Below are 141273 nucleotides of genomic sequence, written 5' to 3' on the forward strand. Positions count from 1 at the left end.
AAACTAGATGCCCTCTTTGTCGATGCTGCCAGATAAAACATTGGGGATAAGTTCGCTGTATCGGTGGTAGACGCAGGGGGGGAGCCTGGTCTATGGGGCCTCTGTTTATACGAAGTTTACCCATGTGGCGGAGGAAGAGGCGATCGCTCTGGCTTTTCACAACTCAAACGTTCCCCCTGTCATTTTTTCGGACTCGCGCATGGTGGTTAGGTCCTTCTCGTCCGTCTTCGTGTTTGAACAGGCGGACGGTATTGTGAACAAAGCACTTCAAAGAACTAGGGAGAGTAGCGAAGGAGGATACCACATCTCGTGGTTCCCAGCCCATCTAGACGACTCAATTAACCCGCTAGGATGTAATCCTAACGAGCAGGCTCACCGGAGACCGCGCGATTTCACGTATCGCGCTGCCGCGAGTAGCCAGGCTTGGAACGAGGTCGACATTCACAAAGATCCATTATGTACTTTGCACGAAATTTTTTCTCATTATCGACTGGGCAGGAGGACATTTCCACCAAAGACTTCTCCAAGCCCGATCATATCCAACTCTGCGGTCCCTTAACAGGATAGACCCTGACCACTCCCAGTCGTGCCCCAAATGCCAAATGCGGTTATGACTCACGGTCTTTTGAACACATGCTCTGGCTGTGTCCAGTCCTTAATGCCTCTTCAACCATCACGAAAGAACAATGGGATGAATCCCTCAAGAGCAACAATCTCCACATCCAACTCCAGGCTGTCCAGAGGACCCACGACATTGCGGTGGGACTTCATCTCCCGGTCCCATCGTAGGCGGAGCGACCGACTTCATCTTCGGGAGCCTTCGACTCTGGCTTTCCAAGATCTCAGTCCCTCAGGCATCAAATAAAGTTCACAAGCTGAGTTCACAAGCTGAGCTGCACAAGCTGCTTGCGCAGCTTGTGCAGCTCCAGAAGGAGGCGAATATGACAAACAGAAGCATGCTTGACGTCATGAAAACCTATTTTGCTGCTAGGCAAACCAACGCTTGAATGGGAGGGACCCAAGGTCATTCTTGCCTTGCTTAATTTCCTCAAGCGCGTTCATACAGGTACTCATTTTTCCATCTCCCATACATCCACTTGAACTTGTTTGCACTAAATGTACAAACCAGGCCTACCTCTATTTTCTTCTGAACAGGCGAGGCAAACATTCACTATTAAATGCTTTTGTTTCGTTGAGAGACAATTTCAATTTCAATATAAAAAAACGTACCTAATCAGACCTATCCCTATTTTCTTGTGAATATGCGAGGCAAAGTATCACTGTTGAACGCATTTGTTTTAGTCAAAACGCCACGAGACAATTTCGCTTTCATTATTGCACGTAATGTGCACACTATGTGTGATCTGCACGCGTGTGCAAATCAGCCTTTGAAAAAGATAGGTCCACCTATCTGATCGCCAGTCAGCCTTTATGAGGCATTTTACCCCTGTTTAGTTATACAACTTATATCCACATAGTGTGCACGATTCCATCTGTCGGCGCCTTTCTTCACACTGAACACTAAAAAAAGTTCACTTCATCGTTCTGTAAGCTACTAATTAACAACAATGCAAAAAGACACCAAGAGGGCAATCATGAGTGCACGTGCAACTGCCACGAAACCACCTGCACTGCTTGGTGCCACTTTCATCACTGCAGCACTAAAACTGATAGACAAGCCAGTATAATAAAATCAAAGGAGACGGTAGATTTACACTACAGGCTAAATAATGTTCATAACAGATTGGAAAGTAAGGAATAATGTCCATGGTTAGTATAAGAAAACTTTCCACATCGCGCACTGCACTGAAAACGAGATCTTGCGTGTAGCAGACATGTGACTTCTTGCACGGTTCTCGTAAACTGCGAAAGTGATAACTGTTCAGCACATAGAACGTAGATGGAGTGCTTGTAAATGCCTAATGGTGTCTCCTAGAAGTGTGAAGAGTCAAAACATTTAGGTGGTCAAGCGTCCTGCAATACGCTTTGCAAGTGCATCTCTCACTTCCACTCTAAGTGGCTTGAACATACTGGCCGAGCCCGCTTTACGTCTTCACTGTGCACAACCTAAATCCAACTTACATCACAGTGGTCAGTTAGCTGCTCACAGATGTTGTTAAGAACAAAGCAAGTACGCAAGCAAGGATGATGCGTTTACGTTATCGATATCACATTCAAGACCCTTATGCATGATTCAGAAACGCGCTTTCAGTCGCCCGGAGGCCTTTTTCACAACACGTCTAGCGGCTGACAGCTTATGATTGAAAATATGCGATACTGAAGCAGTAAGACCTGGCCTTGATCATCACCTTGATTGTAGCACACACGCTGGCGTCTCACACACAATCACGTACATAACACAAACACGTTGGTCTATCTAGAAACGCTTTGCCAAACCCCCAAGGATGACAGATAGGGAGAAACGTGCAAAACGCTTCGCATAACTATGGTTGTCACTGTGTGTGGAATCTGCACTTCTTTTTTATACTTCTTGATTCTTCTTCTATAATTGCTATATCATCTTGAACAACTGTTGTTGAGTGCCTTCGCTTTATTGGTAAATATTCGCGCATCATAATCGTCATCTTTAAGAAGGCGTTCGCAAGCAGGCTGATCGGTGGTCGACAACCATCGAGCAGCGGACGTACCCTGCGCCTCCACTTACGCGGAAGTAAACAGGTGACAGAGAGATAAGTCAGCTTTCGAATAGGCCAAAGGAAGCACGTTGCGCTTAAAAAAAACTGCGTTTGGGTCGTGAAAATAGGACGGCCCTTACGTAAGCGCCCGCTTCCGGCAGGATTGAGAGACTTGGGAGAGGGCCAAGACCTTATCGGCGGCCCATGCAGCGCGACCCGGTGCCGGCAAATGTTGCCGCTCTAGTTGCCGCCGGATAGCCAGTACTTTTGTGGCACTCGTTTTCACAGTAGGCGACCGCCACCAGGCTGTCCTTCGGCAATGCCGGACCTAGCGTGGGCTTGGTTTGCTGCTGTTGTCGTGTGCATCGTCTGTAGCGCCGTCTCCTGGGCGATTAGGTAAGTTATGACGGGTGCTCTGTTTTTATCGCGGCAAAGCAGAGATTCAATATTATACAGTATTCTAGGGCTTTAGACCTTTATAATTAGGATAAGGAAATGGTAAGGAATTATGGGCGGTCTGTCGCATCCGAAACATTACTACAGCCTGCTGCCTACACTGGCTAAAGCTTCAAATCCTAAGCCTGCGCCCGGGGTCAGCTCAAGAAAGTTACAGAGGCATTACGTCTACCTACGTCTATTGTATGCGAACTCATTTAGGCTCTTCCACGTGATACCTTTCATAGGTCATGTGCTCGAATTGGGCACAGTAACTTTTGACGATGGGCCACCGAAATTTTGTGAGTGGGTCAAGTCGATTTCGGGAGTGGGCCAGGTTGGTTTTGCACGTGGGTCAACCCGATTTTTCAGTCGGGCTGTGTCAAATTTTTGAGCGTGCGCCCAGGCGTCCGTCCAAAGCCGTGGCTGTTCACCGTGGGATACTGCACTGCGAGCCGCAGCAGGTGAAACGCCGTTAACGTGACGTCATCGTTGACCACGTGGGCCTTGGTACCACCGGATGTTAACGCCGCGCACTCGCCGAATTTTCTGCTTCATTGGGCTTAAAATGCTTTCGCATTAATAAATTTCGTGCAGTGGCCTGCGAATGCTCGCTCTTTTTACGTGCCCCGCTATTCCGCTCGTTGTATTGTTAGATTCTTTACATATCGGGCAAACATGAGGGAAGGAGGTACCGGTAAACTATACATTGGGTGCGGCATACACGTTGGTCGTATTGCACATAAACTTGTGTATTCAAGTACACTTTAACACTACGACACTACCCTGGTATTTCTTTCTGTCGTTTATATGGGGTAGAGTGGCTCTAAGTGTCTGAACACCGATACAAGGTACACTTTTTGGCTAAATAAAAACGTTGTATTTTTAGAGTGAAGTGGTGCATGATTGAGCGAAGTAATTTATTTATCTCTTGGAGGAGAAGGAGGAGGAAAAAGCTTTATTGTCCTGTAGAAGGTGTTGCCACCTGCCTGGCTAGGCCCATGTTGGGACCGGGAGGTCAAGCCTCCTAGCCCTATCATGGGCGTACTGGACAGCCAGGACTTGAGGGATATGATCTCGAGATCTGATCATTCCTAAAAACCGATTCCGGGAAATGCCAGGGCCGAGCGACCCACACTCCCAGAGCAGATGTTCAAGCGTGCATATCTCCTTTTTGCATGCTTTCCATATAATATTCATGTCTGCAATGTTATACCATTTTTTTATTTGTGCAGGTGAATAATAACACTCTGTAATTGCCTAAGCGTAACTGCTTGTGCTCTGTTTAGCCTATAGTGAGGGGGTGGAAACTCCCTCCTTCCCATGTAGTAATGTTTTGTAATTTCATTGTAATGAGCGTATCTCTCTGTAAGTTCTCCAATCCAGCAGAATCAAAACCATATGTAAAAGCGTCCCGGTCTGTAAGGTCGCGGGCGACGCTGTTGGCCGATTCATTTATATTGACAGGAATGCCATCAAGTGAACCAAGGTGCGCCGGGAACCGATAAATGTAACGTGTAACATTTGTTTGCCTTTTGTTAATTATTCTCGCAGCCTGTGGGGCAATCTTTCCCCTATTGAAAGCTCTAATTGCTGTTTTCGAGTCGCTATACACTTCTGTGAGTCTATCGTCTGTTAGTGTCAATGCAATGGCAACTAGTTCAGCGACTTCAGGTTTGCTAGTGTAGACAGTGGCGCAGTTGGTGCAATTGCCCTAATGATCCCCTACCGCCGCCACGAAGAAAGCAGGCTCCTCTGTCCCCTTTATTCATTTTCTTGATTAACGCCCTGGCTCGTGCAATTCTCCTGTGGATGTTAGGTTTTGGGTGCATATTCCTGGGTAGCGGTGCTACAATTATGTTGTCTTCGAATTCTTGATTAACTTTAGTGTACTGTGCAGGATCCGTAATGGGGTTGATCATGATTTTGTCCAGGATTGATCTTCCCGTGCTGCTTATAGATAGTCTCCCTATTTGTCATGTTTCTTGAGCCTCCGCGATCTCCATGGTCGTGTTGTGTATTCCTAACTTGAGCAATTTGGAGTGCTGCTTCGAATTGGGAGCCCCAATGCGCTTTTAACAACATTCTTGATCGCTGCGTCAAGCTTCTTGAGTTGAACCTGCGTCCAGTTGTACATGGCAGCGGGGTATGAAATATGACAGAGCACGAAAGAGTTGATTAACCTCATGAGGTTATCTACTTTCATGCCCTTGTGTCGTCCTGCCAGGCGTCTGATCATCCTGCACGCGTTATCAGTTTTAAGGGTGATTTTCTGGACCTCCGTATGGTTACCACCATTTGCATCACTGAAAAAGCCTAATACCCTGATCACGTTGACTCTTGGTATATTGGCACCATTTTCTGTATGTAGGTGTATATTGCTTTCCGATAGAGGTTTCCAGCCCTTAGGCCTGCCCCCTTTTTCACGTCTATAAAGCAGCAACTCCGATTTATGTGGAGAGCACTTGAGTCCCGTGGGTCTCAGGTATTCCTCCACCGTCTTGATCGCTTCAGTCAGTGCGTCCTGTATCTGCCCTTCACTGCAACCAGCACACCATACAGTGAGATCATCAGCATATATGGCATGGTCAATGCCCTTAATGTTGCCCAGCTTTCTGGACAGACCAATTATGCACAGGTTGAAAAGGACGGGAGAGATCACCGACCCTTGGGGGTTCCTCGATCTCCGAGCTGAACCACTTCCGAGTTTGTGTCTCCGACCTTTATCTTCGCCGTGCGTGCCTCGAGAAAGGATTTGATGTATTTAAACATCCCCAACCCGAGTCCAATGTCTTCGATCGTTTTGAGGATGTACTCATGCTTGATGCTGTCGAACGCTTTTTCCAAGTCTAATCCCAGTATGGCCTTAGTATTTCTGGAATATCCGTCGGGTACGTGGTGTCTATTTGCTTCATGGCATCCTGCGTGGAAAGTGCGGACCTAAAACCCAGCATGTTGTGAGTGTATATATTATTGTCCTCTAAGTGGCCCTTTAGCCTGTTAAAGATTGCGTGTACAGCGACCTTCCCCACGCATGATGTAAGTGATATTGGCCTTAAGTTGTCCAAGCTTGCAGGAAACCCGGCTTCGTTATTATTATAACTTGTGAAGTTGTCCATTCTTCTGGGACTTCGCCTGAGATCCATGCTTCATTGATGAAGTCTGTCAGCGATTCAATTGACGGCTCATCGAGATTGCTAAGTGATCTGTTTGTTACTCCATCAAGACCGGGGGCTGACTTTCGATTTAGTTCACTTAACACCCTCCGAATTTCGGATGTGGTGAAGGGTTGATCGAGTTCAGGTTGGAGCGGCTCCCCTGTATTCTGATGGAAGTGGCTGCTCCTGCTCATTTCTAACTGGTAGGTATTTGTCAATTAGTTATTTGGTAACTGTTTCGATGGGCTGATCCTTGAGGGCTACGCGTATAGCTCGGGCAAGGCTGTGTCTTTGGTTGGCTTTAGTGCCTTTTTCATCCAGCAGATGCTTGATCAATTTCCACGTCTTGTCTTTCCTTATTTGCCTATCGATTGACTCACAAAACTTGTCCCACTGTTGCTGGCAAAAGGTGTTACAGTGTTGTTCGATTTGTTTGTTAAGTTCTGCGATTCTTTTTCTCAGCCTACGAGTTAGCCTTTGGGCCCGCCACCTTCGGGTTATGGCTTCCTTGTATTCTATTAGGTGAGCAAGTTTCAACTCCATTGCTTCTACATTACTGTCTGTAACAACTCTTTTGGACGCTGTTTTGATGTCCCTTCTGATGCCCTCACACCAGTCTCTGAGATTGAGTTTGGTGGTTTCCTTTCCGCTTTGGGCTCTTAAGTTACGAAAAAGGTCCCAATCTACGACCTAGAATTCTCGAGTTCGGCCTTTCTCAACTTCCAGTTTGACTTCTATTACGTAATGATTGCTGCCAAAATTCATGTTTGTGTTAATCCATGAAACATGCTCTGTGTTCTTAATGAACGTTAGGTCAGGTGTGGTGTCTCTGCAGAGAGAAATGCCAACCCTTGTAGGATGTTCTTATCCGTGATTAAGACCAGGTCTAGCTCATCCACGTGATTCCACAGATTCCTGCCCTTGGCATTCGTCGTAACGTAGCCCCAAGCTCGTGGGCTGCATTGAAGTCTCCTAATATAATCAGAGGTGTACTTCCAGCTAGATTAGTAGCTTTTTTCGAATTACCTCTTGAAGTGTTGTTTCTGGTGTTTAAGATTGATGTAGATGTTGAGTACGAATAGGATATTGTTCCTTTGATTTTGTGCGACGTTGGTACTACAACCTCAACCATGAGGTACTCTAGGTTTTTGTCTATGATGCCTAAGTCTTGTGGGATGTGTGTAAGCTGCTTATTTGCAAGCACGTACAGGCCCCTACCGAACATTTGACACTCTATGGCTCTGTATACAGTGAGTGTGACATATCCATATCCTGTCTCTTGAAGTGCGATAATATCCGGTTTAGACTGAAGTGACCTAAGGTATTGCTGGATGATGGAACGTTTGTTATTGTACCCCCCGCAATTCCTCTGCCATATTCGAAATTCCCTCTTATTGTGAGCCATATTGCATATTCATCTCCCCCGCCTGGGGAGTAAGTGTAGCTCTGACGAATGACGACCCGCATTGTTCTCTTACCTCCATTGACATAATCATCATTTCCAGGGTTTTAATTATTTCGCCAAAAGCCTTCAGCCACTCCTTAGGGTCATTCAGTGCCGTCTGTATTTGGCCTACATTCATTGTCAACTGTGAGAAGACACTGTCCATCAGCATCTGCATGTTGTCTTTAAAAGACGCCTGCGCTTGTTTGACTTCCTCCATCTGTGTTTCAGTGCTCTTGAGTTTACTTTCAATAGCCCTACGCTTGGTTGACATTGGTCCTTCACCAGCAGGCGCGGGGACTGGGGCTTGTTTGCCTGTATTAGTGCTATCTTTGTTTTCTGCTCGTTTAGCCTCGCTTAAGAGTTTCCTTGTTACCGTCTTCTCTCTAATCATGTTCTGATTCATTTCCTTAAGTTCTGCATTCTCTTTCTTATGTCTTTCTACTTCACGGTCCGTACTTTGCTCGGGGGGTGGCTCACAAAGCATGGCACTTACCGGATCTGTACGCGCGCCGTCGGTCCAGATAAGTCTTGTTTTATTGGTGCCCCGGTGAGGCGGCATCTTGTCCGCTATGGCTGTTCCCTTGACTTTGTTGGCCCACGTGGATCCATTGCTTCCTTCCCCGGGTTTCGATGCAGCCTGTTGACTCCGATCTCTTGATCCGGATCGTGCCCTGGATTGGGATCTGGATCTGGGTGGGGATCTGGACACGCTTCTTCCCCTGGAGCGTGAGTGACTGCGGGACCTGGACCTGCCACGGGACCTTGATCTTGGCCGCGGGTCGTTATTGTCCTTGTTGACGTTGGTTGCTAGTGCCCTTTCGTATCTCCGTTTTCTGACCACGTATGGAGTTGTATAGCACTGCTTACACATTTTTTCCGCCGTTGGGTGCGGGCCACCACACAGTTCACACCTGGGTTGGCACTGATGTTTGTCAGTTGGATTCACTGCACCACAGCGTTGGCATATTCTCTCTTGCGGAGACGGGCACACGTCAGCGGTGTGACCGAGCCGACCGCAAGCGTAGCATACGTCGACTTGTTTCTTGTATAGTGAGCGCCTTACAAGGACCGGGCCGTATCTGACGAAATACGGAACCTTGTGTCCATCAAAGACGATGATAACAGTACCGGTATTCTTTATTCTTTTAACGGCGAGAGCCAAAGGGTTTCTTGAGTTGACTATGTTCTTCTCCAGCTCCGTCAGGCCATCTGCTGAGTCAATGTTGCTGATCACTCCCTTGCACGTGTTGTGATGTGCAGCCTCATATGCATTGATCTCGAAGCTATATCCATCCAGGTTAGTAGACCTTATTCTCACATATTGCTCCGCATTCTCTCGATGCGGCGTACTTGCCACAATTGTGTTTTGGTTTACGTTCGCGCATATGATGTCTGATGCAATGTGGTCCGAGCTCAGACCAGCTGCTTCAACGATGGTTTTACCTATCTTGGTGGAGCCAACCTTGCTAATATTGAGTCCGCCTCGCGGTCGGAGAATGATTATAAAGTGATCTTTCGGCAAGTATGGCGTTCGGGACGTCCTGGCGAATCTGTTCATGACTCGAGTGCCGTTCTCAAATGTTCTAGGCGACGTAGCCATATGAGGCCTAGCTCCGGCTGAATTGCCGCTAACAGCGGATCTGGTCGAAATTCGCCTAGAAACTGCTGCCTTCCATCCGTACTCTTCGGTGCACACGTCGGGAGGTAGTTCCTCCCCTTCCATCATGACTTGCATGTCTGACTCGCCTCCAATTGCCACACTCAGGCAGCACCTGGCCTAGCGCGGCGGCTATGGTGGTGGCTCAAAAAAGTCTCTTAAGATGCGAATAGTCGACCCCCCGTAGAAACTCTGGTGTCGCCGTGATCCTCTCGATGCTAAGCGTCCATTGATGTAACCGAAGCAAGGATACACTCTGATTAACGGGTCAAAACCAATGTTGAAAGCGGCAGCTGATCTTTCTCCATGTTCTTCGATGCTTCTTTTTCATTTATCTGTTGAAATTGTAGTGACATACACTTCTTGTTCATATATATATATATATTCACAGTGAAGCAGACGCGCGTATGAAGCGCGTCTGCGCGCGTCTGCTTCACTGTGAATATTTACCCGAACCCAGAACTGCTTTTTTTTCTGGTATATATATATATATATATATATATATATATATATTCCTGTTTTAATTGCTTTTTCTCAATGCTTTTCGAGCATGCCCTTGAATAACAAGATGCCTACAGAAGCACGATCGTGCATACTTTGAAATAAGCATTTACCTAGCCGACATTCCATGGAAGTACCTATCCTATATCTTTTTGTTATGGAACCGTGTATCTATTTATCGTGAAACCTCTGAGTCGTTCACTACATATTTCTACTGAGGTTAATAATTATGTCAAACAATGCCGAAAAGCGGCGAAGCTAAAATAAATTTCTTCCAACGCGCGGTTCTGAGGGAAACCGGCCGCATACCACGCAAGGTATGTGGAAAGCCATGCATTACAATCACAAATTATTCACTGCATAAGCATTTCTATGCCCACCCAACGAGAGCACCCACCTGTCCGTCCGTCCACCCGCCACGTAAGATGATCGATTTTAAGATAGGGCCCGTGGCAGCGAGCGCATTCACCTTCATGCTGCCTCTCGCTTCACCGCAAACTAAGCGGCGAGAGGACAGCCTACACGAAGCCATCAGCACTCGGCACACTCTTTCCCCATCGCCGATCGCATTCAAGGTGCGATCAGCTTTAGGGCGACCTCCGCGGAACGGCGACCATGGCGGACGCGCCATACGCAACCGCCGTCGAAGTACGGCTGATCGCGATCGATAATGGTTCGCATTAAGATGAGGCAGCGTTATCGACCGCGTCTACGTACGAACTCTGCCAAGCGGGACACTGTTCAGTCACGTAACGTGCTATACATGACATATATAGCACGCATCGCTCAGTACTCACCTTCCACGATGCGGCGGCACCATCCAAACGTACCATCGTATAACATGAGTGAACATTGCTACTACTCGCCTGTTGCTTCGTCGTCTCATGCTGGTCCCACTTTACCCTTCGGTGTTGCAACCACCCTTCTCAGTTTCAGCATTCTTTCGGTTTGTTTTTCGCAATTATATCAAATACAGCAGCATACGGCGACGAAACAGGAGGTGATTGGTAGCAAATGCTTACGCATCATTTAGTCAACTCCCGAAGGAGATTATGCGCCTACTTTTTCGGCTTCAGAGACAACTTATTGTTTGTTTTCAATTCGTGGTGTTGTGCCACGCAAATTCGATATGTTGTTTCGATGTGCTCGCCACATAAGCCTCACCGAAGAGCGAACATTTAGAACATGTGGCATGCTTTACCCTACGAAGGGCTCACAACGTTAAGGTGTGTCTGAATGGGCGCAGACTGATTGCTCTCGTACTTTTCTGGTAAACGTACTATGTTTAAAGACACCACCGCTCTTTAGGCGAAGTAAACCTTGTGGTAGTTATTATTATAAGGAGCTACGGAGATGATTCTGCTGTCCATTGTTAAGGTGTATCTTACGGCAAGATGGCTAACGTACCCGAGCGAGTCATGCAATGATGTCGGGGCTAAGTACAGCGAAGCTATTTAAAAGAAATTGTACGTTATGCGATAACGATATTATTGTCACAGTGTTAATGATAACAGTGTTTGGTCATATTGGTCCTTTTCTATCACCAAAACAATTTTAGCGTGCTATTTAGCTCTTTAAAATATGGCACGCGATCTTAATCTTTGACATAGGCGTCTCTTAGTGGCACTTGCACATCGGCGTTGGTGATCTGTAGATTAACTTTAGGGGAACGTAACGCACGAAGCGAACTCGGAGGCGGCTGTTTTACATTAATTAGCCAGTTAAATTTCATGATGTCTTATTGTGTGCGACGTCACTATTGACGTCATTACTACCGCTTTCTACTTCCGGGTTTGCAGGAATTTCACCGCACTCATGCTCACGTGGCGGGTCTCTGTAGTCTTCGACTCTGTGCTTTAATGTGCGGTAATCAGTGATTTCTAATTAATTCTAACTATTTCAGACACTTCAGTAACTCAGCTTGTGACTAAACTTAAACCCTGTATATCTATTATGAAAAGCATGAATTTTGTACTGTACTCCTGTCTTCTGTTTTTTTTTTCCTTGCTTATATTGAATTTCGCCACCGGCCGTCTCAGTGATTTCTAATTAATTGCAATTATTCCATACACTTCAGTAACTCAACATGTGACTAAACTTATGCTCTGAGATCACATATCTAAAGAAACCTATAAATTTTGTGTTGTACTACTATTTTTTTATCTGATTTACCTTGAATTTCGCAGGCTCTCGTCTGAGGGGGTGAACGGGAAGTGCTGCGCAAGAAGCAAGAATGTCACTCGATGCTCGTGCCGTGCCACAAAAAAGCTTTTATAATTTCACTCAAAGCGAGGCGTGCTATGCGAAAACTGCTAATGCGTCCTTAAAACAATCCGTTTAGTCGATGTGAATGCACTATATCCGGCCTCATATGTCCTGCGTTATCCGTAGCGCGCAAAATACAGAAAATGCCCCGTGATTACACGCCAATGCGCCTCGGCACAAGCCTTCGAGCAAATCATTTGAAGGAAATGACGCCACTCGTTGCCTGAGCCGGTAACCGCCTGGCAATATACAAGAAAAGCTCAAGTCCTTGGCCGTGATACCAGCGCCGATCTCTTGCCATGCGTACAGACAGGCCACAGCCTGGCGGCTGCGGCCTGTCTCGTCCGCGAGGCTTCGCGCCAGTTCGCGTAGGCGCACGCGTTGCTAGTAGTCGAATGATCGAGTCGAAAATTGCCATTTCGTCAACCCACATTTCGTTTGCGCACTAATTACTGCGTCATTCAAGGCAAGCGCTGCCTCGAGTACGCGAAAACTAGCGATCCAAGCGTGTAATTTACATTTCCTGTCAGTTGGTCGAAGTTAGGGAGCGCGTCTAACTGTGGCGGACTCAAAGCCGCCCATTGGTTTTTGACTTCACATGCCTCTTTTATTCAATTGTATGGTCATTCCAGGCGCATTTCTGCTGTCGGCGTCGTGTCGCCGTTGTCGTCACCGTGAGGTTCCGTATAAAGTCCAAGGACGATAAAATCGTCGCCGCGCGCCGCATGCTCCACGTGCTAGTGAAAGCTTGCGAGAGTGAGGCGGCGAATCCCACCAGTAGCGTACAACCACTCAACTCAACTCAACGCGGCCCATTCTCGCTTGTGCGAGCACGGAAGGTGGGCCGGAAGCGCGCCCTCTCCCGTCGCGCGTTAAGCCCGAGGGCAGGAGGGTAAGGCGAGGGAAGCGGGCTTTCTTCCCCGCCGGCTGCTGCTCACGGCGCGGCCGTGCTAGCGCGCCGGGCGCCAATCAGCACGCCTGCGCGGGCCTCATCTTCAAGGCGATCTGCAATGTTCTGCAGAGCGCGGGCAGTGCCGATAGCTTCGTATGCGCTGTGCTTTCGACGTTTCGGAGGTGATGAAGCGAGAGGTGCACGAAGGTCAATTGGATCGCTGCTGCTGTTGCGATTTCTCACTCTAGCATTCTGACAGCGAGTTTCAGCGCTCATCGAGCGAGATGTGTCAAAGGGACACTAAAGGTTACTATGAAGTCAAGTTAAGGAGATACAGCAATGCCCTAGAACGTCTACGGCGTCAATACAATCGCGAACAGAGCTTTAGTAACCAAGAAATTGAGGTAAATGCATGACACGATTTGAGACCACCCCAGCGACATTCCGGCACTAGCCCAATGACGGAGGCACTCCTCATTATAATTCATGTCACTAGTACTCAACTACTCGAATTAAAAAGATAATTTCATTAGGTTATAAGACGGAAGAAAATACTACTTGTCTACTTCTATTCGAATATAAGAAAAAAATAACATTTTGACGTTACCCTTCAGTAGTATGGGTGGTCGAAAGGTTTCGTTTGCGCTCGACTCTGCGCGCGCTTTGGTGTTTCAGTTGTTTCGTTATCGCGTCGTGCTGCGCTAGTTCTGCTGGCTCGCGAAACTTGCATTTGGAACAAGCAGCGAGAATGCTACGTCCATGTGATGTCGTGGGATGCGCGAACGGTCCGTGGAACTTGGCCAAGGGCAGTTGCAGCGGCGAATCCAACGTTACTTATCACTGTGTGCCAACTAGGGAACCACTCCGTTCGAAGTGGTTAAGTGCCATACCTCTGCCACAGCGCGTTGGCAAAGAGTCAAGAAATCGCATATTGTGCTCGCTGCACCTTCATCCAGAGGATTACGTGTTCAACGCCGACTTACTGAAGTCTTGTGGAGTGCCTTTCAAAGCAATGCGCTGTTCCGTCGGTTTCGCCTGCATTCTCCGAAGCGCAAGCACAACTGCAGGTCGAAGACGGGGCGGTGAGTGCAGCATTTGGTTTTCACGAAGAAAAAGCTACAAATGTAGGAATATGTATAGAAATAACATACAGTTGCCGTCGTAGTAGTACGCAACGACACCGGCAGTGCGAGCCCTAAGCAGCCGGTCACGTGCTTAATTCACTGAAGTCGAGCCTAGCATGGCGAGCCAATGTGTCGTTTTCAGGGTCATTCATTGCAAGGAGCGTCAAAATTGGAGTCATAAACTAAACAACCAGCTTATCGTCGCGCGCTTTCCCTTCCGCTAGCCAACATAGTTCCGCTTTCGCGCTGCTGTCGGCTCTGTCTTGGCTCTGTTTCTGGCCGCGCGCTTGCCTTTTGCGCAGAAAAGCCGTAGCGCCGTCTGCGGGGGCCGTTTTACTCACCGATGGCGCAACGTCACTTTGAGACCATGACGTCACCGCTCCTCGATCGGTGGGCGGGCGATTTCAACTGCGCTAGAGGTACGCAGACGCTTCAGAACGCATTTTCTCTTAAAATGAGTCTCTTCTTCGCATGAAACAAGTGTTTCGAGGTTTCTGGGATGGTATTTCAGCAGCCCACGTTGACTTAATATTAACCTTTAGTGTCCCTTTAATGTTTACCTGAGCGCGCGTGACATTGTGCTTGTTAATTTAGTTAAAATACGTTGGCGGGCTAGTTTGTTTCAATCCACGATATAATGTTTTAAACGCGACTGAACGAGGACGTAGAAAGAAACATACGCACAGAGACACCGCTGTCTCAGTGCGTCTATTTGTTTCTACAACCTCGTTCAGTCGCGCTTACCCATTATACCATTGGTAGTTTACTTAGTAAGCAAGCTCATACGGCAGGTCAAACTACTATGTTTATTTCGTATAGCTGACTTGCTATTGCACTCGTTGCTTTGTCTTTCGGGCGAAACTGTGACGTTTTTCGTACGTGTCGCGTGGTAGACTGAGTGGCCCTTAGGTGCGCGGCAAGAAAGGTCTGTGAGCTTCACACGTACGGGCGATCCGCGTGCTCTATACGTTTACCCGTCTCAGGAATAAGCGTGCTGCAGTAAGGGATCATGGATTAATATTCAGTAGTGGTTATGTACCCAATTTCATTATTTATTTAGTGACTCTAAGTGCTCTTCATCTATGCAAGAGTCTCAGGGCGGAAGTACTAGTTACTTCCCAATTTAGTTTTTCTATTTAACGCGCACAGCCACGTCCACAAACAGACAACACAAATTGTGGCAATTCAGTTTGTAGCAACAGGGGGTGATATGTATTTTGTACTTAGCAAGGCCTTTATGCCTTTGTCACTTTTACCTTTCCAACATGTACCCGGAACGTTAGGATGCACCCCGTCAACTTGTTATGTATATTGAGAGGCACTCAAATTGGATGCCCTCTGAGGACGCGCCTAATCTGCAAGATCTCAGAAGTGCGTGCGTTGTTGCGCGTGTCAAAGGTGGTGTTATCGTCACTCTTATCATATGGAACGCGGTAAAGTATGGCAGATAGCCTCGTCTGCCACTCAAGCTCGATTTTGTCGAAGATGTTATTGCTCACATGCGAGGCATACTTCGTACTTGTTGTCGCTTTTTGTCCACATATTGTCACACAGGGTAAACGAAAGGCGCAGTATACGCTCTCTTCTATGTTAGCGTCGTTCAAAAAAAAATGTCTTTCATGTCAGATAGTTTCCGTAAGCCGCACTGAGGTCCTCACATTGCCCGTTCCCAATCTCTACACGCGCTGCCGACCAAAGTGTAGGGTGAAAGACACGAGCAACCAGAGGACGAGGACGCAAATAAAATATTAACACAGAGTCGACGGAGCGCCAAGGTGACCTGGCTTTATAGCGAAAGCGGCGCTCTTAGCTATGGGCCCAGTAGCAGCGCCTTGACTCGATTGTTACGGGCAGGAAGCAGCTACGCGGAAGCCAACACCTCGTGCAGGACCATAGCTCTTCACTTCCAGACGGCCCACGTGTCGGGAAATCCGCAGCGTTAATTCCTTTCAAATGAATTTTGTAATCGCTATATTGCCTTGAGGAGCCATGCAGAGGCACAATCACGTTATACTTTCTTTTATTACGCAGACTACGATTACGGTGCCTTATATGTCTTAATATGTCTTAATTATGTCTTAATTATGTCTTATAACAACACAGCGGATTGGTTTAGGATGCAGTTAGTTTTATTGCGAAGCAATACTACTTTAGGTCGCACTTCAGCCCGTTCCGTGGCGAGGCGGTGGTAGGCACCATTGACCTTTAGCGTGACCGCGCTGCGTGACGTCACACCACGTGACCTAGAGTGACGTCACGCCAGCTGTGTAAAAACAGGGCCCCATCTCACGCCGTCGCGAGGCGAGGCGGTAGCCACCAACGGCGGCCTAACTCCCGCTCCTCTCACCAGGGGCGCGTACAACAAACTGTATCGCATTTTGGACGGGGACAATAACCCCAACATTTATTACGGCGTAACGCTACCCTACTTTAACGAACGCTACTGCAAGCACCGAGTGGGCATATCTTACGACGCGGAGAAAATGGAGTGTTACCGCACCGTCGGCCAATCGATACTGGAAGATCTTGTAATGGGCACGCTGGTGAGGGAAATGTTTGTCGGCATACACGGATTCGACGGATGACTTCCTCTTGGATGATTCACTGTAAGCCGTAACACTAGCATAACCCAAGACTACCACCAGCCATACTACCAGCTGATCCGAGAATAACACACTATTGCTTCGCAATCACCAGGCTTAACCAAGCTAAGCCACGGCCGTTTTTTAGTAAGGTGCACTCCAAATTCAAAAATTCATAATATCTTAATTTTTTTATTTGTATTATTTTATTTATTAGTGTCACGAAAATAATCTATGCGAATAAGCCCCTACGACCGATTACTGTAGGTGTCGTAATCATATGTTCCTCTAGTTTTATTTTTCTAACGACTTGGCTAATGTTAACTGTGACAACTTGAATTCTTAGGGTGTTTTCTAACCATTTTATCCCTTTGTCACTTTTACCTTTCCAACGTGTACCCGGAACCTTAGGATGCACCCCGGCAACTTGTTATGTATCTTGAGAGGCACTCAAAGTGAATGCCCTCTGAGGACGGGCATAATCTGCAAGACCTCAGAAGTGCGTGCGTTGTTGCGCATGTCAAAGGAGGTGTTATTGTCACTCTTATCATATGAAACACGGTAAAGTATGGCAGATAGCCTCGTCTGCCCCACGTTCCTCGATGCCGCATGCAAGTGCAGAACAACAGAGGAAAGACTCGTACCGCCTGCACCCGTTCTGCACGTTCCCTTCTTTGCGTGCTGATTTGGCTCGCAAGTGAAGAACGGAAGAATCGGATACAGCGGCCATGCAACCGGCCATACTCATCGTTTAGTCATATTGCTCCCGCAACTGCGACCGATAATGTAGGTCGATGTGAGTTTCATACGGAACCGGCCTTGTTCGCTGCCGCGCAACTGAAAGAACCTTATTTTTTAGAATACAAAAATCAAGTAGCTCCCACGCACATCCTGGTATCTACCGAAAGTATAGTTTCGTGAAGCGGCTAATAATAATGCTGTAAGTGCGCCCATTTAATCTCAGCGTTTTTCACGTACAATAAACTGACACACGTGCACGTGATCTCCCGCGCCCGTGCAATGCAATGTGACAGACGCTGTGATCATCTCCAAATAGCTTGTTGGCGTTGGCACGATAGCAGTGTACGTACGATTGTGAACTAAAGGTACTGCATCACAGCAATAACTTTTTCAGAGCTTGCTCCCAGGCGTCCCTTCCTGCGGTGAGCGTTGGCGTTGTTTCACGGCGCTGGCGTAAGCGAGCGAACGAGCGCCGCGAAGCGGGAAATGAAAGAAAGCGATAGCGCAGGAGTATGGTGCAGCGGAACCATGAGGCGGAAAGTGGAATGTTATCCTGCGCATGCGCAAACTTGGCGGAGGCCTAGGCATCCGCAGCCGCGTGGGCGATCTCATCTGCGATTGCGAGAGGAGTTAAGGGGGGGCGGGGGGGCATCGTGCAATGAGGCGGGTAGGGCTACGCTATGTAGAGCGCAGTTGTATAGACGACCGCACACCAAGTTTCATCCTAGACGCCAGCGCTCGTTTCTCCCCTGGCGGAACGATTTCATCTCCAACGGGTGTAGGTTGCCGCCGCCGCTTCCGCGCCCGCGTTCAGTTCGCGCTGCGCGCGAAACGTCTCTTGTTTGCGAGGGCGCCTCTTCGGATGACCGGGAATTATTATTGTGTTGTTAACTGTCACGACAGCAATGTAAACACGACATGATTGATGCCACCAGTGAAATTCTGCCGATTCACAAGAAAATGGTACGAAAAGAGCAGACGACACACATGGATTACTGCGGTGCGCCGAGCGAAGTAAACAACTGGCAAACGAAGCGAGCTCGTTCATTGATCACTCCTGAGTGTATGACGGTTTTTATATGTAACCCACATGAATTTAATAATTACTCGGTACATAATCATTTTATTCATACAAAAACTTCTGTTCGACGAGCGCTTGTCCTGTCTTCTTTCTCGTGTTTCGTTTATGTGTGCGCTGCCCAAGAATGGAAACCACTTCTGTTGTATGCGCTAGCAGTGGCCGAAGTTCACGCGTGCCGAGAAATTAAATATGTGCACGATGCATTGAACATGACCGGAGTTCATTCCCGCTTCACCACTGCACCGATCGATCGAGTTACTGGACGATACGCGGCCCGCGTCTTGGTCGCGCCGGCATTGCTGAAGCAGGAATGGTTACTAATACTTTCAACTTCCGTCTCTTGAGCACTGTTAAAAAATGGCCAAGCTGTCTACATTGCTGCTTCTATTCCATATTGTAGGGGACGCACTAGTTAAAATTGTGTCCGCATGTCGTACTTGTGCTATGCAGCGATATATTTTGTTTATTTCCGCACAGTGTCGATGAAAGACCGTTGTCGCCATCAGAGACAACACGGATTTGTAGCAAACATATTGTGAGAAACTGCAAAAATGACTTTGGCTCGTATGTGCCGCATCGTATGTGCTGACGATTTTTCTGGCGGTACATACGATATCGTTTCCAATCACCTGCTCAGCGTCACTTACATGGTTAAGCAGACGCTGCCCTTTCGCCGCATTGCAGCCATAAAAATAATCGTCAAGCCTACCGATCTTCTTAAAGGCAAATAGAAGCGTGTACAGTCTGTTTCGCACTTAAGGGGAAAACTCGGAACGTATTGCATCGCGATGCGGCAAGCAATGCAGTCGTGCGGTGGCAGCAGCTCGAGCAGGCGCAGACGCTCGAGGGGCGGAGTCGTGATCTGCGTCGTCTGCTACGGCGGCGCGCGCTGGCCGCATTGCCGGGAAGCGTGCTACTGTCAGGGGCAGTGTACGTATATTTCTTCACTGTGTGTGCTACCGTAATAAGCAGCGACAAGACGCACCAAGATGTGCGCGCAACGTGTTCAGTCTTTGTTTGACTCGAAAGGAAAACAAAGCACTCAACAATGATAACTATGGGAGTCGAACACGATGAAACAAACGGATACGATTAAATGAATGTTTTAGGTTCAGACAATGAGCTGGAAATGGTTTTTCTCGACAATCATTCGCTACACCAGACAGACTCTGCCCGCCGGCGGGGAATTGGACACGTCACGCTCGGAACTTCAGTTACTATCTCGTCATGTCCCCAGCGGCAGCGATGACAGCGCTCATCCTGGAAGGCAGTGAAGTGCAGAATGACTTGATCAGGGATGTGTTCATTCGCAGCACGTCTCAGTCAGTGACGATGGTGTATCGAAGCCTATCCTCGGGCGACTGATAGAGGGGACGGTGCGCCAGCGATACTTTCAACGAGCCCCAGACATTTTAAATGATGTTGGCGCCCGGGGATTGAGGCGGCCACTCCAAGAGAGTGACTGCGCGCTCTTCTAGCAGTTGTTGCACCACACGAGCAGTGTGGATCGGCGACCTATCGCGTTAGAATATATAGTCGCCTTCCAGAAACGGGCCGTCAAGAATGTATGGAATCAGTACGTCGTCTATGACTGCCCTGCAGCGATGAACTTACCTTCGAGGCGTATCAGTTGGCGTCGCACAACGCATAGTAAAGAATACCGGCTCATTTCACGCCGTAGCGATGAGATCGGCGCCCTGCAACTGATAGTAGAACGTTTCCCGACAATGCGGCCAGCGCGCGTCGCCGTAGCAGACGACGCCGTTCAAGATCCCGCCCCTCGAGCACCTGCGCGAGCTGCTGCCGCCGCCGGACTCAAGCGCTCGCCGCATCGCGATGCAATGCGCTGCGAGTTTTCCCCTAAATGTGAAACAGACTGTACACCGCCCTTCGAACGAAATCTCCACGCGCACACACGTAGGCACACACCGCGCGCGGCGCGAAACGTGCCAAAACACGCGCAGTGCAGGAGGCAATCAAGGCGGCACGAACGAGAGATGGGAGAGGGGTACCACCCGCTAACAGAATTTTGCTTCGCATGCGGCGCTCTCAACGCCGGCGCAGCAGCGCCGCTCTCGGTGCCGTTCTTGTCTATACGTGTTTTCGTTTCGCGATATATTGACCGGCGCGGACAATCTCACGTGGTGCACGTTGCAAACGGAGCGAAATGCGGCGCGACTGCCTCGCTAATCGTCACGCGTGGGCGCGATGCACAGCAGCCGTCGAAGACAGACCTCCGCTCATGCAGCGCTTTGTTTCCACACAGACAACGCCTGCTCTTCTGCCGCCATCTCGTATTCATCATCGCCGGAAAGCCCGTCGTGCGTGGCACTAGGCTTTTCTTCTTAGCTTTTCGCCATACCATCATCCTCCGCTTTCCGGCTCATGGTTCAGCTGCACCCTTCTCCTGCGCTTTTCTCCTTGCGCTCTCTTCGCTATCGCCGTCTTTCATCCGCGCTACGCGTTCGCTCTTTTATCCTTTTGCTGTGCTCGTTTGCTCGGTTACGAGGATGCCAAGGGACATCGCAGGGAAGCTCATCGGAACGCAGGGACGCAGGGATGCCAAGGGACGCTCATCGCAGAACGGGCGCCTAAGAGCTGCGCTCTAAAGTGAACATTGTACTGTAAAGTTGGCTAAGGGGACGTAAGGCTGTTTTCTGGCGGATGAACAGTAGCAATGTACGCAGCCAGGAGGGTTAGATAACATTGATATCTGAAACCGGGCAAACGGAACGAAAGCACGCGTACGAAGAAAAGGTGATCACTAATTGGCAGATGAAGCCGCAGTGAAGAAGAGGAAGTCTACGGCAGAGGCGACACTGATTAATAGGAAGAGGCTTTCGAACAAACGCGAGTTGGTATTTAATTGCGCTAAAGCTTTTTGGCCTCAATATACGAAGCTTTTCGTTGGTAAGTCCTCCTAATATGAGAAACCTTACCAATGCAATATCATATAATATATAGTGATATGGCTAGCATCTGGATTGCCTAAACTATTCTGGTACGAACATTTCTGGCGTAACATTTTTTATATGAATACATGCCCTACTACCTTTACCATCTGCTAGCACACGCGCTTTTCCTTACGACTGGCGCAGGCAACGTCGGAAGTGCTTCAAGGACTTCGAAGGCACGCGAATACCGACGGTGCCACTAAGAAGTCTTATCAACGGCAACGCGGATGAATACTGGAAGCCGGTAACTGGTCATATTCGTTCAAGTTTTCTTTTTTATTTCATTTTGGTCTTAGATTTTTTTTATTCACACACAAAATAAGGCAACTGGAGAGTGCTTGAGACAAACACCACTTGTTATCTAGTGCCTGTATTTGCTTGGCAGACAGCACTATTGACGTTTGTTTAAATTTATTTTTTATTTGAAGCACCAGGGCCATTTAACTCAAATTTACACTCTAATGCCGTAAAATGCGAAGGTCTGCGTTAGAGATCGTGGTTCAGCACCTCTGGTTCTGTAATAACCATAGAGATAAAGACAGAAGCGAAAAGAAAATGCAGGGAAGTCACCAAGATGTGCGTTCGGTTTTCTACCCCACACGTCGAGAAAGGGAGTTAAGGGACGAGAACAGAAACCTGAAGAAGAGAGAACAGAAATGGCACCGCTTTATCAGGGGCTTTATATAGACACCACAATTTGTCACTGGCATCTGTAGATGTCGGTTTCTGATCTTGAAGGGTTGGTATTGTGGCGTGATGTTGCACCGCGTGTGGAACAGAGGTGAGGTCCATGCGGATATGCTCGAGCAACAAGCTGTAGCTGCCGCATGCGGTGAAGTCCGTTGCTATAGTCGTCGCAAGTCTTTGAGTTGCGGAAAGTAAGAGTGGTGACTCTGATGTGACTCTGATGACCAAACTGCAAAGAAACACTGGTGCATCTGATGCAACTCGGGTTCCAACTTATATTAGGGAAAGGTTAACAGGGCACCCTGCTGATGGTTTAGAAGGAGCATATGTTCTGCTACTCTAACTTTTTAACGTCGACTGCAGAGGTGCTTAGTTGGATTCCTGAAAAGGATGAAAAGGACGAGGGAAAAAACGCGATACCGATGGTGGGGTTTTCGACGTGCTGAAGTGAATTTTCGCTGTTTTATGCTCTGACAAGTACTTACTACTTATTTAATTGTTATAAATAATAATTCATAGCAAATAAAACACACATTTGGGTTATTTGTAAGAATGTACTTTCTATGGCCAGAATCAGAGGCCAACAAGTTGTCTTAATGCTTTTGAGTGTGTACTGAAGTTTGGATTTGTGGGTTAAGATGATATCATTTACCTCATTTGGAATTGGCGAAACGGACATTTGAGCAAGAAATAATACGAATATTTGGTCATGCTTGTAGGCACAGACGTATTCACATTATTCCAAATTCAAACAAGGAATTCGATATATCTGCGCAATCAAAAGTCACATCAGCAAACGAGATGTGCCGTGTAGTGGTATTCAGATTCAGTCTTAGCTTACGTGACTGAAGCTTTGCACGACCACGATCACAACCACCGTCATCAATATGCAACATTATTTCGAGCACTCGCTTCACATGTAGTCTAGCGTAACATCACGCTTTAAGGAGGGAAAATAATCACCTTTTCATATCCACATCTCTCGAGAGTGGCATTCGGAACAGTCCATGTGGACGCTCACGTAAAGTGAACACCGTCCCAGGGCCGTCGCTCGACCGAATCGACACGGGGGCTGGCCTGTGCGAAGCCCTTTAGCGGCGAGCTCACAGAAAATTCTTAAGCCGGTGCTATATCGCATGCTTCGAGTGCCGAGAGCGCTTTAGAAAATTTAATTCTGGTGTTTCACTTGCCGCAACCACGATATAATTATGAGACACGCCGTAGTGGGGGACTCCGGAATAATGTCGACCACCTGGGGTTGCTTAACGTCCACCCAATGCACGGTAGTCGGACGTTTTTGCAGCGCGCCCCTTTCGACAGGCTGCCTCTGCGGCTTGGGATTCGATTCCGCAACCTCGTGCTTAGCAGCGCAACGCCAAAGCCACTAAGTAACCATGTCGGGTACACCGAGATGGTTTCACAAGTTAACCTAAGAATAAACTGTTCGAAAGTGCAATGGCCACGTGGCATTGCCAGGTAGAAACATATACCATGAACGTGATCCACGCAGAGCATCGTTAAAATAATTACCACAATTTTCCTGATTACCTCATCACCGTGCGTTGCCTTCCAACTGCTTTCCATATTACCTACCTGCAAAGGTGGCTCTAAACTGTGCAACACGCAAGGAAGCGACATAATTGCTTGAAATAACTGGTTTGCCTGAAACGTCGAATACAGTATAACGGCACAAAGCTACAATGACGCGCATCAACAGTGCATCGGCTGTCACCACTGTGGCTTTCAGTGTTTTTGCTATAGTCAAATCACAGTGTCGTTCAGTGAAGTAACACAACTAGCTTCAATGAAACCCTTTGTATATAAACCCTCCAGTCCAAGTACGAGCAATTCTTTTTCCGTCTATGCTGAGAACTGAAGCCAACCTTTGAGACATTTTGATGAGTCTCGCGTATGACTATTTCATGTAACTGTTTCATTGCAGACCACAATCGAGAGCATCGGACGATGGCTGAAGGAATACGGCGACGTTTTCGGGTGAGGCATTCGTTCACTGGCAACCAGGAAATAAATTTATTCAGTACACCTGAAGGCATTGTGATATCTCTCATTTGCTATCGCTTCCAGTTTCAGGTAACCTTCTTTTGACACCGCGTTTAATAGAATCTTGTCGCAGATATTACAATTTACCTTTCCTTCCACGGTACGATTCTGCCGCCTATGGAGAATGTGGGAGCATAATGAGCATACCGTGGGAGCCTAGGTCAATTAATGCACTTGCGCACTTTTGTTTGTTTTCGTAAGTGCGTACCATGTTGTTCAGTATTATAACACCTGAAGCACATTGCCACTCTGATAAACTATAGCTGTATAATTTGTGTCAGAGTACGGAGACGTCGATTCGCGAAAGGAAAGTAAGGATACAGATGACACACTACGATTTGTTAGTTTACGACACCTGATAAAGATTTCTAAATGAGACTGCGTGCTGTCCGAGGTTTTAATATTATTATTCAAAATTTAATTTGCTCATGTTTATGTATATAAATTACTTTACGCATTTCAGTAATAAGTTTTTGTTACTACTCCTATCAAGGCAAGGCTCACTATCATATTAAGCACTACTTTATCTCGTTTACTAACAGTTTATTTCTCACCTTGGATTATTCATTTATTTTCCTTTTTTGTGTTAATTATATAGCAACTAATTTATTTCATTTTTCAATCATATTACCACCCAATTCGTGGCCTACTCCCATAGTGTATTAGGTCGTTAACTGAGGCTTCATCATCATCATATTTATCATCATTATCAACACAGGAAGCACTATGGCATCACGTGCTTCCTAGTTCATCACTTCATAGTCCTATTCACACTTTCACTATACTGTTGGCGACCTTGATGACGTCAGTGAATATCCCGCATAGGATATATTCGCGGGAAGAAAAAGGTTGGGACATCGTGCAACCCATTAAACGACAGAAAATTGAGTAATTACATAGGGCATTTGTGGTACGAATAGGCGGACATGCAATACACAAAAACAAGCACTTCAGATCTTTCTCCATGGCTTCCTATAGCATTAGCATCACCACTGTTTCGTACTATTGCTGTGTGTTAGAAGCAGTTGCCTGGCCGCAAGAAAACACAAACGTTGTTCATTTATTTTGTGTACTATAGGAAGCTGTATTGCGCGAACTCTTCAATGTTATTGTGCCTTCTCTAGCTATCTTCTTTTTAATCTAAAAATTTTGCTGACACCTTCATCTGTGGCAACTCGTTGCTCACCCTTCACTTCTGACAGAAATTTAGCTACATTGTTTTTTTCTCACGCTTTAAGGTTTTACCTCGGCGACGCTCCTATTGTCGTTGTGAAGGACTTAGACATGATTGATAAGATGTTCGTCAAAGATTTGAAGAACTTTACTGCCCGAGGAGTAAGTATAGAATTTCCTACTCAGCGGTTTTGGCCTTTGGCCTACAGGCGGAAAGCGTCTCACCGGTGTTCTAAACACTAAATAACCTCATGCTTGAAACTCCTTTCAATAGCCAGACGTTCAATTTGCTCTTTTTGTAGTAAAGTGTCAGGACTTCAAGGCTAACCTTAGGCGATTAAAATGCCGCGTGAATTAGTTGGGAAAGTTTAATGAAATAAATAAAATAATACCTCTAGTTTAATATCAAAGTTACCTTCCATGTAAATATGTTCTACTTTTGGAAGAAAATTGCTTCTGATAGTCACAGCCTGTACTAGTGATCGCGCAAGTGTGCTTCCGTTTCTGCGTCTGTCTCCACATCCACGTTTAATTTTTATTTTAATATTTGTAGCACACTATGCACGTCCACGAACTGCAACCAGCCTTCGTCCGCAACATACTGTTCACCAAGGGCAATGTCTGGAAGGACATGCGAAACACCATGGCACAGTTCTTCACCCAGTCGAAACTCAAGACGGTGCGTTATTTATGTTCAATACTCTCTAAACTACACCTTCTACTTACGCTACGAAGTCACTGGAATTCATGCAGTTCGGCATCAATTCCAGTGTTGAAAGCCAATACCGCATCCTTGCACCGTTAAAAAGGAAGCAGAAAACACTAGTTCTCTGCAGCACTGCCCAGTGGTATCCGTACCAGCGCCAGAGGCACGGATATACCTAAGGAAGTGGGTTGCATTTTAGACGAAAGTTCTGGAAGGACATGAACGAAATAAGGGAAAGTAAACTGAAAGTGTAGAAAATAATGACCGTAGCCTTGAAAATGTATGACATTTCATGGCTCTGGTCTTCTGCAATAGCGGAAAAGCGCTAGCTCTATGGATCAGGCGGTTTCCGTGTGGTACATGAATTAAGCAGATCATTTCCTTCGTTCTTTTTTCAATGCCACATTGTTGGAACTAATATTGACTTATCGTAACACCCCTTTGATAAAGTGTAATGATGATGTTTGCGCAACAGTCCAAACAAAAAAATACATGGCTGGCGAATATGCAGACCAAAAAATGTCTTCTGAATTTATTTGCAGCTTTTTCGTGAACCTGCGTGCAAACGGAACACTCGTGTAATATTCTAGACCTTGTCTTGATGTCACAAGGTAATTGAGCCTTCCTCCTTTTAAGCCCTGCACATAAATGACGTTAGCAATGATACTGTGATTCAAGCTACGTTTCCGTGCAGTATACTTAAGGGCAATATATGAAAGAAAGTACTAGCGCTATACAACAAAGCTCTATATTCCAGCACGAATCTGGAGCCTTTGTTCTTCAACAAAGAATTCGTCGTTATGTCTGAGTAACGCTCGTGCCTTACTGACTGAGTTTTTTCAAAAATAAAAAAAAATGCATTCCTAATATTGCTGTGCTTAATGGGCAACATAATTATAGTTCCTTTACCTCTAATGACATTAAATATTATACTTTTCAACTGCTACCCCGAACTGCACATCTTTTGCCATTAATGAAAGTCCATGACCCAGATAATATAGAAAAACATAGCGGTAAGGCGCAAGGCCGCCATATTAAATTTACTATGATAGCTTTTCTGCAACCGGTGTCGGTCTCATTTCTCAGGAAGCGCGTCTGTCATGAAGTTGTTACACAGAAGCTGGCCACTTGGAATCGCATCCTCGCCCCTTTCAGCTCTCTCCAGCTTGGTCCGTCGTCTGCTATTCTGCAACATCTGGGTGCGAAATTGGTCGTTTTTCTTCCATCATTTTTTACGTGAACTACCCAAGACAGAATAACCATCCGAGACAAACTGCAGTAATGAGCGATACAGCGCCCTTTAAATTTGCTGTTGACAATTCCGAATCATCCCTGTAACATTGTCATCATCGATTTCACCCTTCGCATGGCCACCCCTCATGTAATGGGCCTTAGTGGGAATTTTGAGGTACAAGTAAATAAACAGGTTCTGAAATTTCATTTCGTTAACAATTCATATTTAGCAAAAAAAGTATTCTTTTGAGAACGAGGTTAATATTGTAATATCTAAAGGTGAGCCATTTCAATCACTTTAAATCAAATAATAAAAGAAGTGGCCATCCAGATATATAACATCTCCTCCTCTAGGGCACTAAGTACGATCCACAACGAAGGGTATTGCAAGCAAGTTTGTTGCTTTTAGACAGAAGACCATTCACTCTAAAAGAGATACTTGATCCATGGCCAACTGCGAGCCCTAATAAAAGATCACTTCTTGCTTTCAAAACTTTTTCGAGGACACCAACATTTTGGCGAAATATTGAGTTTCAGTTGATCCTAATCAGCCAGCTAATTGAGTGATGGTAAATGTTATTGTGGCTTAAAAATTCATTTATGTGGTCATTCTAAATTTTACGCAATGTGTAATTGTGTCTTGTGCTTGCAGTGTGTTTTGACTATTCAATATGTCTGCCTTTATATACGCGAATGTGTACTGTACTCATGCACAAGGCATTGCAATTCATGTACAGTTAGACTATATCATTTTTATTCATCTGGTGTTCTACTGAGTGCCATATTTTGTGACAATATTCTCCCTTTTTGCGCATATTTGTTTCCTTTGCTAAGTGACAAGGAGTTACCGATGCCACCATAAACGCGCCAACCTCTCCTAATAATCATTTCAATAAAAAGAAAGTGCCAAAAGGGTAACAGAGGATGGAAATTTGCCAAAGTTATGCAGGTAAAGTCTAAAATGAATAACAAATGGTCCCGGGCTTGCCTCGTCCACACTGACTTGATTAGCTTAGCGACTGCCTTATACGTACCTACGTAGTGCTGCCTTACTAATTACCAGTCGTGACGAATAACGGTCGATGTTTTGGTCTTGATGATTCCTATGCTTTCTAAGGATGCGCTCGTATTCTGATTCGTTGAGCCACTGACAAGACGTTCCTGTAAGCGGATATATTTCATTAATGAATATTTCATCGAACGTTTATAGACAGTTTTATTTGTTGACGAGTCTTAAAACATTACCGCTTGCTTTCATGACAAGGAAATGGCGCACGAAATTATCTGTGCGTAGCTCCGCAGTGTCCGCCATCCCACGAGCCTTCGAAAGTGATATAGTCATAATCGGTGGTCACCGTTTTGCCAGGTGATGCCCTCATTGATGGACGCCCAAAACCGTTTTATCGAGATTCTCGATGAGTGCGCAGACCAAGGCAAGGAAGTCGACATCAACACGCTGTGCGAGCGCCTGACTTTCGACGTGGTCTCAAAGACAGCGTTCGGAATCGACACCAACGTGCAACGCAACCCGCAGTACCCGCTATTTCAGATTGCACTGGTGACCGTTCCAAGTTTCATGGCGGGATTTTTCTATAGGCTCGCTCGTAAGTGACGCTACATCTTATTCCCAATTGCTTTAACGCTGGCAAGGATGTACATCGGAACGAACGGTTTTGTGAATTTTACATATAAATGTGGCCGTAAAATATAAGCTACTATAGCAGCACCGCTTCAGCCATCACATTTCCAGAACAGACGCTCATATAACAGAATTCGAAGGTGGTAAACGAGGCTCTAAACAAAATAAAGTTTTCTGTGCTTATACAGCTCGTTGTAGTAGTCGCTGCATGTAAAATGTTGCTTGATCTTGCAATTTGTGTCCAATGACCTGAAGACTAAGTCCTTGACAGTTTGTTCTACAGATGTTGCGCTGAGTCTGGCCACCAAATAACAAGTTCGATTAATTGATGATCCATAGAGTGCGACACATTTTTAATTACTCGTTTACATGCACTATTCATTTCCAGAAAATCTATTCCACTGGCCATGGCTATTTAAGGCATTCTCACAAGTGATCGATGTGTTCTACGTGAACCCTATGGTTGCCATGACAAAGAAGGCAGTCGATGTCATCGAATTCCGACGCCAGAACCCTCAGGTTTGCAGGTGTCTTATAACTACCATGCTGTGGTTGCGAAATATACAATTTATTATAGGCGCGAATGCTTTTAACGCATTCGTAAAGTGTTTATTTCCTAACAAAAACTTAAGTGGTGAAAGTTGGAAGCATGACTGAAAGAATATTAGAGTGCCTGCCATTACTATTTTCTTTATGAGTAGACTCCTTGGATATGATGGCGCGATGGATCTTTCCTGCAGAAGAATTCTAAGATCATTAACAAAAATTTAGAGTTGTCTGTGCCAAATCTTTACCGAGTGAAAGATCGCTATGCTATATGAATCTCTGCTCCGAGACAACACATCATCAGTATTGGAATAAGGATAACTTTATTTCCTCTTTCCTTAAGGAAAATATCGCATATTTTTATTTCCTAGAACTTGCCGCAACGCGTAATGACTTTAATATCAAACGAAAGATTATATAGAAGCGCGCAGCTCTGCATCGTGCATATAGTCAAGAAATTCAAATGAAAACCTATTGTCTGTAACCCAACGGTTATATTAGGTTCACTATTTTGCGACTTTGATCCCGCCTTGGAATCATATTCAACCTCATGGCTAGTGTTAGATGGGATAGCCATAACGATATGGGAATGTGAAGCGAGCGCCGTTGCCACAAGAACAGGGCACCTAGTCGACGTTCTTTAGTCCAGGGTCGTCAATTCACATGCCCACATGACTGATGGTGCCAGGGCGGATTCATCCCAAAGCCGTCTTAGAGATATTTGCTGTGGTCGGGAGAGCTTACCGAAGAGAAAGCAGACACTAAGAAGCAAGGTCGAAGGGATTCGTACAGGTAATGATGAATAGACCAAAGCGACAATGGTGCCGCAGATGATAGAGGATATCGCTTCAGTTCGTTGCCAATTTGACTAAAGTCACTCCGACCGTGTCGCGTTGTACCATAATAATGAGGTGTGAGGAATTTCGCAGTCTATGAATTGGAAATTGGTTGGGACATTTACATCGTCTTTGTTCGTTGCTGCAGATTCTTTACTGCTATAATGAGAATCAGTGTAAATCTGAATCGTGATGTTGTTTGGTAACGTGCTAATAGATCTAATTGCATAGTATATTGCTTCCAATTAACGTAGCAAGGAGTTGGGCTTTTCCTCCTCGTAGGTGAAAGGAAGTCAAATTACGTATGCGACAAACTGAAGAAGACGTCTTATCCTTGCAGACAAACAACCGTCGCATCAGCGTACACGACACAGGGAATATCAGGGATAGTAGCCAAACAATAGGAGGGGTTGGCTTGTACAAAGCATAAAACGGAATTTATTAGTGTAAAAATAATTTGCTGGATTACATGGCGAACTTCGGCTGCCGTGAGAGGTTGACTACTAAAGAGGTTTTCTGCTTAACAGTGAACGAGACGAAAAACCTGAGTTCACTAGAAGGGAACTTCAGGGCCTTTTTATTGCCGAAAGCACTATGCGTCACGTACATTCTTGATATGTTACGCTTAAGTTTGCTAACAAGAATGGCTGTTGCCTTGTTCAATTGATAGAACCTACACTGGAATTCTTATATTCTGTACATAGGCGCAAGTAACTTTTCATTTCAGCTGGTTCTGCCTGACATGGCGCAAATTCTTCTGGACGACGCACTTGAAAGGAAAACCGAGGAATTGAAAAAGAAGAACGAACCCATCAAAACTCCTAGTAGGTTGTTCATGACATTCGTTTTTGTTTTTTGTCTGTTTCACAGAGTGAACCGAGACAAACAATGCTTAAACAATGCTTTCATTTCAAGCGGTCACATGAGTAGTGTTTACTAATAAACGTATTACATTTATGTCTATACTAAAAAAAATATGCGAAGTCTATGGAATAAATGAAGGAATGGCTCATTCCGTGTAAGTTATAAGCCTATTGCTCCTAGTGAAGTACAATTGATAGATAAGGTCCAATAGAGTGTGAAATAAGATATTTTGTTCAAATCTAGAAGGGAAAGCAAGCGCAATAACACTGCAGTAATGTGGGCAAAACGTTAACACACTAGACACAAGGAACGTGCCATTTCCTCACTGGAGGCAAAGACTGCTCCACGCCTTCAGGTAGACTCACGACAAACTGCCAACACTCTGTGGGAGTTCGTGCACGAGATTAGCTTGTAGGGCAGATTATGAGCGTGCGTTTTCTTGGTTCGTGCTATCACCGTCGCCATTGACCCTCGGCCCAGTTACGGCCACTAGGCCATCCTTGGTATCAATGTTGCTTCTTCTTCACGTATTTTCACGGTCCTTACTACAATTTTGATTGTCAGCTAGACTTCTAATATTCAGCGTATCAAGATGACATGTTTTCACATTCATCACAACGGATATAAACCAAGGCAAAAGAAATTAGACATGCACGAACAGCTCCTCGCGTACTTATTGTGTTTCACAACTGGAATGCGCAGTTCTTCAACATCTACAACTTTTCAGGCCCGTCACTACTGGTTGCTTAGACGGGCTGAGATGACGACTCTAAAGTTACATTTACAACGGATCACCTAAGTTTTTGTGTCTATAAATTATTTTCCTAACGTTATGCTGCACTTCCGTTCTTGCACAGTTTCGCTTCCTATGGAAACAATGACTGATATAGCGACGAACTGCATGAATATATTTCTTGGAGGGTAAGTACGCATTCTTTTCCTACAAAGGTAAAATGATTGATTTAAAGAAGATTATTCTCTGAAATCAATATTAGGCGCTGAATGATAAAATAATCAGCGTAAATTCTGCGTACTAACTGTACAAATTACTGGTAATCCAAATTATCGAAAAAGAAACCACAAGAACTTTACATCTCATGTTTGTATAAGACATGAATTCTGGTGCATTTGACGCAACGTCACAGGACGCGGGCGTATTTTTGACGAGCACCCCGAGGAAGACATCTTGCGACAAATTTCCTGCGCCAGTAAAACTATTGCCTCTTGTTTTATTGGCGCAATTGCGATTGTGCAGAATGGAAGAGAAGCGCGTGACAATGACCTTCTTGCGACTCGCTGCTCCCTGTGCGATGAACTGTGCTTGAGGCTTTCAGTGGACTACATAGCCTAATCAAGAAGCTGTCTCGTACACGTTGTTAACATCAGCAATAAAATTTAATGTATACTTATAAATAGGGAAAAAAACAACGCCAGTTAAGACAGTTTTAGTTTGTCTTTCAAAGCGCCTATTGGTGTAACAACAGCTGTGCTGCAATGGTTTCTGTTCTTCGGAGAACTGGAAAGCTCGTTGGGGAGATGGCGAAGGGTGTCTTGCGGGTGCTCTCAGTCGACCCGCGGCGCAGGCACTTGTAGCGCTTCACGTTTTCGTTATAAAAAAAAAAAACATGTCATGAGGGTGAAGTCTAACGCGGGTGCGTCCACTGCACGCACCAAGCTTGCCGAGCATTTATATTTCGTCCATGTGTAAGCGCACTGTAAATTACCGAGCCTGCATAATTTGATGTCATGGCAATGACCGTCAGACTCACAATAATTTTAACTGGGCCTAAGATAGATATAAAATAAATGCGCGGAATTCGCGTTTCGGGTCTTATTTCATACTATGAAACGAAGGTAGATTCAGAGTGCCAGAGACTGTCTACGCCACATCGTGAGAAGAACGACATGACACACATAAACGGCATTTCACATGTTAATTACAGAGTGTATCTTGCTGCGAAGTTTGATCACAAGCTTCAGAAAGTGAACACTGAATGACTGAACGTGACTGGGCTCTTCGAGCGCTTTATGCTGCTTTTGGTTTTTCTAGACTGTTATCCGACACATTCTAGACTGTTTTTAGACGTACACATTTCAGTCTGTCGACCACTGATTATATCATTGGGCGCACTAAATTGGGCTATGTATTTCTCGAATCATATAATCTAACAAGACTACACAAAATATTTTATGTACAACTATTAGAGCTTATATTGCTGTGAAGATATTCGATCTAAGTCTTTTGTATTCTCAAACACCTTCAAAAGTAAAGAAAAAACGCTTTCACGTACATTGAATATGCAGGTATGATCCGACGAGACTGGCACTAACCTATTGGTTTTACGTCATGGGGCGATACCCCGATATTCAGGAGAAAATGAGAACAGAGGTGTTGGATGCATTCAAAAAGGAGGTAAGTGCACCTTTAATGTTCGCTTTGAAGCCGAGCACGAATATTCTATTCTTTGTGCTCTAACACTGACGATAGCCGAATAGCTACAGTCAGTACACATGAACAAAGAAAAAAATGTAAGGCTGTATGCTACTTTGTAATCAAACTGAATGACAAGCATGTAAGCATGGAAACAATTTTAGTTTTGCCACACCGTCAGAGAGAACGGCTTGACGAGGCGGAGGTTAGAAGAGCTTTGATTTTGTTTGTCACAATCACGAACTGATTTGTTGAGACTGACGCTTACACATTTCGAAGTTTAAGCCACTATTCTATTATTCGAAATATGCGTCCTCGGCTCCTGCATCACATTGCTGTGATCAGAGTTGAATTGTAAGCAGTACGGTACTCCATGTTTGATTGACTGTAGCGCTACGGCTAGGGAACGGAGACAAAATGCACGTAATTTTAAAGCGAAGCTTTCTTTACATCTTCCCTTGACTTTTCGAGTGCTGCTGCTGTTATCGATGCCTTGCACGCAACAACGGTAGGTCGTTCAGACCATGCATAAAGGTGGCAGGACCATGGTAGAGAGGAAAGGCGACGCCAGAAACTCCTTTCGACCTATTCATCGCGTCACATGTGCACAATGGCCACTTGTGCTCCCTGGGCCTCGTCACAATACCCTCTTGACCGATGTAGTTTTCCGTGAACGCTGTCAAAAGCATTGCAGGAACTACAGAACTTGCCTTTAACTAACCTGCAACAGTCCAGAGGGGATGTAGATAGAATGGTAGAGAGGAGGTAGTCAGAAGGAGGCAGAAAATGGGTACAACAGATGGAGCTACGAAACGAGTGAATAACAACGTTGGCACTCTTCCCTCGCCCCTCACAAATGAGGAGCGAGGATGAGAGAAGAAAAGGCTACGTGAGAATGCGACAAAACAGTACTACTACAAACGACAGCCGTTGCGCAACAAAGAAATATATTTAAGTTGAAGGTACGGTACGGTGTGTTTCTACTATTTCTGAAAATAAACACCCAGCAAATTTGTCGAGCAGATAACTGACACACGGCGTGCAAACGCAAAGCCTCATTTAAGAACCGTAACGCCTATGCGACACTACGGAAGTGGTCGCACGTCGAATCAACACTTCTGTGCTCACCGTGGTAGCTTTGCGGCTATGACATCGCCCGAGCTCGCGGGTTCGATCCAGACCGCGGCAGCCGCATTTCTACGAGAAAGATATAAAAAAAACGCTCGTGTACTAAGATTTAGGCGCTCGTTAAAGAACCCCTGAGAGTCAAAATTAATCCGTTGGCCGCCACAAGGGCGTGCCCCATAATCCGATTGTGGGTTCGGCGCGTACAGCCCAGTAATTCAATAATAGTTTAACGCTTCTGCCACGATGCGACGTGCCGTGTGAGGCAAGTAAAATTCTAACCTTTTTGGAGGCAATGACAAGTGGCGCGGAACATCCCCTTAAGCAAACGCGCATTGCTGTGTTCCGTGTACTGCGCAGACAAACAGCATGTGGCGCACGCAAAGTAACTTTTAAGATTAACTCACCACTGCCGTATCGGACTAAACGCTGAAGAAGTTAAACATTTGCTGTCATCTTCACCGCTAATTGTAGTCAGTCAAACAGCGCAGAAAGCTTCGCTTACGTTGATTGCCACAGTGCGTGGATATGCGGATCGTACATTTTCAAACACGTGCCAATGCGCAAATCCAGACGAGAGTTAGAATATTTTTCTATGCTCAGAACTGTTTGCTAACAATATGAAAGTTGGGCAGCATGTTACGCTCCTGTAACACGTGAAGGCGAAAGCCTGCTGCGCATTTGGTAATGCACTAAGTTATGGCGTAGAAAATACCTGACTCATCCCAAAGAATACAGTACATATCATGAAAACATCCAATTTCCAAGCATTTCCCCATTCCCGGGCCTTACTTCCTGCACTTTAAGAGCACAAATATACGGGCGACTTCGCGTTTCCAAGAGAACTTGGCTTCAACCGACATGATAGTACGCTACGTACACACAGAGGTGGCCCCACTCTTGGCAATCACTCGTCGCGTATTCGACAAGCGTAAGTACTGAAAGAAGGTATGTGTTGTTGCGGGGCCATAAAAAGCGTCACAAGTTTGTCGCACTAAGATTCAGTACACGACAAACTAGCTTTGTCACCACGGCCGAGCTGCTATTGGCTGCGTCTCGACAGGCGCGGCGAGTGTGCCTCAAGGTTATCCCAAAATATAACAAAAGTAACTGGAATGATATTTGGGGTCAGAGAAAGCGTCATGAACTTGTCCCAGTAAGATTCAGTACACGCGAAAAAACTGCGTCACACGGCCTAGCGGCTTTTCGTTAACTGCGTCACAACGCCAGGCGCGGCGAGTGCCCTCCAAAACTACCGAAATTAGAATAGTGCCGGACTCGCAGAAAGCGTCGCAAACATCTCGCAGTACAAGTCATTAACTGAAATTAACCGCGCCAGAACGGCTGAGTGGCTTTTTTTTCTAACTGCGCCGCAAGTCTATAGGTCCGTGTCGTAAGCATAAATGCTTGAAATGCGTCGCAGACTCTCAAACAAAATTTCCCACCTTGTCGTAGTCCTATAGTGCAGTGGTGCCGTGTCTATACGCGGGAGAAACGCAGCTACTCCCAAAAGAAAAAGAAAAACAGGCAGGGGGGCGCCTGAAACTGTCCAACGCTAGAGTCACTGGAAAGTGACTCTAGCCAACGCTCACATGCGCAACCAGCCTCACTCACTTAGACGGCGTGTCTGGGCGCGTCATTGGCTTGTCGCTAGGTAACGCAAGAAAAGTTAGTCGCAAAGTATAACGTAATTTATACGCAGATATTTTTACCTTTGCCGGGAAAGAATAAAAAAATATAACAATTTTAAGCCATGTCACTCTTTTTCTTTTCGATGCTCGCGGCAGCAAACGGTTCACATTAATTATTACGTATTACGTATTTATTACGCATTTTGCTGTTGCCAGTTTTCACCGAGTGTCCCCTCTTGTTGAATTTCTTGCTCTATACATGCATACAAGTACCGCAGCGTCGAAGCACGAACGGAAAGTGCGCGAACATAGCGGTTCTCTTCTTCACCTCAAGGCGCCTTCCTCTTCCGATGCTCGCTTCCCTCCATCTTCAAACATAATCTCGCCGATTTCGCAAACGGGCCATGTACGGTTACGCGAAAAACCTGTTTCCATTAAAATAGCTCAGACGTAATATCAACGAACATATGCGCCGAGATAGCGAACGACCCAGAAGCAGACAGGCAGCCGCACCAAACCAGGGAAAGTAGGTGAAAAAAAAAAAAAAACTCCGATTTAAAAACAAAACGAAGCTGCTCAACGACTCCCTCGTGGGATTCTCAAAGGTATAAGTTTAGTCGCCTTCCTGCCTGATCCACATAGAGCGAACCACTCAGCAGCGTATTCTGAAAGAGAATCGGCTTCGCGTGCGCTGTGAACAAATTTGCTACAGTGTACTTGATCTTCCAGATGTTTGGTCGCTGATAGGTGTGCCCAGACAGTCCAATCACTGCAAAGCTTTCGTCGAGCGTAAGGGACAGAATATATGACGGTCAAATTTGAACATTGTGTATATTTGATCGTACGAAGGCACGGCGATCGTTAAACATTACAAGAACTAAATATTTCTTTCTCATGAGTTGAAACGGATCAAGAAGCGTTTTTCGCACTTTTCAGTTCGCAATTTTTTAATGTGTTTTGAAAAGATTGCCCTGTGGCATAAAACGTTCGGTGCGTGTAAGTTATATATACATGTGCAGTTGGATATGTCCGATGAAACCTAAGATCTATGGTGCGGACTTTAAATCCCCTTTCACTTGGAAATTCAACCACACAAATATTGCAACACGTAATCTTCCACTTTGTGTTATAGCCAATAATTGTGACAGATGTGCCGCGGGTCGTAGAAGCTCCGCTCGCCAGGGTGGATCGATGGCTATGACGTTCTGCATGTGCGTATAAGGTCGCGTGTTCGATTTGTGGCCAAAGAGACCACATTTAGATGGTGCTGAAATGCTAAAGTAAAGTCGTTCATATATTTGAACTACGACCAATCTAAAGAAGACCAGGGGCGCTATAACGTAGAGCTATTAGAAACTTTTCTATTCCGATTTTGCAATCAGCCCTCCGCGATTGGTCAAAATTTTTTTCAAACACCCCCACTTCGCCTGTCTGTCACGCGACGTCACGAAAACTGCGATGGCTCATCATCTGATATGACGCGTACACACTGGTTATGCATCATTGGACTGAACAAAAGAAAAGTTTTTATTTCTGATTCGACGCCTTTTCGCCATTAGCCCTTGGCTATTGGTCAAAAGTTTTCGAGTTGCACCCACTTCACCTGCCTGTCAGGCGACGTCACAAAGCAGCGACAGGTCACCGCGTCAAAGTGACGTGTACGCATGAAAGGTAGATTAATATGCCGAACAAAACTGATTTTTTTTCTGAATAGCCGCAGGCTGCCGCGTTCCGAAAGGAATAAAAGATGGCTGCCACCGATCGCTCAGGCTCTGGCTACTCACACATGCCGGAGAACATGGGTTTATTTCCGTACAATAAAACTCTTTGCGTGGCCGTGTAACGTTTTCGAGCACTTTCGGCACGTTTACGACCTCGCTCTGCCAACTCTTCTTTGCTGAGGATCCGTTTTAGTGGCATTCTTAACATTCCGTTGCGTGCCGCCGCGACTTTCGACCAGCCACCTTAAGCTAAGTAAGAGAAAGCGGACCAATCGCAGACACCGGCACCACCCTCTTCATGCGGTTATCGATTTTCAGTGCACTGGCTCGGCCCTAAGGAATCCCTCTCCACTTGAGCGTGCTCCTCGCCTCTTGTCAACCAATTAGATAAGACAAGCCACTAACTGTAGGCAATGTTATTCGTTTTTAAAGCAAACAAAAGCGACCACCTATAAACGAGGAGAGCGTTTGGTTGGTCTGTTCAGACAACCCTGCGGGTCACCGCTCGATGCTTGCTTCGGGAGTTACGCAATTTTGACGTCAGGAGATTGGAATAAAAACATATTGGAATAGTTTTACGTTATAGGGCCCCAGGTGGTTAAAATTATTTCCAGGCCGTCTGTGGACTACGCCGCCTCTCACGGCTGATTGCCCAGATCCTGGATGTATATAACGACATAATTTACTTGTTATTGCGGTTAGCTTGCTTAATGGTACTTCGTTCAGGTTTCGGGGGCTGTCTCGTGATCTATGTAGCTTTCTAACCATTTCCCCCCCCAACTGGGGACACTGGATATGTGGTACTGAGTATGTGTCACTGTTCAATGCGCGTCCGTGTAGCCAACATGGAGCACTGGGCATGGCAACTTGGTGTGTGGGACTCCTCAAAGAAGATGTCACCAATTCGTGCCGCTGGATGTGTGCCAATACGCATGTGCCGCTCTTTAATGAAACGCTCTGAGGCCAACTTGGGTGACTAAGTGTATGCCACTAGCAATGTGGGGCACTTAAACGACATCAGTTAACCCGTATCAGCTAACCCACCAGCCTGTGTTAGAGGTTATGTGTCAGTGCTTATGTGCCTCTGGCAATCTTTCACTCCAACTTGGGTGACTGCGTATGCTAGACTAGGTATGTGAAACACTTCTATTAACCTCTTCGATTTTTGGGTCACTGCGTATGCGCAGCTGAGCATGTGCCGCTCTTCACGCTACCCATTTTACGCATAGTTGGCTCACTAGCTCTTTGACGCAACCTTGGGTCCCGGGGTACGTGCCACTCTTGGATGACAAACAAAATAATTTATATTTCTGCAGCGATGGGTGGAATCAAGCCCGCATCATGTATATCCCGATTATTTTGTTGGATCATGTATTCACAGACGCTCCATGCGGGCATTTCGTTGCAGCTGCGCTAGTTGACATAACGTGTCAGGTGGGGAGTGCAAGAAAAACGCCCGGCTGCATACAGACCTCGCGGAGCGCCTCGGCTGATGCAGTGCGGTGTGTCGATGCATTGCTTCAGTGCTAATCGTACTAACGTGAACGTTCACCGTGAGATGGGTTCTGACGGATTTTTTTGTTCAGCGCGTATTCCATTGCATTGGAGTTCTCGAAAGACGCACTTTCTTTTCTCGCAGCCATCTGACTTACTGAAGTGGGGAAAAGGCTTAGATATAAAGTGTACACGTGAAATGCACTGAATGGTAAGCTTGCGCTAGGATTTTCAATTGCTTATGCAGTATTATATTATGCAGACATTGTTCACAAGAGTTCACGGCAGTGCTTCCCAGATCAGGAATTAGCTAGCCCTGTGACAGCTGAGCCCTTCTCACAGCGCAACTAAATGGAGTTTATGTGAAGTGAATCCAGCATTAATTTAGGAAAATCTGTTTCGCGAGCTGTTTCCTTATATATTTTTTACCGCTTACAGGGCGACGAACTGTCGATGCACACCCTTTTGAATCTTCCTTACACAAACCAGGTCATATCTGAGACACTTCGGATGTATCCGCCACTTGTCACGTAAGCATTAGCAATTGGAATCCTGCAATCAATCTTTTGACCTTTTCGTTCGTGTGATTACATATAAACTAAATTCTGATATTGGATTACGGAGTACACAATTGTAGAGTACGCCAGTTTTGGCTAAGTAGTGCGAATCAGATGGCTATTGCGGGGTCTCTTACACGCATTTCATCGAAGACATGCACTCAATCTTGAAAACAGTTTATTACAAATAAAACGCTTATTGCTCAGCGACGCTTTTTAGGACAGGCAGACATTACTTATATTTCGGCATTCGCAGAGTGATTCTCTATCTACCAAAATGAGCAAATAGTTTTTCAAATTGTTGGCATTAAGGCAGGATCTCATGTCGCCGGTATTACAGCTAGAGATTCCTCAAGGCTCACTTGGAAAAAGTATGACGCTAAGCTCGTTTATGTCAGATGAAGCCAACAACCAATTGGCTAGAGCATCACAAGCGTAATGGGATCACGCGGGATCGTTCCCAACCTGCGGCAAGTTGTTTTTTATCCACTTTAATTTCCATTAACTTATCGTTTCTTTAACTCAATTAGTGAGCACAAGTAATTTCCCTTATGCTGTCCTTCGCGTCCTTGTTTGTTGGTTTTATCTAATATGATTAATAAAAATGGAGCCCCTCGGCTAACCCTCTTCCTTCTCTATCTCTACATTGCAAAGGCTTCTTAGCTGCAATCACAAGATTAAGGCTGTGCGGATAGCTTGAGTGTTTCCCACAATGTAAAAGCAACCCGCCGGCAAGAATGGCTGGCTTTTACGTTGTGTCGCTCATAAGGAAGTCGGTCTTTCGATTTGCGAGGAATGTGCCGCACTTGGATGACTCTACAATTAACAAAAAAAGCTCGTGCTATGAGCTTTCGAGTCAGGTTGTAGGTTGTCTGGCGTATTCTGCTACCTTGCACTATGGTGTCTGTCAAATCAAGATTGTCGCAATTCGAGGTGAAAACACGGAAAATAATGACGAGGCGTGCGATTCTCGCGTTACTAAAAATGTTAAACCTAGCGTCACTGAGAAACATAAAATACCCATCTAGGAATAATCAGGGTCACAAAAATGAGACACATAATACTGGAAACCACACATCACTTCTTGGCGTTATGCTTCACCACAAAATAGAGGATGAGGGAGTAAATGTGTTCTTGAGCTCTTGAATATTGTGAGCTTTCCACGAATACTACTTTTTTCTTGCCTCGTCATCACATCACGGTCAGTACATAGCAGAACATGCCAAATAAATGTGTTCGAATAGGCAGCGCTCAATTTTCAAACGTTAATACCGATTCAGTAAAACCAACGTTAATCCGCACTGTAATAAGTCATGTCGAATTTTATCAGTAGCTGTTCTGTTGTTATTGCTTCTGTCCTTATTTTTGCTCCTGTAACCACAGGCTCATTGCGCGAGGATCGGACGAGGACTTCCAATGTGGCAAGTACCTCATAAAGAAAGGCATGTCGATTATGTCGCCCACTTACCAACTGCACTATGACCCTCAGTACTGGACCAACCCACAAAAGTTTGACCCCGAAAGGTGATCTTATTCATATTGGTTAGTTTACTGCGCAGTATTTTACGGAAGAGCTACATGTCATTCTCTCATTCAGTGGGCTTGTATGAAGTCAGATTGTGGCCTTAAGTGTGCAAGATGCATGAAACTATTTTGCGTGAAATACTGGTTCCGTGTTATCGCCATAGATAATATACTAAGTTAAGTCATTCCGTCTACCAAGATAAATTACTTAAAGAGCCATACATAACTTCCATGACTTATCAAGCCGACCAACCAATGAAATAAACGTATCCACAAACTTAAGATCCAGCAAACTTCTGTTTAGACCTGAACTAGACCCTACTGATGTATTAATTAAATTATCTTTGTAGGACACATGTCAAAACTGCGGAATTGTGGAAGGCCTGTAGTGTCCTCACATCCATTTCACAGGAATTCCTCTACTAGTGTCAGGTATACTATACCCATGTCCAATGCTTTGAAGGAATATCTTTTTTGTCCCAGGTATTATTTTCCGAAAGGCCTTCTCTCGCAATATGCGGTAAATTCGTCGTTCGGGTTATGATTCAAGTAGAGGCTATGTATCCGTTATTCACTTTGCGTCTGGCTTTAAGTTCATGTCGTTTATTTTTAGCGCTCGGAAAAGACGCACAAGAATACAGAGCTAACGGTTCAACATAACGTTCTCACAGTGTGAGATCATCTCGCGCTATCTTTAAGTAGGCACACAAGAAGATGCGAACAGCGTACATTGCACCCACCTTTGTAAAGTCCCGCCGTATACTTGAACTTGGTCGTGCCATATGCTCGGACGCAGGTTCAGCCCGGAAAACAAGCACCTTGTCAACCCGATCGCCTACCAACCCTATGGTCTCGGTTTGCGCATGTGCATCGGCCACCGCCTTGCACTGGTCGAGCTTCCTTCGGTCACGGCTCAAGTGTTGCGCCATTTTCGCATCGCTCTGGGACCCAGCCAGGCGGTAAGCCAAAAAAGAGCAGGCCTAACGCGTCAGCCTTGTCACGCTTTGCAGATGCAGCTCTTCTGTAGAGCAACAATAGCATGAATTTAATATTGCTTTTGCTTAAGCGAATCCCAACTGTAGAACTCATCTTCGTGCGTCCGAAACCAAACTCGAGGTGTGCCACCGAGGTAAAAGACTACGTTGGCGAGCATGATAGTTGGGTCCCACCGGTTATTGCGGCTGACGTGTTCGTACAGGCAGATCCAGTCCTCGACGTCTTCTCCATCTTTGCCCGAGAATACGCCAGGATCACGGGGAGCGGGGAGAGCGGTGTAGGTCGTCGAAGTGGCAGCATGTTGGAGCCGGCGGAGTCAAATTTTCGTCGCCCAGAGCCATGAAGGAAGGTTCGACGTACCGTCCACTGCGAAGCTCCGTGACGAGGTACACGGAACGTCCACCTCCACCAGATATGTTACGTAGGAAGACGCCGACGAAAAGCTATATACAAGTATATTTACAAGGCAATAGGCCGCACGTGGCCAAGAGGCAACAGCCCGCGCTAGCTTCTAATCGTCGTCGTCGTCTTCACCCTGCTCGCCTCTTTGTCATCGCAAATACTGTTCAGGAAATATTATCCTTTTGAATGTTTACTAACGATGGCCAAGATTCTATTTCGAGCACATCTGTGGTGTCTTGTACTGGTCGATCTCAAGACTAACATGCCTTGCTCCGCTACGGCGAACTTGAATTTAACTGGTGGATCTTAGGCGGGTTCGCCCTTTGGACTGGTCGTTTCGGGTCTGCGTAGTAAAACGTAGTTTTGCGTATCTGCGTTGTTGCGTCGTAAACCTACAATAGCTTCATTCCCGTTACTACGGTGACTCGAAAATCACTGAGAGCGAGATTGTTGGCACTAGGCTTTTCTTTAGCTTGAGCAATCTTCGCGGCTCCCAGAAGGCTGCAACTCAAGTTCTCATTTCAACGGTGAGGCATGAGTACGCATGAATACGGGCTCGGAACCTGACCTTGTTGGTATGGCTTCATTATGGGTAAACAGCGCAAAAAAAAAAACGAAGGAAGAAAGATGGGCAGGACATTTAAACAGAATTTATTGCCCCGCCCATCTTGTCACGTTCTTTCGCGCTGTTTCCTCGTGATGAAAGTGCCTCTTATAAAGGAGATAACCTTTAACAGTTATTGGCGGATGAAATGTGTTCCCCGGAGAAAGGATAAACAATCACGCATGTCAGTTTATTAGCGATAAGGAAATTGCTCTCCCCGCACTTCATACCAGACTAATATTCTTCTTGCTTTTAATTGACCTTTTGACAACTTCACAAATGAGATGAAAAGAACGTTACAACTAGGTCTAAATGGCCACCCTGGATTTGTAGCATCACAGTTTAGCCAAAGCAGACTGTTCGCCTGTGTCATACATGGGATTTCGCTTTACTCTTTCTCCGTTAAATTAGTATGTAGGGAAAGGGTCAGCGTGACCCCAATGAAACGATGTTTGCTGAAATTAAACGAAAGGCGTTCATTTGATGTATTTACGCTTTCTACACTGTTCATGCTAATGCCATAACGTATGTGGTTTCTTCCTTACAGCCCGAATTGGAGCTGGATACCTACGCAGTTCTCTCAGTGCCCAAGGAAAAGGTATGGGTGGAAATACACAAGCTAAACAATGTGAAATAAATGGGGCAATTCGTCTGGCGAGAATAAAAGACTCTATGATTTCTTACATACCAAATACAAGCCATAATAAAAAATTATGTTGTCGATTCGAATATTAGTATTATTCGATGCGAAAACACCCATGTACACCGGACACAGAGGAAAATAATGAAGGAGCACGAGGTTCTAGGGTAAGGGGGCTGCATTTCGCGCCTCCTTACTGCACTGACATATTATTAAAGTGAAGCTTTTTCATAATGTTTCTCATGTACTCCATCGTCAGCCTATAAGACCTATCTATATGCCATCGGTATTATTCCTTTCATTATAAAAGCTATATAAAAAAGCTATCAAAGCTATTAGAAATGCTCGAAACTTGGGTATCTTTGTCCGTCCATACGTTCATTCTGCTACGCTGACTACGACCATTTTCGTCATAGGCGTTATTGCGTTGTCAAACCGCCTCCTCATTAACAGCTTCACCATCACCGCAGGGTTAAGATAAAATTGTGAAAGTCTGACGCTTTTATCGGAACCGTGAGAACCTGAACCGTTCGAGATATCTGCGCGGACGTTGTTGCCTGGCGCAGGTCGCTGATGCCGGCCATTGTTTCTTTCATAGCGCTGACGTTCACTTTCGGCTTTCCGCTTCGGAGGTCTACCAGGGTACCTCTCGTTGTCTCCTGTCACCACTAGACTAAATTATAGCGCATTATTGCCCGTAGAACTTCACGTGAGCTCGTGGCTTCGCCTGCCTGATGCCTTGATATTTGTGTATATTGTGTTTCACTTGGCGTTTTGCGCGAAGTATACGTTGTATGCTGTGTGAGAAAGAAGCCAAAATTTGATGTTAACAATGGCATAATGGTATGACGACAATTCGATAATGATGATTGTATGATGAAAACGTGACAATGGCGTGACAACGACTTTGTAAGGAAGCGTGTATAGCGATTATAGCGTCAGGACCACGGCATGGCGAGAGTCGGCTGACGAAAATGCAGTGACGACAATAGAGACTTTTAGCGTGTCCGGTATTCGGGCAAGCGCGGGCGGTTTTCCGGTTTAGCGGGGGCGTCAACGTGAGCGGCCAGATTGGTGGCGCCAGCTGGTGGTGCAAAGCTCAACCACACAAACACAGAGCTAATTACCATATTCTGCTTAGCTGCTGGCGTAAATTTTCGACAGTGGCGTAATCGTGTTCACAATTACGCCGCTGCCAAAAATTTGCACGGGTGGCGAAGCAGGATATGGTGAGTTACTGCAGTTTTAGCTATGCGTTTGTCTGGTTGAGCTCTACAACACCAGGCGGCTTCACCGCTCACGTTTACGCCCCGACCATCCGGTAATCCGCCCAAACCGCTCCCGTTTACCGGAATAGCGTACAAGCTAAAAGTCCCTAATGGCAGGATCACGACGGTATGACGCAGCGGTCTTGCAACGGATGAATAACTGCGACTGTCTTACGATGATGGCATGACAACGCTGGCATATTAACCATTGAATGACGACTTTCATCAGAATAGAATGAAGAAAGATTGACGTCGATTGAACCACAAAGGCGGTATGACGATGGTGGCTTGATGGCAGAAGGAGGGCGTTACTAAAGTGATGAAGACGGTAAAACAATCGTGTGACGACTATGGCATGGCGAGAGTCAGGTAACCCATTTTTAATGACGACAATTGAACCACCATGAAGGCATTACAAACAGGAGCACATAACTGGTGACTCATGTATCCAGACAAACTGAGCCATTGGTCGGCGTAAGAGGCTAGATAGGTAGACTGAAAACGCCTAAAGTAAGTAAAGATTGATAATCGCATTATGAGCTCCTTACTTCTGCACCAACAGGCGTCGTCCACGTTGCTGATGGCGGCACTGTTCCTGTTTGCCCGCATGCAGTACGCTTGTCCCCCAGGGATCTATCTCAATGTGTCCACCAGGGGCGCGAATTGCTAGTGCTGCAGACAATGCAAGTTCCACTGAACAGGCTTATATGAGACAGAAGTTTTTCCCACATAGTGGTGCTGGTAAGCACAAGTCGTCCCCTTTCTGCGTAATCAAACAATACATCACCACATAAAACCTGCTATGATGTGGCAGCCTTATATGCACCTCTATAAAGCACACAGATCTGCTAATACAAAAATGAACGAATAATATTCAATGCTTCCATCGCCTGACTTGTTGCAACACAGTAGTACATACGCAGGTGGAAAAATTCGCCGGAGGGATACTTAATAGGTGCCTAAAACGGAACTGTTCGCACCACGGCCACTACAAGCTCACATCCCTGCCGCAATGTACACTTCGGAACCTCCCTGTTTCTCCGTTTATTCCTGCTTCCTCCTCAGAATCTCACACCCTAACCATTTCACTACGTGCAACACTAGGGCTCGGTCTCTTGTGCGAGCTTTCGCGTTCTGTGCACACGTTGTGAGTGTGATGCATTCTGCGAATATATCTGGAGGCCACTACAATCGGTACTGTAGGAGGCGGGGATGACCTTGCGTGCACCACGCTGATGTTTTTCTTGGGACATGGCGGTATCTTGGTACGCTATTCTTTGTTTTCTTGGTCATAAAAGGAATATCTGCGGCGCAGACGAGCCTTGCTCATGACCATGATGATGAAAGTTTGAAACGTGGCACATACGCAGGACGTACGATGCGGCAAAAGTCGGATGGTTGGAGGAAAATAACACGAACACCACCGACGGCGTTCTTGTCACGTTGCGCGGGCAACATTACAAGTTCTGTGGCAAAATGGCTTGCACGTTTCACAGTGGCCAACCGTCCAATCTCAAGCAAAACAGATGTAGAGGACAAAAATAGAAGCGGAACCCACCTCACAATAACTGAGAACAGTAATGCGTTAGCATTGAATCAGTATAGCGACACAACGACGCTGGTGCGTGCGGACGCCCAGAAACACGTCCTGTGGCAAGCAGGCTCCTTTCCCGCGCTTTTACTGCACGCGCTGCGCCATCTAGTGGCACTGCTGAGAATTCCATCCGTGGCCTCCGAGACGCGAAGCACGGCGCGCCGGTTACTGCATAGACTCAGGATTGCTCCCTCATTTGCCGCACACGCTGTGGCATATACTCTGTGACCGAAGTTGGCAAGATGTTTGCTGATGAGCGGCACATACAATACAATACCATACAATACAATGCACTATAATCTTTATTGCGGATAACGAAAAACAAAATACACTTTGCAGGCGTGTCAAAGCCTCAGAGGCCTTGACTGGCAGTGCCTGACAGTCAGGTCACAGAAAATTACTTGTGATTATTAGCGGAATTACCTAATAGCGGTCACAAACCCAGTGCATTCATACCATTGCGCAGCTCGCTAAAGCGTTGGCATGAAACACGTTCACTGTAAAGCGGCATACACCCAGTGTAGTTATGGCGCAGCCTGTTTGTGCGTAGGGTTGCTGGAGCCCTTGTGAGCTGGGTTCGACTCTGCTCATCATCATAGAAGTTCAAGGGATATTTTTTTCGTCACTGAACAGCGGCACGTATCTAGTTACCCAAGTTGGTGTCGAAGTTTGTTCACTGAAGAGCGGCACACACCTCCAGGCACATAGCCAGCGACCCAAGTTGGCATCAAAGAGGTTCATCGGAAACCAGCACAGACCGACCCGCGCATACCCTGTGCTCAAGGTAGGAGTCAAAATGCTCGTCTACAGCGACCTGTGTCCGCATGAAAGAGGTTCGTTGCAGAGCAACACGCTTGTACGCCTTGCTAAATATTCATTGACCCTAAGTGGTCCGAGAGTTGGATTCGAACCCTGTTCCCTCAAAACAGCAGCCCAATGTGCTATTAATTCGACCACGGACTAATTCGACCACGGTGATCCGGAGTAATTAGACCACTTAGGGGTCTTTTACGTGCAGCCAAATGTAAGTATGTGAGTATTTTTTTGCGTTTCGCAGCCAATCAAACTGTGACCGCCGCGGCTTGGATTCGAACCCGCGACGAAGTGCTTAGCAGCTCAGCGCCATAGCCGCTAAGCCGTCGCTGAGGGTAACCCAACTGTGCCAACTAATTTGCAAATTTTGCACTCCGTAGGGAACACTATTGATGATATGTTTCAATAGCAGAATTTCAAAGCTTGCACAAATGAATCATGTTGAAACGACATGCAACGCGCCAGTGGTCCGTTTCTATCGGCGTTGATCGAATAAAATCTACTGCCGTGAAAGTTAACGTGGAAAGCAGGGTCAGGAGGGGGGTTAACGCTAGCTGTCACCAATATATAGCGACGGGTGCAGAGTGGTGTTGCATATTATCCGAAGAAGCCACCACTTCTTAGAGAACAACATAAGTGCATAATATGGTCCCTTAAACTGAATCGCATGGGAGGCATTTTGTGGGAATGCCAAGTGTTCCCCTCTTCCTCACCAAGAGTTAGCAGTACTGGTACACATCGAACATGTCCTGAATTTTTGTAAACAGTTTCCTGTAGGAGCGGCCTTTAAGTCCTGGACACTGAGACCATGTGTGAGTAATAATTCTAATCTGAAGCACTCTTTGGCACATCAAAATAAGTTTGCGATTCCAGTTGCCATTCCCTTCTGTTTTTTACGGTTCCAGTCTAGTCTCGTTTGGAGCTCCTCCTACTGAAAATAAAGAAAGAATACATGCTCGTGTGCAATGGTGTGATTCGAACCATGGTGCCTCTGCACAACAATAGTGCAATGTTTTCGTCTTTTTAATGAATCAGTGGTCATATAGCCCTCGTAGATATCCAACCTTCGTCGCCGTGGTGACGTCACCTTGGCGATGTTGTCACACGCATACTCGTTTCCCGCAAGCAACTTCCTCACCTTCAATTAAAGCCAGAACCTCAAACGATACTTAGATAGCAAACTGAAAAATGGTTCGCCTAACTTTGATTCTCAAATACACCCGATGTGGTGGCTCAGTGGCTATGGCGTTGCGCGGCTCAGCACGAAGTCGCGGGTTCGATTTCTGGCCACGACAGCCGCATTTCGATGGGGGCGAAATGCGAAATCGCCAAAGTATTGCGTGCATTGGGTGCAGAGTGAATAACTCCAGGTCTTCGTTGGAGTTTGGGCACGTCAAGCCCTAGGGTTATTGTTTTCGCTCTCACAATGCGTAGAATCTGCATATTTTTGTTACAGATGATGTGCAGATACATATAAACCCACACACACACGCACACACACACACACACACACGCACACACACACACACACACACACACACACACACATATATGTATATATATATATATATATATATATAGTTGAAGAAACGAAGGGGCACACTTACCAAACTTGCATGTTTAATGGGTTAACGTTTCGGCCGTAGGGCGGCCTTCGTCAGAATTAACACAGATACAAGCGCGCAGCCGCTTTTCTGGGCATGTGCACATGGGCATAGACAGCATTACATGCACGTGCACCCTTGCAAATAATACAACAAAAAGTGAAGCAGCAAATATAACTTAGCAGGCTGTATGATAAGTATGAAATACCAATATGGTGTCACGATCATTGCACATGAAGTTACAGAATGATATCAATTGCGACATTGCAAATAGATGTGGCATGCTTTATCGAGTCTGTATAAGAACATATACGTCAAGATATGATATAAAGGCACGAATTTTTCCTACGCTCTCGTTGAAGCCGGATGACAGAGTGTTAAATTTATGAATGAGGAAGCATTCTCGTACTTCTCAATCCTGGTGCGCTTTGAACGCTGATTTTCTTACTGCGATAGTGATGTTGTCAAACGTGGGACCTGGCAGTCGAATATGTTTAGATAATGACAAGTGTGGCAAGCTGTTAACGTGTGCTTTTTGGTTGTTAATCGGATACGAGAGGATGTTTCGGTCTAACCGATATACTGCATATGACACAATGAACATTCAAGCAGATAGATGTTGTTAATACTGTCGCAAGTAATGTCGCCGTTGACTTTAACAGAAAAAATTTCATGTTGTGCCTCTAGCAGTCTTTGATGTGGTCATATGGGTACAAGCTTTGCAATGGGGCTTATTGTAGGGATGACAATCAGCAGGGGCGATCGCTTTAGTCTTGGATGAGGTTACTAGGTCACGTAGATTCCTAGAGGGACGATAGAGCGCTCTTGGCGGTTCGTCAAAGTGTTTTTAAGACGCTTGCTCTGCATCAGTAAGTAATAATGCTTCCTGAGAATGTGCGACGCGTTAGGAATAGATGCGGGGTCTGTTAGCATAACGTTAGTTCGTGAATTTGTTGCTGATCGCTTGACCGTGTAAATGAAATCTTTCCGGTCGAGACAGTCGGCCCGTTTAAGGGCATCTTCAATTATTTGTAAAGGGTATTTATTTACGCTTAGTGCATTACGAAGCTAGTTACAGTTGCGAGTGAATTCGCAGTCGTCCGAACAAATTCTTTTCAACCGGATAGCTTGGCTGCAGGGAATGCTCGTTTTGCATTGTTTGACATGGCTGCTTTTAAAATGGAGATATTGCTGTCGGTCTGTGGGTTTTCTTTAAAGATTGGTCGTTACGTTACCATTGCACAAAGATAGCGAGACGTCAGGGAAGCTTATGGGAATGGGAAAAAGAAATTGACGGTTCGCCGTTGTTAAAGTCAGTAATGAAGGAAAGTAATGGAGCTTCACCGTGGTGCCAAATTCAGAAATGTCTGATGATGCGTTTATAATAGAATGGTTTGAGGTCACGACTCTAACCACGCCGAATCGTCAATTTGACTTTGACAACTTTGAGCAGTCATAAAAATCTGTCAAAAAATGCGAATTGATTTTTTTTTCTCGCAAGTGAAAATTTGCGCTTTATTTTCCATTGCTGAGCTTGTGTAGTTTGATCCAGATCTTTTCCTTGGGAATTGCCATAACTGCGTAGGTATCGAGCTTCAATTCGCGCTGTAAAGAATACAAGAAATACTTTATGATCTTTTGAAATTGGCACCTGTACATTCTAGTGCATAAATATGTTAAAGAAATGCTTCTTCTGTGGAGTCAATAATCATGATTTCATTGTGAGTAGGCTCACCAGCGCGCTGCATAAGTCACTGCGAAAGAAAGAGAGCCTCAGCAATCACATGACACCTGCAGTAAACCCCTTCACCTGAAAATCTGTAAAATGCTATAAATACCTATTGACTGCTTTCCTGAAAATGACATTTTTCTTGCATTACTTTCGAAATAGTCGAGGCCTTAATGAAAAAGAAAAGTGCTTGTCAAGTGCGCAGAAGATACATGCCCGCGGCTAATAACCACTCTGCTGTTTTCTCATCGAGCCCTATTTCACATTCGTTATGAAGGTTGCTCTAGCAGTTTATTTTTTTAATTAAGAGTGTAATTCCTTCGGTAATGGCTGTATTTTCTCTTCGGTCAATGTGCCTAATAGATATATGTATATATATATATATATATACATAGACAAGCGTCATGAGTACATGGACAGTATAGAGTTAAACTATTTCACACTATTCCACACTTTTCTACCCCAATCGGGAAATTAACCCTTGACATTTGGTCAAAAGATTTTCGACCCACCCCCGCTTCGCCTGTTTGTGACGCGTCGTCACGGAAACCGCGATAGTTTTCTCCCCTTATATGACGTGTACACGCTAATTATGAATGAATATGGACCGAATAAAAGAGAATATTTATTTCTCATTCAGTGTCTTTCCGCCATTAGCCCTCTGCTATTCCTCCAAAAATTTCAGGAAGCGCCCACTTCGCCTTTCTGTGACGCGACGTCAGAAAACCGCAAAAACTCAGTCCGCCAAAGCGACGTGTACGCTGTAAAGATGCGTTAAAATGCCCAATAAAGTCGCTTTCTTTTTTTCTGAATAGTCGGATTCTGCCCCGCTTCGAAAGGACTACAAGGTGGCTGGCCGATCAATCGCTCAGGCACTGGCTATTCGCATCTGCCGGAGATCTGGGATTCATTTGCGTATAATAAACATTTTTCGGGGGAGTATAACGTTATCAGCCTTTCGCCAAGTATACGACATCACTATGCCAACTCTTCTTTGCTGAGGATTAGTTTTAGCGGTATTCTTAACTTTACGTTGCACACCGCCGCCATTTTCGACCGGCCACAGAAAGCTCAGTAAAAGGTAGCGGAGAAATCGCAGATTCCGGCGCCACCCTCCTCATCCGGTTTTCTATTTTGCCTGCGCTGGCTCGGCCTCATCGAAGCCCTCTCTAATTGAGCGTGCTCCTCGCCTCTCGTGACCCAATTAGATAATAAAATCCGCTCAATGTAGGCAATATTCGTTCTGAAACTAAACATATGTGACCTCCTATAAAGGAAGAGAACGTTTGATTGGGATGTTCAGACAACGCTGCTGGTCACCACCTGATGCTTGCGTCAGTGATTACGCATATTTACCGTCAGTAGATTGGAATAAAAACAGATTGGAATAGTTTTTCGTTATAGGACCCCAGAAACGAGGAAGCGATAGTGGTCATTACGATGCCTGTGCCTTGCATTTCACTTCACATTGTCGTGATAATCATCTCTTGTACCTGAGTTGAGTAGGATTTAGTATAGTACTCTGGAATAAGAATGCCTGCGTAAGCAACCAGCGCCATTGTTTTCAAAAATGTTCCTACGCTCAAACTTTTCTGCTCAGTGGCTATGGTGTTGGGCTGCTGAGCACGAGGTCGCGGGATCGAATCCCGGCCACGGCGGCCGCATTTCGATGGGGGCGAAATGCGAAACACCCGTGTACTTAGATTTAGGTGCACGTTAAAGAACCCCAGATGGTCGAAATTTCCGGAGTCCTCCACTACGGCGTGCCTCATAATCAGAAAGTGGTTTTGGCACGTAAAACCCCATAATTTAATTTAAATTAAATTTTCAAACTTTTCGTACGAGAAAATTGCAGTCAATCGTGCTGTCGAACATAAAATTACCGAAGGGGGCCGCCTAATGACAGACAGTACTTACGCACAAAAGCTTTTAGAATTCGACCCTAGATTCGGTGGCTTCATGCTAATATTTCTCTGAAGATGTGAAGAAGTGATGTAAATACACAGATCCTCACAAGGCTATGGCATTAGGCTTGTTCTTATAGACTTACCGTCTGACTGGGCCCCAGAGTGAGGCGAAAATGGCGCAAGACATGCGCAGTGACCGAAACCAGTTCGAGTACCGCAAAGCGCTGGCCTAAACACTTGCGTATTCCAAGGCCGTAGGGCTGGTAGGCGATGGGGTTGACGAGGTGCTTGTTTTGTGGGCTGAACCTGCATCCGCGCGTGCAAACACCCCAGTGAATATAGGCAAGGTGGAAGTTTGAGCTAGTGGGTGGATCATAATTTAACTAAACTTATTTTTATTTTAATTGTAATCAGAGTTTTCACATTAGAGAGGGGAGGGTCGTAGAAACAAATATCAGCACAATCAACATCACTCGTACCAGCAGTTAAACGACATCAATTACGCCAACAACCAAAGTTAGTAGGACAATGGAAAATGATGATGATAAGGTAGGCAGTGAAAGTCAAAAGCTTTCGATTTAGATGGGTACAGAACTTCGGACTAGGAAAAATAATAATAAACAGTACGTAACCAACAGACGTCATAATCATAACCACAGCAATAACATAGAAACAAGATCAGAGAAGAAACAAAAGTATAAGTACAATTTACTGGCACTGGCACATAGAAAAACATAAAAAACAAGATAATGTGCACAACACTGATGGAAAGAATGATAAACAAATTTTGTGGCTCAGTAAACGAAAACAAAAGGCGAGTGTGTGTGGACTTTGAGATCAATAACAAAAGACCTTCCCAAACATGTCTAGGCAAGCTGAAAGATTGAAAATGCTTATATCCGAAGCAATGAAGACAAAGGCGCCGAGAAATGGAATAGGCCCTACCTCACTAATAAACATACTGTGTAATCTGGAAATGGAATGATCATGGTGGGAAATGTTTGTAAATTATTGTGGGAGGTGGTTTCACTGATTGCCAGTGTGGGGAACAAATGAGTGTAAGTAACTGCTCGGCAACGCGGAACGTGGAACTTATAACTGTTTTCAGCGTGAGCTGAACAAAACAAAGGTGGCATTATCAAGCGAGAACTAAGACAATGATAGTGGTAGTAAATTTTGTGAAACAGGCTGAGGCAAGAAAAGTTACGCCGAGTTGTGAGAAGAGGAATGTAGAGATTTTCTTTCATTTGAGTTACACTGGCCTTGCGTCGGTAGTTGCGCTAGATGAAACGTGCCGTGACGTTTTGGATAGCTTCTAATTCGTGGTTTCTTTTTATGTCGGCAGGATTCCATATGGGTGATGCGTACTCTAATTATTGCCGGAGGGTAGCTGCGTACAGTAGTTTCTTTTTTATGAACCTGCAGCTAAGAAAGAATTTCCAGTTAGGTGCCCTAGCGGTCGATTAGTTCTTCAAGCAATGCACTTGACACAAAGTTTCCATGATAAGTTGCTACAAATCTAAACACAAAAAGTTGGTATGAAGAAACAAGTTCGCGGATCACTTCACTATGTACATATTCTTGGTTTGAAAATGAGCTGTTAGTCACAAGCATTGCCTTGCGATTTGAGGTGTTGAACTCCATTTTCCGTGTTGTGAACATTGCTGAGATAAGTTTGAAAGGACGTCACGTCGTCAGAGTGGAGGGTCTATTCTGCTAACTATTCTGCCTACAATATGCAGTCTTCAGCAAACAAGCTCACTTTGGATGACGTTGTTATTGTAATATCATCGATACAGACTGGAAAGTATGGAAAAATGTTAAAGAAAGCAGGGGCAATGAGATGGTACTGTGCTTGTCTTTCGTCCAATGCATGTGTTTTTAGTTCCTTCTCTCTTTTGTCTAATTTCGAGCACTTCGCAGTTAGGCAAAGAGAGAATAATTTAAACATTTACGGCGATATTCTATAACAGTATGATAAACGAGCATTACTTCAGCTTCGCGTACGTATTCATGTTCTCTGCTTACTTTATCTTCGCCGTATAAATGTATTTGGATCTGATACCCATTCATAGGATACATAGTGTGAAACGGGGTCCATAACAAATATAGGAAACAAAGTATTTTTCTATCATTTTCTGCACACTACAGTAAGCTGTTGCCTAGCGCTGAAAGTAAGGACAAGAAATTAAAGCAAGTTGCTCAGTCGCTCAGTGAATACTGGATTCCTGAACAAAAGAGCACTGCCTGATGCGCTATCTTAAGGTTCTAGGAATCGTGCCGCAGCTTGCTGTGTGATTTTTCGTAGTATATGAATGGAACACCAACATATTCCGTAGAACAATTCATTATGTGTAAATCAATATTAGTTCGTTTTCATAATACAGCTAACGTAAATTGACGTCACTACGGCCATTTCGCTTTGGAGACATGTCATGAAGGAAACATTTAAGCTATGACTGACAGCAATGAATCTAGTTTGTGGATAAACTGAAATTTCTGGACTTGGAACCGTGTGAATAAAAATAGCCCATTCAATAATTGGTTCAGCATGCATATGTGCTTCATCGTGTAATATACCTGAATTGGTTAAATGGTTTGATTATGAAGATCAACAGAGTCAATATTCCCACACCAGGCAAGCACGCAAATGATTTGGCAGTAAAACTAAGGGAACTAGCGTTTGAAATATTTGCAGCAGCAGTGTTGTATCGTTGACTCTTAAACGTGCAGTTCGCACTTCTATTGTCGCTTCAAAGCGTGTCACCAGTCAGGCATGAGTCCACAATCTCCCGATATCACGTAAGCCCACCAAATTACCACTCAGTAATTTTACCCTCAGTAAAATTACTGAGTGGTAAACGAACGACTCGAGAAGATCTGTAACAGTCTTAAGCAACAACTCAAAGACGTCACCTTTCGGGGTCAAACTTTTCGGGATCGGACCAGTACAGCGGGTCATGGTGCAGGTGGTACGTGGGCGTGAGAAGGGTCATGCCTTTTTTGATAAGGTAGTTGCCACATTGGAAGTCCTCGTCCGATCCTCGCGTAATAAGCCTGTGATTACAACAAACGACACAATAGTGGGTGCAGTAAGAGTAACATACCCTACTCATGAAGTTCAACACACCCATTGCAAAGCAAGTGTCGTTTTCTTGATCGAACCTTTCAACTACTGTTTTGAGGATTATCCGCTTCTTATTGCAACTACTTGATTTGAAAGCTTTTCTGGTTATTTCGAAAATGGTGTACTGGCGAGGCAAGACAGGTGTTCGCGCACAACGGACAATAGTCAAAACAGCAATCCACACATTTATATTCTCAAGCAAGAAATTCTTATCAGGCATGACGCCATGCCATTTTCTGTAGGACACCGGTATACTCGGCCTAATATTTGTGACAATAAATATTCGTGCATATTTTTCTGCTACTAAGTGACCCTAACATTAACACTTTTATAAAATATAGGATTGCAAGCCCCAAAGTTCCAATCTGCACTTTCCACACCAAACTTTGCCGAAGGTTTTAGAAGAAGTTAGAGTCAGTGAGTAAATAATTAAGGAGTCTTCGATAAAATTGGTGTAATAGGAGTCTTCCAATATAGTTGTACAACGAAAGCGGCAGTATCCTCTGTATTTAATCATCCCAATTTGTTGCAACATCTGCAGAAAGAACCCGGCGAAATGATTAAAAATGCCATTTTGACTTAGGCGCATACCCGATAAGGGGTGGATACATTCGCAGAGTCTCAGATATGACCTGGTTTGTGTAGGAAAGATTCAAAAGGCTCTGCGTCGACAGTTCTTCGCCCTGTAAGCAGGAGAAAGAAACAAAAGGAAATAGCCGATGAAACAGTAGTGAATCCTTCGTGAATTCTGAACAATTAGTGGTTCGCGCGTTCTGTTTAAAACGCTGTGTGAAAGGTTGATTTCGACTTTGAAGTTTTGTTTGCCCAACACTATTTCCTAGTCAGCAGAGGGCCATTGAATGTGTTCTTGCTGTAGACGGCATTGTTGTTAATTTTGTTGTGTTCGCTATGGCTACCTTAATTTTTTTTCTCACAATGATCGCTTCTTTTAAACGCTGGCATGTCCACTTTGTGCAGTTGAATTACGCGTGTTCCGCCTGTTGGTTAGCTCCGTACTTAGCTAAGAGCGCCAGATGCCGTATTCAATGTAATAGGGCCTTTCTCCAGCTTTGTTGCCATGAAATGCGCGCCGACCAATGAAAATTTCGAAGGCATAATGTAGGCTCGGGAACGCGCCAATGGGAAGGCTGATTTGTCTTGGCGAAGTAGGAGAGGGCCTTCAGAATTCCATGTTTGGCTCTAGGCTCTGTTTATTTCTGTTCCCCTTCGTTTCGTCATTTCACTTCACTGTGAGGAGAGAAATGCGGGGTAAGCGGACCGTGAGCTCGAGGTGAGGCGAAGCAAGGTGCGGTTCACGGAGGCCGCGTGCGCGTTTGACTGCAGTTGCGAGGGGAATGACGAGGTGGTCCGAGCGCGGCGTCGAGAGAGTAAAGAGGACGCGGGTGGTGCGAAGCCTTGCGGTGTGGTGTGTGATGTGCACGAATAGACGGTGTGGTGGGAGAGTTCGTAGAGTGCGGTAGCAAAGGATGTTGACGATGCATCCTTCGGCCTATCGTTGTTCGTAACAAGTGGGGGCTCGTCCGAGATCGGCATGCACGTGGAAATGGAGGCGGTGAATGTTCTTGAAGAGTTTCTGCAGCATTTTCTGGGCACACAAGTGGCTCCGCCATGCAACGTGAGCAAATCGCAGCAATAGTTCGACAGGGAGTAACAGCCGGCATGTTCTGTGACAGCCCTGGTGGCGGTTCAAACGTCAGGCGACGCCGCTGTTTGCTCCACTGGAGGTAAGCTACCTAAATTCAGTGCAGTTAACGCAATCCACTTACTAGAGAAGTTTTTGCACCGGTTGGAGACCTTTTCTTTGTTAACGATGTCACCGCCGATAAGAGACTTCCCACATTATGCTCGCTACTCTTGAGTGCAGCGGAAAGATGTGGTGGCGCTTCGTGACCACGTTTGCGTCTTAGGGTTAATTTAGTGCGGCCTTGACTGTGGAATTACATTGACGCCAACCGTCCCTTGAAACAAGAAGCCGAGCTCCGTACGCAAAACACAGAATGTAATTTTAAAGAATTTATTTACCGAATCAACGGCGATGTTTTGGAAGCAGAAAAGGTTGACCGCGTGTTGCGGCAAATACACTCGCAAACTCCAAGTCTTGGTTTGCCAATCTCACGTAGTTGGCTAAGGCAGCTGACGCCTTCGTGGAGCGCGCTTGGGGGCGGTCGCAGTACAAGCCGCCGCCGCATACGACTCACCAGATGGTGAAGGACCTTGCCTTCTAGTCAGCTGTGGACGTGACTGACCTAGACCTAGTTTCCGCCGGCGGCTACCTACTGATCGTTGTATTCCGCGGTGACGCAGACATCCTACCATCGAGACCAGCTACACGGACGGACCACTCACTTTATAAGGCCATCTCTCGCAGCGCCATCACAGGGATACTAACAGGGCGACTCCGGGGAATTTACCTGCCGTCACTGCACAGGTGTGGGCGACCTAGCTCGCGATTGTCATACAGCTCTGTGTACCAGCCCGCCCCACTGCTACGAATGCAACGGAATCGGGCATTTACGATAACAGTGTCCGGTAAAGGGGGGGCTCGGTAGATCTCACCCCGGTGGGCACTTACGTGACTGTGCTTCAGGTAGAAGTTTCAGCTGGCAGGAAGGAGCTCCTTCTAGAAGTGCGGATAGGGTAGACTACATTCCAATCCCTCCTGTATATATATTCAAGCGTGAGCTTCCTTGGAATGCCGGGGCCATAGGCAACAAAGGAGACAGGCGTCAAGGTCAGGACACAAGTGCCTGCACTCCGCCTGGCGACATGGTGGTCTAAGTCAACTACATCCCTGAAGTGCAGCATCCAGTGGGCTACGAGCAGGCACAACCAGCGCTTCCTGTGTTTGCCAGTATTAGTCAGTACGTTGTTCTTGGCAGCGACTTTTTGAGTGCAACAGGCATCACTATAAATGTAGCACTTTGCGCATGAACAATTGGCACCAAACGGCAATAAAATCTGCCGTTTGCTAAGCGCGACAAGGGTCCAGTCACTGTGCTTGCCATAGAGGAAGATGGAGAGTCTTACTATCCGCACGCCTTCTTAGAATATGTTCTTACATAGTAAGCAGCATTTCAACAGAAGAAGGCCACCACCATGTTGTTACAATAAAACTACAACCAAGGATGTAGCAAGTACTTGACGACTTCAGCCCTTTGTTTACTACAGCCACCGGGTGTAAAGCCCTCGCTCAGCACTACATAAACACAAGGCATAGTGCGCCTGAGAGATGCAAGCTCCGTCCAGTGAAAGCTAATGAGCATAAATTGTTGAAGGCTGCATATATGGCCTCCTAGAGGTGGGTGTTATAGGGTGAAGCAGCAGCCCTTGGACTAGCGCACCAATGCTCGTCGTGAACAAGTCAGGCTGGAGGCTACCAGCTCGCTGTAGACTACCGACCGCTGAATGCGCGACGCGAGGCGCATGCCTACCGCATGCCTTGAAAGCACTGGCCGCCAGCACAACTTGGGCAAGCTCAGTGGTTCTCAAGCTTCAATCTCAACAAAGGGTATTTCTAAGGTTCATGTTTTCGATGCGGACATTATGAAAACAGCATTCATCTGCCATCAAGGTACACTTGATTTCATCAGGATTCCCCTCGGGGTGGTGGTAGCCCGGAAACATTTCAAACTTAACGGACCGTGTGCTACAGGGAATGAATCAACATTTCACTATGGCATTTTTAGAAGTTCTCGTCTAGTAGAAGACACTTGAGAGTCACATTGAGCAGGGGAGGAAAGCACTTCAATGTACTGAAGGTACTGTCTTTACGATCAACCCATATAACATAAAGGCGTCAGTCCCTTAAGTTCTTAAGTTCCTTAAGTTCTTAAGTCCCTGAGGCGAAAATTATGCTGCAGCATGTAGCGGTAACGTTGGAGGAGGATGCAATACCATTAGGCGGCACAGGACGGCTCATGCAAGAACATGCTCTTGACGTCCGTCCAAGCCGTCCTTCTTGACAGAAGGCTGTGATCCAAGGGACTAAGCTCACAAGCTCGGACCTTGATCACCCCCTTCTGTCAGAGACAGCAGAACTGGATAGACCCTAATGGGCTGCTGGTTCAGGAATGAGGCAGCAACAAAGTACCAAGGCTTCCTATCCCCTCCGACGTCTGACACTGAAGATGGTACACGACCACCCCACTACGGCCATGCCAAAATTTTCAAAACTATGAGACATCTAACAGGACGGTTTGTGTGGCTGTGCAAGGGGGCTGACATAACAAAGAATGCACAATGCTGTGCTGTCTGTCAGCGTAGAAAGACTCGATGCCAGAAGCATAAATGTCTCATGAACAGCCAGTGAGCCACAGCTACCATGGAAGAGCTTAGCGTCGATAGTGCCGGGACAGTGCCATCTGCACCTCGTCGCCACAAATACTTGCTGGTAGTTATCGACAAATTCACTAAGTTTCCGGAGCTTTCCCTTTTGCGAGCGGCAGCACCATGGCATGGCACATAGTGGCAATGCCATATTTGTGGCCATCATAAGTGACGATGGGAAGCCCTTTGTGGGCACGTTATGGCGCAATCTCCTAGAACACTGGGGTATCACGGAGTGTCGCACTGTGCCATACAGACCGGTGAGGCAAATGGTCAAGCGCCACAATGGCACCAGCAAGGAGTACTTAATGGCATACTGCTCCAACCACAAGGATTGCGACCAGCACATACCTGAGATCACCCTAGCCGTGCGTAATGTGGAGAGCGCCTTGCTCTATTACGCCAGTGAGCTCCGCACCCCATGGGAACGCGCAGGTGCAAAGGAAGCTACAGAGCCTCCGGCAGCGGCACACAATGCCTTTGCTGCAACACTCTAGCAGTGGATTAGAGAGTCCCTCAATTATGCTCAGAAACATCAAGGAGCTTCTTAGCAAGTGCAAACGTGTAGTAACGACCGTCATCGGCAGCCAACAACCATTAAAGACGGTGACGTCGTGCTTTTAGATTGTAGCACCTTGAGCGATGCTGCGAAGGGTGCCTCGGGCAAGTTCGCACCGTGGCAGTGCGGACCTTATTGCGTAGTAAAGCGGTAAGGCGACAATGACTGTTTTGAGTGGCACTACTAAGAGACATCGTCAACCTATTGCCTATGCAGACAAGTTGGTGCTCTACCATGAACCACAGCTTACATCTTCCCATATTGCTTCACATTTGGAGGGAGGAGAGTTGTGAGGAGAGAGTGGCGGCGTAAACAGGCCTAGAGCTCCAGGCGAGGCGAAAGAAGGCGCGGTTCTCGGAAGCTCGCGTGCGCAGTTGACTATAGTTTCCAGGGAACGGACTAGGTGCCACAAGTGCGGCGGCGAGAGAGGAAGGAAGACGCGGGTAGCACAAAGTGTGGTGCGGTGGGCAGGGATGCACAGCGTTGTGGGAGAGTCGGGGGATGCGATAACGCAGTGAATGTTTGTGACGGACGTATCGTTCTGTTGTCGTTCGTAAAAAACATTCTTATAAAGATGGCATTACAGGAAGTACGACCCTACTACACAACATTGGCTGTAAGAGTTTTAATTAAACTCCTGAAATTCTAGAGTGTTTGAAAGGCCTTTGTGTAAATATTCTGAAAACCGTTCATTTACCGTTGACACTTTTGAGAAAGAAAATCTCTGAAATTTACAACTGTCAGCATGGCTCTCATAATAAGAGGCAAAACAATATACATGTGCTGCAACGTGACGGCAATATGCTCCAGCCTTGCAATCAAGAAAACTCTGCAATTGTATGCGTCGTCCGTGTGCAGTTTTCTATGTGACAAAGTGCGACTAATCATGTTTTTTGATGCCACATACACTAGTTTGAATAGGATAATCTACTACATAGTTATCATTATTATTGCAAGACACGAATTTAGTAGAATATATGACACAAACTCAACTAGAACAGTGTTTTTCGTTGTTCTTTTTTTAAGTCTGACTGCGTCGAATGAGGTTAAAATATGAGCCTGTGTTTTCAGAAAAGAGCTATTGCACGCAGCGATCGACATTACTTGAGGATAGATTACTTGCAAACACACGCTAGAACTGTTCATGCAACTTCGTCTATGGGAATGCTGTTGTGAGGAAGCTTATTAAACCTCATTAACGATGGCTTGTACATATAACAACATTTAGGATCGACTGCGTTTTCCACTTTTTCTTGGGCCTCTAAAGGATATAGGGATCTGGAAAGCAGCGAACCCCATTTCTGCGTCACCTTGCTCTAACATAAGATCAAAGTTTGCACTGCCCTCTTGCGTACAACGCTAATATCGTACACCTCACAATAATCGGACTCGACCTAGGCAGCGCAACACCGTTATGCAGAACTATTAGAAAAAACAGTGGTATCTGAAGTTCTGAAATTCCAGGTACTCGAAGAGTCCTCAAGAAATTATTGCGAGGAAGCTGACGTAGTACTAGCCGTGATGCGTACTGCCTGAAACCTGCGGTTGAAAGGGTATTACACATTCACCGCCAAGACCGCGAGTAGCGTTGGCTAACACTACCACGTTGAATCTTGCAAATACAAATATCTAAGTACAGGCCGCCGTGGCAGCTTCAGTGGTATATTACAGCACGCGTAATGCGGAAGACGTCGGCACAGGCTCCCACCTGGAGCAAGTCGTTCTTTCATCCACTTTGACTTCCAGTTTTCTCATTAGGTCAGCCATTTCAATTCAACATAACCATTAACTTCTCGTATGCTTTATGTGGCTTCGTTGCTTGTTCTCTTCATGTAGTTGTAACTAACAAATAAACAAGCCTTTTCGATCCGTTCAATAGTTTCGCGCTATGAAGGAGTGATGCAAATTTACACAAATAAAATCAAGGCATCAATAAAATTTATTCATAAAGAAGGCTGAGTGACAAAACTTTCAGAGCCGGCAAGTACTTAGGCTAATAAAAGAAGCAAACTTAAACATTCATAGCCTGTTGGTCAAGCAGTCCTCGCGTGCGACCTGCCACATAGACGTCACACAGTCTGCAGGACAGTGGAGCACTAGTGATTTCGTAGCGCAGAGCTGGTGTTGGCTCCAAATGACCAGAGACAGGGCAGTGTAGCTCAGTGTGGCAACGCTAAAACTGTTTTTAGTGCTCCAGCGCTCGTCATTCACTTTCATTACAAAATTCGCCAACAGCCTCAGATTTCTTGTACTACCCCCGCAATGTCAGGGAGCAAGGAAAAAAAATCTTTGTGGTCTTGTTCAAAGCAAACAATAAAAATTATACTTACTTCTTTCTGAAACGCTTCTAAGACCTCCGTTCTCATTTTCTCCTGAACATCTGGATGCTTCCCCATGATGTAAGACCAATAGGTTAATGCCAATCTCGTCGTATCGTACCTATGCATTAAACAAACATAAATGTAATTAATTTTCTTCTACAGGTATGCAAATACAAAAAGGATTACTCAATTTCAAGTAGATTGACTAAAGTGCTATAGTTTTGTAAAAAGTTTGATGCCGAGTTGGATTATAGAATTTCAGAAATATGCACCTTAAATTATTGTACTGCTTAACCTTTTCCACCGTACAAAACATAATTTTAAGGCGTAAGTTGCATGAAACCATAATGCTAAGCGGTAATCAATATGGAGATGGCGTTTATGTGTTATCTGTTTATGTCTACTTAATGACGCGAACACTCGCTAGCGCTGTAAAACTGCATGTCTTTGTTGGCATAGTTGGTGCTTGCTGAAGGAAGTGTTATTTTGCTGCAAATTAAGACACACACAGAAGGAAGAAACAGGCAATGTTACATGCGTCTTTGCTTCTTCATACTGCAGCAAAAAAAAAAGATAATATTGTCCTTCAAAACTACATCTAATGGATGCAAACAGTTAGAAAACTGGAACAACGAGCAGCATTGCTCATCGTGACCTGGTAATTGCGATCTAGACCTTCCACAGAAATCTCGGGACCAGTTCGTTCGGCTCCGACTGCGCCAATTTTTACTACGGCCAACCACCAGCGCAAACGATCCGTCCTTTTACACAGCCGAGGAAGGAACTGATGGAAATGGAAATCTTTGACTAGCACAATGCGTCAAGAGTGCGCCTAAAGTGACACTAAAAATATTTAGGCTGTGTTAGTGAATTGCCCTTCTTTAATACCAAGCAAGCTTACCGTGCGAATACACTTGGTATGTCATGATAATGCCCAAACGCAAGTGGCGGATTACAACGCTACCTCGATGTTCCCGCGCCACGTCAACCGGAAATCATGAATTTTTACTGCGTCTTCTCGGGCCTATAGTCTATGTATTGTCCGTAAGGATAAACTGTACTCTAAAAGAACCAACCAGTGAATTTAGCATGCTTCGAGAACACTTACTTTAAACTTGAGAGAATATTTTAAAGAATATACAATAAATTAAATAAAGAACAAGGAGCAGTATACGGCACGTAATTCAAGAAATGAAAATCTGGCCGCCATATTGCCCGCTAATGATTGACCGATCATGCCAACGTCGACTAAAATTGGCTAAGAAATACTTTATCAGTGAATACTGATTTAGTTTTTCCCTTCAGTGTCCATTCTGGGCCGGCCCTTGGGCCTCTTTATTGCTAGCGAAAACGTGACGCACAACAAGCGCGTAGTCCACTAGCGTCGTGAGCGTATCAGTGAGGCGGAAACACTCAGAGGTCACGCCGCTGTGCTTCACAGCACGTGATAAAAAATAAATAACAAAACTTATTTCAGCTTTCATGGTATGCCCCCAAAATAACCTTATGCTCTACTTAACGGGGCTTTAGACGGTAAAAAAAGTGCATTAAACGAAGACGGGCCGAATGATAAGAGTACGAAGCAAAAAGTCTAACCTCCTTAGCGTTAACTAAAAAATGAAGTTAGATATATTGACAGTGCATTCGAATATACTCGGCATTTAATAGTTCAATCAATAATTTTATCATTTAGTATTTCTTAATAATTTGAAACCCGAGCCTTCAGAGGTTACTAAATTTAAATTATAGGAAAATAGGTGTGTGTACTTACCCTCCAAGAAAGATTACCATGCAGTTTGTCGCTATATCTCTCATCGTCTCCATAGGAAGCGAAACTGTGTGGGAACGAACGTGCGAAGAATTTAACCGACATGCCCTTTTTTAGCGACAACACGGTCATCTTAGACTGGCAACAGAACAAAGTTCTCACTCGCAAAAGAACAGAAAAGATACTTCGCATGAACAACTGCGCATTACTGGTAAACACATTGCGGAGACAACTATTTGATACCGCACGCATTATCTTTTTAGCCTTGGTATCGTGACTCTCTAAGAGACGAGGGATAAGTTCGTCACACGATACGCACGTTCAAAAAAATTATTATGGTGAAGGAAATTGCATGAAAAACAGTGAGAGTAATAGAGTAGTATTGAACGTTAGCCCATATAGGTGTGGCGCCATTCCACTTCGGCGTGAGATGCACGCTGCACCCGGGCAAAACACAACGCGGATTCACATAAATTTTAATGGTGGGTCTATTTTGCTTTGATCGAGGTAATCGTATTTTAGTGGTTCAGTATTTTCTCTTCTTTAAAGATGATAAAACACAAGAAGTTCCAGTGCATACGATGATTTGTGCTGAAATTTAACATTAGTAGCATCGTACAGAAGCAGGGTATAGACTGGAAGAGGAGTTAAGAAACGTCAGCTTTGTTCAAAAACTGAGAGTTGTATCAGGAACATACATTATACCAAGTGGCTAATTGTTTCTACTATAATAAGTTCGTTGTCCAAATAAACAATTGATAGGCATAATCTAGTTCAACTAAACAAGACGCTGAAACAAGGCAACCGTGTCGTCCATACTGTATGGTCACAGATTCAAATGCGGTTTTGTTTCCTGTTACCATTGATGTGGCGAAGACGTGTAGCTCATTATCAGGAGCTACAAAGACAATCGCTTTCGGTTGCGACCGAACGTATTGCCTCGAGCACTGCCGCATTCTTCATAACCAAAGCTACATAAAATTTGCGATTTAGCCTGACGACTGGTCAATTTGCAGGAACGTGAATGTAAGCACGTAGAAAATGATCGTGATATCCTAGACGCACGCGTACTGACCAGAACCCTCTAATTCTTCAAATATTCCTACTAAATTTATGTCGCTAACAAATCAGGCAATAAAGTCACACCCTGAAACTTGCTTTCAAGTCGCTATTGGCCCATCCGTAATGCCAAAAATGTAGTTGTTCTTGGCCCAGATATAGAACATCCTTGCTCGTCTGCGTGCTCGCTTGAGCGCATCCGCCAGTCGTCAGCCTCAACAATTCACTTAATGTGCAGGATTGCGCCAAGGGGATTACGGCAAGATTGCGTTGGGGCTAGCACTGATGTGGCATAGAAGCCCGTACTTTCTCTCCTCCAACCACGCATTGTCTACCAAGCTCAGTTCAATGGAGTGAATACCCGCTTAACAATGGGCTGCGCATGAAGTGATCAGCAGAGAAGCCATAAGTGCAAGTGCAATAACGGCAATGCCAAGTCTTACATCAATTCCGACAATTTAAAGAGTTTGTACCATTTACCATAATTAGATTTTCTTTGCCTGGGAACAAAGACAAATAGAAAACTCGGCAACTCCAATTGTGTTAGACGTGTAGCAGCGCGAAAAAAAGAGACACAGAAGGAAAATAAGGGACGCGCGACGGCAGTGTTTGCGTCGTCCCTCCTATTCCATCAGTTTGTTTTTACCTGCTACATCATGAAAGAGTAACCGAATAGCTAACACAAAACTGCCTTTCATCACCGAGAAGCAATTGAACTTAGCTTTTAAAAAAGGCATATATTTGAATATATCCATAAACTTCACATATCGCATTCCACCACCAAAGTCCTCTGAGTGCAAGTTAACGGTAACAATCAGAGAGAGAGAGAGAGAGAAGTTTAATGATATGAAATGCTGAGAGGTCAGCCTGAGGTATATTCCTCTAGCCAGCTACTCGGCATTGGGGGAAGGGGAAGAGGGAAAGAAAGAGGGAAGAGGTGCATGATGGGTGACGATGACGATAGAAGGAAGATGTAGAACATATCGCAAGCAATTTGGCATGCTCAATGTCTGCAATCCAAGCCCGTTGTTTTTAAAAAGTTCAGTAATGCCTGAATGGCCTTGAAACTCGATTGAGGATCTGGCCAAGGGCCTAAAACAACGTCCTCCGACAACGGTGCGCTGTCGAGACGCGTAAGGTCGTTGTCCAACCTTTCACGCTCTTCCACGTACTTAGGGCAGTCACAAAGCACATGACCTATAGTCTCAGTCCCATTGCACACCTCACAGTGTGGAGACTCGGTGCGTCGCATGAGGTGCACGTATCCGCGCGTAAACGCTACCCCCAGTCTTAGTCTGTGCAGACAATCAGTGTACTAACATAGCCAACAAGATCCCTCACCCTCCTTCGTTACCTAACAGTGCACCTACTTTCGTTCTCTCGTACCCCCTTCCCACTTCTTTGCCCTAAGATCTCTTCTCCGATGGGCTACACGCACTGTAATCACCCCGTAAACGTGTCTTCTCCCTTCTTCGTAATCTAACGCAGGTAGAGAAAACCTATATTCCGAGACATCGGGACGGGGCAGAACCAGAACCTGGGCCTAGGACTCACCAAATGAAGACCCTGTGAAGTGCCCGAAGTGCTCTGGCCCTAGTCTGCAGCCGATGCCCGCCATCTCAAGTGGCAGTGTACACGGACATTACAGTAGGATAAAAACGCTTTTATAGGCCACAGATTACGGCCAGGCCACACTTTACGAGAGAATAATTGTGGACAATAAGTTCCATAGACCACGTATGGAGCTTTTTCACTAATGATGGCTGCACGCATTTATTTAACTATGATATGACGTATGGGAAACCTCGTTCTAAGAAAACGAAAAGAAAAAGAGTGAAAGAAAGGGAAAAAAGTTCTACTTGCACTTTATTTTGCTATTCTTTGTATAGACCCTTTCACTGTTTACAAACATAGGCCCAGGACGACTTCCGATTTTGCTCACCGATGTAGCCCGCTAAATCTATCGAGCAAGAAAAGCCTTGGCCGCTATATCGACTAGGAGCAGCGCGTTAAAATATAAGCCCGCACATTTTCAACACTTTTCATCTGTACATGATGACAATTTTACAAGTTAACGTTACCGCAAGTTATACGAGAAATTTTATGAACTAATATTAAGGCGTAATGCGAATGTCTTCTATCTCAAAACTTAAACATAGACTTTCCGCACAATGGAAGAACTTAAAAACACAATTTGGGTTCCGGCGCAGCAGACTGATGAGGCCCGTGACCTGGAGTTCCTCGGGGCCACTCTCTCGCTGCTGCTATCGCGCGAGTGTCAGAACGCCAGTTTGGCCGTTATGCGAGTCTAAGCAGCAACCTCAGCTAATTTCGATGCACAAGTGCACAGAAAGCGATTTTCTTTAATAATGTTTGTTATTTATGCTAGGCCCAATGTTGCCGAGCAGGAAAGAGGAATAAGCTGGATTTGTACAATTCTCATCTTACGTCACGTTACACCTCATCGCGAACTTAATTTTCCCCTGAAGACCTAAGTTTTCAATTCCTGCGAAATAAGCATTCATTCATTCATAACTCAAGGCTGGCGAATGTTCTTGACGTTAAGAACTGTTGATTTGCTTGACAGTTTAAAGTATATAAATACATAAGATAACATCTTATATTGACATAGTACCCGGCGGCCTTGCAGCCTCGTTGTTGTCCTTCAGTGGCTCGCTCTTTCGTCCAGTTGCATCGTCCAGGAGAATTTGAGCCATGTCGGGAAGAACTAGCTGAAAGGAACAAAAGCAATTGTGCACATATCAAATGCACTGCCTTCACGATGTAAGAAACAGCGCTTGTGTTCACGGCAGATTGTTGACCTTGCGGACAATAAATTATATTATATTATTGCATGCAAATTCTCTCACGAACATGCACAGATGGTGGATATCTGTTAAGGCTCTGAACACTGCAGATAATTGCAAGTAACATGACGGGTATTGGTACTTCTGATGACAGTCAATAACCAGTAACACACTGGAGCTCACTGCGCCATCTGACAGTGAGCGTTCCTTCACAGCCGCCAAATTACGTTCGTTATCCGAGAAGATCAGGGTACTCATGACACCTTGTAAAGGCACACCACAGCATTCGGTTCATAAGCACTCCTGATGCATATAACTTCAAATTCTTTGCAGACAGGTCTTGAGCTCATGTCAAGCTGAGTGCATATTGCACGTTGATGAGCTAAGCAACTAGCCCATATATTTACAGGGTGCGCAGCAATGCATTGACGCTGTAGGCGTGGCCGGTCCTCGTGCCACTGAGGCAAATAAGGAGCAAAACAGCGAAGAACAGCTGTTGCCTCATTTGGCGTCAACGCAACGGATTCTTTGCTTCCGCGCATGAGAACACCTCGCATATCCCCTTTCGTTGGCGCACCTACTCGTAAACAAGGCAGATATTAAAACAACCCATGCACGGGCAAGTATTCAGCCGTATTTGATATGTAGCTTCTCAAGGCTGAGCAAACAACTCAAACGTATAGTTGCGCTGTCCATGGCCTGAGATTAAACCTCCAGGATGGCGCACATGTTCCGACTTCACTAAGTGATATACAGGCCGACAACTTTCTGTGGCAGTGAAGCGAAAGCTACAGGTGAAGAGCTTCTGCACATGGGTTCTGAGTCGGGCATGCATTCGGCATCTCGGAAGAGGTACAGACTCAGCGTAGTTACCGCATGCGGCGTTCGTCGCATTTGCCGAAACGCAGAAGAGAAAAATCGAAGAAAAAGTCCAACTACTAGACCCTAGCACATTTTTTCTTAAGTTGCTGTTGTAGATAACTCGTTTGTTTGCACTTTGCTGGCTTAAACTAACGAGAATGAGAGTGCGGGACATTTTTCGGAAGAGCTCATACTTGTGCACGCTCTGCCTCCGTAGTTTTTCCTTCAATGCCAACAAAAAGTTGTCCGCGAGTGTCGGCGGAGCAAGCCGCAGAGGTGACAGTGCGCAATCCTTTTCGGCTTGCGACTATTTTAAACACAATAAACAAATGATACAAACATGCTTTTAAAGGGCATTCTATTTAGTGTGTGTTAGCTATACATATACAAATAGTAAGGGCAGTTTTAAATTGAAATTGTGAGAGCCATCGTCACAGAAGACGAAGCCACTCGATACACCGGCATAATATTTTATTGGTATACTTTGTTACTTTGCTCTGTTTAGTTACAATATGTGCATAATCAGGTATAGGGCACATATAGTTTAAAGAATTTTAAGAAGAATGTGAACTACCGGAAGTTTCTTCGACCAAGGAGCCAGATATGAATGGTTCCTACAGCTAACGAACCAATTCGGCTCGCAATTTGCATACGAAGGCACATCAGGCGCCACATACTTAACCCCTACGATGAATTCTATGCCTGCATTTTGCGTCCAGCAGTTTTCTGCATATATGTGTGTAGAATGCTTCTTGGTAGAAAAAAAAAATTGTGTATATGGGTGTTATAACGTACTGCTATCCCCATCTGTTTCTATTCCATTTCTGCCCCTAGCCTTCCACGATTGGTCAATTTTTTACGCAACACCGCCTCTTCACCTATCTGTAACGCAACATCCCAAAAACAGTAAAATGTCCTAATATGACGTGACATGTACACATTATTTATGCATGATTATTAGGCCGTACAAAGGAACTACTTCTTTCGATTTTAAGCCTTTTTCGCCGGTAGCCCTCCGCTATTGGTCAAAGGGTTTGGGCTGCGCCCACTTCACCTCTCGGTCAAGTGGCATCACATAACTCCGAAAACACACCAGGTCGAAGTGACATGTGCGCAAAAAAAATTATAATATGCCGAACAAAACAGATTTTTTTTTTTCGGAAAAGCTGGAGACTGCCCCGTTTTGAAAGGAATAAAGGTGTGCTGCCCACCGGTTGCTCTGGCATAGGCTACTCGTAGGTGCCGAGAAGAAGGGTTATCGCTGCGTATGATTAAAAAAAAATGGGTGGCAATAGAACGTAGTTGAGCCCTTTTGGAAGGGTACGAAATCTGTCTGCCGACTCTTCTTCTCTGAAGATCCCTTTTATCGGCATTTCAGAGCACCGCTCTCGGGCACCCGTTCGTACGCTGAGTGCCCGCGTGCCTCGGTGTCCCTCGTAACCGAGCGAACGAGCATAGCGAAGGCGAAAGAGCGAACGCGGAGCGCATCGGGTGATGAATGCCGACGATAGTAAACAGCGCGCTAAAAGGAAAGCGGAGTAGGAGGGTAGGGCGAAAGCGGGAAAAGAAAAGCGTAGTGCTGCGCAAGGTAGGCTTTACGGTGACGATGGCTAGGAGATTGCGCCAGAGTAGCGTGCATCAGATATATGGAAACAAAGCGCTACATGAGCGGAGGTCCGTCTGCGGCGGCTGCTGTGAATCGTGCCGACGCGTCACTCACGCGCTGCGCGTGGCAATCTCCCGATTAGCGAGGCAGTCGCGCTAGATTTCGCTTCGTTTACAAAGTGCCGCATAAAACAGATTGTCCGCGCCAGCCTATATATAACGAAAGGAAAACACGTATACAGCTGCGCTAAAATATCGAATTAGCGAGTATCGTAATCGCGGGTGAATTTTTTTAACCTTCCATAGCAGACCGCAACAATTTTTGACCAGTGATGCATCACAAGCTAAGCAAGAGGAAGCAGACCAATCGCAGATGTCGGCTCTGTCCTCCTCATCCGCTTATCTACTTTCATTGCGCTAGCTCGGACCCACTGAAACCCTCTCCGCTCAAGCTTTGTCAGCCAATTACATAATAATGGCCTGTCAATGTAGGCAATGCTATTTGATTTCAAAGCAAACGAAAATTGCTCCCTATAAACAAGCAGAGCATTCGATTGGACACCAGTGAACACCACGCGATGTTGTGGTTACGTAAACTTGACGTCAGAATTTTTTTATAGAATCCTAATGGCATAGTTTTATTTTATGCAGCCCCATGTTCATCTCTCCCAATGCTCATATCTGCCGTGCTAAGCCAACTCTTCACACCGTATCAGGCATGGACTTATAAACTACTACATAAGCCCTGGCGTGCCATGGTTGCTTAGTGACTTTGGCGTTACGTTGATAAGAATGAGGTTGCGGGATCAACTCTCAGCCACAGCCACCGCATTTCTATGGAAAAAAATGCAAATATATCCGTGTAGCGTGCAAAGAGTGCACGTGAAGGAACCCAAGCTGCTCCATGTTATTTCTGAGTCCCAAACTATGGCGTGTTATTTGGCCGGGATGTTGCGAATTGGTCCAGGCTGAACGCGACAACCTGTACGAATAGTGCACTTCGTGGATAAGGCCTTCGACGCACCAAGGCAATCTTATTCGAGATGGCACGTAAAACCCCATAATTTAATCTTGAAACGCATGGACCTGCGCAGCATTTATTGCCGAATATCCCATTATATGAGTTTTTCTGAAACTCGTCTAGGACAACCGTTTTGTTTATTTGAAGTGAACCGAAAAGAAGTTACTGTTAAATCAACCAAACAACAATCGGGGCAGCCTTACCGCCGTGATCACATATCTTAGAGCAGACTTGCAGACTTAAAATACATAGCACTTTGAACACGGGCTGTGTTCGCAGCTTAGCCTGCCAATCCGCGCTATGTAGTTTTATGGGCTGCCGCCAATGCCAGCTAACATATCTGCCGCGACTCGCTTCTCCGACAGCATCACACAAGTTTCTCACTTTTTCCCGGGCGAACTAAGCATATAGTCATGACCAGAGTTCTCGTCTACGATAGAGACAGCAGGTGCGAACTTCTGACAAACATTTAGCAAAAAAGAACTTTCAGGTCAAAGGTATATTTTATTGCTATTTGTCATGCAGATGGAGAGGTCAACACATGCTACCAGTTAAGAAATGCGTTAGAAATTCTTACTAAACATATGTGCATACCAATTGATAAGTTTAAGTAACGCACACTTTGTCTGGTGATAAAAAAAGTCGATGTTTATTTTCAGGCAATTCAGGGTATACTAGGTTCCTTAAACGCATGCATTTTTTCTCCTTAAGCAAAGAAAGGATGAGGAATGCTGCATTTCTTCCTTCAAACACTTAGAATTCTCAAACCACCGTAACAGAACGAGTCGTCCTCCCTGAAGGGACTGTCCACGAATAAACACGCTGTTCAGGGTTCCGGTATGACATTTGCGATGTCTCATGCCTAAGACAAGTAAAGCCTATTTCGCGCACAAATAAATACAAACACAAATACAAAATGTCAAAACCCGCCGTGGTTGCTCAGTGGCTATGGTGTTAGACTGCTGAGCACGAGGTCGCGGGATCGAATCCCGGCCACGGCGGCCGCATATCGATGGGGGCGAAATGCGAAAACACGCGTGTACTTAGATTTAGGTGCACGTTAAAGAACCCCAGGTGGTCGAAATTTCCGGAGTCCCCCACTACGGCGTGCCTCATAATCAGCAAGTGGTTTTGGCACGTAAAACCCCATAATTTAATTTTTAACAAAATGTCAAAATAAACATTTTGTTTTTACGAAAGCAACCGCAAAATGATGGCTAATGAAAGTTTCCAACCTGTGGGTTCTGGCGTCGGAATTCGATGACATCGATTGCCTTCTTGGTTAAGGCAACCATAGGGTTCACGTAGAACATATCGATCACCCGAGAGAATGCCTTAAATATCCACGGCCAATGAAATAGATTTTCTGAAAGGAACGTCCCGGGTAAAACAATTACTAAATAATTTGTTTAGAACTGTATTCTTGCAGAAAAGGCGTTGAATTTAGTAAATTCTTGTTTTAACGGCGTTCGCTGGCTCATCGAAGGTAGCTCCTGTCTCGCCTCCTATTCTAAAAAGAAAAATTTGGAGGACGCTTAACCTTCGTCTTTACCAGTGGAACGCAGTAGGGTTCAGAGATCCCTGACAGCTGCTCTCGCTTCCCGGTAAGTGCCGCTTATGTAACTGTAATGTTTTCCTGGTAACGCTGTCGGAGAACGCTATGCACGAAGGAAAGCTTTCTGCTTGTTTTCCCCACGGCGGGCACCGCCGCTGCCGCGCATGCGCGGAGGCGACCGCCACCTGGATGGTGTTGCATGGAATCGAGCGGGTCGCGCCGCTCCCACTCAGACAGACCTCAAACTGCAGCTGGAAAATGGGTTGGTGTTTGAACTTCCGTGTAACAAAATTATATTTTCTCATTTATACAAATTAGAGTCCGACACTGTCATATCTGGAGGTTGTGTGTAACTTGCGCTTTACGAATTTTATTATGTATTTTACACTGAGAAATTCATTTAGTTCAGTAACGTCTCTGCGCCAAGCGGAGGGCCTGCGTGGACCGGGATGCGTGATTCAGGATTACCTTTTCCATAGGAACAACCTCGCCGACGCCCACACTTATGCCGACGCCGGGTTTTTACCGGCACAAAGCCCTTAGCGCTGTCACGATAAATTTCAGGTGTCCAATGATGGGATTTAATCTCTTACACCGAGCTCAGAAGCTCGATGCCCTAACTGTAACGCCACGATCGCTTATTTTTGATTTATTTATTACCTACTGGTCATTATATACAAGAATACAACTTTTGACTAATGCTAAAAATGCCTGCCATTAGTTGGCCACGTAGCGACCGCACTCATACTTCGCTCGTGTCAGCGCCAACGCTGACACGAGCGAATATCCAATTGTATGAGTTTCATACAATCGGTGCAACGCTGTAGAAGCTAGGCAACACGTTGGGTCACCAAAATTTATGGCTCCGCTAGTTCCGTCAACGCTTCGCTGCTCCCTAACGGCTTCTCTCACGCGAGCATGCGCGCCAGTCGGCATTCACGGACTGAAAATGAAAGAAAAACACGAAAATAAAAGCAACAGAAACCAAGTTGGGGACCTAAATCGCCCCTTCAGCAGCCGGGTTAAATGCATAGTTCATTCGTTTCCAGGAAACACACCTTTTTTATATACGAGAATTCAGCCTACATTAAGAGCATTTTCCCAAAAATTGCTCAGAAGCAACATAAAGAAGCCTGTAGCTTCCACAGCGTTGCACCTAAAGCCTAAAGATAGCTCTAGATCAATGGCGCATGCACCCCGTCACGTAGCTCGAGAGATAGCGAGGCCTAGAACGTATTTGTGCTCGCTGGCTTCCAACTCGGCTACAGACTTGCGACTGCTTTAACGCGATAGAACAAATAAGGTCGGCGTCCAGCGCTGACCGTCCTGTGAACGAATAATCACTCCTTGCCAGGCAGGCCCTCCGTGTAGCACTAATGTACCAGAAGTAATTGAATTTCACAAAGTAAAATGGCTAAAAAATCGTAATGTACAAAGTACACACAACCTGCCAACATCATAACGTCCGATCCAGTAGGATTCAATATACGTCAAAGTATTTTTTGCTAACTGCGTCACAACGCAAGGTGCCCTGCCATAAGCCCAAATTGCTTGAAATGCAGCGCAGAGTGCCAAACAAAATTTCTCACTTTGCCGAACTGCACAAGGTGTAATTTGAATATATGAGAAAATATTCTGTTTCGCGGGAACTTAAATACAAAGCTCTCTGTCAGTGTTTTTACCATTAATTGAGCGGCGTGTCCGGTTCCTAGCCGCACCATCCAAACGGCGCTCGCCTCCGCACATTCGCAGCCCGCGCAAGAGGCCGCGTTTCTACCAGAAAGCTCCCCTTCGTGCATAGCATTGCTGCTTTCGTTTCCCGGTAAACACCGCAGTTGCATAAGATGCACTTGCCGGGAAGCTGGAGAAGCAGTCACGAATCTTGGAATGCTAGCACGTTGCATTCTTAAAGGCGAAGATTAGACGCATGAGGGGACATTGCACTAGCGAGTAAAAAAGGACCCGGACAGGAACACGGAAAAAGACACACCGAACGCTAGACATCAACTGACATTATACTCAGAAGGACCCAAATATTTACGCAAAAAGACGCGTGCTGGATGATGAATCCCTGAAGCGCATGAGCAATGACACCCTATTGTGCAAGATTTTTATTTCTTTTGCCGTCAAAATTAAGTTAGGTTTGCTGACCCAGGGCTGTTTCTCCCGATGAATAGGGAAGGCCTCGAGTATTTCACGCTCTCTCTGATCTGTGCTAGAAGTAATCACTTGAGTCTTGTCCATACTTGTATTAGGTATCTGTAGAGCAGTTAACAAGCGGAAAAAAATGTGGTCTTTTGTTTAGTGTATTTGTCAGTCACTATGATTTCATTGCGCAACACCTTTACCCGCACGTAGCGCGGACTAGACCTGTACTTCTAGGTTGTGATGGCTTACTGCTGCTGTACGCTCAAATAAAAGAAAGGAACAAAAAATACATGCCTCTCCTCGCTCTTTTCGTGACTTTACCGCAACTTTCGACCAGATTCATCGCACAACTTTCTCCCTGAGGCATGAATGCAGCTTAATCGGCATTATTTCGCTTCGAAGAAACTACAGTGAGAATGAATGCAGCATGATCCCTTCACGCTGTCGCCCATGATAAGACTTAGGGAAATGAATGCTCCTTGATTTAGAGCTCACCTGGTTGCGCTCACCTGACCCCCGTATGCATTAGCACCAGCCATTTGGTCTTTAATAACGCGAAGCAACGCACGCTCTGCTACACCTATGTGGGCGCTGCTTCACGAACCCTCACACCTACTTGGCTAGAATAACGACAGCTATGACTGGCAGCCCCGGTCATTTCACGAATGACACAGAAGCCAAATTTACGTGACTATCCGCCCTGAGGATATTGTAGCACTAGCAAATAACAGCAACCCTGCGGGCGTTGATGCTAGCCGCATTGAATGGCCGTGTTGTGTGAGGCAGTGCTCAACACTTCGCCTGCGCCAACAGCACGCTCGAAGTCTGGCCTGTCCACACTTATTTAGGTCTCTGTAACTTTCCCGCTTCCACTGTGAGAGGAAGCCAGCATGGTCACAGCTAACTTCTTTGCTGTTTCTCTATCTCCCTCTGTTTTCTTCGCTCCTTCTGGCGTAGCTGTAAGCGCGTCCTCTTCCTTGTATATTAGCCGCCATTCAAGGATGATTGTTTTCAGCCCACCAGCAAGATGAAAGCTGAATACGGAGCCCACACATTTACACATTTCAAAGAATAAAAAGGACTGCAACAGTGGAGAACAGTGTCTGATGCATGTAAAAGAAATCTAAAGCTCGCTGTAATTATCTGAGTCATTTATTCATGTATTTAACGAATGAGGGTAGAATGATATTGTGGATCAGTATATACGTCGATTTACCTGAGCCGCTCGATTTTTCACCCGCTTTTCGTTACACATTGGTGCCGCGCTCTTAATTATTATTGTTTTTTTTTTATAGCGACCTTCAGAAGCCTGCGCCATAGTGCAGGTACCAGTTCGTTTTCAAGATAGGTTGTAAATGCAGCTGCATGTCATGGAGATTCGGCGCTCTAACGAAAATGGAAACAGGAACAATGCAAGCTAAAACAGACTGGCTTTCGGTATGTGCGTCAGAGACTGATGCTACTGCTGCGAAGTCTTCGGTTTGCATCTGAACCGCGAGAGATATTATATTTTATTCAAAAAACATTCGCATTGCCACACAGTCCCTATAGTGTACTTTTTTTTTCTCAAAGCCAGAGACTAACCTGAAAACCCAACGTGAACACATATAAGCCAAAGGCCACGTATTCACCAATGTTAAGACAACGCTCTACATATTTAGGAGTAATGCGCACGTGCACCCTCCTATCGGGAATAACGCATTTAAGAATGCATATTTCTTCTGTACATCAGCGCTCTGTGGTACTTGCATGTGGTGGTAGCACAAGGAGTTTCGATGCGTACTATTCACACGGCTAAAGCTGGCTCGCGGTGAATCTCGTAGACATTTGTGAAACTCACGGGCTAGGTTGTAGAAGAATCCCGCCATGTAAGTCGGAACGGTTACCAGGGCACCCTGGAAGAGCGGGTGTTTCGGGTTACGCTGCACGTTGGTGTCGATTCCGAACGCTGCCTTTGAGACGACGTCGAACGTCAAGCGCTCGCACAGTGCGTTGATGTCGACTTCGTCGCCGCGCTCGGCACACTCGTCGAGAATCTCGATGAACCGCTTGAGGGCGTCCATCATAGAGGGCATCACCTGTGGAAAAGATCAACCAGTGACGACGAGTTAATTGCGCTAAAGTGCACGCATTTGCGACGGCAGATGCAGGTAGTGTGTGCCGAGAGAATCTCTCCCTTCTTTTTTCGCCCATGACCTGAATGACAACTTGCAGGCGAAATTTACCTCTTTATTCCTTAATTTTCAGTAAACGAAAGCGTCAGTACATGTAATGAACGCATAATATGTACTAAAAAAATACACAACTAGAGAAACACTGTATAAGTGGCCGAAGGATTCAAATTCATTCATTCTTTAGGTGAACCGGATGAAGGAGGACGAAGCGGCTAGCAGATTAAACATTAGCACGTTTACGGCACGCTTCATAAAAGGCTTAAATGTACACTAGATAGAAACACCAGACCAGTACCCAGCGAACGGGCGTTGTTTGAAAACATTATTTCAGGTATTTTCCTCCATGAGGGTGATTACTGAACCAATAAACAAAGGTAAGTTTTATTTTCTTGAATTTCGTGCCGAAAAGCTAGTCTAGACCGGTTGTGCCCAGACAACCTTGGGTCTAGTTCTCTTGGATTCTAATCATCCAAATAATTATTCATGCAAATTCGGTTGCTTGTTCCCCCTTGTCTCGCTTAATCTGCAATTTTCTTTAATAACCGTTCCCTTACACTGCCTTAAAGTGATCGAATTCAAGATCATGAACTAGAGTCACGCTTTCTTTCATTTATTCTGTTCACATCAGCAACGCGCAAATTGCTTTCAATGCGCGACTCGGCAACTCGCAAGTTATCCGGTATTTACGGGTCATACGTAATATCTGGAACATTGAATGCACTACGCTCGACAGTCGGACAGGTAATTCACATGCTAATAGGCTTAATCATCGTTCACCTTTTCAGCATCAGCCTATTTTTTGTCCACTGCAGGACGAAAGCCTTTCTCCCTGCGCTCTCCAATTACCCCTGTCCTGCGCCAACCGATTTCAACTAGGGCCCGCATATTTCCTAATTTCGCCGCACCACCTAGTCTGCTGCCGTCCTCTACTGCGCTTCCCTTCTCTTGGTACCCATTCTGTCAATCTAATGGTCTAACGCTTATCTAATCTGCGCATTACATGACCTGCCTAGCGCCATTTTTTTTTCTTAATGTCAATTAGAATCTCGTCTATTTCCGTTTGCTCTCTGATCCAAATCTCTCCCTTTCTGTCTCTTAAAGTTATGCCTTCTTCATTCCATCGCTCTTTGCGCGGTCCTTAACTTGTTCTCAAGCTTCTTTTGTCAGTCTCCACGTCTCTGCCCCATATGTCAGCACCGGTAAAATTCAGATTGTATATCTTCCTTTTTCAATGATAACGGTAAGATTCCAGTCAGGAGCTCACGATTTCTGCCGCATGCGATCCAACCAATTATTCTTCTTCTGTTGATTTCCTTCCCATGGTCAGGGTTCCCTTTAATTAGTTGACCTAGGTGAACCTAATAGACCTAATCATCGTTGAGCTTTTATTCTTTCTCAATCTCATTTTTCAGATATAAGAAGTCTCACAAAACCCAAACACCATTGCACATCAAGGAAAATGGAAACAACTTGATCACTTCATAGGGTGTACTCCTAAAAAGAAACAAGGTAATTATAGGAGAGTTAGTATAGTAAGCAATTATCTGATTTGCTTGACTAAACAGAAGAGAACACTCTGTGTAGAATGTCGAAACTGTTAATACCGGCTTTACAATTAGCGCCAATTGGTAAAATCCAAATTTTGAGATTAAAATTGAGCGTTTTAGAAATGACATGCTGTTTTTGTAGTATTACATTTTTGGCAAGTATATAGCGCCTTCCGAGGAGCGTACTGCTACTTACACGGATGACCCAGCGATCAGAAAAAAAAATTCGTATTTCCCCTTTAAAAGCCTATACAGATCCGACGTTCCCAGTGAATTGGAGTGAGTATTACGCATTTGCCCATGGAATTATAGAGTGAGCGGAATGTGCCTTTCGGAAAATTTTCGACTGAGATGACACACCGATTTGAGCTTCGACGGAGTGAAGAACTGTGCCATGGTGTGTCGCACGTCCTTCCAGACGTTGCCCTTGGTGAAGAGCATGTTGCGGACGAAGAGAGGCTGTAGCTCGTGGACGTGCGTCATGTGCTCGAAAAAACAAAGCAAAACTTGAGTCACGTGTGCAGACATAGGCACAGACGGAAATGTTCTTGCACAAAAAATATTTATAATCGTGAACAATAATCTGTTACGTTCCTCCAAGATTTACCCGAACCACATCAAAAATAAATTTTTGCTTTGACTGAAACTTAACATTTTAAAAATAATGACAATTTGTGTCTGTCCAAACTCTATGGTAAACCTATCGGCTTTTCAATAATAAAGCCGGATGGTAGCGTTCTTTTATGTAGGACTTACTCCTCTGGCAGTAAAGTTCTTCAAATCCTTCACGAATATCTTGTCAATCATGTCCACGTCTTTTACCACCACGACGGGAGCATCGCCGAGGTAAAACCTGAATGTGAGAAACAGGACGAAAGTGAATTTTTTAAATTTCTATGTTGAACATGAAGTTACGCTTATTCCATGCCCCACGCCCCCTTAACAAAGGACATGGTGACATATAGCAGAAATCTCTGAAACGAAAAGAAGTTCCTTTAACAAACACCAACGAGCTTAAATATTGCATTCAATAAGGCATTCAAATTTTAGGGTTGGGTGGCCAAAAACTGTTACGTGTTTTAGAGAGACGCCGATGTAGAGAGTTGCAGCTTAATTTTAGCCACTTTGGGTTCGTTACCGTGTAACTTAAATCTAGTTAACCGGGAGTTTCTTTTATTTTTCGATGTGTAGCCATGCAAATGCCTTCGATGTGCTTGGAAATTGAATTTGGCACTTCGTGTTTAGCAGCAGAACACCGTACCCACTCAGCTACCACAGCGGTACTCGGAAGAGCTTCCTATGCAGCTCAAGATATAGGAACCGTATTTGTTGATACCACTCTCTCCCTATTATGCGCATTGAAACTGTTTGGCACAAAGCTACGAGGCGAAACAACGGTTATATTCCATTGTAAATAACCAAACTATGAAGGAGAAAATAAAAAATAAATAAGTGTCTTCCTCCGTGGTTTAGCTTTTTACTGTTATCTAGATTGCCACAAAAAGCCACCTGCCGAATTAGCAAAATATTGGCGAGCCTCATTGTTCTGCAGAAAAGAATGACATCTTTCTTGGGACATGAAGCAAACCTACATGCTGGGCAAAACATTGTCCGATAATTATGCCTACTTGCTCTTGGTTACATCTATGCGCCATCTATAAAAAGCTGACTGTGCCATGGAAACGCGCTTGCTTTTCTTAAATTGGCAGCTTGAATATTCGATTGGCAAAGATATTTCTGCATATCCCAGTTACTCTGAGGGCCCTTATGCTCGAGGTTTTCTTATTAATACTGGACGTATCATGTATAGTTATCGAAACGAATGAAAGCGCGGCTTTGCCGCTTTACGTTCGCTGCTCACATATTTGCTGGAGGGACTTCAATAAAAAGCGTTAATTGCAACGTGACAGAATCATTCTGTGACTGGAAAAATGAATTTATTGGTTTCATCATGCCCCCGTCATTTCTGCTTCACCCGTGGTGGTCATCTGAAACTGGGCTCGACAGCAAAAGGGCACATCTCGTTGTCTTAGGTAGGCAAAAATGTTTTTTTTCCTAGTGACGAGGAAATGAATGACTCACCCAAACACATCGCCGTATTCTTTCAGCCATCTTCCGACGCTCTCGATTATCGTCTGCAATAAAACAAGTGCCATGAAATGTTTAGGTCAAGTCGACACTCATCATATAACCTGAATGGAGAATTGAACTTATAAATCAACCATCGAAAATCAATAGGCAAACGTGAAACGACAAGGGGCATTCATAGCACAAGCTTCAATTAAAAGTTATTATTCTGCATAAGACAACGACCTTTTTTATTTGAATGTTTAGAATAAGAAATCTGTATCGGTGAGAAGTGAAAGCCTGGGCGATGAAACTAAGCCACCGTATAGCCGACTTTTCTATTCATCAAAAATACACACCAGCGACTCAGAAAGTATAAAAGGACTAAACAAACAAAAGAAAAGGCGAGAAGAATAATTACTGGAGAAAGAGAAAGACGTATAACTCGGGCATAACTTGCTCTACAACATAAACACTCAGAGCAGGCTGGAATGGCAAACAGTAAACGTCCAGCCACAGCGTGCGCTACTGAGGCAGTCTCCATCTACCCATTAGCGGCATGTAAAAAATTCGCGACCATTCCACACTGTGAAGGTGGATCTCACCAATCTCACTTGAAGTAATTGAATGTCCCCAACTAAATTGCGTCAGAAAATGCCTTAAGTACGACATACACACAAGGTGCCGACACGATAGCGTCGGATTATAATTTGAATATACGATGGAACATAATTTTGTTACGCGGAAACTGAAAGACAAAGCCCTTTTCCAGATGCTCCTTGACGTCTAAGTGGCCACGGTCGCCAGGTAGAGGAACTGTTTTTGTACAGTGTTTGCATTAATGCCAATTACGGTCACAGCACACGCTGTGCGACCGCTGCAGTGGGCAGAGCGCTAACGCATCAAGCAGAGATACATTGTGTGCAGACGTTCGTCGCCGCCGCACACACATGTGCGAAGAAGCGCAGCATACAACCTCATTCTCCTAGGCCCTCCATGCGCAAGTGATTCATTGAAATAATTGAGAGAGAGAGAGAGAGAGAAAGCAAGGACAGGAAAGGCAGGGAGGTCAACCAGAAGAGTATCCGGTTTGCTACCCTGCACTGGGGGTGGGGGAAAGGGGAATAGAAAAAGGAGAAAGGGAGAGAGTGAGCACTGAGTACGTGTGGGCGGGACACTATGCACAGGGACACTATAAACGGTCTCTTAAACCGGTGTACCTCAAGTATTGCAGTAATGCACGATTCGCTTTTCGTGCCAGTGACGGGTGGGGCCACGGTCCGAGTATCTTTGACTCGGTGAAAGGTCGTAAGTCTAGTCGGTGCAAAGTTTCCCGCAGAGGGAGGCGTTGTACATCGTAGCGGGGGCAGGTACACAATAGGTGCTCGATGGTCTAGCGTGGGATCCAGTTTATATAATCGGCAGCTCAAGGCACCTGAACTCCAGAGATCTTGCGACTTTTTGCGTGCATGTAGGCGAAGTTCCCTGGCAGCGTCCGACCTCGCCAAAGGTATTGAACGCGTCTGGGTATCTTCGTGGGCAGACCGAGCAGCCTTGTCTGCTAGGTTGTTGCCGACAATGCCACAGTGAGCAGGAATCCATTGAAATGTAATGGTGTGCCCTCTTTCCAGAGCATAGTGGTGCACTTCCCTGATGTCACATATCATCTGCTCGTATATTCTGTGACGTAATGCAGACTTGATGCTGTGAAGGGCTGCCTTAGAGTCACAAAATTCGACCCATTTCTCTGTTGGCTCTTCGGTGACGTACATCATAGCGGCATGGAGAGCTTCAAGTTCTGCCGATGTCGATGTAGTCGTGTGCGACAATTTGAATTTAACTGTAACCTTCTTGGCTGGAACGACGAATGCGGCAGTTGAGCTGGCACGTGAGGTCGAACCATCGGTATATATATGTATGCGGTCATGATACGTCTGGTGTAGTAATAGGAGCGTAAGTTGCTTCAGAGCCGGCGATGGATGATTGGACTTTTTTGTAATTCCAGGAGTATCAAAATTCACTTGAGGCTGTCGTAGGCACCACAGGGTAGATGAAGGCTTTGTCGCCGGTGTAGAAGATGACGGTATGCACCCTTGATGAGCGCTAATCACTCGTGAAAAGGTCGCTTGAGGTCTTTCGGCTGGTAGGGAGGTCAAATGATGGTCGGGGATCCTTGACAGATGGCGAATGTGCGCTCTGAGAGAGTCGAACACTACGTGTGTCTGGATCATATGGTCCTCAGCGATGACAATTGTTGCTGCTGTTGACGTGCACCGAGGCAACCCTAAACACGTGCGTAGGGCTTGACCTTGTATGCTCTCCAAGGCGCGAAAGTTCGTCTTGCATGCATTTGACAACACTGGCAGACTAACGTAGGAGTCCGAGAAACAGTACCCTGTAGAGCTGCATCATAGAACGGACTGGTGTACCCCAGTTTTTGCCGCAGAGAAATTTAAAGACCTGAGCAATGGCAACTAATTTCTTCTTTAGATAGACGCAGTGAGGGCTCCACGAGAGGTTGCGGTCAATGATTACACCCAGAAAGCGATGTGTCTTAGAATAGGATACCGCTTGACCATTGATTGAAACAGGATACGATGATTAGTTTGCGCGTAAAGCCAACCAATGCGCACTTTTCAGTAGACACGCTGAGGCCTTGTTCTCGTAGATAAGACGCCGTCATGGTTGCCGCCCGCTGAAGCCTGGCTCGTACCTGAGGTCGAGTCACCGCAGAAGCCCAGATGCAAATGTCGTCGGCGTATATTGAGACGTGAACTGACCGCGGTAGGTACTCCGCTAGTCCTACCAAGACGAGGTTGAACAGAATGGGGCTCAACACTCCACCTTGCGGCACACCACGCCTGATGTAATGTTCCGAAGTTGGGCCGTCTTCAGTCTGTAAGAAAAAGGACCTCTCAGTTAAATAGTCCCGAATCCATTGATACATCCGGCTACCAGCTCCAACAGCCTCAAGCGAGTTCAGTATGGCCTCATGGGCGACGTTGTCGTATGCTCCTTTAATATCTAGAAAAAGTGCCACTGATAGGCGCTTGAGGCTTTTTTGATTTTGGACCCATGTTACGATGTCAATGACGTTGTCGATGGACGAGCGACCTCGACGAAAGCCCGTCATGGCGTCCGGATAGATGTTGAATCGCTCTAGGTACCATTCCAAGCGAGCAAGAATCATTCTTTCCATCACTTTACCGACGCAGCTCGAAAGCGCAATCGGACGGTATGATGAGAGCTCAAGCGGAGACTTTCCAGGTTTCAGAATGGGGATCAAGCGGCTCGATTTCCATTGTCTAGGAACGGCGCCGTTCTACCAAGACTCTTTGTAGTAGCTGAGCAGCTCATCACGTGCGTCATGTCCAAGGTGGCATAGGACAGCATACGTGATGCCATCAGGTCCTGGTGACGACGAACGCCTGCAGGTCGCCAACGCAGCATCGAGCTCTTCGAGTGAAAAGAGCACGTTCATTTCTGGTACACGTGCCTCAGGGATGTCATTCAATTCTGCGTCAGTAATGGTGGCCGCGGACCCAGCAACCTGTGCACAGAACTCTTCAGCCAATTGAAGTTCCGAGCGGAGTTGGTATAGGGCCAGAGTAGCAAGGGGCTTCCTTTGATGCGGAGATGAGCGAAGTCCCCTAACAGTTCTCCATATGTGCGAGAGCGATTTTCGGGGATCAAGCGACTGACAGAAAGTTTTCCATCGTTTGTCATCCAGTTTATCTATACGACGCTGTACTTTCTTCTGTATGCGTCGTGAAGCCCTCAGATCCAAGACGGACTTCGTGCGCCGATACCTCCTCTCCACCCGTCGGCGTTCCGCACGAAGCCTCTCCAGTTCCATATCCAAGTCTGTTCGCCTTGCTGACCTTGTGAGCGAGCAGATGGATGTTTTCAATGTCTCTGCGATTGCATCTTCCATAGTGTGTGAAAGGCCTTCTCGACATGCGTCATCCATATCCTTCTTAAACTTTGTCCAATCAACTGTACGCAAGACAGTAGAGGAGCGTTGCTCAACTCCTCTGATATTTATGTATGTTGGAATATGGTCACTTCCATGTGTTTCAATGTCCGTAAGCCAGTGGACGGTCGAGGCAAAGCGCCGTGACACCAAAGTTAAGTCCAAGCAGCTACTATAGGTGGTGCCTCGCAAAAACGTAGGGCTGCCGTCATTCACACAGCACAAATCATGGTCGGCAGCATAGGAGGCGAGACTCCTGCCTTTGGAATCAATTTTAGTGCTTCCCCATAGCTGGTGATGCGCGTTGAAGTCACCTGTGATAACCCAGGGGCCATTGTTCGTCAGTAATATTTTCTTGAGTCGTTCGCCGTCAAAGTGACCAGCTGTGGATATGTAGGCTCCAATTAGTGTGAATGACACATATTTCTTTTGGATATTCAGGCAGACATATTGGTTGTCGTCGTGAGGCTCTACCGCGTTAGCGACATATGTAAAGTCCGTGCGGATTTAGATGATTACTTTCGTGCTCGCACCGCATGTGGCCGAGACGAAATATTCGTAACCGGACAGTCTGAGTGGAGTTGATGTATTTGGTTCGCAAATGACCAGTATGGGAAAGCGATTTGTAAAAATGAATTGGCGAAAGTCTGCTATGCGGGTCGTTAGACCCCTAGCATTCCACTGAAAGATCGACGCACTTTTAACTTCAGTGCGGAAGGGGAGTATTGGTCGAGGCATGATGCTTAAACGATGCTAGCAAGCACTGGATTTAGTGCATCCAGTATTTGCAGAGCACTTCGAGCTGCTGGGGTTTGCAGCTTGTTCAGTATGATGCGCATTGTATTAATTAGCGATCGCAGCATATCAGCCACCTGCTTGTCTTGGTCGCACAAATCACTGACAGTAGACTTCGGGGGTTGTCCAGCAAAATTTTGCTGTGATTCTGTCGGTGGATGCTGTCGTTTCGGTAGAGCCGGCCAAGATTCTGCAGGTGTGGTCTTCTCAGTTGCCTTGTTCTTCGCGGTCCTTTCGACAGTGTCTGGCCCGGGCGGCAGAGGAGGTGTTGTAGAAAGTGGCATGCGCGTCGCAGAGACAACAGCCTTCCTTGAGGGGCGCCGGCGACGGGAACGTCGCTTCCTGACTTTTTCGGCGGCTTCGCGATGAGATGAATGATCTCTCGCCATCTCTTTCAAGATAGCCATTTCCTTCTTAATAGGTGGGCATTTCCTCGAGGAAGCTTCGTGTGACCCTCCGCAGTTTGAACATTTCATTACAGTCACGCCACATTTACCTGCAGCGTGGGGCTCGGCGCAACGGGGGCATGCTGCCTGATTTTCGCAGACGCTGCTCACGTGTCCCAGTCTCATGCATTTGCGGCGCTGAAGAGGTTTCGCAATGAAAGGCCGCACTGCATGTCTGAAGTGTCCCACCTTAACATGCGAGGGCATATATTTACCCTTGAATGCAATCTTCACGCAGCGTGAACTGCCTAGCCGCTTCACATCAACAATGACCTCATCATTGGCTGGCTTGATAAGAATCGGCAAGTCGTTATTAAGGATGGCGACGTCTACGTCGTAGATAACGCCACTGACTACGTCAGATCCCAGAGGGATGTAAGAGCGCACCTGAATGCCATCGATGGCCGTTACGCTGCGTAGAGTGTTCAGAGCAGCCGCATGTTGAACATCAACCGCCAGTAGATTTTTCCGAGTGTTGACTCGAATGTCCGATATTTCATTTGGCACCAGGGCTTCCAGTGACATCGACACAGATTGCCTGTTGAGTAGCTTCATGTTGACGGTGGGAAGCAAGGGCACAAATATGATGGTATTGGCGTCCGGCCTCTGCGTGTGTGTCTTACTGTTTGCGTGCTTGACGATGAGGACGTCCTGGTGTTTCTTCTCTTCGCTCTGCGGCTCTGCACCAGCTGGAAGTCGTCATCGGAAGTGTCCTCACTGCTGAGAAAGTAGACATGGGTGTCCTCGCTGTCGCTGTCGCTCTGCTGACCGTTCCGCTTCCTGGAGGCGGCCGCCGCTGACGCCGCCGTCGCCGGCAGACGTGCGGGGTCGTCCACTTCCATCACGACCGAGCAGGGAGCGAGGACCAGCGGATGAACTTAGATTTTCACAGAAATAAACTGGAGCAAAGAAGAACAGCTCTGTGTCAAAAACACTTCGTCGTCGTCCACCCCACGGTCGTCTCAAATAATTGAGTTTGTAAACGTAAGTTGCGTCAGAAAATTATTAAAGTACGACTTACACACAAGCTGCAGACATGATAGCTTCGGATTTTAATTCGAATATGCGCGGAAACATGACTCGCTGGGCGGACAGTCTGAACTGTGAGGAATGCGGTATTCCTGAGACGGCAGAACGCCTCTTCTGCATTTGCCCGCGCTATGATGTACAGCGAAAATCACTGACAAACATCTTGTCGAAGTTTGTCGCTACACCATTGACTGAAAAAGTGCTATTAGCCCCTTCGCCTGATCGTTGTCCTCAGCCTGATATCCTAAAGTCTCTAGACAATTTTTTGACGAGAGCGGTCTCTACAGCCGACTTTGAAGAGTCTTTCACCATGCAAGTTTTTCACGACTATCTTTATCCTAATAATCAACGTCTTCCATGGTCTAACTTTCTACAACCTTTCCCCTTCCCCCAGCGCCGCGTAGAAGGTCAGAACATTGATTGATTCAGGCCGACCTCTCAGCTTTTCTCTCATAATAAATATATACCTCTCAAAGGCAAAACCCTTTTCCAGCTATTCTTTGAGGTCAATCTCGGTGACTGCAGCCGCTAGGTGGCCGTACTATTCTTGGTGAGCACGAACCCACGAGAAATGCCGCCCAACTGGAGGCTAACGGCTTCGCTGTAAAAGAAAGCTTTCCTCAATGTAAAAAATAAACCATCCGTATATCCAATGTCCGGTAGTTCATGTGAGCTTGCACTGACGAAGTACAAATAAAATATTCAAGTATGCTCTGTATATCTATACCATTCTACCTTACTTTAGATTTTAGGTCATTTAATTCAAACCATTTCTGAATGTTGCTATTCGTTTTGAAGGTTAGCGGAGCCTCTGCAGAAATGCAATGTAAAAAGCGGTTAAAGGAAAATACCTGTAAAGGAAAGAAAAACTAACTTTAAGAATTTCCATAGGTAACTTAATCCTACGGTAGCAGCGCAAATTAATTTCATACGCTTATAGTGGTGAATGCTAGAAAACCATTTCGATTTTCTTTCATGCAAGTTGCAAGAAACGCCTAATGCAAAATGGCGCTGTCAAGCAAGCAGCAGGATTGCCGCTCGATATCAAAAGGTACCTGCCACATTCAATTTCACTTTCGGGTGCGTCAGTATAAACGAGACTTGAATTAGCATATGTGTCAAATTACCGGTTTCCAGTATTCATCTGCGTTGCCGTTGATAAGGCTTCGAAGCGGCACCACCGGTATTCCCGTTCCGTCAAAGTCCTTGAAGCATTTCCGACGCTGTCTGTGCCAGTCAAAATCAGAAATACGTGTATGATGATTGCTTGTTGAACGCAACAGATCTTTAGGGCACAAAATACTAAAGTAGTTTTTCTGTCCGACGATGGGGTTCTTATGCAGAACTATGGCTAAGACCCTCTCTCGTCTTCACTTCCACGTCACCTGACAAAGAATAGCTTTCGCACCCTTGCACACATCCGTGCAGCACCTCCTTTTACACTTTTTGTATTAATTTTGTATTCTTTATTCATATATTTCCCCACATATAGCAAGAAGGCGTTACAGCAGGGGGGTTCCAAGCTGGAAGAAAATACATCTTCATTCACATTGCTTGCTCAGACGTCAGTCGATTCCACAGAGCAATACTTACTATAAAAGAAATTCGCACAACGCTTCGTCCTGGCCTGGTATTCCCCAATTTTGTACTTGTGGTCTGTCCATCCAGACATATAATTTGGCTGTTTTAAGTTAATTTCGCAGTAAATTACAATGTTGTTATTAAATATTTGTTGTAAAAGCTTTGCCCGCAATTTTTTCGGCTTGACGAAAGTGATTCCCAATTCAACTCTGTTTCTTTTTTCATTTCGATGCAGCTATAGTTCCTACCGTACCTACCCAAGACGAACCTGACTGCTCTGTTCTGAATTTTTTTCTAGTTTATTCATCAGGAATGTTTGAGATGGGTCCCAAAGAGTACACGCATATTCCAATATAGGTCTTTTACATGTTAGGTAGGAATTTGCACATTTTAAACTTCTTTCAATATAATTTAATGCTACTGCTGCTTTGGCAACTACATAATCCACGTGCGCATTTCAAGAGCAGTCGCCTGACAGCAGCACACCCAAATACTTATTCGTAAATTTCTTACCTAATGTGTTTTCCATTATATGGTAACTTGCATTAATTATTTTTTTTCTTCTGAGTAAAACATAAGTGGACGCACTTATTCGTGTTCAGACTCATTTTCCGCATGGAACGCCATTCACGAATACCTTGAAGATAAAAAAAAAATTAAATTATGGGGTTTTACGTGCCAAAACCACTTTCTGATTATGAGGCACGCCGTAGTGGGGGACTCCGGAAATTTGGACTACCTGGGGTTCTTTAACGTGCACCTAAATCTAAGTACACGGGTGTTTTCGCATTTCGCCCCCATCGAAATGCGGCCGCCGTGGCCGGGATTCGATCCCGCGACCTCGTGCTCAGCAGCCCAACACCATACCTTGAAGATAGGCCTGTAGTTCTAGGACATCATGTTCATTCTTAATATTTCTATATATACTACAGCCATACGCGAAGAGCCGTATATTAGAGCTGATGCCTATTGGAATGTCTTTAATATAAACAAGAAATAAAAGAGGCCCAACCACTCACCCCTGCTGGATGCCTGACATGAATTCTAAATAATCTGACTTGATGCCGTCCAAGAGAACACACTCACAGCGCTGTGACAAGTAGTTCCCAATCCATTTAAAAACACTTCAATCTATATCAGTAACTCGAATTTTTCAAGAAACAGAGAATGGGAAACCGTGTCAAATGCTTTTCTCAAGTCCAAAGCAGTCTATTTGCCCTCCCAAATATGTCGTTGTAAAACTCAAGAAGCTGCGTCGTACATGCGAAAACCCCTTGCGAAAGCCCTGTTGACGGTTGGTTAGTAATGCGTTTTCCATCATATGTTTCATTATGGCTTTGTATGTTATGTGCTCTATGATTTTACACAATATTGATGTAAGTAAAATAGGTCTATAATCAGTAAGATCTTTTCTTGAGCCTCCTTTGTGAATTGGGACTACGTTAGCAGCTTTACAGTCCTGTAGCAACTGACCAATAGTTAACGATTTGTAAGGATTAGATGAAGGTAAAGTGAAACAGGGTGAGCACATTGTTTTAAAATTTTTCAACAAATATCATCGCCATTAGCCTTACATTCATCGAGATTCCCAAGCAGAGCTCCAATGCCACTTACGCTAAGTTCGATTGGTTGCATAAGAGGTGCGCTGCTATTAGACAGTTGTGGGCGGCATGCAGATCTAGAAAGAAAAACTGATTGAAAGTAACTGTTTAAGAACGTCGCATTTTTTATATCGTCATAAAGAGTTCGTTCATTGCAAATAATTTGATTTATCCCAACAGGATCAGACCCATTTCCGTTCAAGTACTGCCAGAAAGGTGTAGGGTTTATTCTCATTTTGTCAATTAGTCGTTTAAAATATTGTTCTTTCGGATTCTTCATCAGTTTTTTTGTACCCGCGAGTTAGCTCCTGTAGTCTTTTAAAGCGGACTCGTTCTCTTATTGTTTTTTTGTTATTTTTGAAAGACGCGCCTTCTTTTTTTAATTAGCCTCAAGATACGAGAAGCTGATCCATGGTTTTCTATGTTTTTTACACCTCACAGAATCAGTACTTGGTATGAACTCCCCTGTAAGTTGAAGTAACCTATTTCTAAATGTGCCCCACAAATATTCTACATCGTGTTCCTCTACGAAGCATTCAAAAACATGAAAATAGTCAAATAGTTCATTGGAAATTATTGAATAGTTCCCTTTATCAAAGAAGAATACCCTTCTACTGGTGCACTTTTTGTCGGCACTTAGCAGTGCTGACATTTTGTACTGTGGGCGCGTCCTCCGATGGCATCCACCCAAAGTGCACTTCAAGACGCCTAGAAAGTCAATGGCCGCCTCTATATGACACGTGTGTATGCTAGCCTCGTTGCCGTAACATGCAGTGCAACATTGAACTATAGAACGCGCTTCGTAACAAGTCGAGTTGAAGTAAGCACCATCTTTCTTAGCCTAAGAGCAGTTCCTTTGCTCAAATAAATAACGTACACCGGAGACGTACAACAGTATTTCTCCGGTACATCGCAATTGGTAATAATGTTTTCTGATACACTGAAGGATGGGACAGCACGTTTAAGTAAGGTAGCCATAATCTAATAGAAGTGTCCCGTGGAGGAAAGTAGCAAGCGCAAGCAAACTTCAGTTTCGTTTCTAAAGGACGCATGACTGTTGCAAAAGGAAGTGATCGGTAACGACCGGCCACAGCCAACCAAACTGCGCATAAGCACCTATGTGGCGAAAATTAGAATCTACCACGCTCTAAAATGACATGCGATAGTCAGGCGCAGAAAAAGATTGAAACACATTTCACGGCTAATAGTGCAACGATCGTATGTAGAGCCAGTTCTTTGGAAAAACGCTTGTGAACGCTGCAAACAGATACGCAAACCATACTGAACCCCCAAACCTATCTCAAAGGTAATGCCACTTCTTGTTTTCTTTTTTTTTTTCAAGATTGGTTCAAATTGCATGCTGCACACTTTATATGCTGCTTTGAAAACAGCCTACCTGCTACAACTTACCCGATCACCCACGAGACGATGCCACTCACGGCGCAGACAAACACAGCCGCAAACCAGGCCCACGTAATCTCCAACATTGCCGATCGAGAGCCTTGCGGCTATCGCTTGAGGTGAAAACGAGCGCTGCAAAAGTACCCGCTTCTGTGGTAGCAGTATATAGAACGCCGCGCTTGGCGGGACCGCTGGATGCGTGGTCTACCGATATGGTTTCGCCCTCTCCCGAATCCGCGCTTTCCGGTCAGACTCGAAGCGCAGCGGTAGCGCACTGGGAGCTAGGGGCCGTCCTGTTTCCGCGACCTAACCGCGTTTTCAACCGCAACGCCTACCTGTGGCCTTTTGCGTCGCTTACTTTCCTCCCCGTAGCGCTTGTTTCCTTCCGCAGAGACGGAACTGTAATGTCCTGCTGCCTGCTGTAGGTGCCCGTTCACTGATGAGCGGTTGCCGATTACCGCTTAGCTCACTTATGTTCGTCTTTCCACAGAGAATGATGCTTGCGCACACGTGAAATGTTGCCAGTAGAGGGACGTTAATGAGTTCATAGGCCCTGAAGACAACGTATAGACAACACATGAAAAAGGAAAGCCTCGAGGAAAAAGTTATACAGATCCAACCCCAATGTTGGTGTCTATGAGAAGCGAAGCTATAGTAACGCTATTAATTTAATGTTATGCGACTTAATGGAATGCATGCAGTTGTCGTAACTTTTTTGTTTGTTTGGTCAGATGTGTCCTTCGACAATCTCAAATTTCCTTTGAAAAAATCAAGGCTACATACTACCTGTTTCAAGATATCATTTCCCAAATTTTTGGACCAAATAGACGGGCATTACAGTTACTTTTGTGCTCCAACGCATAAAAGACCGTCTGTTTAAAAAAGTAAGTGAAAGAACAGTGCATTTTCAGTGAAGGTGAGTATGACGGTACATATCTCCAAACTTATGTCCGTCTGGAAATTCATTTCAAGTGGAGGAAAGCAGTGATTCCAACCAACCTTCAGTTTTGTTGAAAACTCGCTTCGTTGTAGCCTTGAGAATTCGTAAGAGCGTAGGTTAGGGCGTGTTGGTATTCCATAACTGAGGCTTTTTTAGCGCACGAAAAGGAACGAGAGACAGAGGCAAGACGCGGACACAGCGCCTACAATTCACCGCCTACAATTCGTAAATTACAACGTGTGCCGTAAAGTTTTTCATGAAGTAGTTAACTAGTGAAGTTTATAATTTATTATGCGTTTCCATTTCTCGTGCAAGGTGCACCTCTCGGAATAATCAAGCTCAGAGACTACAATTTTGATATGCGACAGACGATTTTTTTAGAAATAGAGAAGACTGAAAAGTATACCACCACATATTTCCAATTCGTCGAGTGCGGTACTCTTCACGCCACCTGAGCTGAAAGCCGAAGTGCCTAAAGATTTGCAGCGCGGAGCCGTCTCGTACTCGATTCTTCCCATTGACCGCATATACACTTGAACCTGTGATACCCAAGTTGCATCATTATCGTGCTTTACATAGTTGTGAGGACAACAGTTAAATTAAATTATGGGGTTTTGCTTGCTGATTATGAGGCACGCCGTAATGGAGAACTCCGGAAATTTCGACCACCTGGGGTTCTTTAACGTGCTCGTAAATCTAAGCACACGGGTATTTTCCCATTTCGCCCCGATCGAAATGCGGCCGCCATGGCCTGGATTCGATCCAGCGACCTCGTGCTCAGCAGCCCAACACCTTAGCCACTGAGCAACCACGGCGGGTGCGGACAACAGTGGCGTAGCCAGAAATACTGTTCGGGCTGACGGGGGCCCGCACTTCACTGGTGGAAGGGGAGGCTGGGTTTGTCACACGTTATTTCATGCCAGTACCATGGCACCAGATTTCCTGAAAACAATAGTCTTCTGTGACCAAAAATCAAATCTCCTTATAGTAAATTACGGTCCGTTTTCTAGGCATCTCTCTTTGGGATTATATCCGAACAAACATAGTCATCCATGGCTGTTCAGTCCTTTAAATACAATTTTAAGTATACTTTATTTGAAGCGCAGTCTTTGGCATAAATTCGCTTTACCGCGCGCTTTTATTTGTCTTGTTTTGGTTTGTTGGTATATGTTTTTCGTTGTTACTGCTAGTTGAGAAATACAATTACTTTTGTATCTCTAATCACTACTTCTACATTGTCGGTTTTTTCGTTATTACTGCTTTAATTTCATATCACATATTACATATACTTTTTGTATCTCACGTTTATACATATTTTCCTTGTTATTCTTAATTTAGAAACAGCATCACTCTTGTTTCTCAGTAATCACTAGCTTTTACAGTGTGACTTTCAAATATTGCTGCTGAAAATTTATTTTTTGTTTGGCTATATACTTCATGTATGTCATGTCCTTCGTGTACTTCATGTCCTTCTTTGGGACAAAGTATTGCGAATTTTTTCATACCGGTATAACCCGTTACCTATCATAATAATATCTACGACTAATTAGACGATGTCCCCTAACACTTTTTACTCTGGAACTTGCTAAGGCACTATAATATTCATGTCTTTTACTGACACTTGAAACACAAAAATTTCGGTGGGAGTACATGACCTGCGTGACAGCCCCCCTCCCTTTCTTATCTCCTGGCTACGCACCTGCAATACAGCATTCAGCCAATATAGGCATGTATTGGCAGCCCGCCTTAGGTGTTGTCTGGTTCTCAGAGGAACATAAGTCCATTAATTGGTGATACTGCGCAGCCTAATCGTTTGTAAGGAACACTTCGATGCGGGTTACAACAAAAATAGCGGTACTCGCCACTTCATTATCGCGCCTTCTAATCACCTTTTGATAACAGCTGCGCGCGGAAGAGACAGCTGGCGGCGCTTTGTATTCCTCTATTCCTGATCTCGCGTGAGGCAGCTCAGGTGTGCGTTTTGAAGCTTCTGAAGCATGTGTTGGATGAGTAACGTAGAAGAAAGACAGGACTTGATAAGGGAAGTGAACTTTCAGAGCTCTCACCCGGGCCTCCCAGCTTCTTGCATGCTGCGACAAGATGTGCAAGACGGGACAAAAAGGCAATGCAAAGAGATATACATTCCGTAAAATTTATTGGAGCTGGGTAACACTGCCGAATCTTCACGCACTGAGGAATGCCGCGTTACATATCAAGCTTCCCGCGCCGCCTGCCGTAAGCCATACAGCCCTGCTCTTTGCGGTGAAGTGGCGGCACGGAACTATGCCGAGCTTACCACAGAGGGCCAAATGCAAGAATTCACACCTCGCTAATGGAGGGAATCGAACGTCCAATAGAAGGGCCACCTAAATCCTCTCGTGTCCTATATTTACGATGCATATCGCATCGCCAAATTTCTTAATGAAAGTGGACCAAAAGCAAAGTCCTTTATGTTTGGCATCTGTCTTTGAACGAAATTGTATGTGTGTTATCGCTTTAACAATTTAAGCGCAATGCATGTCTTTCGGACAATCCATTAAAATTATTCCAGTACCAAATCAATAGTCGTGTTCAAAGGAAGAATTGTCAATTTGATACATCTTTTGTAAGAATTCGGGTCTCCTAAGAGATATTTTCTGAACCCAGTTGCCAATAAGCACATTTACATATTGAAGAAGAGTATTTGCACGTTAGAAACGTTCGAAAATAATCTTTGTAATAGTTACTTGTAGAACCCCCTTTCGCATACATGGGCAAACTTGGAAATCACATCACAGCCCAAGAATTATTTAGCAGAAATAGCTTGGGGGAAGTCACTCTGACTAATCACGAAAACAGCCTTGCTTTCTCAAACCGAATTTGAGGCCTTCAAGTGACACGTCTGGGACACTTGACGTGGAGTAACCCTATTATGTAACGTGTAAACTCATTCAATAATATTGCACAACGGAGGTCACAATATAATTGACATACAGTGTTCGCATTTGCACGCCATCACATTTGAAAGATGTGGCGAAATGCAAACACTGGTTCAGGCGGATGCACTTTGTGAGGTGTCGACACACCGATGTAACGATTGTGAAGGCGCTCCTTCATTGCTGCCCAGGTAAGAGTGGTGAGGTGTACGTGGAGACACAGAATGCCATATATACATACTCGCGTACCTAACACCTTCGTGCCGATCGGTACCTTAGCCTTCCATACCCCATGGTTCGCATGGGCACATGTCCATTCTTTGGTATCTTCTAGGAATAAGCACATACAGAGTAGCACATACGCATTGGCCTGAAGACGAAGGTAAACCAAATGTGAGAAACATAAGGGCAACTGAGTTTCCACAAGGCTTTATCATTGATACATCATCCCTTTATACCGTGTCGATAGCCTGAAAATAGCTCGCCGGCTACCATACAATTTAGCAAACGTATTGTTAGATTTCCGAATTACTGATGGCACAATTTAGGTATGTATATCTGACCAGTAGGTACAAAAGGTCTGGTGCAGTCCGGTCATATTTCAACGCAATTCCTTTATGCGTTACCTTGAGGTTTTGTTGTCAACCAAGTTTTATTTATAATACGTGTGTGCGAACTTACACCTTGGCGGTGACCGCCTGGGAGGAAGAAATTGAACAAGACAAGCTTAAGATTTCGCACACAAACACGCCTCCCAAAGGTACTTTAGGCGAAAGTGGAGAATTATCTTTCTGGGAAGTGGCTCCCATGGTTCGTACACTGCTGGAAACGCGCGAAGCGATTGTTAAAAAAAAGCACCGGAGCATAATCGACATATCACAAATTGGGCTTGCACTGAACGTGCATGAGGATCCAAATCTCGCACCACCGCGTGCGTTTGCGAATCTCGCATGCTGCCGTGACACGCGCAGCTGGTGAGGTTTCACCTGACCGCGTCTTACGACCGCGGACTTGTGCGCGTACCCAGCAGCCGAGCTTCACCGAATGGATGTGAGGGAGTGTGAAGAGCTCTTTACAGTGGTCTTTGTCACATAAATGACCTTGCGCATTCCACAGGAACTTAAAGACAGTTAGTTGACCGTGCATCTCATATATGCCCATCGCTTTCGCGAATACTGAACTGCAACACTGTGGGATTGGTCTAGTACGCCACCCGTGAATGTTGTACTCGAAACTGTGTTGAAGCGTCGGCGGGGAAGTCACCAGCATTACCAACCAGAAGCTTTGCAGGATAAATAAGGGAGGTTAACCTTATACATATTTTAAAATTTTGCTTAAGATATTGCAGACCATCTTTCTGGGCTCAAGGAGCGGTGGCTTACGCACTCAGTAAATGAAAAGCAACATATTACTTAATATCAGCCAAATGTCGAGCACATGTGAGCACGAAGTAAGATAAAGATACTCTAAACAAGTACTATAAGCAATAAACAGGATTAGAAATCTTCCACATGCTCTGTACAGTTCACAAAACATTCCACAGCGTAAACATTTACGGCCGCATCAGCTAGTCTTTTCCAATAAAATGTCGCAGTTTCAACCGAAAGAGGAAGCAACGAATGCGTTAGCAAATTAGTGGACAGCTATACGAAGCAAAGATGGCAGTTTATCGGCCGTATAAACGTTGTAAACCAAGGTATACTTACTAAATTAACAAGCATAGTGTCACGCGCTCGAGAGCAAAAGGGAACACATCTGACTCGATGACTGCGGAAACTCGCTATCAGAACGCTGGAGTGAGGAAGCGCGGCAGAAGGAGCGAGCGACTTGACCTTCGTCCAGCGTCTCGCATCACCGCAATCTAAGCCTCAAAAACAGCGCGCGGCGGACACTATCCCCCGTTGCAGGTGGCTTTCAACACAGAGCTGACTGGGCCGCCCGGAGTAGAACGCGCCTCCCTCCCCCCTCCCTACCCTACCTAACCACCTTGCGTGCGTGCTATCGAGACGCGATCGCCGGCTCACCCTCGCACGTTTTGACTCCCACACACAGTATACGGCGTGGGGCGACAATTTTATCACCCTTGAACTTTATTACAGAACCTCACGACGAGGACGACGCCAACGAAAAAAATGTACGTCGAGTGTCCATACAATTGCTATCGCAATAAAAAAACGACTCGCGTAAAGATTGAATATTAATAAGATTTCACTCGACTAAATAGTAGACAAATGCTTTTACTGCGGTAAGTCCAGGTCGAGTGTTCTAACGGGTCGTGCAAGTAGCGAGAACAGGGCATTTTGAGTGGACCGTTGTAAGACCTTAGGTTTGCGCTTTTAACTACACCAGATGTGCTTCAGTGTGTTACAGACAATATTTGTTGCCGGTTTCTGAATTTTCCGGATCTTGACAAGTGGATGCTTCTGATTTGGGTTCCATCTTATGTCTGCCTATTCTACGATCGGTGTGACAAACGTTTTGCAGGCATTTATTTCACTGTTCTTGGAGTGTCACGCAATATTCTGAGAAAAGAGAATTTGCCGAAGCCTCGATTTAACGCGTAAAAAATAGTCTCACGTTGTAGCGACGATGAAGCAAACAGTCACAAAACCGTGAAGAAAGAAAGTAACTTGTTATTGGGCGAACCAGTGCCCACAAAAGCAAGTTACACTCAAAGCGCAACGATAGCGGCAAACGCAGTCGGCGATCGTCGAAATCTGATCTTCGGCTGAAGCGCGTTGTCTTTTATACACGAGTCATCGAACCTTCCAGAGTAATCGCTGGTGGCCGTGTGTCTTCCAGAAAGTAGTACACAATTCGTGTCGCGCTTACGAGCAATAAAGAAGGTTCGGGGAAAACCGACAGCGGATAGAACCATCGATAACATTGTCCTCCGCTGAGCGATAACATTCGTTAGAGGATAAAACGCGGTCACCCGACAAACAAGTAAACGTGTCAAAAGGGCCTCTATTAAAAAAGCATCGTCCCGATTCTACAAACAAGAAAGCGAATAGCAAAAGCACACTTAGCAAAGAAAAAGTAACGATGAAATAGAGTCCTAAAGTTTGTCAGCGTTCGTAGAACATCTTAAGCCGCAAAACATGGGCTATTTAAGGTCATGAAGGGCGCCGCTGTGATAGCGAAACGCTGTCTGGGACGACCTCATAATCAAGTGCGCCAATTCGTCGGACGGTCTTGTAGGGTCTGAAACAGCGTCACAGAAGTTTCTCACTAAGAAATCGTCGACGCATTGGGGTCCCAACCAAAACACGGTCGCCAAGCTAGTACTCCAGGTATTGCCGTCGGAGACTGTAGTGCCGGCTTCCGGTCCTCTGCTGATTCTTGAAGCGCAGGCGGGCGAGCTATCGGGCTTCGGCGCTCTGGAGATAGGCGGCGTCATCGAGATTCTCTTCGACAGTGACGTGCGGCAGCATGGCGTCGAGAGTTGTCATCAGGTTCCTTCTGTAAACCAGCTTGAGTGGCGTGATCTGCGTTGTTTCTTCGGTGGCCGTGTTATAAGCGAAGGTTACGTATTGAAAGAAGGCATCTGGCGTCTTTTGATCTACATTGACGTACAGCCTTGCTCAAAAAAACTTTAGGCCGCTGTGGACGGCCGGGCAGCGGCTGTGCTCCGCCATAGGCTCCGCTATCGCGGCGAAGCTATGGCGAAGCCACTGCCGGCGCGCGCCGCGGCTCGGTTGCGCTGAGGATAAAGAAGGCGAGGGTAATATGTCTCTTACCCTCACGCATCCTTTGATAATAGCGCCCGCGAAAATCTAGTGCGGCGATTGCGGCGCGAGCGCCACAGTGGTGAAGCGGAAACCACCCGACCGGCTATCATGCCGTTCGCAGCGTATGCTGAATGAGCGGGTGGAGGTTTCTGGCGACCGCTGTCAAACACGACATGCTCACATTTCGCAATTCCGAGTATCGTAATGATCACTTAACTTTTTCGGGAGAAAATTAATGGAACAACGCTATGTGTAGTCTTGCGCATGCTCGAACACGGGCACTTTGCCAGGAGCTGAGTGCTATATTAAATAATGTGCTACAATGGCAGCTCCTATTTGTCATCATGAATGTCACAAGTAGCAAATTAAGCAAGCATAAGCTTCAGAGTGTCACCTGCATCTCTGGGCGAAACAACGGGGGGGAAGCATGGCTTCAAGGCATCGCGTGCGGTTTGCTCTGTGGTTGCCCCGAACAATTGCAGCTTGCCCTTCTGTTCGACTGTACACTAGCCAAAGTCTCTAGTTTGGTTGAAAGGACGCTAGGTATAACCCATGTGACAAAAAAAAAACTAACTGTGAAGCCCTTTTTCGCAGAGACGAACGACGCCTCAGTACACTACAAACCCAACACCTCTTCCGTGAACCCGTGACAGCGACAGCACCGTCGGCGTGACGCCTTCACTGTGCGAGAATCTGATAATCTTGTGGCCGTGGTCTACCTTACGCGATTCAAACGCATGGTGGGCAATGGAAACGAGATGAACTTACACTGGCCTCATGTGTGTTTGAAAATGATCCCTCACGACAATGAGGCAGTATGCACTAAGGCATCAAAAAAGCCTAGGTCGTGGGCACTTCCCAAAATGCCGAGAGAATGGGTCTAACTTAATCGGCTACTCAGGCAGTGCAAACGTCTTCTAGTTCCGAAAAGTTCTCACAATTTCACTGTGCGTTTATTTAAAGAACTTCAGCGTCGAACACAGTCGTGTGGTCGTTCCTTAGTGGAGAGGTGCGGTCTACATATTGCTACGGCACAATATGCGCGATCACGAAAGGCCAGCAGTGTGAAGACGACGACGACGATTAGAAGCTAGCGCGGGCTGTTGCCTCTTGGCCAAGCGCAGCGTATTTTCCTTGTAAATATATTTGTACATAGCTTTTCGTCTGCGTCTTCCTACGTAACATATCTGGTGGAGGTGGACGTTCCCTGTACCTCGTCACGGAGCTTCGCAGTGGACGGTACGTCGAGCCTTCCTTCATGGCTCCCGGCGACGACAACCCGACTCCGCCGGCTCCGACACCTGCTGCCACTTCGACGACCTACATCACTCTCCCCGCTCCCCGTGATCCTGGCGTATTCTCGGGCCAAGATGGGGAAGACGTCGATGACTGGATCAGCCTGTATGAACACGTCAGCCGCAATAACCGGTGGGACCCTACTATTATGCTCGCCAACGTAGTCTTTTACCTCGGTGGCACACCTCGAGTTTGGTATCGCACGCACGAAGATGAGCTCACCAGTTGGGATTCACTTAAGACACAGCTTCGAGACTTGTTCGGCAACCCCTACGGTCAACAACTTGCCGCGCAGAAGGCGCTTTCCGGCCGTGTGCAGACGTCAACAGAGCCCTATGTCACGTACATTCAGGACGTCTTGGCTCTGTGCCGCAAAGTTGACACCCACATGACTGAGTCAGACAAGGTTTCCCACATCCTCAAAGGCATTGCCGATGACGCCTTCAACTTGCTCGTTTGCAACAACGTAGCGACGGTGGATGCTGTTATAAGAGAGTGCCGCCGCCTGGAACTCGCCAAAAGCCGACGTATTGACCAGCAGTTTGCCCGTCTGCCCAACACCCCAGCGACATCTTCCTGTGCCGACGCTCCTCGTCCCAACAACACTGCCGATGTTACCAGGATCGTCCGGCGTGAGATCGAGGCCGCCTATCCGGCTGCCTTCGACTCCAGTCCCACCAACACATCTGCAGTCACGGTCTCACTGATCCAGGCAGTTGTCCGCCAGGAGTTTGAAAACATGGGTCTTCACACCATCTGCTCGGCCCATCGCCCTAATACCCGCCCGGCTTCTTCGATTTCGCCCCGTCCCGCATCTTCTTACCCACCACGTTTCCGCAACCCATCTGAATGGCGCACTGCTGACGACAAGCCTATTTGTTTCCACTGCCATCGAATCGGGCACATTTCTCGGCACTGTCGTAGTCGCTGGAGTTCCCCGAGCCGGCCTACTTATACTGCCTACTCTCGCCCCTCAGGTGGCCCTTCTCGTCCCTATGCCGCACGCTCCGATAATGCCGCCACTGATTCTCCTGCAACGAACCGCCCCTATTCTCGTTCGCCTTCGCCCCAACGACGACAATCTCGCTCTCCCCAGCCCCGTCGCGCCTATTCGCCGACTCCCTTCGGACGCCGCTCCCAGCCGGAAAACTAGACGATGCAGCGCCTCGAGGTGACGCTGCATTGCTCCCTACGCCGCCAAATCCTCTACTGACTTTGCCCACTCATCTGAACCTTCTTGACGTGCAAGTCGACGGTGTTTCTGTGTCTGCTCTCATAGACACTGGGGCGCATTTGTCCGTAATGAGCGCTGACCTTCGTAAACGGCTCAAGAAAATTATCACGCCCGCCACGACGCCTGTTGTCCGTGTCGCCGATGGTGGAACAGCCCCCGTAATTGGTATGTGTACCGCCCGCGTCTCCTTCGCCGATCGCTCAACAATCGTGCTATTCACAGTCATCGCCCACTGTCCCCACGACATCATCCTCGGCTTAGACTTCCTTTCCGCACATTCTGCTCTCATCGATTGTTCCGCCAGTACTCTCCGCCTTGACCTGCCTGTTCTGGATCCTGCTGAACCACACCCCAGTCGCCTCAGTTCCGCCGACTTCGTTCGCTTGCCACCTTCGGCACTGACCTACGTTGACCTAGTGTCATCCCCACCAGTCCCCGACGGTCACTACATCGCGGCTCCTATGCAAGACGTCCTCCTTACACATGGGATCACAGTACCCCATACAGTTTTATCTATTACGGCGAATTGCGTCTGCCTGCCAGTGGTCAACTTTGGCTTGACGACACGAGTGCTGCCACGTGGGATGTCTTTGGCCCAGCTTTGTTCATTCGAGGATCACTCAGTAGCATCCATTGCAGTAGACGACACTTCATCCGATACTCCTCTACTATCGCAGTCGGCAAATTGTACCATCGCTGACTTACGGAAAATGATTGCCCCCGACTTGCCCTCCGAGCACGCTCGTGAACTCTACCGCGTTCTGTTTTCCTACCACGATATTTTTGATTTTAACGATCGTCCTTTAGCCCAAACTACAGCTGTCAAACATCGCATTAATACCGGCGATGCCCCTCCTATTCATCGCCGCCCGTATCGAGTGTCACCAGCTGAGCGTCAAGTTATTCACGCAGAAGTTCGCAAAATGCTTGCCAAGAACATTATTGAACCATCATATAGTCCATGGGCGTCACCTGTAGTACTGGTCAAAAAGAAGGATGGCTCATGGCGCTTTTGCGTGGATTATCGGCACCTTAACAGGGTTACCAAAAAGGACGTGTATCCCCTACCTCGGATTGATGACGCCCTTGACTGCCTCCACGGTGCTCGCTATTTCTCTTCTATTGACCTTCGCTCCGGCTACTGGCACATTGCCGTGGACGATCTCGACCGCGAGAAGACTGCTTTTGTCACACCCGACGGTCTTTATCAATTCAAAGTGATGCCGTTCGGTCTATGTAACGCCCCTGCCACTTTTGAACGCATGATGGACTCCCTTCTTCACGGTTTCAAGTGGTCCACGTGCCTGTGCTACTTGGACGACGTTATCGTATTCTCCCCAACGTTCGCTACGCACCTCGAGCGCCTCTCAGCAGTCCTGAACGTTTTTCGGCGAGCCGGTCTGCAACTCAACGCATCGAAGTGCCAATTCGGCCGTCGCCAGATTACCGTCCTTGGACATCTCGTTGACGCGAACGGAGTGCAACCGGACCCAGGCAAGATCCATGCTGTTACGCACTTCCCTGTTCCGAAGTGTGTCAAGGATGTGCGCAGCTTCATCGGCCTTTGTTCGTACTTCCGCCGTTTCGTGAGAAATTTCGCCGCCATAGCACGACCACTAACCGACCTTTTGAAAAAAGACGCTCCTTTCCAGTGGGGCGATAACGAGGCCTCTGCATTCTCTCATCTAATCGACATTCTCACAACGCCTCCCGTTTTGGCCCATTTCGATCCTTCTGCGCCTACCGAAGTCCGTACTGATGCCAGCGGTCACGGAATTGGAGCAGTACTGGCACAACGCCAGCGTGGCCACGACCGTGTTATCGCTTACGCCAGCAGGCTCCTCTCACCCGCGGAGCGCAACTATTCCATCACTGAGCGTGAGTGTCTGGCCCTAGTTTGGGCGGTTGCGAAATTCCGCCCATACTTGTATGGCCGATCCTTTTCCGTTGTCACAGACCATCACGCGCTTTGCTGGTTATGCTCACTGAAAGATCCTACAGGAAGACTTGGTCGCTGGGCTTTACGCCTCCAAGAATATTCGTATACTGTCACCTATAAATCTGGCCGACTACACAAGGACGCTGACTGCCTGTCTCGCTACCCGGTCGACGAGCCTGACGACGCCGACAGTAGTAGCCCCAACGGCATTTTCTCTGTCTCTGCCTTCGGTAACATCGCCGATGAGCAGTACCGAGACCTATCGCTGCGAGCACTTATCGAGCGTCTGCGCTCTACACCTACCGACGCATCCGTTCGCCGATATGTCCTCCAGGGTGGCATTCTGTATCGAAGGAACTTCCTCCCTGACGGCTCTGACCTTCTTCTTGTCGTGCCAAAACAGCTACGACAGACTGTGCTCTTTGAGATGCATGACGCACCCACTTCAGGACATCTTGGGGTAACCCGCACGTACGACCGCGTCCGCCGCCGCTTCTATTGGCCTGGTCTCGCTCGCTCCGTTCGACGCTATGTTGCTGCCTGTGATCCCTGCCAGCGTCGGAAGACACCTCAGGTGCTACCTGCCGGTCATCTCCAGCCGATCACCGTCCCTGTGGAACCGTTCTTTCGTGTTGGATTAGACCTGCTCGGTCCCTTTCCCACGTCATCTTCTGGGAACAAATGGGTAGCCGTCGCGACTGATTACGCCACCCGATACGCTATCACTCGGGCTCTCCCTACCAGCTGCGCCACTGACGTCGCGGACTTTCTCTTGCGTGACATTATCTTGCTTCATGGCGCCCCGCGACAGCTGCTTACTGACCGTGGTCGAAACTTCCTCTCGAAAGTTATCGCTGACATTGTGCGTTCCTGCTCCATTCAACACAAACTGACTACTTCATACCATCCTCAAACCAATGGCCTGACAGAGCGGTTAAACCGTACTCTTACCGATATGCTGGCCAAGTACGTTTCCAAGGACCACCACGACTGGGACATTGCCCTTCCTTACGTAACATTTGCGTACAATTCTTCCCGGCACGACACCGCCGGATTTTCTCCCTTTTATCTACTGTACGGTCGCGAACCTACCTTGCCCCTAGACACGGCACTTCCTCCTGCTGCGGTCTCAACAAGCGAGTATGCGCGCGACGCCATCGCCCTCGCTGACCATGCACGCCAGCTTGCCCGTGCTCGACTGACGGCCTCACAGACCACTCAGCAGTGTCAGTACAACGCCCGCCATCGTGACGTACAGTTTTCACCTGGTGCGCTCGTGCTCCTGTGGTCGCCCTCTCGTCACGTCGGACTTTCAGAGAAGCTCCTTTCGCGATACACAGGGCCCTACCGCGTGCTGCGCCAGGTGACGCCTGTGACTTACGAAATTGCTCCTGTGGCCTCAACCTCGTCCTCTCCTGTGGCATCTAGTGATGTCGTACACGTCAGTAGGCTCAAGGCCTACTACACTGCTTCCGAGTCCGATCTTTAGTCGCTCCGGGACGGCGCTTTTGCAGCCGGGGGTAGTGCTACGGCACAATATGCGCGATCACGAAAGGCCAGCAGTGTGAAGACGACGACGACGATTAGAAGCTAGCGCGGGCTGTTGCCTCTTGGCCAAGCGCAGCGTATTTTCCTTGTAAATATATTTGTACATAGCTTTTCGTCTGCGTCTTCCTACGTAACAATATTTTAAATATTGTAACGGTGGCTGCAGGACCTTTCCGGAGGGAGCCTTTGTAGTCGAAATTACTGCTTCTGGTGCTTTTTAAACGAACGATGAGTGAATGGCCCATATTTTACAATGAACCTGGTACAACGCTAGACAGCACTGAGAAATTTCAGGTTTATATTTAATCTTTTGTTTTCATCGCACTCAGAAATACATTGACAATGTATACCTAGAAGAATAATGCGAAGGCTCTCGCCTTTGAATGCGTAGGGTAATAGGAAATTTAAATTATTAGGAAAATCTTTATAGTATGATGCGCTGCATGGAAACCGGGCAGTTTCGCCCAGACCACTGCATTTACTCGCGCGAAGCGCCGTACCACGGCGGCCGCAACACGAGCTCGCAGCTGGCACAACAAACGCCTCACTGGTTTTTACGAGCGCCGTTATCAAAGTATGCCTGAGTAAGAGACATCTTTCCTTCGCCCTTTTTATCCTCGACGCTTTTTTGATGTTCTCGCCAGCTAACGGACGATGTGAACACTAGGCTGTGACGTGCGTCGTGTGGCCACTTTTAGCCAAGTGTCCGCTCTTATTGTATTTCTTGCTCGATTTATCAGCGGTGAAAAACATCATGCATCGTGGGGAGGCAGCACACGGTGGCATTGGACGGCACCGATTACCCGATTATAGTGAGCTTCGTCCAGCTCTCTCAACTGAAGGGATCCGCTGATTTCGCTGTTGCTTCGCGCATTTTCATTCACTTCTCTTCACGGAGCGCCTGTGCTAGATGTCGAAACTTCGAGTATTGACAATGTTTTCACTTTGCTATGTTTCTGAAATAAACCAAGCCCGCGAGGAATGGTAATCTTTCTGTAAGTGCATGAGAGCTAATAAGCACGCAGCCGGATTCGCAAGATAGACGACGAGTATGCATCGCTGAAACGATGTGACGCTCAAGAAATAGCCCGGATGTTTGTTATTTATTTATTTTTTACAGTGAGCATGCCATTTCAGTGCGCGTTTTGCGCCACAGTATGAGTGTCATGTTAGATTGCCGAATGCGCGGAGCTTTTAATCCACTCTCAATCTTTTAAATATACCTGACGAGGGTGTTACTATTTTCTTTTGGCGCATTTCGTCTTGCCCAACAGTGCCAACAGTGATGACAGTGCGCAATAATCTTTTTCGGTCATCTCACTGTAGAGCAAAATTACCTTGTATGGGAATCGTAGATAGTATTGCCCAAATTTTGTAGGTTTGCCATTCGGGTCGATCATGCTGATACCTAGCCCTCAGCATAGCACATACCCACAATAGGGCGCTGATAACAAATCTGGTAGATCCATAGAGCTGCAGGAATTAGGCCAAATGTAAGAAGAGATGAAACTGGTAGGAAAACAATGCTTTATATTTGGGCGTAGTTAAGCTCCTCTCCTTCCCCGATTTCTTTTTCTTCTTCTTCGGGTAAATTAATAAATCGAATGATTTACAAAGATACGACATTAGTGAAACAATTGTCTTACCTCTGCACTTTAAGTAGCTTTCAAAACGAATTATTTACCTTAAGCACAATGACGAATACGCGCCGTGGCAGCGTAGAGGCTTTGGCGTTGGGCTGCTAAGCCCGGGGTCGCGGGTTCAAATCCCGCCCCGGCGGCAGTAATTCTAAGAGTGCGAAATGCAAGAACACCATTTCAACTTTCTTTATTTGGTTAGCTTATTTATAGGTCCTCTCAAAGCCCGTGTTAATAGAGACTTGCCAAATGCTTCGTTCTGAATGTTCGCCTTTACCCCTACACGTTCCGCATAGGGATAGCCGACACCGAAGCAGGTGGTAATTGATGCGACGTGGAAACGTCTCGTTCTTTGCCCGTGCCCGCAGCACAGTGTGGAGGGACAATCGCTTTCCGTCGTGATGAACCAGTAGGACGACCAGCCTTTGTTGGAATAAAGAATTCTGCAACATCGACGCGACTCAAAATCGCATCAGAAGACCGTACAAGCGCAACTGCGTTTTTTGAGATCGACCGGCCTGTGCTTTTTCTTCTTGATTTTTTTTCTTGTTGTTTTTTTTTTTCTGCCCTCACTCTTTGTCGTCTTTACAACCTGTATGTCCCGCACTGAAGTGAAGGGTAGCAAACCGGAAACTCGCCTCTGGTTATCCTTCCTGTCTTGCCTCTCTCTCTCTCGCCTTTACCCCCTTTGTTATGTAGTTGAGTGTACGTCTCAATCCATCCAGTGGGGCGGATCCCCCTCGTGGGTACGAACGATGTTTTGAGCCAACAACAACAGCAACAACAACGACAACAGCACCCGTGTAGCCTGCGTTAGGTGCACGGTAAAGGATCCCAGGTGGACAAAAGCAATCCAGACTCCCCCACAACTTGCGTGCCTGAAAATTATATCGTGATACCCGGGAACTTAATCAATTCTTTTAACAATATGAAATCGGCAGCGCATTGTTCCTGTTGCTTAATGTAACTGACCAACTTCTGCAGTGAATTAAACGCCGCTTGCGCTGCCAACGAGGCCGCGTGCCAAGCCGTATCGGGTAACAGAAAGAGACGACGAAGAAGTGCGGGTCTCGCTGCAAAGATGGCAACCGAAGGGAGGGGGGGAACGGCTGCGGCGACGTGCGCGCACGACCGCAACGCGGGCGACGGCCTTGCGGCGGGTGTCGGGGCTCCGGTATCGACGGTGGCGTTGGCGCGCATTCGTCGGGAGCTCGAAGAGATCCGGTACACGCCGTTGACCAACTGCTCCGCGGGGCCCCTGCACCCCTCAGACCTGTTCAGCTGGACCGCCACCATCGTGGGTCCTGAGGCCACGCCGTACGAAGGAGGCGCCTTCCGGCTCGACATCAGCTTCCCCGCCGACTACCCCTTCAGCCCGCCCATGGTAAGTGTTCTTGCCTACTTAGCATCTTGTTATTGCATTGCAGAACGCGTGGGCATTAATCGCTGCTGCTGCGTTCCAGCGAGGAGGTGGCTGGCTGCCTGTTCTTATAACTCCCATGCAGATCGTGTTCCAACATGATAGGTTCAGCTTTCACTGCAGCTGCCGTAATGAGACCGCCTCCCCCCCCCCCGCCCTGCCCCCCCCCCCGCCCGTGCACCTTGACCCCGCTCAAAAAGTAAAGGGCTTCGCGCATGTTCGAACGCTTGCCGCGCATTCTGCTTACTTTTAGTGAATGTCGCTTGAGGGAACTCGACTTGCCGCCCAAGGAATGCCACGCGCGTTTCCTCGCTACGTTGGATGTACATGTACCTTTACAGAGTTCCAAACAACCTTATTGAAAGGAATGCGAAAATATGCGCGCTACAAATGCTTGCGCAGAACTTTCAGAGCAAGAAAATAATTACGCTTAAGATTGCATTCGTGTGGGAATGCGAAAGCATAACTTTTGTAGATGTCGGAACTCCATGAGCGCGCTCATGCTGTACACTCGTGACGTGGCGCCACTTTCTCCCGATTGGCTCCGCCGTCACGTGCCCAATGACGCACGCACTAGACAACACTTTCAGGCAGCCAGATGGCTGTGAGGGGACGTGTGCAAATGACGCACGCACTATACTTCGTTCCATGCATAGCAGTCAACGCTGTGGAGGCTACAGAGAGACTTCTTGCAAAGGCTTTGTTCGCAATTGGATATGGTTCGATGTTTTTTTACCGCAATTGTGCGCAACTGCTTATACATAGACTCAGTATTGAATGAAACAAGTTTTGGTCCTTAGAAACAATCACACTGTTGTATACGGCTACTAATGTGTTGTTTTAGACATCGACGATGGAAAAACATAGGAGCGAGCATTCCGATCACGCAGCCAGCCTTGGCAAGCGAACGCTCGTGAAGCCACAGTGGTGGCCCAACACGCGACCTCTTGCGTCGAGATCATGGAGCAAGAATCGAGATTTTCTGGGACCTTTGGTTCCCCGTTGATATGCCAGTAGTTTTTGTTCGGTGCACGTTTGTTCGGCTGCCTTGCCGTGGTTCTGCTTGCAGAGCGGGAACACTAAAACCAACCGCGAACTTTGAAATGTGATCACGTGTTGGGCCACCGGGATATGTATATAGCCGCGTTTACATGAATGCGACAACTGGCGCATCGCATCACATCAACTTTCTAGCGCATCGCATCCGTGTAAACGGGCCTAATGCGCTAGGAAATCGCGTCACATTAATGCGCCAGACCGAGGTGGATTGAGACGAGTAAGTCGACTTTCGCAATGCATGTAAACGCGATCGCATCGCATTAGGAACTCTGGGAAATTGAATGTGCTGCTGATCAGCTGCGCTCGCCGAGCTGCAGCGTGGCGTGGCGCCAAACGCGTCCGAAAGCGCTGCTTTACCTTCTACGTGAGACGCTCGCCGAGCTGCGGCGCGGCGCCGGAAGCGTCTGATGCGCTGCTCTGCCTTTCGACGTGCGACGCCGCGCGCGCCACCATCGCACCAAGGGTAATGCGCCACATGTAAACGCTGGCGCATCGCATTACTGGTGATGCGCTACTGGCGCATTCTGTCGCATTCATGTAAACGCGTATGGGCAACCAGCGCTAAAATTTCGCGCGCCAATTGCAGAGCCTTAACAGACAGCCTGGCGAGCGGTGGGCACAGTTTACAGTCGCACATTCTACGAATTTGCATCGCCAAATTCACCGCTCATTTTGAAGCACATGCGTCCAGCAACTGATCTGTCTGGGTACCGACATGCTAGAACGCAACAGCGCATATGCGCTCCTCGCATCCCACATGGCCGTGGACAGAACTTGGCTGGGCGCATCGGGCTCAGCAAGCATTGATAAAGGCGCGTGTGCGTTATTGCTAAATATGTCGTGCCATCCTCGTGTCCTGCCTACCGGTCGGTGCCAGCATATTTTAGTTACACACTCAAACTGCCGTAGCGCCTCCTGGTCAGCGCTGGTTCCCCTATTGCGGTGTGCTCCCTCCTATCTTTCTCGTTCCTCCATGGTTTTAGATCATCTTAATTTTTGTTGTTCTTTTCGGCTTCTTATTTGCAACCCGTCGGACGAGCCTCACGTGCATGCTCGCGCGTGCGAACGCTGTTGGCGTGCAGCGAAGCACACACGGAACGCGCGGAGTGATAACTTTTCTTGATCGAACTTCTTGCGTAGCTTCCACAACATTAACTTCTATGTATGGAACGGAGCATAGGCTAACCTTTATTCAGCCAGAACCATGGAGCCGTCGTGGCATCAGGGAAGCGTTCTCGTCTCGCACCCTGCAGAGCCGGATTCGATTGCTACCCAGACAGAAATTTTCATATCTTCTTTTGAAGGCCGTAATTATAGTTTGTTTACAGTAACCTTCCTGAGTAAGATGACATCAATCCGAACGTTTCGTAACGTCCTTGCGCCGTCGGCCATTTTTGATACCGTATTTCGGTCACGCTAACAAATCTTCGCGTAACGGGGCACATACTGCTTTCGCAATAAAAGCAAAGCCTGAGCTTGACTTGTGGCTACTAGGCATGTTTGACAAGCGATTTAGTTTCAAATGTAGGCCATAGAGAAAGAAAAAAAAGTTAAGAGCGGACACTCCCATACACCTCCAGCGGCCCAATCGACCCTAGCGCGCCTGGCGGTTGGTGAGAGCCACTGGCCTGCACTTCCTGTTTCGGTTTGGCTGGCGCGAAATTTGGATTACCCCCGCGTAACTGACGTTACGCTGTAGCGGAAGCTCGTCATTTCAGACCACTTTTCGTCACCCAAATGGCAACGCTTTTATTTGTCGTTTTGGTTTAGCGATTCCATATTTTGTCGAGTTCAATGTTTAGTGTGAATTGAGGTCATGACGCAATTTTTATTTCGATTAGGTTATAACAGATGGAGATAGAGCTAATCATAATTCACTACGGCTTTATCCATCGCGCTTGTCTTCCGTGTTTTGGTGCAAGTGGTCATATATATCAAAGAGGCAGAGTTTCTGCAATGTCTTTATTCCAAGGCAAGATAGGCTTCTTCTGGGTTCTGCCGTTGTTAAAGCACCACGACACACAGCAGTAGCTGCCGTAGCTTGGATCGCCGGACAGCATGGCATCAGCACGGTCTGAAAATGTCAATAAGTGCACGCTTCGTTAATTACCCAAAACATATGTACACGTCGCAACTGAACCAGGAAACCGCTTTGAATGAATAGCGAACCGATGCACAATATAAAACCACCGACACATTCAGACCTCTGACCCATAAAACTCGGACTTACAAGGATAAATGTTAAGACCCCGTACAGGGTGTTTAAATGTTCCCAGGCCGCCATCCTATTTAAACCCATGGCATCGCGACCTGTGAACTTTTGGACACCCCTGTACGTACTCAGTATAAGGGGTACATTGGTAGGCAAAATAGCAGTTCACATAGGCGTAGTAAAGATAAATTCGAAACGTCCAAATACGAGGCCTTTGTTCAAATGTGCGCCACTCCACGCCTACGCGACAATACGTTGAGCAATGTATTGCGCCACGAAAAAATGGTAAGCAACCGAAAGTTACTAGAATGCGCAGTACTTCCCAACACGGCCGCCGCAATAAGTACATGCAGTAGTCATTGGGGACTTTTCCCCACCGTTACTTTTCTGTGTAAACAAACCGCACGGACGTATGCACCACCGTCCGTCCGTGCGCCGTAGATACACACCTCGCTGCAGTACAAAACGCAATAAGCTACGCTCGCTGTTTATGTCACATGCCATTGTTTGCAAGCAATATTATTAAAATATTCCGGAGCCCTTAGTATAGGGGAGACGCGCAAGCAAAGCTTGGCTATATCGTGCCTAACGTCCTGCTCTTCTTTATTTAGGTAGCGCCCGTCCCCGGAACGCCGCTTTCGGTCTGAATCGGCGTGGCGTCTTTTACGTTCTTTCCAGCGTTCGTCAGCCTCTAGAACGGCCCAACGAAAGGACCGTCATTCATCACGCGATCATGTAAACGCGGGTTAGGAATTCAATTTTCTCGAAACCGGAATTTTCCTGAAATGTGCAATTCCTGATATTGACCTTAAGCGTTGTCCAGCAGATCGTTTTTAGTTCCCCAACACGAACTATTTCAATGAAACGCCGATACCGTAGTTATCGCAAACAGCGCTGGACAAGAACGGTTTACCCTCTCAAACCGAGACGCAGCGTCTCGATGGCGTCTGACAAGCTGCGAGTCGCAGCGCAGTGCACAGCTGTGAACCGGTGCAAGTTAATGACAGTTTCGCGTTGCTTCTCGATTTTCATGGAACGCAACCAACAAATATTATTCCGTTCTCGGTGGGGCTAGCAAGAAAGTACATGGTACAGCCCTCTCATTACGCGTTCCTTGAGTGGGCATGCTTTTCGCATTGTTCGCATCTAGCCGCCTCATATAGAGCCGCGAACTGTTTTTTTTTTAGCGAACCTCGTCGCACTCACAAGCCAGTTACTCGAAGCTTCGCTTGAAAACGTGACTCACCTGTCTCACACACGAAAACACCGCCGCAGCCGACTTCACGAAAGTTTCCCGCTGACACGTCACTGGTACACGAATCGTTGATTTCTTCTCGATGGACGAATGTAGATTGGTGTTGATGGCAGTACGGATGAAGAACAAAAATCACGGAAGTTGTCTTGGATAAATTCTGTTTTTATGTAAAAGAAACGCGCCAAATTGGGGCGTATAATTATTATTTTGTAGAACGATTGAGCAGAACTCATTAAAACTTTTTTTTTTTTTGCGCCTGCGTCCTCTGGCGTTTGGTGAGAGCACTAGTTCGTTACGTAACCGTGACGTAGTTCCTGAGGCCAGATTTCTCGGAGTGTCCGCTCTTAGTCTTTTTCTTTCTCTATGTGTAGGCTTTAAACTCCAGAAATATCACATATTGATATCGCAATGGATGGCTCTGTGGTACTGTGAACCGTCTGCGCTTTTGTATTGCACACCTACATCATATTAAACAAGCGCTCTTGTATTCTCCTCACGTAGTAATACGGTAGCTACGGCTGGGAATACAATCCACGACCTTCTTCACAGCAGCACGACCATATGATCATATGTTGACATTTTATGGTCATGTTTAGAATATAGGCAGTTATTATGCTGTGGCAACTAGAGAACAGCAACTACTTCTTCGCTTTTAGATATAAACTTCTGCTGAAAGTTTTGCAGTCATCGTGCAATACAGGAGTAACGCAATAAAGGGAACTGTAGCTTGCGAAATTGCAAAACCTGCAGAAAAATATAGAAGTGTTCGATTTTTTCCACTAAATTGAGAATGCCTCGGAAAAGGGAAATTATGCCCATGACTTGCAAATCTTCATTTCTGCAGGCTGCAAAAATGGCGCAGTACTGTACAGCAGAAAGGAGCAGACAAGAGTCTTTGACCATGCGTGTGAGCGAACAATCAGACGTATTCTAGTCACTGTTCTTTATTATGCTGCGAGTATATCTGGGCGAAACCTCTTTAAATTTTTGTGCAGCAGTTTAGCTCGGTAAACAAAGTCACAAGGTCACAAAGCTTTTTTTTTTTGCTCCATGGCCACTTCTTATGAAAGAAAAGAAAGTGCGAAAAAAAAGCCCTTTCTGAGAAACTGCAGACATGAAAGACGAGAAATGGACCACATAACTTGCAATGGCACACGCGCGTATTAGGCGAAAAGCAGAATGCTAGCTTTGCGGTTTACGAAGATACCACATGACGCGTCATTTTGAAGGCAATCATTAGGCACTTTTAGTTGGGCGTCCGCAACCACCCACGTGCGCAGGGCGCGAGGTTGTGCGTGAGTAGGGTAGCACGCGCGCACGATACGGCAATAGTTGGCCGGACGCAAAAGCTGGCAAAGGGATTGCTGACTTGCACGCGTAGGAACCAGTAGTGTGCTACTCGGCGCTGCCATATGTCACCTTCTGAGACTGTGTAGCCAATATCAGCGGCTACGAAGTCAAACTACAAGCCGGAGTCGTATCTTCGGCAAGAACGATATCGAAAAATGCGCTCTCGTGTACACGCGAGAACACGCGAGAACGTCCCTCAAAAGCCGCCGCCGAGGGGGCAGTGGACGCTACGCAGCTTTGAAAAAGCTGCGGGCGCACGCAAGATACCGCGCGTGTTCCTGCGTAGTGCGCATGCGCACCGACGCCTCCGCGGGTTTGATGCGCAAGCATAGCTGCTGCGGACGCCCAACTAAAACTCTGTTATCCGGAATACGGTAAGCTTTCAATGGTTTCAAGTGACTCGGCATGACACGCGTCTACGTATATGCTGTAGAGCGTTGCTGGCATAGTGCATTTCTTTATCGTGAGGTTTCGCGCATTCGGCCCCGCATTGGTCGATGTATACCCATGGTATACCTCCTGCAGCCCAGGAGCGCCGTAATGCGCGTACGGCGGTCTGTGCGATACTGAGGCTACGCGGAATCTCCCGTAGGTGATCGCATCTCCGAAGGAGACAGCTATAGAACACCGCCCTTGGCTCGCTGACCTGAGAAGCTTCGCTGCATTCTTATTTTTTTTTATTTATTTATTTACAAATACTGCACGCCCTATTCGGGCCCAAGCAGGAGTGGTTACATCAATAGTAACAAACAAGGCTGGAAATAATAAAAAAAAATAGAATACAGAACAATAATAAAGATATATAAAATATAATATACAGGAACATCAGCCTTTGAAATTTAGACGTATCAACATAAATACGATAGAACGCCGAGTCCATTCCCACGCAGTGTTTCTTTGTGTTGCAAGCCCTGCGTGCATTTTTTCGCAGGTGAAATTTACCACCAAGATTTACCACCCGAACATCATCGCCGACGAGTTCATCTGCCTCGACATCCTGAAGACGCGTTGGACGCCGGCCCTGACCATATCGGACGTATTGCTCTCCATCTGGTGTCTGCTCAAGGAGCCGAATTTCGAGGAGCCCGCCGATCCGGAGGTCGCTGCCGCGTACGACGAGAACCGCTCACTGTACGAGAGCACGGCGCGCAAGTGGACTTCCGATCACGCGATGCTTTAGTGGCGCCGTCAGCGCGTCGCTTTACGCAGGGCATGTTGACAACACCATTAGACGAACAGATCGAGCCGGCCGGTGAGGTCAGCCCGAGTTTACTCGGGCAAACGAGACATTCGTGCGGTGCTAGTGGTGAGCCCTGGTTAAAATAAATGACGGGGCTGCTTTCCCTCTTTCCATTTATTCGACCGGCGTCATCGTTGATAGCAATCAGAGTAACACCTGTTTGTTTGCGCTGTTCACCGCATTTGGATTACGCTTAGTAATCCACGTGGAGTCGGCGAGCGTGGTTCATAGTTGTGGCACGGTGGACTGCTTGCAAACTTGGAGTTGCACGAAACGGGTGCACTGAAACCCAAGGGTCATTTAGGTGTAATACAGTACGAGAAAGGCCGCGGAGCAGTCATCCCCTTCCTCACATGAGATACCTTGACTTACCTCTTGCCAGATAGTGTTAGAAGGGAACTATTCCAAATAAAAACACGTAAATGCATTTTTCAATTAATTTCCAAACACATTTAAAGATTGCAAGTAGCAAAGTGCCGATAGCGGGCGAGGTTAACACGCCATGCAATGATGGCACAGCTTGATTTTGATGGCTATGGCGTGGCGCTGCTAAGCTCGAGGTCGCCGGTTTGATCCCTGCTGAGACAGCCACTGTCGGACAGCGGCGAAATGTAAACACGCTCTTGCATGATCCATTGAATGCTTCTTAAAGATCCCCGGGTGGTCAAAATTAATCCGGAGCCTGAGATTATGACATGCTTCATAATCAGGCCGTGGTTATTGCATGTCAAACCCCACAATATTACTAAAATTTGTAATTATTCGGGTGCTTTTATGAAGGAACATTAAGGAAGACCGGAATCGCAGCCTCCACTATAACTTAAGCGCTTGCGTATTGTGACAATTGGTGGTGCTTCCGACAACTCTGTTTTAAAGCATACGTACAGTGCATCATTCAACCATCTAACTGAAGGAAAATTTTTTAACATAGCGTTTTACAGCCTTCGACCCGTGCTCGGCCTTCTCGGTTGTCGTTGGAAAACAGATGCATACACAACTCATACGTCTGAATCGCATCAACGGAAGCTGTAATGAAATATATATTTGAATTATATACATGTAAATACAAATCATATCAACGGTCAAGAATGGGCTCCAGCGAGAACACCCAAAACGGAAAGCTCAAATATAATGAATTAAGGAAGTCGAAGAAGGCAAGAAATATATTACAATATTCCATTAAGGGGACTGTGTCATCTAGAGATGTAAAAAATCACCGACGATTACAATACTCGCTAATGCGAATTTTGAGCGCCGCTGTTTAGGTCTTTCGAATACGCGTTATATTGTAGCAGAGAAATTGATTCTGAATGATAGGACACTCTTGGCGGCGACGCTGAGCCTCTGCTCGGGCAGCTAGTTAAGGAGTTGCGGCTGACGATGCACTTCCACCGGTTGTGTCGCTCATTGTTCCAAAAGAACTTGTTGATACTATTTTGTATTATGATTATATTGTCATGTGGTAGTGACAATGAAAAACGAGAGGGTGTCGAAAGTGTGATTTCTAAATTTTAACCCTTTGTTTGGGAGAACTTGTGCCCAGCGAAACAAGTAACAGTCAAGCACAGTGATTGCGCGAGCAGAGACGGCGATCGTCGAGAATCTGACCTGCAGGTCAAGTGCGTCGTCTCTTTACATGACTCGTCGAAGGTTCCAGCGTAATCCCTGGTGCCCGCGTGGCATCCAGAAAGTACTACACAATTCGCGTCGCACATGTAATCAGATTACAAAAAGCTTTGGCCACAACAACCAACGGAACTATTCATAACATTCGAGATACGTCTGATACATGCAGGCTCGTCGTGCGTTGAGGGATAAATAACATTTCTTAGCCGGTGAAAAGCAGTCAGCGATGGAAGATAAAGCCAACAGACGACGGACGGTACTCTGGCGCCATCTTGTAGCGATCGTCGCAGAACCCGTCTTGCACCGCACTACGCTTTTCTTCTCACGCTTTCGGCACGACATCCTCCTGTGCTTTCCTCCTCGCGCTCTCTTTGCTAGCGCCACATTTCATTCCGCGCTGTGCTCCACGTTCACTCTTTCATCCATGTTGTGCTCGTTCGCTTGTTTACGCCACCGACGCCGAGGCTCACCGCAGGAACGGTTGCCTAAGAGCTGCGCTCACCAGCTGCATTGGGGGCGCATTAAAGGTCCGCAGGTGGTCAAAATTATTGCGCAGTCCCACACTTCGGCTGCCTAATAACCAGATCGTAGTTCTGGCCCGTAAAACCCCAGAATTTAACATTAATTTAGAGTAACATATGAATCCAACTATATCCACAGGTTTTATGTGTCCTGCGCAGTACCCTAGAATAACCGGCCTTTTTGGCACTCGCGTGAAGTTTGATAGATATTTTGTTCTGATTGTCATGGTTAAGTAGAGGCACCACGTGCCGGCTCAAGGCCAACGTAGGCCCGCGTATGGTGATGTAGTGTTCATGTGGTCAGGTGAATTTCCGTGCCAGACAGGCGGATGGTCGATTATCTGCTCTTCCTGAACGGCCGCTTTCTTGCTGTCTGCTGTAATAGTAGATTTAAAAGCAGAAAAAATTGTTCGCACCACTGTAAACATGGGTTTAAGTGGTTACCATTCCCTTTTAATTGCGCCTTTTATTTGTATCCCTGCAACTGCAAAGAACCGTGATCCCATCTGATACACGTAAATAAACCTAACGAATTCATCCTGTGCGGTGAAAAGTGTCATCGGCGCCCTCAGCCTCCAGAGCGGTGTGTCACACTATAACGTCCAAAATGTAAAAGTGGTTCGGGCGTTAAATGCAGAGCATATGGAACGTGTAAACGCTCCTAGTGTTTATTGTTTCGGATGGGATCGACTTCTGCCTTTCGTAAACATTGTGACGTCATGGCCCGTGCGCAAACAGAAGTGCGAGACATGTGCAAAGAGCTGATGGGCAGAACATTTCCCTCGCACCATGGCTGTCAAGGCAATCTGCCGCGACAGATAGGTCCCAGTAGTTGGTTTCGCTGCCAGTAGCTGCCCGTCAGCCTTGCGTTTAGCAACTCTCTGTCAGCGGTGAGCAGTACCTGGCTATTTTCCTTATAGACGGCAGGAAAAACGATCTGAAATGTTGGCCAAATGCGTGAATTGGTGGCATACATATGCAGCTCGTTAACGCGCCTGGACCTATCCGCCGTGGTGTCTTCTGGCTACGGTATTGCGCTGCTAAGCACGAGGTCGCCGGATTAAGGGCCTGCCACAGCGGCCTTAATTTAACGGGGGCGAAATGTATGCATCCGTATACGGTGCACTGGTGGAGGAGGAGGACGAATAAACCTTTATTTTTGAAACAGCACCACGGGCTAAGCCCCCGTTCTACTCTAGGTGGGAGGTCTCCTCTTTCCAGAAACCCTCTGGCCTTCGCTGCCCCCTTGGCCCTGGTGACGAGGCGTCGTTGTTGTACCATGTCCTACGAGACGAGCTTGGCTTCCCACGTTCCTATGAGATCTTCGCTCTCTTGTGTGGTGTTAGAACTGTTGTAACGCCGTGCACTAGATGCACGTTCAATAATCCATGGTGCTAAAATTAATCTAACTGCGTCCCCCACTAAGTCCCACTACGGCATGCCTCACAGTGAGGTCGTGGTTTCGGCACGTAATACCCCACAGTTTTCACGCCTGTACCCTACGCTACAGAATAATGACATCGTTCCGTTCGCTTGTCATGAAGGGACATGCGCGGATATATGTTTGGGCTCGCTGAGCTTTGCGGGTGCAGACCATTGACATCTACGGTCTTGATGAAAGGCTGGATCACGATAGAATGGATCCGGATCAACCAAACTCACGATCGGAAAGGCTCGTGTAGCAGCACCCGAGCCGTATCTTGCTCGGCCACGGTCGCAATTACTGATACGACAAAAACATCAATGGATGCGGCAGACGGTTTAAAGGCGGTTTCGCTGTAGTAGCAAACCGCTCTTCACACACTGTTCTAACAAAATATTTCAATTGAGAGCTGCTTAGGTATTATGTGTCGTTTTCGTCACGGGAATGCACGAAACGTGCACGAAACTTAGTTCGAGTTTTCGACAAAAGCGCAAGTCCGTAGGATCCATAGTCGTCTGACGGCTGCTATTTTTCGCGGCCCATTGCCAGCATTCGCATCTATCGCCGCTTCTTGTCTGTTGAGAACCGGAAATGCTGAGCCCTCTGCCTCCTTCTTTTTTCATGCAATTTACCCTTCCCACCGCTCAACAACTCACCGACATGAGCAACCGGCTCAATGGGTGCGCAAAAAACATACAAATAAAGAAAGAACACCTGCGTTACATGAGGCTGTCGGCGTCTGAAAACGTGCGTGTGACGTGCTTTTAGCCCACCAAGCACTTCCCCCGTGACCATAGAAAGGCCATAGAAAATCTAATAATAACGAGCAAACAAAGCCAGAGAAACTCGGGACACAGTAGCTTGTTAACGCGACGACATGAAACCAAGATCCCGAAGGTGATGACGATAATACTATGCTACTGCATTTTCTTCTTCCTTTACATTATTAGGAGTGTGCAACGCCTGTGAGTTTAATTACGGAACTTTTACAAATTTATCGATGGTTTATTTTCATTCGTGACAAAAAAAAATAAGGAAACTGACACCGTTCATTATACAGTCTACGTATAAGATATGCGCGTATACCATCATATCCAGTGATCAGATTATGACAGCTTTCTGCACACGAGAAAAACGATCTATACGTCCCAATTCAATCTGCCACGACGCTGGATGGAATACTGTCCCAGCGACTACGTTTATTAGTTTCGATTCCACTACGCCGGCATGATGTTAGAGAAATTGGATGGCATAACTTTAATGAAAGGTCCTGCGAGCTACGGGGCGCAAGGTCCCATAGAGCGGGCTGCTTCCACGTTGGAACCGGGAGTTGTAACTCCCTGGCCGCATCGTGGGCTCGCTTTACGGCCCAGAACTGCACCGCCAGGTCTGTGCTGCGTGATGCTTCTTGTAGCCTGGCGAATTCTTGATCCTTGTTTGCGTGGGTCCGACCACACGGCCTGAGCAAGTGATGTACGTCTAGTGTGCTATGGCAATTTTCGCAATAGGATGTTTTGTATAGGTCAGGCATGTAGTGATGAAGTCTGTTCTGCGTGGGGTATGTGTTTGTTTGAAGCATTCTGAACGTGAGGGCTTGAGGCCTGGTGAGCTTATTATGAGGTGCGCTGTATATTCTGCGGTCTAGGTAAAAGTGCTTTGTGATGTCTTTATATGTGGAGGGAGGGTCCCGATTCTCGCTGCGATGATCACGACCAGAATAGGTGGCGTCGCGGAGGGTTAGGTCTCGCGCGCGCCTCTGAGCCATCTCATTGAGAATGAGAGGGGCGTCCTCGATCTCTCCGAGGTGTGCCGGGAACGAGCAAATGGTGTGATGCTGCAGTGCTGCGGATCTATTGATTATTTGTAGTGCCTGTCTTGCAACGGCTTCTTTCTGAAAGGCTTTGACGGCCGAGCGTGAATCGCTGTAGACGTGGGTGGGGGTCGGGTCTGTGAGCGCGAGTGCGATAGCGACCTGTTCTGCTATTTCGGACTTGTGGGTCTTGACTGTGAGAGCGTTTGTGACTTGACCTTGCTTTGATCGTGTTGGCAACGAATGCCTTCCTGGTCGGGTACTGTGCCGCGTCTACAAAACAGGCTAGGATCTTCTTATCACGTATTTCGCGCAGGATGAACGATCCGCGTGCCAGCCTTCTGGGTTGATGGTGCGCGGTGATCATGTTCCGCGGGAGTGGGCGAACCGTGTAGGAGTTGCGTGTGTCCGTCGGAACACTTTGATATAGATTCTCGATTACTGTGGTGTCATGACCTAGTTTGGCTAGAATTTCGCTACCCGGTTTGGTTAGAGATTTAGCGAAGAAAACCTCTGCAACTTCGTTTTGGGCCGTGCAAAATACTCCGACATCTTGGTAGAACAGTCTGCTGAGGCGAGCCGCACGTCATTACGCAGTTGCGACGGCGCTCCGTATGATCTGATATCATCCGCCGCAACCCGTTCTTCGAAGCCTAATAAACAATGAATGTTTTTACCCCGAATTTCTCGGTTGCGTTGCATTTCGTGCTTCGCAGAAGTGCTGTCGTTTTGGGTTTTCAGCGCAGGACGGCACATTTTAGGAAAACGCATCGCTATAGAAGATTCTCTTTCACAACAAAAGTACACTGATGTACATAAGGGGTGGGAATGGCAGAATAATTGCTGCATAAAGGCAGCTTGACTGGCCCCACCTTCCCGGGAACAACAGGCAGCAACGTGGTGACATATTCATTGTATATACTTGTTGCAAGTGCAAAAAACATACGTACAACAAGAGCAGAAGTGTCACAACGTTGAAACGGTTAAAGAAAAACATTTCAAGTGATAGGAAAAAAATTAACATTCGCACAAGCATTTGCAGCAATGTGTTTTTAGATACCTGACGTATGTTTTCACCACTTAGTTTGAATTTCCTAAACATTTAGGAAAGAGGATATAAGTATGTTTGAAGGCCTTAATTAGGGCGGGGGTGCGAAACTGACCAGTGTTCGAGGTATCGATTTAGGCGGAAATCTGATTCAGCTGCAAGTTTGCAATGTTTGTGATATGACTAACACCCTTAATCATCTGACATTGAAAAGGACATAGAAGTTGATATGCGTAAAGATGATCTACTCGTTAAATTTGAAGCTTCAAGAATACACCACGTGTATCTGCATTATAAGGCCGCTCGGAAATTGCACTATAGGCGTCATGGCTCTTCTTTTCTTTTTGTCTAGTGACCATGCTCACCAATTTATCGCTGTTACGATTTCGTTTTCATACATTTCCTTGGTACGGGGAGCATCCAACGCTTGCCCACGTAACGTGGAGTTGTAAACTATGGCCTACAAATCTCAATTCACCCCCTTACGGCGCATATGCGAAGTAAAAGGCAATGGGAAGTTTGACTGACTAGCGAAGATTTAGAGCCAGAGAGCTCTCGGCAATGAAGCCCAGCGAGCCGCAAGGACTAGTTAAGCCCTGGGCTGAGGGATCCACCCACCGCCCAAAACCCCCAAGGGAAATAAAGTTTATACTACTGTTCTTATGTTACTTATTCATCCTGTTTTACAAAACTAACAGTTCGCTACATGAACAAAGACTTTACCATTGAAGGGCGAATAGAAAACTTTGGTTGAAAACGAAAATGCTATAAGTATTTCTATAATTGAAATCAAGCGTGCCGTCTGTAGCTAAACGGTCCAATAATTTTTATTAATAATGATGTAGTAGCTGTCTACTTTTTATCTCAGTAAGCACAATTGGCCTAGATATTGCTGCAGATATTCAAGTATTTTTTTCTTCTCACATTCCAATCTAGTATGAAGCATGGCGCATCGCGTCGTCCTGATGAAATTTAAAGCTAAGGCACACTTGTCATGTCTTTCACTCATTTTCATTTATTGCGCCACCATTCTCAGGCTCTTCATGCACATTCCGGGGGCTAGCTATCTCTGTATATATATGTATGTATGTGGGCCAACTTCGGTCACCGAGTACGCGAAACTGCGTTCATATGTGCGGCTCTTCAAAGAACCTCTTTTACGTCGACATGGGTAACTGTAGAAACGGGCTGGGGTAGGCACCGTGGTTCGAAGAAATTATTTGACGCCACCATGGAGCACTGACGCCACTCTGTCTGTGCTGGTGTTGAGTGAAACGTTTTGATGCCAGTTTGGTTCACTGGGTGGATGTGTGGCGCTCTTCAGTGAACATCTTTGGCGCCAACTCGTGTATGTGTGCCTGCAAATGTGCCGCTCTGCAATCACGAAAAAAATCCTTTAAATTTCTGAGATGCTGAGCGGTGCATTAGCAGGCCGCGCCACGAATGCACTGGGTATATACCGTTCTTCAGTGAACCTACTCAATAAATTGGGCCTCTGAGCATGTGCCACTGGGTGTGCGGCAAGCGAAGGGAACACTCTCGGTATTCGCAGAAACTGGCGCACCACGGTTGTTGTCTGGGACGGCACGCGTGAAATTCTCGTTAGCACCACTGGATGGCGCAGCGTGTATATGAAGTTGCGCAAGAGAGAATCCCAGTTGGCGCATTTTAGTAGCGTTCGCATGCACGGGCGTGCCATGCATTAAGGAGGCAACGCGCACTGTTCGGGGTGGTGGCATTAGATGACGGAGAGTAATCTTGGGAAGCGCTAGAGTGGAGTCCCGCTACTGTAGACGTTTCATGGATGACTTGTTTCGATGTTCGCAAGAAGTTTTGTTGCTATATTCTTTGAACGCTAAACGCATTGCCATCGACAGTCATCGTGAGATGGTTTCTGACGAATCTTTCTTTAGTATTGTCGCGGGCAATGTGCTTAACAAAATACACACAGCGAACACAGGCAGTCGCTGCATCAAAATAGTTTTTTGCACGCTTATGAAAAATCGTTTTTAGGCCTAATAACTTTACTGTGAAACAAAAGGAGCACTGCGATTTCAGGATTTATAGGAGAAGGCTCACAAGGCAAAGTGTTCTAAGAGAGCGCTCAACGTTCTTACATATCTCTTCTCTGTATTTGCGTTATGTGTATGTTATGTCTACTGCATTTGTACAGAACGCCACAAATATCGTCTTGCAAGTCTCCGAAACGCTCCCATTAGCAGTTCCGAGCCACATAGCGCAATTTGTTCTTCCTGCGAAATAATTTCGGAAAGGCAGTATTTAGTAAATTCTTTCAAATATTCACATAAAATGTAGTCTTCACTGCATACCTTTGGCTAAGCTTGAAAACTGCAAAGAGAAAAACTCTGAGGAAATCATAAATAGGCAATGGGCTCAGGAAAATCTTCGACAAACGTCGCGTAAAAACAGATCTATATTATAGCAAAAGCAAATACGTCCTTCATAACGGGCATCAGCCAACTGCTCGACAGCAGCAACTACGTCGTGGGTGTTGTCTGTGCCCCACAATTAGGAAGTTGTGGCGCCAACGGAAACTTCCGTTGAAACGCACAATGTCAATACGGCCGCCGCAACAGGGCCACGCTGGAACTAAGATAGCGAAAAAGAATTCACCGACGATTACGATACTTCCTAATGTGAATTCTGAACGCAGCTCTGTTGACCCTTCTCACGGTGATCCCGCGGGCACTGCCATGTTTGATCACGTGGTTACGCGTACATTGATTGCCTCGGCTGACTCCGTTGCCTCTGTGTTTGCAATGAATATACGTGACGCCGGCGCGGCTCTGTAAACCTCTGTGTCGGCGGATATCGCAGGCAGTGGCTGGGTGGACGACACGTGAAGCTCTGGCTACAGCTTCAAATGGCCTAGAAGTTATTTTGGAGCTCATTACATTTTGTCCAAACGGCGCGAGCTGCGTATAGGGGATTGCAATGAATGCGGGGATAAAATTGTTTTCCAAGCTATCCCTATTGCAAAACCCTGTGCCACTGGAACCCAGTGCGCCGGATTATGGGCCCAGTTCAGCGCGCTGGATGCTGGCGCGCTGGGAAGGCGCAGCGTGCTGGGAGGCACTGGCTACTGGTGCGAAAAACAGCTCTAGCGCGTTAAATATGCGGTGCCTGGGCACCGTATATATATATATTTGAACACAGAAAGCAACAAAGAGCGTTTTAGTGCAATAAAAAAAAGAAAGAAAAACCTAAGAATAATACTGCTCCGACCAGGATTCGATCGTCCGGCCTACAGATCATAAGCCCGGCAGTTTACCGCTACGCCACGCGAGCTTTTTTTTTTTCTTTTCTTTCATGGTATTTATTACAGTAGCAACAAACCAACGTTCACCAGTTGTGCATAGTCAGACAATGGAGAGCACAATGAAAGTCACACAGAGAAAAGTCATGGTTCATACTGTCGGTAGAAATGTTGCGTTCACTTTAGAAGGGTGGTAAGGATAGGCACCTCACCAAAATGGGGTACCAGTCTGGCTGTGTAATCATGAATCAACTTTAGGTGTAGTGTCATTTAGATGAAATTTGCCCTTGTAGGAACAACCGTTTCGGCGTTTCGGTCCATCATTCGCGTTTTCCACAAACTGCATTCCAATGAGAAAAAGCATATCAAAAGGTGCACTGTTATCAGAGGTAGGCAGCAGGTATCGCACAGTTTGAGCGTTAATCTCAGTCTTTTTTTAAAGTCCGTTGGAGGACATCCCAAAATAGTATGGCGTCGGTGCTGCTAATAAAACAATATTCAATCGTCTCTGGCACGTCACAAAGGCGACAGTTAACAGAAGAGACAAAGATACCCTTTTTCTGTAGCCATGTTTTTACCGGTATGGTTGCACTGTGAAGTTTATAAAAGAATGTTTTGCAGCAAGGGGATATATACATTTTACGAACTGGTTTGAGTACATCATGACCTGGCCATTGAATGTATAGTGATCGGTGAAATGGAGGCTGAAATAGCATGGACAATAAATCTTTGTATAACGTTTTACGCGACACAGAGTACAAGTATTCAGTGGAAAACCGAACTGTCAAGGAACAAACCGCGCAGTAAACTTCTTGCATGAACCCCCACAAGCATAAACGCGAAGAAAAATGGGAAGAAACAATTAAATCAGGTAACGCATTAACAAGTGTGACTTGCATGAATGACCGAATTATAGGATGCGATGTATCGCGAAAAAAGAAGAAACGAGACACTAGTTGCCGCGCATAAAGGTGTACTAAACCCAGCCCACCTTCACTAACGGGCCTGAGAATATTGTCTCGCCTCATGGGCTCAAAAGTTGAAGACCATACGAAGGTTGCAAAGATTCGGTGAAAGCGTTGGATGTAGAGCCTGGCACAATGAATAACTTGCAATACATAGTAAACTTTTGCTGCCAAGAACTTATTGCAGGACTCAGCTTTCCCAAAAATAGAAAGTCGGTGTGGAACGAATGTCTGGGCGTAGCATTGCAGTGCCGAAACCCGTTCTTTCCAATAGTGTGCGTTTAATTTATATGCGTCTAGCGGCACGCCAAGATACTTTGGCGGGACACCGGTCTACATAACGCCTGCAAACTGTTCTGCTATATAGCACCATGAGCCAAACCACAAGCCTAAGCTTTTTGCAGAGTTCATTCGTGCTCCTGATACGCTGCCAAAATCCTCTATTGCTGATACTACCTTTTCAACACTGGACTTATCCGTGCAGAAGAACGCTAAGTCATCTGCATAAGCTAAGACGTTTACTTCATTACCCAGTATATTGAAGCCATGGATGTAACACGACTGAATTACGTTTAAGCATAGCGGTTCCAGATAAAGGGCGAATAGTAATGGGGACATCGGGCGTCCTTGTTTTATTGAAGAGCAAATGGAAACGGGTTTAGAGAGTTGGCCATTAATAACTAAACGAGTAGTACAACACGTATAGCAAAGCTTAACGCCTTTAAGCACAACGGAGCCAACATTGGCATGTTCCAGAAGAGAAACTAAATAGGAGTGACTAACACGATCAAAAGCTTTAGCTAGGTCTACCTGGAGCATTGCAAGCTGCTCAGTGGAACCGTAACGGTATTGAAGAAGTGTACGGGTGATATGTATGTTAGTTTGAATGGATCGACCCCTAATTCCACACGTCTGATGGGAACCAATGAGAATCAACATCGCAAATTGCAATCTATTCGATAAAACTTTTGCAAAAATTTTATAATCCACGTTTGACAATGTGATTGCTCGGTAGCTTTCAACAGAACGCAGTTTCTTCTTATCTGAACTTTTGGGAATTAAAACTGTGTGTGTTTTGCAAAAAGATTGCGGAAGGACGTCTATCTCTAAACTTGTAATAAAAATGTCCAATAATATGGGACTGATGATTGATTTGAAAGCTTTATAACATTCACAGGAACGTCCATCAGGGCCGGGTGTTTTCGACAGAGGCAGCTGAGCAATAGCTAGCTCAATTTCTTGTATCGTAAGGGTATCACTAATGAATGCACAGTCATCATCCTGTAAAGGTTTAACAAGAGACACAAAACTCTCTAAGACTTTTGCATCGTGAACATCGGCCCCGGTACTAAACAAAACACTGTACTAAGTTTCGAACTTAGAAATTATGCAATTCGTATTTGTTAGAAGAGTACCTTCGGAGTACATTTCCGGAATTACTTTGGAAACAGCATGACGTCTCTTGTCAAGTAAAGCTTGACGTGTTGGCTGCACGGACTGCAGAGCACGCCTATTTCGAGGTCGAACTCGCGCACCTCTGTAACGCAGTGCATCATACTTTTGTAAGTCACATTTAAGATTTTCTATGTCAACAATGTAAGTGCCTGGCATTTCGCATTCCATCTGATAAAGGTTGTGTAGACTCTTAAGAAGTACTGTTTCTTCATTCTTTCTATAGAATGTTTTCTGTGATCCAATTTCTATAGCCACTGTACGAACCTCTTGTTTAAAGAGTTCCCAAGCTGCAAATAACGGCAAGTCAGTAGAAAGAGAATTTTTTAGGGCCATGCGGACGTGATTAATAAATTCCTGATCATTTAGGAGCTCAGAGTTAAGCTTCCAGAGTGCCCACTGTGGTCGGAAATTGGTTACAGATTTCTCACCAATCTTTGCAATAACCATGCAATGATCAGAGAACGAAACTGGGATAGTAATACAGGACAGTGCTCGGGAGAGGAGTGATGAAGAAACATAAATCTGATCAAGGCGGGCGTAAGAGCGACCTTGAATTCGCGTATAAGAGCGACCTCCCTGTCCCGACACTCCTATATCAATGAGCCCTGCATTTTCTATTACGTTAGACAAAACTTCACCACTCCTGTCCCGCTGAGTGTTAATGCCCGCTTCTATCGCTCGGATCACATACATAATTGAAATCTCCCATTAACACAATGCAACGATCACAGTCCATTAGACTACGCACAGCGTCGAATAAGAGAATTCGTTTTGCAGCGTCCTTAAATGCATAGACGTTGACTAATCGCCATGACACACCCTGCAACACAAAATCACAACATATATATCGACCTTCAGTGTCTTCATGGTAGCTAAATGCTGAACAAAGTAGGCTCTTTTTCAGAAACAGGAAACAGCCCACGGATAAACCAACAGCGTGTGAAACACAGAAATTATATTCAGACAGAAAAGGTCGCAAAGCCCTTTCTGTCTCGTCATCACTCTCGATCTTCGTCTGCTGTACGGCGACGAAGTCGAGGCGCTTCCTAGACAAAAGACGGCGTAGCTGCGCCTGTTTCTGCAAAGACCTAAGGCCTAGTACGTTCAAAGTTGCGAAGAGACGTTGCTGGGACAGGGCCATGGTGACTACATACTATTTAGACCTAATTCTCTATGCGGTCGGTCCTAGAGGGTAACGGTGAGGCTCCCTCCGAAACCTCACCAGGCCTCCTGGACCGTGATCGCCGGCACTGTCCTGAGTGTGTGGATGTTTTGTGGCGACGTGCTTTTCTTGTGGTGCTGGCCGTCTCGCTGTCCGTGCTTGATTCTGATCTGTTAGTCGCAAGGCGCTTCGGGATTGACGTATACGCGCTACTTCGTCGGTCCTCTGCCAGCATAGCGCACGTGTTAAGATGCTTCGGTGCAGTAGATGAGTCATCATCGGCTGCCTCATTCGCTGGCTGGGCAGCAAGTGGCTGCGTGGTAACGGGGGTTTCTTTCTCTTCGCTACTTTCCTTTTCAACGGGCAGTTCTGCGATGTCATTGTCTTTAACCTGTAGAGGGGCCTTACTGGCGCAGCTGCTATCCGCGGAAGAGGGAACGTCTCCAGTCGCGTCGAGAACCTCAGTAATGTCCATTATGTGATCCTGCAAGCTTTCATCCGGAGGCCTTGTCCTCTGTAGTAACTTGTCGGCGTATGTCACAACACATTCTTCAGCTGTGTGGCCAAAGCGTCGGCAGGCTTCACAACGTGGGGTTCTGCAGTTTCGACCAATGTGCCCAACCTTGTTACAGCGGAGACAAAGCGGGGGCTGGCTTGGAATCAATACAAGGCCCTGCACTCCACAAACATGTAGCAGATGTGGAACGTCTCCAACGCCGACTCCATCGGCAAGAGTCAACACCCCGTCCCGATTTAGGGTACGCATATGTTCCATTTCCGATACTCTCCAGCTTTCTGCTGATATAGACTTCACTTTCCCGTAAGCCTGGAGCGCATCTCGAATGTAATCGTCTTTCAAACACTCAGGAAGCCATAAAAGCTTCATTTTTACTTCCGTGGGCTCGGGGTGAACAACGACGCAGCGTCTACCTTTTACGGATAATTCTCCGCACGTGACTAGCTTTGATTTTGTCATTGCTGATTTGCACGTCACCATCCACACGTGTGACATCTGAAATTGACCGATGGAACTTATTTCCCTCAGTTCAATAACGTTCCGAAGGGCGTCTCTGAAGTCTTGGGTTCTGTACGGTCGACCACTTAAGTCAGCATGACGAAATCGGAGTCCACAACCAGCTTACCGCTAGGAAGACGCGGTAGCACAACACGGTAGTCATTGCTGCTGGCTGAAGCCTGAGCAGCACCTCGGCCAGGGGCCGATACATCCACGCCAGCAGATGCCACGCCAGCAGATGGAAATAGATGGATAATTTGCCATGTCAAAGCCGAGAAGCAATTTGTTTCGCAGAGCTACCTCTCGTACAGACATGGTTGATGCGCTATCGCCCAGCAACTAAAACTCACGCCTGTACAAGAAAGAAAAGGTTGCTGTCCGTATTCAGCAGTATGCTTGGAAGTGCCACAACATCGATTTTCACTTGCGATTGCTATTTTAACTTCGAAAAAAAGTCCTAAATGAACCGCCGACCCGGGACGGTGTATGGGCTGTTACTGCCAATTTCGATAGCCGTTTCTTGTTGTTCACGCAAAGAATATGCAATGTTTCCTTAGTTGAGTGATGCCTTTCAGTCAACACGCCTGTCTAGTCACACATCTTCGTCAGAGAAGCGCGGGCTAGTGCTGGGTGCCTTCGGCGATAGCGCATATACCTGTGTTTATGACGCGTCACATCAGCGGTCATCGCTTCTTGTGCTGGCACCGTAGACATGAAAAAATTGTTTATTTAAGAACACCGATGCGAAAGCTGAAATATAGTGATTTAACCGTGTTAGGTTTCTTGATTCCTGAGCCTAGACGCGCCGATAACGTGAAGACGGACTCGGCGGATACGCTAGGCTTAATCTTCGGTGGGGACCGATCTCGGGGCGGGTAGTTGGCGAAAGCTAAAATGTGTGTACTTGAGCCTCAGAACTTTTTTTAGTACAATAGGGAAAGTGGAAGCGCACGAATCACCTCAGCTTTGTTATCGGTGCGTTAATATGAGTCAGCGATAGGCTTCGAACTCGGGGTCCGTTCGCGTACGTGCGTCTGAACGACTTCTGCATTTCATTTCCACTCCACAACACTGCGACAACGGCGACAACTCCCAGTCATATGTTACGTGCGAACTACTAAAAAACGCGGCGTCCTCTGCGTTTACGTGGTTTAGTTCGAGAATTTAGCTATCTGGCCAATCAAAAAGGAAAATGAAAAAAAAAAATGAAAGTGATCTTCGGTTTCAAATGTCCATCAATAAATAGGGCAGCTCACGCACCTTTATTCCAAGCTGCGAGACGAAACATGGTTTTATAACCCCAAGATATAGCGTTATTTAGGACAAGAGACAAGTATCAAGCGATGAAATTGTATAAAGCATTTAATATTCAGCAGCGCTCGTCCTTGCGTACTGGAACCAGCGCGGCACAAACACAACCAGCGCAGTTTCCAGTGCGAACCAGCGAACTGCTGCGAGAACCAGCGCCTGTACAGCACAAACCAATGCGTCCCAGCGTCATGGCACTGGAACCAGCGTCTCTTCCAGTGTGACCCAGCTCTTATCCAGTGTTCTCACTGGTGTTCCAGTGAGTCCAAGCGATTGCCAGCGTACCCAGTGCGACCCAGCGCCAAAAAGCGCGCTGGTTTCACACTGGAAGACGCTGCTTTTTGCAATAGGGATCGCACCTTTCCGCTTATGAATTGAATCAGCATCAGGTGCTTACCTCTTCGTTCTTTATTTAGCAAGTACTTTTAAGCAGCGGCTTGCCACGTTTCTGAATCAGTAAAGTTCCCGGTGTGGCCATTACCTGATTAGTTATTTTTTGCTTATCGCTCGTGGGTGTGCTCCGTTGCGATCGACTTGTTCTTGCTGGGGACAAGGCTTGTAACGTATATAATCCGCACGTTGAAATAGCTTGTAGCATACACCTATTATCGATAGTCACTCGCTTACTCCGTGGATCGTTACGAAACGTTCAGCTTCGAACATTACAGTGTGCTGTGTCGTGTGTCACCGATCTCGGGGACGTGTGGATGTTACAAGAGATGGGGTTGGGAGACCCAGAACAGGCACCGGCAACAAATTTTAATTACAGTCTACCCCAAACTGAAAATGAAGCTTACTCAATATTAAACACAATGAAGAAATACTAACACGTATGCAACCTACTTAATAATCACTAAACATGTCCTTATTACCGGCTACGTTGGTCCTTGGCGTTTGCTACGCGAAAGTCAGGCCACCCTAGCCTATGGCTGCGACGCTACTAGGAAGGGCCGTTCTTACTGACTTTTGTCGTTACACGTATCTGCCGAGTCCGAAGCGCGTCGCATCTTTATCATATTCGTCGTTCTCGCCGACTCCGTAAACGTTGCTACCTTGGTGTTGGCCAGTCAGCTCGTGCGTCTCTGATGCTGGCGTCCCGAACTCCGTCGGTGACGAGACACCCCGGTCTCACCGGTTAGGCCTAACTCCGGGTTCTGCCGCTATTTCTCCGAGTGCCGACGAGACGCCCCGGGGACTACCATACGTGCTGGTCTGCCTCTGAAGGGGGATCTTTCCTGGAGTGCTTGGCACTGCCGTGAAAGACTACAGCAGGTCCAAGGAGCCTCGCTCGAACGTCGCCGAGGTCGACGGCCACACCCTGGACCGTCAGCGTGACGGACTTGTCTGAATCTCCAAAGCTCCCGTCGCAAGTGCGATGCTGACGCTACAACCTTCTTGGCCCAGAGTCACGTCGATAATCTCGGCGTCTTTTCTCCCTCGATCACAGCTCAGGTCACGCTCCTCGAGGGCTCGCGCCATTCAGACCGATACATACACATCGTCCTCTTCTGCCTTTCTGCCCCACACGCCTCGTATACATATGACATGCTGTGGGTGTATTCGCCGTCACCCAGCCTTCGGCGCATTGGTTCAATTGTGCGCCCATTCACTTATTCTAGATACGTTGGCCATAGACTGGGCGTAAGCTTGCGTGTAAGTTGCGGTGGATTTGTATAGATAACGTGCTAGAAACTTGCTATATGCCAACAAGTGGTGGGCTATTCCCTTTGTCACGGTATAACAAGCGGTACTCGCTCATGCACACCTTTCGAAGTAGAAGTCCTTTCTTTGGTGGTTAGCGCTACAACTATGGCGGATGCGAGTGAATTGTTTGTTATCTTCGAGGAAAGCCGTGCATTGGGAAGAGTTGCTATCACAGGCAGTCCTTGTGTAGCAGCGGTCAGTGAAATTGCACGCACAGATTAATTCTACTCCTTAATATGTCCGTCACAATTTTTGCTGCCAACTACTGCACACGTAGTCACTCTGCCGTCCTATATTGTGCAACATGAATGGAACACAGTGCGTTAGCCAAAACCCAGTTACATTTCCGACAGCTGATCGCACAGAACCAGGCCAGAAGAGGTAATGGTTTCGTATTCGTGCACCTTCGCTGAGGAAACGTGCCGAGCGTAAAGTACGACAATTTGAAGGTACCGCCACTCATTGAACTCTGCCGCCGCCGCGTGACCTCCTAAAGTACCTTGACAATTTGAAGGTACCACTCATTAAACTATGCCGCCGCCGCGTGACCTCCTCGCCTCACCCTCGCCCCTTTCACGTTCCGCCCCGCGGGAAGCGGTTTTGCGCCCGTGGTTTCTGCACGACGATTGGTCTCCCTGCTGTTGCCCTTGGAAACGCGCGAATGGTGCGTTTGTCCTGTGTTTTTTTTTTTTTTTTTTGTTCGCGCCATTTTTCTCCTCACCACGGCTGGCTCGGCGTTTTCGTTCGGCGTAGCGAACGTTGTGCGCTGTGTTTCCTGCTCTCTGTGCTAGCGCTATGCCGTGCGATAGCGCATATAACCGCAGCAAGCAGCCAGAAGATGGTTATGCAATATTTGTGATACCACAAGGAAAGCTAGGCAGCTTGCGCACAATGCAGTGGCTGCATAATATTGACCGAAACAGCCTTTTTCCTACAAATAACAGTGTGGTGTGCGAGGTGAGGCGTCTTTCTTATTCCTCGTATCAAAGCATCCCTCAATGCTGCATTTTTTTTTGGTCTTCCGGCCTGCTCGCCAGCGTTTTTGCTGCAGCAATTTACATTGCATAATCATGGGGTTGTCCTCAGTATGCCTAATATTCTGGTGGGGCTCGTACACCTCGCACGTTGCCAACTGTTGTTATTCAGTCGGAAATGCAGCACTACAGGTTGTTTTCCGGTGTTAAGAATTCTCAGCGATGATACAGCCTCTCGATCACACTTTTCGTTATTGTTAGGATACGTTGCCTGTTTTACTGAAAATCGAAATAGCGGCTTGTACAGGAGCTATTATTTTCAGCTTGCGTCTATGTGTGTTTCAGTAACACAATGAATGCAGGCCCCGAAAAAATGAGTGGCGAGTATACGGTATTGCAGGCGATGAGCGCTAGCTAGTCCACATTACATTCTTTTTTTATTTTTCAGGCGAAAGCTTTTAGATCTGTGTTTCAAAGTCGCGTTTTGAATGGAAAATACTACGCGACACAGGAAGTCCAGAGACGGTCCAAAGCATGTCCAGCCGTGTATAAGAGATTAAGGATTAGCCAAGTTAATTAGTGATTCATTAGTGATTGAATTAAGTTGGATTAGGGATGATTAAGATTGATTAGGGTGTATTGGGGTGGATTAAGGTAACAAGGATTAGGATGTATTAGGGAGGACTAAGGTGGATGAAGGAAGATTAATGTGTAATAAGCTAAATTAGGTGTATAAAGGAGGATTAGGGTGCATGAACAATGATTAAGGCATATTAAGAAAAGTAGAATGGATTAAGGTGGATGAAAGAGGATTAAGGTCGATTAGGGTGGATTAAGGTGAGTTAGGGTTGATGAAGGAGAAATAAGACTGATAAGGGTGGATTAAGGAGGATTAAGATGAATTCTGGTGGATGAATGGTGGTGGAGGTCCATTAAGGTGAATTACAGCAGGCATTACAAGGCGTTCACATTTGCGTCTCACAGGCGGTACTTCAGGACACCTTTGATTTTTGGAATTTGCTTTGAGCTGCACTTCCACGCATGCATGAGTGGGCGACGATTATTATTTGATTTTCTCACAGATACAGGAAAAACGCAGGGTTTGTTCATATGATCGCGCACGTTTGCTGTTGATATCGACTTCTAGGCAGAGGCCAGGAATCTTCGATTTAATGCCGAATGTTTTAGAACCACCTTTCAGCGGTTTTGTTCTGTGGAGAAACTTTTTCCAATAATTTAACACGAGCCGAAGTCATTGCATCAACGCGCTTTGATTACGAAGGTTGAGCAATCAATCATGATTGAAGTCATGATGTAGTAATGCAAGAAATATTCTGCAGGCAATTATGTTTAGCACTACAACGTATTTCATCCTAATCCACCTTCATCCTCCTTCATTGTTCTTAATCCTCCTTAAGCCACCGTAATCCTCCTTAACGCACCTTCATCCACTTTCTCAAGAACAACAACAAGAATATTTCATATAGAAAAAGACTACTCTGGACACCGATCAGCTGCCTTCCTAAAATAGTAAATTATGATAATTATTCATCTATTATTCGGTTCACTTTAGCAGGATGAGGATGCCAATTTGAAGTACGAGCAGGATACGTCTGCGTCTAGTTTTTTTTTCGAAATTTGTTTCATCAATTTTCCTTGAAACCGCCGAATTCTTGCCCGATCCCCCCGGTGGTTATGTGCCGCTTGTGCAGAGGAAAAAACAACAACAAGGAATATTTTGTTATCGAGACTGTGGCGTTCGCTGTGAGCACATTTCTGCCGTAGCGGTAAATGATTTCATAGCGGGAGGAATCTTCCCATGCCGTTGCATTTCTTTTTTTGTCTATAATGATTCGAACGGCGGAGCACGTCTGCTCATAATCTATTTAAGATTGATTCCTGCAAAGTAGCGACACAATGAATAGCATTGAAAAGCTGGCATAGCTTTGTCGCAAGCTGACCTATAGGGAAGAAATTGAACAACGGATATTTAGCAAGCGATTTGCATCTTGAAAAGCTTCTCCGAGGCAAAAACCTTGTTATAAGATTCGCTGAGACGTTTAATTGGTTTGCAGCCTGTGTTCCTGTTCGCCGGAACGATGAACTCGATTGTTAAAACTGATGACTCCTATGTGCTCTCAAGCTTAATTAGAGAAGACAGTTGGGCTCGCTGGCTCCTGTTAGAGACTTGAGAAACCGTAATCTAGAGCGAAAACGTATTCGGACGACAGCGGGAAGCACACAGGACAGAACGCTAGACTTCGGCTGAATTTTTGCTACAAAGGAAACATGGCATTCATGGGATGCGCAGAACCTAAGCTTAACGAAGCAACATTCATTTTCCTCCCCCCCCCCCCCCTTTAACGCTAGAGCTATCAGAAGTAGATGAACAGGTTCTTTTCCAGATACGAATAATTATTCTGTATGAGAGCCAGGCATAGTTATCTCCCACTTTTTTCATAGCATATGCGTCGAAAAAAGGTCGGTCGATTGAAGAATTATTGACGCCATGTGAACATTCTACTGTAAGCCGATGACTAAACGGATGAGTGAGGTCTTCCGAGACCTCATGTCACGAGAACGTTCTTGTTACCGACACGACTGGAGTTGCGCTATTCTTTTGCGATAAAATTTATACTGTTATTCACGGCGCATTTGAGCTGCCGCCGTCGCAGTAAAGTGTACTTTGGGCTCTATTCTTGACAAGCTGGCGCCAACACGGCCTTCATTACCCGCCATGTTGACTCTTTGACTGGCTGTCGAGATGTAACTTGTTGTAAAATTAGGCCTGGAAAGCGGAAGTTCTGCAAAATACAATTTTTGCGCTTCCATCAAAATGACGAAACACGACGTGAAGATGGAAGTTTTATCGACTGATACTTTTTGTGGTCCTTAACAGCTACTTTACTATGCTAGCGCGTGAAAAAAAAAATGAAGTGAGTGGGAGCGTGAAGCAACCGGTGCAATGCACCTGCAATTTCGCGAAAAAGTGGTGAAGGTATATTACAGCCACCGTGTAAGCTTGCTGATTGGCTGGAGGAATATGCCGTGAGGTGCATCATAGAAATGCCCGTTTCGTAAATGTCAGTTCAACGTTGCGTAACATTGCGCTGAGCTGCCATTGCATAGATTTGCGTTTTCCTTCTCTTGGTACTCATTCGGTCCCCCTAATGGTCCAACGGTTATCTAACAGGCGCATTACATGACCTACCCAGCTCCATTTTCCCCTCTTGATGTCAATTAGAAGATCCTCTATACTCGTTTGCTCTCTAATCCAAACCACTCTCTTTCTGTCTCTTAACGTTATGCCTAGCAATCTTCATTCCGTCGCTCTCTGCGCGGTCCTTAACTTACTCTCAAGCTTCTTTGTCAGTCTCCAAGACTCTGCCCGATATGTCCGAACTCCCCAACGCAATTCGTGCACCGCGAATACTGGGCATGCGTCAAAGAAATTTGTCAAATCGTTTTCCTAAACAAGCGACGACCACCCTAGCTTGTCACGCCCACTAAATTGAGCGAATTTTCGTGCCTGATTACTTGAGCAATGTCTTGTAGTGGTGCGGGAAATTCCATAACGAAGTCAATAAAAAAATATTGGATTTTTCTTGCGAGTCGTGCTCACTGCTATCGAGAGGCAATTGAGAAAGGCAGTTAGTGTCCGCGTCATCTTGCCACTTCTTGAAATGGAGGGCGTAATTGTAGAATGATAAAGTCACTGCCCAGCATTCTACGCGCGCACCTGCGTCACGGGAATGCCAGCCTTTAGATGTACAATTGGTTTTAGGGGTTTCCGGTCTGTCACAAAGAACAACAACCTTATGTAGGTGTGAAACGTCAACTTTTTCACACCGTATATGAGGCCAAGGACTTTTTCTATATCGCTGTAGCTCTTCTTGGCGTTTGAAAATTTCCAGCAGTGTGTGGCTGGTCCAACTAAGCAGTCTGTCACTGTCGGCAAAAGAAGCGCACCTATGCCATAATGGGCCGCGTCGAAGGGAACTTGAATCGGACGCTCGGGGAGATAGTGTACCAGAGCAGGAGGCGAAGCCATTACTCCCTTGGTTTCATTGAATGAAGACTAGTGGGACTTGTCCGGCTTGCAATGGAATGTTTTTTTCACAGCTCATTGAGTGGGAGAACCAACGTACAGATTGCTTTCAATAAACTCGCCGTACGAGTTTACCAACCCCGGATATGAGTGCACCTGCTGCTTGCTTTTCGAAGCAAGCGCCGTTCGCAATTTTGGTAGTTTTTCGGGAAATGGACAAGATCGTCAGCGTTGATGACCTGGCCCAACTAATAGAGCTCTGCAAAAACTAACAGAAAAACGATGTGTCATGTACCTACACGGCACATCTGGCTACTGGTGATATAATGCGAAATGTCTCCCTTATAAAGTTGCTCTCTACTACTTATTCAGAACGATCTCTTTTAAAAGTTTGGTTGCGCTCCTTCGACAACAACAAGCTCAGCCTTGTATCCGCGATGACCGACAGGATCGAGGTGTACTACTTGCAAGGTTTGCAACTCTTATTTCCAGTGTGTGAAAACGTTTATTGTAATGAGGTCGGGAGGCTCGACTTCTTAAGCCAAGGCGTGCCGCTCCCACGATAGCACTGTGGGAGCAATGGCACGCCTTGTTTTTCGCCGTCCTTAACTGCGCTTCTCTTCCCTTGGCACCTATTGTGTGCCTCTAATGGCGCACCAGCTATCTAGCCTACGCAATACATGCCCTGCCCAGCTTCATCTTTTTCTCCTAATGTCAACGATAATATCGACTATCCCCATTTCATCTCTGATCAACAGCGCACCCTTCCTGCCTCTTAACTTTAAGCCTAACATTCCCGGTTCCATCGCTCCTAGCGCGGTCATTAGCTTGTTTTCTAGCTTTTTTCTAAATCTCCAACATTCTGCGCCATATGTTAGCACCGGCAGAATGTAACGATTATACATTTTTCTTTTCAGCAACAGTAACAAGCTCCTAGTAAGAACTTGGTAATGCCTGCCATATGGACTCCAACCTATTTTTATTCTTTTTCTAAATTTCCTGCTCATGATCAGGCTCTTCTGTGACTAAAAAAAAATTAAATTATGGGGTTTTACGTGCCAAAACCACTTTCTGATTATGAGGCACGCCGTAGTGGGGGACTCCGCAAATTTCGACCACCTGGGGTTCTTTAACGTGCACCTAAATCTAAGTACACGGGCTTCTGTGACTAACTGACATAGGTAAATGCGTAGCTTAAAGCACTCTAGAGGCTATTGATTTTAAGAAACACCTGCAATAATCACACGAGGAATTTCGTATTGATACCTTGTTAGCAATGTTAGCGGTCTGAATTAAGCTCTTACGGTCTTACATGTTGTATTGCGCAACAAAACCCATTACAAAAAAGCCTATAAACATTTTCAATACAATTTGCTGAATATTTATCAGCACATTAGCACAAGGAGAGCTATGCTGAAAATTTACTACGTATAGCGTGTTGTTTGGATTAGCATGTACGTACACCCGTTGTATGGAATAAAAAAGGATGTTTTTGTTACTGGCATGCGAAAAATGTGGATCTGCTGCTCTTGATGTTTTTATTTTTCACAAATAACTTTTGCGACAAAAATTGCTCAGGTAGAGTTGTGTTGCGTACAGCAAACAAACATGGCCTCTATAGAAATTTTCCGTGTCTGACAACAAAGTAGAAAGCTGTCTTACGTATGTATGATAGTAGTACAGAATACGCTCATTTGTAATGGCTAATGAGATACTGAGCTCTACATTATTGTATTCTGTATTGGATGCCTTGCTGTGCGATAACTTGCTAAAAAAACAGTAAATAAACCCGATTTTTCTGCTGCCGAAGCAAAATAGCCGCGAGGTATGGCGTGCTAGGCCGCGCATCTTGAACAGAAAAAAATAAATTTTCACACGGATGCGCTGTATATATGTTGTGAGTAATAAAAGAAAATTAAAAGTCGATGGGTGTTGAAAACAATTTCAGAAAAAGGAAACCAATCTGAAAAAAAAAAAATTAATGCAAGCGGTGTTGGTTTCCTTGGAGCCTGCAGAATGTTGTGTGCTCGTCGTGCGCATAGCAGACAAGCGGGATGGCGTTTCTCCCTTGCCATGGAAGGAGGCTTAATTTTTCTTTGTTTTTTCCTGTC

General features: G+C 46.2%; 3 protein-coding genes across 5 annotated transcripts; 2 read left to right on the forward strand and 1 right to left on the reverse strand.

The window, feature by feature from the left end:
- Positions 1 to 2867: 2867 nt before the first annotated feature.
- LOC126526506 (probable cytochrome P450 9f2) lies at positions 2868 to 44432 on the forward strand. 3 transcript variants are annotated; one of them, XM_050174425.3, is made up of 14 exons: positions 2869 to 3032; positions 21618 to 21717; positions 24103 to 24155; positions 25460 to 25556; positions 25948 to 26073; positions 28700 to 28937; positions 29361 to 29491; positions 31082 to 31178; positions 32076 to 32139; positions 33523 to 33631; positions 40059 to 40150; positions 41561 to 41701; positions 42498 to 42660; positions 44251 to 44432. In XM_050174425.3, exons 1-14 carry the CDS (start codon positions 2956 to 2958, stop codon positions 44338 to 44340), a joined length of 1578 nt encoding a protein of 525 aa, XP_050030382.3. In that variant the 5' UTR covers positions 2869 to 2955; the 3' UTR covers positions 44341 to 44432. The 3 variants fall into 3 exon arrangements, with proteins under 3 accessions (XP_072145724.1, XP_050030382.3, XP_072145725.1); XM_072289623.1 differs by lacking the exon at positions 42498 to 42660 and having other exon boundaries at positions 2868 to 3032; XM_072289624.1 differs by lacking the exons at positions 2869 to 3032; positions 21618 to 21717; positions 24103 to 24155 and adding an exon at positions 24162 to 24251.
- A 5199-nt stretch (positions 44433 to 49631) lies between these two features.
- Positions 49632 to 93446, reverse strand: LOC129383529 (probable cytochrome P450 9f2). Its single transcript, XM_072290155.1, has 14 exons — positions 93060 to 93446; positions 89595 to 89694; positions 82240 to 82292; positions 80914 to 81010; positions 80518 to 80643; positions 78277 to 78514; positions 73969 to 74099; positions 69075 to 69171; positions 65384 to 65447; positions 63622 to 63730; positions 56977 to 57068; positions 56175 to 56315; positions 53402 to 53564; positions 49632 to 51227 (listed from the first exon to the last, which is right to left on the reverse strand). Exons 1-14 carry the CDS (start codon positions 93134 to 93136, stop codon positions 51138 to 51140), a joined length of 1578 nt encoding a protein of 525 aa, XP_072146256.1. The 5' UTR covers positions 93137 to 93446; the 3' UTR covers positions 49632 to 51137.
- A 15883-nt stretch (positions 93447 to 109329) lies between these two features.
- On the forward strand, positions 109330 to 116943 carry LOC126526459 (uncharacterized). The gene is made up of 2 exons (XM_050174372.2): positions 109330 to 109674; positions 116518 to 116943. Exons 1-2 carry the CDS (start codon positions 109372 to 109374, stop codon positions 116764 to 116766), a joined length of 552 nt encoding a protein of 183 aa, XP_050030329.2. The 5' UTR covers positions 109330 to 109371; the 3' UTR covers positions 116767 to 116943.
- Positions 116944 to 141273: the final 24330 nt, after the last annotated feature.

The sequence above is a fragment of the Dermacentor andersoni genome, chromosome 8 (assembly GCF_023375885.2).
Source record: "Dermacentor andersoni chromosome 8, qqDerAnde1_hic_scaffold, whole genome shotgun sequence".
NCBI classification, from domain to species: Eukaryota; Metazoa; Arthropoda; class Arachnida; order Ixodida; family Ixodidae; genus Dermacentor; species Dermacentor andersoni.

Bases quoted from the DNA above. Each gene is read 5' to 3' on its own strand.
- LOC126526506 (XM_050174425.3), top strand. From the start codon at position 2,956: ATGCCGGACCTAGCGTGGGCTTGGTTTGCTGCTGTTGTCGTGTGCATC. The intron at 25,557-25,947 runs GTAAGTATAGAA...TAATATTTGTAG, and splicing joins AGAACTTTACTGCCCGAGGA to CACACTATGCACGTCCACGA. The intron at 29,492-31,081 runs GTTTGCAGGTGT...TTTTCATTTCAG, and splicing joins TCCGACGCCAGAACCCTCAG to CTGGTTCTGCCTGACATGGC.
- LOC129383529 (XM_072290155.1), bottom strand. From the start codon at position 93,136: ATGTTGGAGATTACGTGGGCCTGGTTTGCGGCTGTGTTTGTCTGCGCC. The intron at 74,100-78,276 runs GTGAGTTTCACA...CGTTCCTTTCAG, and splicing joins ATTCTTCTACAACCTAGCCC to AAAATCTATTTCATTGGCCG. The intron at 69,172-73,968 runs GTTGGAAACTTT...TGTTCCTTTCAG, and splicing joins TCCGACGCCAGAACCCACAG to CTAGTTCTTCCCGACATGGC.
- LOC126526459 (XM_050174372.2), top strand. From the start codon at position 109,372: ATGGCAACCGAAGGGAGGGGGGGAACGGCTGCGGCGACGTGCGCGCAC. The intron at 109,675-116,517 runs GTAAGTGTTCTT...ATTTTTTCGCAG, and splicing joins ACCCCTTCAGCCCGCCCATG to GTGAAATTTACCACCAAGAT.